Source organism: Muntiacus reevesi, chromosome 16 (genome assembly GCF_963930625.1).
Source record: "Muntiacus reevesi chromosome 16, mMunRee1.1, whole genome shotgun sequence".
Lineage (NCBI taxonomy): Eukaryota > Metazoa > Chordata > Mammalia > Artiodactyla > Cervidae > Muntiacus > Muntiacus reevesi.
Genome location: NC_089264.1, coordinates 53,456,093 through 53,600,271, shown reverse-complemented (window position 1 = coordinate 53,600,271; position 144,179 = coordinate 53,456,093). Strand labels below are relative to the sequence as shown.

The window sequence follows — 144,179 nt, the reverse complement described above, 5'->3', positions numbered from 1 at the left end:
AATTATGATAATTTCTGATAATTGAAGTAATAAAGGTGACCAAATGCAAGAAAAATTAACATAAGGATACTCAAATAAGTGATATTTGAGCTAGAAGAAAATAAAAAATCAATATAGGCAAACATTTTGTAAATCATAGGCTTAAGAAAAGGGAGAATAAGAAAAACCACTCCAAACTAAAAGAGACAAGATGTATTAACTGAAGACTATTAGCAAGGAGAGAAAAGAATGTAAAGAGAACGACATGTTTAAGAAAAAGGAGGAAATCCTATAATTTGTGACAACATGAAGGGCATTATGCTAAGTGAAATAAGCTAGGCAGAAAAAGACAAATACCTCTGATATCATTTATATGGGAAATTAAAAAAAAAAATTGAACTCATAGAAAAAGTAGGGTGGTAGTTTCTATGGTTTGGGGGTGGATGGAGGAAGTAGGGAGAAGCTGGTAAAGGGTTACACATTTTCAGCTCTAAGAAGAATAAGGGCCTACGGCCATACCACCCTGAACGCGCCCGATCTCGTCTGATCTCAGAAGCTAAGCAGGGTCGGGCCTGGTTAGTACTTGGATGGGAGAAGAATAAGGTTTGAGGAGTTAATGTATAACGTGGTGCATTGGCAGGCAGATTCCTTACTATTGATCCACCAGGGAAACACCTATGGTTGAAATTTGCTAAGAGAGTAGAACTTAAATGTACTCACCCACCTCCCACCAAAAAAGGTAAACATGTGAAGTGGTGGATGTGTTAATTAACTCGATGGAAGGAATCCTTTCACAATGTATTATACCTCAGTGAAGCTGGGGGAAAAAAGAAGGAAAACAGCTTTAAAATAATTTCAGATTTCAGTTCCACGTTCAACTTGGCTGTGACCTAATTACTTTACTACTCTGAGTTCAAGTGCCCCCAACTCTAAGATGAAAATAGTGATATCTCATAAGATGCCTGCAAAGCTGTCTTAAGCTTTCCAGGTCTAAGCACACGGTGGAGCCAGCCCCTCTCCTGTCAGATCAGTTCTCTCTCCTTCCAGGGTAGTTAAGTGGTACCTGGGCATGTGACTGCTCACTCACTCTTTATTCCCCAGCCTACCTGTAATTAGACTTGGTCCTGTGGCTACATTCTCACCAGTAGGATGTGAGTGGACACTAAGACGCTGGGTGTGCCTCTTACGTGCCTCTTCCTTGATTAGGACCAGTGGAGGTCCAGCTTTGACCGCGTGGGTGAGGCCAAGGCCACAGGCCCTGAATGACAGCGCGGAGCAGAGCTTCCAACAGCCTCGACTACTCGGCTCCCGTGGTTCCGGGAAAGAGCAGTATGCTTCTATCCTCTTCAGCTTCCATTAAGGGAAGCACCTGAGACAAAATGAGGAGGAGGGTCCAGACATGGCCAGAAGAGTCATCCGAGCATGAATAGACAGCTGTGCGGTTTGGAAAGCCATGAGGGGGCCCTTGAGTCAAAGTCAGCTGCCAGACATTTGGGAAACTACCCAAGATGAAGTATCAGAGCCTGGGTCAGAACCCAAGTCTCCTTCCTTGTTCTTAGGCCAGTGTGTTTTTTTTGTTTTTTGTTTTTTTTCTTTTTTTGGTGGAAGGGAAAATAAATAAAACCTTTAGGAGGTCAAATGGCTTTCCCAGAACTGAAGGAGAATTTTGGTTCAACCCATTCTGAGTTCAGTGATAGAGCATAAAACTTCCTGGAAAAGTATGTAAAGGATAACCTGTTTGCTATATAGCTTGCTGGGAACAGGTCCGTGTTGACACCAAGAAAATCACCAGAAGAATGCCAGGGCCAGATCTCTGCTTTGTATTTGCAGCTTCACTTCAGCCAGGAGAAACCCTGTAATCTCATGAAAAAAGTGCCGGCCAAGGTCATTGACCAGGTGAATCATCTCCCTGGGCTGTTTCCTCATAGGTAGAGTGAGAGGATTGGACTAGTTTTCTGCAAAATTTCACCCGGCCCTAGGCCTGAGGATAGGTATAAACTTTGTGGCTTTACTAAGGGAGGGCAAGGAAAAGTATTGGTTTTGTGGGTGGGGGTGAGATAATGCCAGAGGTGACTTTTTGGAATTGTACTGAAGGTGTCATGAGAGCATTGCATCAGATACTCTTAATCTGCCCAGCTCGGGAAGTAAATGATGAGTAAGAATTAGTAGCTGACCTTGGGGAGCTCAGAATTAAGTGGAAGTCTTGTGTGGGAGTCAGTGTGGGATGGGGCAAGGGAGAGGGCATTGAGGGGGGTCCGGGGGAAACTTGGGGAATCACACAATCTCTGATTTGGCTTCTTCCAATGAAATACCACCTCCTCAGGGAGGTTGGGAGGATTGGAAATAACATAGATAAGCTGACCAAGATAGCATCTGGAACAAAAGTGGTACCTACAAGATGGTTTACTGTTATGACTGGTGCAGCAGGGTGTGAGGCTGAGTGACAATCTCCCCAGGCTGCCCTTTGCCCACCCCCAACTCTGCTCTAGATGGAGAGACTGCTTTATTGGGGTGCGCACAAGTGGGCTTCTTCGGGTGTGAAGCACTCTCTGAGGTGAGGTGCAGAGTTAAAAGGAGCTGATAGGGGTCTTCCCTGGGAGTCCAGTGGCGAAGACTCTGTCCTCTCAATGCAGGGCGCCTGGGCTTGATCCCTAGTCATGGAACTAGATCCCACACACTGCAACTAGGAATTTTCATGCTACAACTAAAGACTTGGCGCAGCCAAATAAAATAAACAAATATTGAAAATAATAATAAAAATAAATATAGCTGATAGACTTAGAGGAGAGGCTAAGTGGTCTAATAGTAAGGAATTCATTGAGGGGAGCTGAGAAGTGAAAGGAAAACGGCTCTTGGGCTTGGAAGAGGAGAGGCACAGGAGGTGGGTGATGGCTGAGAGGTTATGGGGTAAGAGAACTGGGAGGTGGGGGGCAGGGAGGGCTGTGTGTGTGGCGGGGGGGTGTGTTAGGGGGAGGGCATATAAAAGTGTAACAAGATTTTGAAAGGGACCCCCACCTTTATTTTTGAGAGATAAGTTAAAGGATAAAGGCTTCCCTTTTTGCATGCTTTTGGCTGCTTGTGCCTCTTTAATTCTGATGTCAGTGAAACGCAGAACCACAAGGGTTTGGCATCCCAAATCCTCCCACTACATAAATACATAATTGGAATGCATTGTGGTGACAGAGGTATTTATTGATACAAAGACCTGTGGGCGTCATGGGAGGAGCATTTCTTTCTCCTGAACGGGTCAGAGAGAAGGCAGCAACTGATCTGTTTGTGGGCCAGGTTTGACTCTTCCTGGATAAATGATCTTGGTAAAGTCATTCAAACTGTCTGACTCTTGATTTCCTCATCTACAAAAGAAGAATGATTAAGAAATGCCCTCCTTAAAGGTTTTGCACAAAGATCAAGTGAGGTATTGAATATTTAACATGAAATGGAGAGGCTGGTGGAGTTCTACTTGAGAGTATGGGCTTTGAGGTTGGATACATGTGGGTTTGAATTTTGGCTCAGGATGCTGTGGACAAGTAATAGGATATTGGTGGGACCCAATGGTCAACACACAAAGAGCTTTACATGTGCCTGGCACAGGAGAGGCACTCAAGTGTTACTGAATTGTCTTCGCAAATCTTGAAGCACTGAGAAAGTGGCTATTACTAATTTTATGAATCAGACTAAGGCCCAAGAGTGCCAAACTGTAGAGGTGAAAATGCACAGAGGGTGGGGATGAAGTCCTGGGTTAGTTTCCTGCTGCCGCTGAAACAAGGATCACGAACAACACAAAGTTACGCTCTTACAGTTCTGGAGGTCAGTCCGAAATGAGCTAAAGTCAGAGTGCCACGGGGCTGATTCCTTCTGGAAACTTTAGTGGAGAATCTGTTTCCTTGCCTTTTCCTGCTTCAAGAGTCTGACTCCATTCCTTGGGTGACAGTCCCTTCCATTCATCTTCAAAGAGCATCAGAGTGTCTTCTCTCCTCTCTGGGCCCTGCTCTGTCCTTGCAACTTCTAAGGACACTTGTGATTTCATCAGGCCCACCCAGATGATTTAGAAAACTCTCCCCATCTCAAGATCTATAACACAATTACCTCTGCAATTTTTTTTTTTTTTTTTGCCAAATAAGGTAACATGTTCACAGATTCCAGAGATTAGAATGTGGTCATCTTTGTTTTTGTTTAGTTTCTAAGCCGTGTCCAACTCTTCGAGACCCCCATCCTCTGTCCAGGGAATTTCCTGGCAAGAATACTGGAGTGGGATGCCATTTCCTCCTCCAGGGGATCTTCGCAACCCAGGGATGGAACCTGGGTCTGCCGCACTGGCATGCGGATTCTTTACCACTGAGGGAATCCCGGGTGGTCATCTTTAGCAGCTGTTATTCAGCCTATCTCAGGTACCTGGGGAAGGAAAAAGGAATTTCCAAAACGGAAAGCTTGCAAACTGGGAAAGCTAATTGCAGACAGTGAGTAACTACTGAAAAGTTAGAAACCTAATGAAGGCAAGTGATGCGATGACAGGGCACATGCGTGACCCCGTCCCCCTGACTGATGGAGAAAGAAGACTCTGCCTCCTGCTTTTCCCTTCCTGGTGCCTCTCAGCCCCCATTCGCTCTTCATGTGTGTTCCTCCTTCCCCCTCTCTCTCCTCTTCCTCTCTGTCGAGAAGCAGCATAAGCCTTGCTGTCATAATGACCTGATTTTAAATTTTGGATCAATTACTCCCAAGCTTTATGACCTTGGTCCAGCCACGTAACCTCTCGGCACCTGGAACACCTTATCTGTTAAGATAAGTGTAAGGACAATGACCTTGGGGAGAGGGCTGCAAGGTATAATATGAGATAGCTTTTTGACTTGAAAGCAAGTTTTCCTCTCTCAAGCAGAGAGAGAAAACAACTGGGAGAATAACTTCCAGTCCTCCCTCCCATCTTTTGGGGAACAGGGGTCTCTCTAGAGCACTCTTTCTGTGCCAGTCACTCTTGTAGGCACTTTCACACATATTGTCCCATTTGTTTCTTAGTTGCTGCATGCGGGATCTGACCAGGGATCAAACCCAGGCCCCCTGCATTGGGAGCATCGATTCTTAGCCATTGGACCGCCAAGGTGCTTCCATTTGTTTCTTTTAACAACCTTTTGAGACATAGTTACCTCCCTTTTTGATGGCAAAGAAAAATATGTTTCTTACTCTTCTCACATTTCTGACATCAAATATGTGGGCATTTTACCCACACCAATCAATTTTCCAACTCTCTGGACACCAATGGGATGTACTCTAACTCCATTCTGACGCTGACTACTCAGGGTTAGGGAAGACCCCCCAGGTTAAGGGCCCGGTCCCACAGACTGCCCCCGATTCAGACAGCAATCATATGTAGTGAATCTCCAACTAATTCACATGTCTGCGGCTGCAGACTGGGGCTCCCGTGATCCTCTCCTCAGGTTTGATAGTTTGCTGTGATTCACAGAACTCAGGGAAACACTTGTTTATATTTATTGGCTTATTATAGAGGCTTATACAGAGGGCTTCCAGGTGGTGCTGGTGGTAAAGAACTTGCCTGCCAATGCAGGGGACATAAGAGACATGGGTTCGACCCTTGGGTTGGGAAGATCCCCTGGAGGAGGGCACAGAAACCCACTCCAGTATTCTTGCCTGGAGAATTCCATGGACAGAGGAGCCTGGCAGGCTACTGTCTACAGGGTCTCAAAGAGCCGTATACAACTGAAGCGACTTACCACGCACTTAGAGGACATAATTAAGGATACAGATGAACAACCAGATGAAGAGACTCATAGAGCAAGGTCTGGAAGAGTCCATAGTGCAGAAAATTTGTCCCTCTGGAGTTAGAGTGCACACCCTCCTGTTCACCAACCCGGAATCTCTTCACATGCCAGAGTTTAGGAATTTTTATGATGGTTTCACCTCATAGACCTGAACTGATCATTAACTCAATCTCCAGCCCCTCTCCCCAACCCAGAGGATATAGGAACCCATCCAGAGTCACCTCATTAGAACATAAGACACTTCTGTCACCCAAGAAATGCTAAGGGATTTAGGTGTTCTGTGTCAGGAACCAGCGTCAAACACCAAATATTAGAACAAAAGATGCTCCTTGTACTCCATCACTCAGGTGTAGGAGTTCTATGTCAGGAAGTGACAGCTGGATCCAGAGAGTTGAGGAGATTGATCAAATTCCTATAGTAGGAGATGTCCAAGCTATGACCTTGACCTGACTCTCCTGACCCCACAGCTGTCTATGGCATAGAAGTACATTTCATTGTTGGCAAAGTTTTGATTTCTTGCTACGTATCTTCAAATGTATTGATACAACAGTCAGAACATTCAATTATGTTTTTTCTTATAAAACAACAGAAGCGAAAGCCTCCTCCAGTGGAGTTTTAACTTTGGGTGTGGCTCTTGGTTTTAGTCTGTGTCCACAGCTGTCCCCAGAGAACCGCCCTGTTCCTGCTGCGCCTGGCAGGGCAGGCAGCCCCAAGTTCTGTGCTTTTTATGCAGAGACGCTGGCGGGCGGCCAGCCCAGGGCTCTGAGCTCTTGCTTATTGTAGTTCACGTCTGCCGGGCTGGTCACATGAACGGAAGTGGATGACCAGTGAACACGAAAGCCGTAGTTAGTAAGACTGGGAGTAAGCCATCATGGTTGCAGTTGTACCAGCACGCATAGCAGCAGATGCTGTAGGTACCTGCGGCCACACTGTCAGCCTGTTCTTGTAAGAGGCGCTGCCGCCAGGCCACACCTCACTTAAATGAGAATAGAAAGAAGCGTCCTTTCTGGACGGATGCAACCTTGGCGATCAAAAGTTTCTTGGAGCCAATTATTAATAGAAAAAGGTCCCCCTTCCTCTATTAGGCAGAGTCTCCTGCCAAAGTAGACAGGGATTGCATTTTAATCTCCATCTGCCCCCTGGACCTTGGCGGTATAGCTCAATGAGTAAGAGCCCAGTTTCTAGGGTTGAGTCATAACCACTTACTGCTGTGTGACCTTAGGCAATTGACTTAACCTCTCTGTGACTTGTTTCCGTATAAATTAAGGAGAATAACTATGCTTATTTCAAAGGTTCTCATGAGGATGCAATGACTTAACACACATACAAGATAGAATTGTTCCTGGTCAAAGTAAGCACCTTTGAGCTGTCAGCATTATGACCTCCAGAGCTGCAAGTGCAGTTGCTGGCAGGAAGCAGAGTCCCCTCCCCTCACACCCCTCTCCTTCCAGTGGCAGGCCTTCTCTTCCACCAGCATTCTAGAAGCACCTCTCTGCTACTTTCACTCTTCTTGACTCCCTGAAGACACCAGTGGACTTGCCTGGGAGCTAAACTTGCATGCAAGCATGTTTAGGAACTTCATCTATCTTGCTGAGAGTATTTGTTAAGATAAAAGCTAACTATTGAAACAAGGAAAGCTAACATTGTAGTGACTTAAAGGACATAGAAGTTTATAATTTAGAATTGTTACAAACTCTAGTACAGTTTGGAGTGGATGAGTGGTCTCTGCCCTCAACTTTGTTTGCAGTAAGATAGCTTGTGCTTTCTCTAGTTCAGCTAGTCCCTAGCCAGTCATTTTATTATGCGTAGGAAATAGAGATCATTTACATGATCTCTGAACCTAGGATAATATTTAGACCTAGTCTGGGCTCTAAGAAATCTAGAGCCTGTAAACAGTTCCTATTGGTATTAATATATCATGTGTGTGTGTGTGTGTGTGTGTGTGTGTGTGTGTTAGTCGCTCAGCCATATCTGACTTTTTGTGACCTCGTGGACTGTAGCCCACCAGGCTTCTCTGTCCGTGGGATTCTCCAGGCAAGAATACTGGAGTGGGCTGCCATTCCTTTCTCCAGGGGATCTTCCCGATGGATTAGTATATCATATTCCCAATAAATCCTGCTGGCCCTCACTTTACCCCTTCATCTTTTTAAAAAAATTTAATTTTATCTGTTTATTGGTCATGCTGCATGGAATGCAGGGTCTTAGTTCCCTGGCCGGGTGTTGAACTCCCGCCCCCTGCAGTGGAAGTGCAAGTCTTTACCACTGGACCACCAGGGAAATACCTCCTCCTTCATCTTAACAATCAGTGTATTATTTAAAGAAATCCACCCCCCTTCAATATTTTTCTTGCAGTGGTTCTATCAGTGTGTTGACAGCCAATATAAGACTATTTTCCACCATGAGACCTGATTTGGTAGCTCCCTGCAAAATTTTCTTTTCTGTGGTTTAACGTTGACAATAAACATTCACATGGTAGAAGGTGGCAGGGAAGAGAACATCAATAATTGTTGGTTATTGGCTGCAGATGGGGCTGGCAACATGAACCCATTATCCATAAGAAGTGGGGTACGTGTGGGCCGCGTGCAAGAAAGTGTATGTGCATACAGACAAAGCACAGACTCCACATTTGTAAAAATGCTTTCTTTTGCCATCTGTTCTTTAATTTTCACTCGAAGATCTCTGACCCAGGAGCATTTGTGCTGGAGGGAGGAGCAGGCGATGCGGTTGTATGGATTTCCCAGGGCACCTGGAGGCCAGAGGTCCTGCCCTCGGGGCCGTCAGAAACTGCGTGAGGCAGAGGTGGAGCTGTCTCTCCCTCGGTGGCTGGCATTCCCACCCCGGCTCCGTGTGACTCTGTGACCTTCTTCAGGTTGGAGCTGGTTTTGGAAACACACTATCCCGGAAACAGATAAGACAAGACATTATAGGATGCTCCATTGTTCTAGAAGTACGAAGAAATGTGTGTTCAACTGCACTTTACTTATGCTTTCATTCACTTATTCAGTAAATGTTGGTTGTCTCCTCTGTCTCACCCTGTGTATGTGCTGGGATAAAGGGTAAGCAGACAGAACAAAGGAACCCAAAAACGCAGTGGCTTCGGAAAGAAAGAAGCCTCTGCTCTTTGCAGTCACAGTCGGGGCAGGCCGGGTGGGCGGGACGGCTCGCCTACATATGGCTACTGGGCCATCTGTTGCTCCTGCATGCCGTGGACACTGCCTTGTGATGTGTGTGCTTTGTACCAGGATTCAGGGGGTGTCTCACTCCTCTTCTCTGCACGAGGGAACCTGTTTTGACAGAGTGTTTACACTCTAGTTTGACAAACTGCAAACATGTTGAACTTAGCGATGTCATAAAAGCATCTTCATGAAATTTGTCATTGCATATGTTGTTTTTGAGATAGGTTTAAAAACAAAGGAAAACATGTTTATGCATGGAAAGCAAGCAAGTATAAACAAGTTGTTTGCATTGGAGAGGAAGGCTCTGGAGGCACTGGGTGGCTTTCTTCAGACTTGTTTGCTCATCTGTAACACAGTGGTTTTTAAAAAAACCCAAGATTTTATTTATTTACTTACTTATTTTTGGCTGTCCTGGGTCTTCTTTGCTGCACAGGCCTTTCTCGAGTTGTAGCAAGTGGAAGTTACTCTCTAGTTGTGTGTGCAGGCTTCCTTGTGGAGCACAGGCTAGAGTGTGTGGGCTTCAGGAGTTTCAGCATGTGGGTTCAGAACTTGAGGCTCCCAGGCTCAACAGCACAGGTTCAGTAGCTTGGCTTAGTTGCTTCTTCACTTGTGGACCAGGGATTGAACTCATGTTTCCTTTTTGGCAGATGGATTCTTTACCCCTGAGCCATCAGGGACGCCCCTATAGTGGTTTTAAATAGACGTTGTCTCATAGGACTTTTATGAGAATCAAATGGACACAACTAGTAAAGCAAGGGCTCTGTGGTCAGGTTGCCTTGGGTCCAAAACCTAACCCTATTTTACCAAGGGGTATAACTTTTGGAAACCCGATCCAGTATGCTTGCCTGGAGAATCCCCGTGGACAGAGGAGCCTGGTAGACCATAGTTCACGGGGTTGCAAAGAGTCAGACATGACTGAGCAACTAAACACTCACACATATAGCTTTTGGAAGATTACTGATTCCTCTGGGCCTCTGTTTTCTCAGCTGGGAATAATATTAGTGTTTTTCCCTCATGGTGTTATTAGAAAGATTAAATAAGTTAATTCATTTGAAATACAAAACTTAGAATCTAGTACATATCAACCATTTAATCAAACTTACATATTATTGCATTTTACGTTCACAAATAGCCCCAGTGTAGTTCCTGCCATGTAGTAAATTGTCATCAAAAAATAGCTATCAGGTGATAAATAAATGGAGATAGAACCGTCTGAAGTCGGCTGTTCACTTCTGAGAGAGCAGGCTTGAATTTTTTCCCAAGGACTTCGTTTGGTAACTACCTTGCCCCATTGCACGGGGGTCTGGAGTAACCAGGGGTGACTTTGGAAGCCACACCAGCAAATCTTTGTGCTCCATCTAAACACAGAAATTTGCACAAAGGTGGGCAAGGATCAAGTATGGCTATTTGGAGTTACCTTTGAATGCTGACTATAGCTGCTGGAGGAAAGAGGGTCCCTTTACCTGGCATTGACAGCAACAGTGCCTAAATTATTGGGTTGTCGCCTAGCTACCAATGAGCAACTTGTCCACCTCCTGGAGGGAGGCTGCCACAGTCCATCACCAAAAAATAGGCAGAGCCGAGAGGTGGAGAAAGAAGGCATTAACATTATTGTTTTAATCCTGGATCTAGTCATACCTGAAGCTATACCATGGCACTTGAACTTCCTAAATAGAAAATCCTAATATGTATTTGTTTATTTTTAAATGAAGCTATTTAGAATTGGGTTTATCTCATTTAGAACTGAAAGGACCATCTTACTAAAGGTTCTACTCCTAAACATAACTGGAAAGTAGTATGATTGAATGTTTGATATGTAGCAGTAATAATATTTGTAATGGATAATATTTATTAAGCTCTACTACATGCCAGACACTGTTCTAAGTATTTTGCATGTATCAACTCATTGACGCCTGAGGAGGCATAGTTACTCCTGTTTTACAGATGGGGAGAACTGAGGTATGAAGTTGTTTCTTGGCCAGTGATTTCAGAGTCAAGAATAAATTTAAACACTCAAGGAAGCACTGGATTATCCAAAGAACTCAGCTTGTAATGTTTTTCAAGTGATGTTAACATCACCTTAAACATTTTTGAACTGCCTTTACAAAGAATTATTATTAGAGCCAGTTTATATCAGAAAATAAATATCACAGTGTGTAATAACACTCCATGTTTGGCCATAAAGGCATGCCTGTGCTTGCTAAATTGCTTTGTTTACTACTTGTGACCCTCAATGCTATTTAGCTGTTCACACAAATCAAATTTACCTCGAAGGACACAGGTATGTGGCCATTAAGGGGAATGTAACGTGGGCCCTGAAAGGTGATCCTGAAAGGAAGACTTCCAAACTGGTTTGTGCAAGGTGTGCTTTTGAAGAAGATGTCTGAGCACATAAATCATAGTGTGCTGTTTTAAAAACAATCACATCACAGTATGTTCATGTCTTATTATTATTATTTTTTCTTTTAAGTATGTATCCAACAGAGGAAAGGCATGGAGGTGTTTGCATTTGGGACTCTGCTGACTCTAACTGGTGTCTAGAAGGTGAGCCAGCTCCTCAGCTGAGCCTGAGAAAGTCTATTTCATTCCAGAAACAGAAGGTCCAGGTTGAGAAAGTAAAAGACCACTGATGTGGGCTGCACTTGGGTGAACACTTTAGGAGCCTAAAAGAAGAGACTGAGAAAAATTTATAGGAATGACGTCCACCCCTAACACTCCTAGTGACCAAATCTGGATGAAGCATTTTATGGTATGGAGAGATTAGGAAAAGAAATATTTCCCCACATGTTATGAAAATCATTTAAAGCATTCTAAAAAGTTGAAAGAAAAGTACAACACCTTTATTCAACAACTGTTAACCTTTTGTTTGTATGGGTGTGTGTTTGTGTATGTGTGTGTATGTATTTAGAATTTTGCTGAAGCTTCTGCAAATAATTTTCAGACATTGAGATACTTTGCCCCTAAATAACTGAGGTAAGAATTAGGACATTCTCCAACATAACATCACACTTGAGATAATATTCCCTAATTTCATTTTTCTCCCATCCAAGTACTAACCAGGCCCGTCCCTGCTTAGCTTCCGAGATCAGACGAGATCGGGCGCGTTCAGGGTGGTATGGCCGTAGACTCTAATTTCATTTTTCTCATCCTTACTCAAGTTTCTCCCAAATGCCCCTATATCTTTTATAGGTGTTGTTTTCTTCCACTCACTCCAAAGCAGGATCTAATCAATGCATTGCATTTTGTTGTTACATCTCTTTACTTTCTTTTATGCTAAAAGTATTGTGCACTTTAAAAACAAACAAATGAGCAAAAAAGAAATATTGTCCCTCTGAAGAGAACAGTCAGTGGTCCTGTAGAAGTTTCCATAGTCTGGATTCATCTGCTTGCTCTTTCCTGGTGCCATTCACCTCACCCCTTTTCCCCAAGTATTTTGTGTAGCTGAAAGGTAGGTCCGGAGGTTTGACAAGATTCAGGTCACCCATCTTTGGCATAAATACTGCATAGGTGACCCCATGAACATCAATTGCATCTCGTCAGGAGTCACATAACGTCAGGGTGTCCTACCACGACTAAATAAATGTGACCTCTAGCCCAAGGTGGTAACTGCTAGAACTTTCCACTAAAATGTTATTTCCTTCCCTGTTGCAATTAGAATCCAGTGGGAGATACCTAAGCACCCTGCACATACCCTTGTGGGCAGCAATCTTTCACTGAATGGTTTATTCCATCCTGTACATTTGAGAACAACTTGCGATGGCTTCATAGCACTATTTCTAGAATACCTTCAACCAATTTTCTTTGTATTTCTTATGAATCCTAGGTTACAAGTATTCACTTGGCTGTTCTTCAAAAACAGCAAGATCTTGCTCAATGTTGATAGAGAAGTTCTGCAAATATGTGTAAACATTTCCTGTTTGGGACAGCTGGAAACATTTACCCTTAAACATCCCCAGTGGGTAATGGAGGAATCAGCCTGGCATTGAAAATTTTATGCTCCACCAGCACCTAGAGTTTTCAGATTCACAACATAGGTAGGCTTCCAGCCAGTTAGTACTCCACTGGATTCTCCTGATACAGGGAATTTCAACCGTGATTGTGCACTTGAATCATCCTGGGAGCTTTAGATTGTGTTCTGATCCATTTGGATCAAAGTCTATGAAGGTGAGGCCAAGAAGAAGTATATTCTAAAAGCTTTCTCAGTGATTCTATTGAGGCCAGGTGGGAACCACTTAAAAAGAAGTTACAGTTGTCTCTTGATCAAGGTAGTGGGGGAGTATGAGGATCAGAGGTGAGGGGGTGAGTAGGAGTGCCCACTCTCCGAGCAGTCAAAAATCAATGTACAATTTTTAGTTGGCCCTCCCTATCCATGGTTCCTCTGCAACAGCCATTCTGCACCCAAGAATTTGACAAACCCTGGATTGGATTGTACTGTATTGAAAAAATATGGACAATGCAAACTGTGTTCATTCAAGGGTTAACATGCTTCAAAAAGGTAATTATAATAACAGCATGTAACATCAAGACACCACATACCTTCCTCCAGGATGGTGGTTGCCAAACTTCATCTACATATTAGAGTCTCTTGGGGGAGATTTTATCACTTCTGATGGGCAGGTTACACTCTATACTGATTTAAATAGGAATATCTGGGCATGGAACCCAGGCATCAGAATATTTTAAAGATGTCAGGTAATTCCACTGTACACCTAAATTTTGGAAACACTGCCCCAGAGACTGTCTTCCAATGAGATAGCTTTGGTTTGCTCAGGAAGGCAACTATATCAGTTGGAAATGTTTGTGGCAAAAATGAACAGCAAAACTGGATAATGGCAGCTTAATCCATAGGACTCAATTTTACTTAACAAGAAGCCTGGAGGTGAATCTGGAGCTTTTCCCGAGGCTCTGTGATGTCATGAAGGACCCCTGCTCTGCCCCGAAAAAGACATTTGCAGCTATTGGTTTCTCATCCTGTTTTTATTACCTCAGGGTTATAAGATGGCTGTTGTGGCTTTAGGTATTTTACCTTCACATCAGTTTTCCAAGGTAGAGTGAAGGTGGGGTGGTACATAAAAGCTTTATTCCTCTGAGGTTCTGTCATTTTATCTTGAGATGGAGACTCTCCCAACCAACTTTCTCCTACATCTCTTTGGCCAGAGCAGGTTCACATGTCTACCTCTAACCCAATTCTCTCAAAGGAAAACGGGACAACATGATGGTTTAGGCCAAACACAATAGTTCACCTATGCCTGGAATAGATGCCTTCTCTCATGAGATGAATGGATTTCCACTGGTTGATGTTCTATTACCAGGGAAGATGTGGAGTGATTGCTTGTTAGGCAGCCAGCGAACTGTCTGCGAGAGCAAGCAATGAAATGACTAAAAGGGGGAAGAAGAGGAGAAGTAGGACTTAGGAAACCACAGACTTCTCCATTTTGCAAGAAAGAAGCTCCAGCCATTCCTGTTACAACAGCTCTGCCCGAGGCTAGTGGCATCACATCAGAAATGCATCTTTTTCTATATTGGGATCTTCCAGGTTCTAGTTTAAAGGCCTTCTCTGGGATTCATCTTCAAATGCAGTTTGAGAAATTCCTGTTGATGGCAATGAGAAGGACCAGTCGACACAATTTTTAAGCACTGAACAGATTTTGGGACCCGTTTTTCTCCTTCCCTCCCCATCCCAAGTAACTGAAAATAAATGCAAAGTTTAACCCATAGAAACCAAAGTTCCCCCATGACCAATACCCACTTTAATGGTTTTATTTAATTTTAAAAATAACAATAGAAACTTAAAATATATATATATTTGGTGATTGCAACTTTTCTGATGCCCTAAAGTATGTACTTGGTCTCTATTTTGGGTGAACCAGCATTGCCCATGGGAGTTCTTTAGTCATGTACGTCATCGCTGGAAACCAAGATGGTGTTTTTTAAAAGTCTGTCATCTCCATGCTTTGTGAGTTAATTCAGACGATCAAATGACAACTCTCCCAAGGCACAGCTCTAATCAACTTCAGTAACTGAGACAACATCTATAAAGCACGTAAAATTTTGCCTGACACGTATGAGCTCTCTACAGTGTCTGTTGTTTCTGAAGATCTCAGAATTCTTTTGAAATGAAAAAAGACCAGGCAGTTCACACAAAGATAGTATGTTAACAAGTGAGCTATGGAGAAAGGGAAAGGATAAGAGAACAAACACTTTTTGATCCTCTTTCCTATTCCTGATTCAGGAAAGACAGTATATATATTATGTGCTGTTATATTGAATCCTTCCACCTAGCCCAAAGAGGTAAGTGTTATTATAGCCACTTGACCAGTGAGGGAAACGAAGCTCAGAAAGTTGGAGTAACTTGTGCAAGATGACAAATTAGTAAACAGCAAAACTGACTTAGATCTGTCTTGATTGAGACCTGCTTTTTAAAGAATACATGCTTCTTTTACTTCTTCTTTTTTTTTTTTTTTGACAGATGCGTAGGACAAAATATATGGTGTATGGATAAAAGCTTTAGTTGTTCATAGAAAAGGGCACCAAATCTACTTCTGTTGGGTTGCTGTTGATGTCCCTAGAGGCAAGAATGGTGTAGCTTTTAGGTAACTGCTATTGATCATTTATAGCCTTGAAGTTATAGAGGTGAAAAATGTGATTCTTGTCTCTTAGAGAACTTAGAGACCAATGAAGAGACAGAAGTGCCAAAATGAACGATGAATATTCAACATAATAGTTGCTACTAAGGTCACATATTTGGAATAGAGGTAGATCGTGGAAAAAGAAATTCTGAGCTAGAAAGGATTAGAGAAAGATTCATGAAGGATATAATTTTGGCACAAGCACAGACTTCAGGACAAGGAGGAGATATCCAGGGAGATAGTCAGAGGGAGGGCATTCCAGGGAGAAAGAACAGTCTGTGCAGAAGCAAGTAGATTTAAGAGAGCTCTGGGAATTACAAGCAGTTCAGTATTGATGGCTCTTGAGGTTTAAAGTTAAGAGTGGCAGAAACGAGTCCCTGGGGGAAAGAATGTACCAGATTAGTCTAAAAGTGTTTAGCTTTTTTTTTAAATAAAAATAATAATGTAGTGATATAATACCATCAGATAAGAGATGATTATGATAACACAGAGATTCAAAGGTAATTAATATTTTAAATATTCATGCCTGCAAAAGATTAGAGATGACCAAAATGTCCACCATTGGAAGACTGATTAAATAAATTTTCTGTATACATAAATGAAAAACCATATACATGGCCATTTAAAAAGCATCGGGGATGGATAGACTGGGAGTTTGGGATTGATATGTGCACACTGTTATATTTGAAATCGATTTTAAAAAATAAATAAATTCAAATCTTAATTTAAAAGATAAATAAAAATTAAATTTTCATTTCTAAAAAAATTAAAAAGCGAAAAAGAATGAAGCAAATCCATAGTGTCCAAGGTCAGATTCCCTAGAAAGCAAAGCTAATAATTTATTTGGGAGGTACAAGCCCAGAATGGTGAGGGTGAAGCTAACGGGAAGTAAGGCAAGAGAAAGTGCAGGGCTGTGTGTTACCACGCCGACCAGATCATGATCATAAGGGACACAGCGCTTCACTCTGCAGACAGCTTACTAGTGGGAACCATCGCAGAGCAGTCTGTGGATGAGAGGAAGGAGGGAGAAGTCTGCTGCTTGGCTCCTCCCATTACTTGTTTCCAGTTGGCCCTCAGCAGCACACGGGACGCTGGGATCCATGCCTTGCGGTGGTGTTGGATGCAGATCCCAAAGTGAGGGGGGTAACCAGGCACCGGAGGAGATCAACCAAGAGAGAAAGGAGGAAACTACTGAGGGAATTTTAAAACGCACGTAGAGGCTTTTATCCCAATTAATATGCTGCCTGACTACAAAGTCTGGAAACAGCCATGTTATTTTTATCATATTTTACATATCAATGTGCTATCTTTTCAAAAACATATTCCTTCCTTATGTTTCTAGACTTGACAGCCACCTTATATTTTAGTATAAAACAGGCTCCAAAATGTGCTCTAAGAAAACAAGGTACAACGCTGCAATATTTTAAATGGATAACCGACAAGGTCCTACGGTGCAGCACAATGTTATTGCAATGCTCAATGCTATGTGCGAGCCTGGATGGGAGGGGGTTTGGGGGAGAATGGATGCACATTATGTATGGCTGAGTCCCTTCATTGTTCACCGGAGACTACCACCACATCATTAATCGGCGATACCCTCATACAAAAGAAGAAGTTTAAAGTTTGGGGGTGGGGGAGAAAACAAAACAGAGCAGCAGGTACAATATGCTAACATGGGCTAAAATAAAGAATGCACTTTAAATTTATTTCTTCATAGAATTCCTCCTCAAGGAGACACGTAAAGCTAAAACTGACAGCAGCATTTGTCTTCCAAACTGGGTAGTTGGGCGACTGAATAAGAGGAAAACTACCTTTTTATCATATACCTTTTGCTTCCCTGCTGGCTCAGACAGTAAAGTGTCTGCCTGCAACGCAGGAGACCTGGGTTCAATCCCTGGGTCGGGAAGATCCCCTGGAGAAGGCAATGGCACCCCACTCCAGTACTCTTGCCTGGAAAATCCCATGGACTGAGAAGCCTGGTAGGCTACAGTCTATGGGGTCGCAAGGAGTCGGACACGACTGAGCAACTTCACTTCACTTTGTACATTTCTAAGTGTGTGCCACGTCAGGGTATACCCATCACCTTCTCCACTAATGTAAAAACTTACAGTATAATGAGAAAACCACTTTTAACATTAGGAAGATCACAGCGGAAGTAGTAAAGAGTCTTTTTTTTTTAAGCATTTGCTAGCTCTTGCCTACTTATTGATGTAACTTTGGTTGCACTGGGTCTTTCTCGAGCTGCAGCGAGCGGGGCCTACCTCCAGTTGAGGTGTGCGGTCTGGGGCTTCTTTTTGCGGTGGCTTCTCTTGTTGTGGAGCATGGTCTCTAGGATGCGGGCTCGGTAATTGTCGTACGTGGGCTTAGTTACCCCGAAGAATGTGGAATTTTCCCAGACCAGGTGTTGAACCGGTGTACCCTACATTGGCAGGTGGATTCTTAACCACTGGACCACCAGGGAAGTCCAGTAAAGAGGCTTTTGAAGGAGATCATTTCACTCGGCAAATATAGCTGAGCCCCAGGGTGGACACAGCAGTGAAGGCCGCAGGCCCCTACCTACCCTGCACGGAGTTTACCATCTAAGAGGGAGGGCAGTTCAACACGAGCAAAGACAATCAAGCGGGCTCTGGAAGCGTAACCCGGTGAAGACAAGTCCTTGTTCTGAGCGCACCGTCTTCAGTGGAAGAAGTCTCCACATAGCATGCCTCCATTTCTCATTAGCACATTGTTGATGTAGAACTAGCACAGAAGTGCATACATTTTTCTGAAAATGGCAGAGAGTAAATATTGTAGGCTTTTAGGGCCAGACTGTTTCCATCATAATGTCTCAACTCTGCGGTCACAGCCCAAAGCAGCCATGGCCAGTACCTAAAGCCAAGCATGGCTGTGGTCCTATAAAGCGACTGGAAGTTTTGCAAGTCTATTAGAGGTTCCAGTCAAACTTGAAATGACATACGACTTTAATGGGTCATGAAATATTCTTCTTCTTTTGATGTGTTCCTCAACCCTTTAAAAATGTAAACTTGCAGGTGGAACAAAACCAAGCCACGGGCCTTGTTTCATTTGTGAGCTGTGGCTTGCTCAGCTCTAAGTTAAAACATTGCTCCCATATTCAAATTCCATTTCTCTCTCTCTAGAATTCCAGCACCTCTCCATGCAGCTGCTTGGCTCTCGAAGCTTGCTCTGCTCACCAGGCTTCATGGCTCTGCAGCTGACGGCTCGATTTGCATTTCATTTTGGTTTAACTTTGCATTTGTTCTCCCAGACTCTGCCACTGTTATTCTTGGTATGTTGTGTGCTCGTTTGTAATGAAGTCCTGCATGGCCATAAAGGTCACGGAAGAAGATTTAATTCCCCTGTGACTGCTGGTTAATTCATTTCTGGCCATTAGAACCACTTCTATGAACCCCACACCATATGCCATGTGGAATATCATTATGCGCTTCCTGGAGCTTCTGCTGTTGCCATCTGTCTGTGACTTCCTGTGTGGTTTCTTGGCAGCAGGGAAATCATCGATCAAAATGCTTCTATGAAGTAAGTTTTAAAACCCAATTCTAAACGACATCTGCCTCTGAACTTAGGTGTATATTTTCAAGGCTTGACACGTTTGAAGCACATTAATAATGATGTTTATTGTGAAACCACAGTTGAAAATTATAAGATGTATTGTGTCCGTCACCAGGGTAACATCCAGATACGCGCACTGCCAACGCTGTAAACCCTCCAACATCTCCCATTTTGAGGACTCTCATGTTAGTCAGACCTTGGCATTCTGCCTAAACGAGGCCTCTGTTTTTAAACACACCCAGAGTTCCCAATCCTTAATCGTAGAAGTTGTTTCTGTTCGTTTTGTTGTTGCTTCTCCAAGTTTTAATAGCTCATGTAGCACTTAGTAGGAGATCAGTGAGTTTGTTATCTGAACTGAAATATTGAATGACACCCCATGAGTTCCTAGGTTGTAACTCCATCGATATCAACAACAGGGCTTTCCCTCAGTGATCCTGTTGACTGTTTGCAGAGAAAATGAATTGTGTGTTATACTGTCTTGGTGGCTAATTATGAGTGTACATAAAATGCATATTTTCACTATAAAGATGAGTGAGGCAGTCAGGGTAAAGCATTTTACATCTTCAGATGAATGCTTAGTATAGACTTCTCAGGATCACCAAATGAGGATGGAAGTGTCTTGACCTCTGAATTAGAAGGTCTTGATTTCCTTTAGAACTGACTGGTTTGATCTCCTTGATGTCCAAGGGACTCTCAAGTCTTCTCCAGCAACACAATTTTAAACACTAACTCTGGAGAAGCTCTAAAATACTAACAAACCGAAAACCCCGCTGACCACCATGGGTCTGTTTAGGTCTCTGTGAAGCAAGAATGATAATCCCCGCACGAGAGAATGCAGATGTGAGAAGAAAGACCAATAACTTGTAAAGGCGAACAGCTGAGTGGCATGCATGAGAGTGCCGCTAAAACTGAGGCGGCTTCTGGTTTGGCTTCCTCTCTCAGAGAGCTAGCTGCCTCCTTCAGGTAAAGAATCTGCCTGCAAGGCAGGAGATCCGGGTTCGATCCCTGGGTTGGGAAGATCCCCTGGAGAAGGAAATGGCAACCCACTCCAGTATTCTTGTCTGGAGAACTCCATGGACAGAGGAGCCCGGCAGGCTACAGTCCGTGGGATCGCAAAGCGTCGGATACGACTGAACAACTAAGCAGCATGTGCAGAGAATTATTTTGTATAATGATACAAAGACGATGTACGTGAAGTGCTTTTAAACTTTAGGACCAGATTCGTAGGCATATTATTTTGAAAAAAATAACCATCAAATGTACGTTAAATATGAAAGTCGTCTAAATTATTTAAAATGAGTTCTTACCACCAAAAGTTCAATTTAAAATTTCCTATTAGCAGGTTATATGAATAATTAAAATTTGTAGTTTAACCTGCAGGAAATTTCTCCTACTTATGCTTAATAAAATATCCGAACCATGAATGTCTCAGCTATTGAATCAGTTCTTCCTGATTCATGTATCTCATTAGCATGAGAAATCATCTTTCTCAAAACTAATTGCTTTCATTGAGAATCTTCGTATTTCTTCTTTACATTAAAATCAAATTATTTATTTATCTTTTTAGGAAGCTTTTGCCTTTGCTGTTGTTGCTCAGTCACTGAGTCACGTCCAGCTCTTTGTGACCCTACGGACTGCAACGCTGTGCTTCCCTCTCCTTCACTATTTCCCAGAGTTTGTTCCGACTCATGTCTATGGAGTCAGTGATGCTGTCTAACTATATCACCCTCTGCCGCCCCCTTTCCCTTTGCCTTCAATCTTTCCCAGCATCAGTCATTTCCAATGAGTTCGCTCTTCACATCAGGTGGCCAAAGTGGTGGAGCTTCAGTTTCAGCATCAGTCCTTCCAATAAATATTCAGGGTTGATTTCCTTTAGAACTGACTGGTTTGATCTCCTTGATGTCCAAGGGACTCTCAAGTCTTCTCCAGCAACACAATTTGAAAGCATCAATTCTACAGCACTCAGACTTCTTTACGGTCCAACTCTCACATCTGTATATGATTACTGGAAAAACTATAGCTTTGACTGTGTGGACCTTTGTTGGCAAAGTGATGTCACTGCTTTTTAATACACTGTCTAGGTTTGTCATAGTTTTCCTTCCAAGGGTCAGGCATCTTCTAATTTCATGGCTGCAGCCACCATCTGCAGTGATTTTGGAGCCCAAGAAGATAAAGTCTGCTTCCATTCTTTCCTCATCTATTTGCCGTGAAGTGATGGGACCAGATGCCATGATCTTAGTTTTTTGAATATTGAGTTTTAAGCTAGTTTTTTAACTCTCCTTTTTCATCTTCATCATGGGGCTTTTTGTTCCTCTTTACTTTCTGCTATTAGATTGGTATCATCTGCGTATCTGAGATTGTTGATATTTCTCCAGGAAATTTTGATTTCAGCTTGTGATCCATCCAGTCCAGCGTTTCACAAAATGTACTCTAGATAGAAGTTAAACAAGCAGGGTGACAATATAGAGCTTTGTCTTAATCCTTTCCCAATTTTGAACCAGTCTATTGTTCCATGTCTGGTTCGACATGTTGCCTTTTGACCTGCAAACAGGTTTCTCAGGAGACAGGTAAGGTGGTCTACTATTCGCATCTCTTTAAGAATTTTTCAGTTTGTTGGAAAAGGCAGAGGAACTAGAAGTCAAATTTCCAACCTTTGTTCGATCATAGAGAAAGCAAGGAAATTCCAGAAAAATATCTACTTTTGCGTCATTGACTACACTACAGCCTCTGACTGTGTGGATCACAACAAACCATGGAAAAAGCTTTATTGACGATAGCCGACATACAGATAACTTCACATACTTAATGTATACATTTTGATGAGTTGAACATAGGCAAACATCAGCAAAATCAAGGTATTAAGCATAATTATTATTTCCAAATAATTTTTTTGTGGATTTAAGGGTGTGTGTGTGTTTGTGTGTGTATGTGTGTTATATGTGTTAAGAAGTCTTGACATATTTTGAAGTGCACAATGTGTGTGTTGGTTGTTCTGTCACGTCTGACTCTTTGTGACCCCCGTGGACTGTAGCCCACCAGGCTCCTTTGTCCATGGAATTCTCCAGGCAAGAATAGTAGAGTAGGTTGCCATTCCCTTCTCCAGGGGATCGTCCCTACCCAGGGATTGAACCCAGGTCTCCCACATTGCAGGCAGATTCCTTACCATCTGAGCCACCAGGGAAGCCCAATACCATATTATTAATTCTAGGTGGAGAATATGGCACCCACCATTATTTTTTCAGAAAGCCTTGTCATTGTTTTAAAGACAGGTGCTTTCCTGCTGAATTATATTCTAGAATTATAATGAGAGTAATTAAGAATTAAAATAATATTAATTAATTTTGCCATTTTGATTGTATAATAACTAGACAAGCCAAGACCCTGTCTATAGTTACAGCATGAAGAAACATTTTCAAGACCCAGTATATTTGCGCTCAGTATAGTTCTGAGTGTCACAGTACACCAGCTGCTGCTCCAAATTGTCACTTCAGGTTTAATTAACTGTGGGGAGTGGTAACAATAGTTGAAATTAGTTCATTAATACATGTATTCCTTTATTGTGCCCCAAACCTACTGGTGCAGATCATCTGAGTGTGATTAACTGCTTCAAGGACTGTTGTTCACAAAGCTTTTGGCAACAGCACTGGTCTGTGAAATATTGCTTCATCCAAAGATAATATAAACTTAGCTAAAATTTAACACTGGATGCTAATGAGATGAGTTATTTTGGATAAGAGTTAATAAACATCCTGAGCTTACTAATATTGCTTTGACATCTCTATTCCATTTCTGTTAACATACTTCTATTACACTGGTTTCTCTGCTATGTGTGTTAGTAAATTAGTAGAACAAAATAGAGAAGAAATTTAGACTCATCCTCAGTAAGCAAGGGCTTTCCTTAGTGGTTCAGACAGTAAAGAATCCGCCTGCAATGGAGGAGACCTGGGTTTGATCCCTGGGTCAGAAAGATCCCTGGAGAAGGAAATGGCAACCCACTCCGGTATTCTGGCCTGGAGAATTCCATGGACAGAGGAGCCTGGCAGCCTACAGCCCATGGGGTCACAAAGAGTCGGACACAACTTAGCGACTGAATAACAGCAATCTCTCATCTTTGGGAAGATTTAGAATTAAGAAGAGAAATACTCAAGGGAATGAAAGACTTAATGTTAACATTTATTAAGGTAGAAGATCAGCACATGTTTTGGAGAAAGCTAGGGCCACCACCCTTCTCCACCTCTCTCCTTTCTGATCAGAAGGATTTGCCTTGGCCCCTGGAGTGACTAAGAGCTTCAGCTTCAGATCTGAATGGGCATGGGACTTAACCGTGCCACCATCACTTCCCGAGGTGTAATCTTGCTTCTCTAAGCCTCAGTTTTCTCATATATATAATATTCCTCACCTGACAGCATTGTAAGGATTGAAGAATACATGTAGAGCGTTGGTACAGAACAAGTGCTTCGTACAGAGTGATGGCTCTGGTTACCTGTTGCTGAGTAACAGACCACATCAAACTATTGTTGTTAAAACAATAGTCATTTTTGTTAAGTTCATGGATCCTGTGGGATAGGAATTCAAAAAAGGCACAGCAAAAACAACTGTTCTCTTCTTCACGATGTTTGGAGCCTCGGGTGGAGTGACTCAAATTGGGGGGAGGGTGTGTAAATTGAATGGGTGGAGGCTGCAGTAGCTGGAGCCAGAGGATGTACTCTCACGACGGCCTCTTCACTAAGCATCGTGCGATGGCCCAAGAATGGATCCAGCTGGGATTGCTCACTGTAGCGCTTATACTCAGCCTCCCCACGTGACTTGGCTTCCTTGGAGCATAGCAACATCAGGGGAGTCACACTTCTTGCTGACAGCTCAGAGCTATGAATTGATATCAAAAGCTCCTGTGGCAGTTTTAAAACATCACTCCACATTCTTGGTACTCTTCCCATCGGGAAATTTCTGTGGAGTCTTTTAAGAAAGGAATGAGTGAATACTCTAAAAACTCCTAAAGTCTGTTATTTACTGCATGAGTAATGCAATAGGAGGAAGAGTGATAAAATAAATTCAGGATTTCTTCAGGTGGGTGGTGTGTCAATTTGGGCTTTGAAGATTTTAGGTCTGGTCCCTAATTCTCCCCAGCTCACAGTGATTCTTGGATCGGTCTTTTCCAAGCCTCTCCCGGTCTCCTCCTGTCATAGCTTCTGCCCCCAGGGCTGCTTCTGCCCTTGCTCTGACCATGATGGCCACTGGCGAGCTCCATGCCTCTCTGCTGGCTCTCCGACTTCTGATCTGCATGCCTCTTGGCTACTGCTCTGACCCCTTCTCTGCCTTCCAGAAGTCCAGGATGGCTGTTTTCTTCTAAGGTCACAATAAAGGGAGGCTGGGAGACACAGGGGGCTTCCCTGGTGACTCAGATGATAAAGAATCCACCTGCAATGTGGGAGACCTGGGTCTGATCCCTGGGTCGGGAAGATCCCCTGGAGGAGGGCACAGCAACCCACCCCAGTATACATCCCTGGAGAATTCCATGGACAGGGGAGCCTGGTGGGCTACAGTCCAGACCCCATTCCTGGCCGGGTCGCAAAGAGTTGGATACAACTGGGCGACTAAGCAGAGAACAGCACGGGAACACAGGTGAGCTGCAGAGACTTGCATGCAAAGGCCAAGATTGCGAAGAAGGCTCCAGACTGCTCAGCCTTCGCTGTGAGGTCAGCACCAAGTAAAACTGTGTGTGTCTCTTAAAACAGAGGCATCCTGAAGATACTGAAGACGGAAGACTGCAAATCATTCTGCAAAGGCACACTCACATTGGTTAATAGATACAATGATGCTTTTAAGAAGAATGTCATTCCCTCTATTGTTTTTCTTCTGGCAGGATCACTGACTTATACTGCTAGCTAGTTAACCATTAAAGGACCTTCCTGCTGTGGTGTACTCCAAGAGTTAAGGTTTCTCCTGCTTTGCCTATGGAACTCATTGTGGATAGGAAATAATGAGGATGTGGCCGAGGTCATGGGCATTTCACACCGCTGTCTCCTAGTCACCCTAGGCATTTCTGACTCTTTTTAAGGTGCCTATTTGTTGTTTAACGCCGAAGAATCAGGAGACTGGTGGGCGAGTCTGTGGAAACCATCACCGCATCTGAGGAGCATTCAGACCCTTTGAAAGTGGCCTCTGATACCAGGAGATAATTGGGCAGTGAGGAGCCTAGAATTCAAGGGGAACCTTTTCCCAGAGCTCTGCTTTTGTGTATCCTCTTGGCAGGCGTCGATTTTGCCTCTCAGCTTATTAAGCGCCTGTACTCTGAGCCTCTTTCTTTACTCTGTAATTTTTATGGTGATGATAATTGAGCTTCATAGAATCTCCTGGAATCCGACAGGCTTTTGGATGCTGTCTTGTTGTTTGAGGTTAAGTTTAAGAGCTTCTTCCACATAAATTTTTTACGTTAGGTGTTGTTTTGAAATTAATTTGGAAACAACACTGAGTCAGAATGAAAGCATTTAAGGACATCTCCCTTAACTGAATATGGTAGGGAAGCGAATTTATCCAAGCAGCATGCTTGAGGAACAAGGTTTGACTGCTGTTCAGTAAATCTGGAGATAGATTCTGCTTAGTGGACTGTGCGGGCTGAGGACAAGAGCTGAGTTGCTTGGGGGTTTCTAGGAGCTGCAGGAATTGACTGGGAATAGAGGATTGAGGGGCAGAGAATATAGAGAACAGACACTTGGTTGGGGAGACTCCTAGGAAGAGTGTGGAGAAAGAATAGAGAGTTAGTGCAGGAGGATGTTCAAGCTTAGCTGGGTGAGCTGTGATGTGAGCATCTCCTTTAGTTCAGTTCAGTTGCTCAGTTGTGTCCGACTCTTTGCGACCCCATGGACTGCAGCACGCCAGGCCTCCCTGTCCATCACCAACTCTAGGAGTCTACTCAAACTCATGTCCATTGAGTCAGTGATGTCACCCAACAATCTCATTATCCTCTGTCATCCCCTTCTCCTCCTGCCTTCAATCATTCCCAGCATCAGGGTATTTTCCAGTGAGTCAGTTCTTTGCATCAAGTGGCCAAAGTATTAGAGTTTCAGCTTCAACATCAGTCCTTCCAATGAATATTCAGGACTGGTCTCCTTTAGGATGGACTGGTTGGATCCCCTTATAGTCCAAGGGACTCTCAAGAGTCTTCTTCAACACCACAGTTCAAAAGCATCAATTCTTCAGCTCTCAGCTTTCTTTATAGTCCAACACTCACATCCATACATGACCACTGGAAAAACCATAGCTTTGACTAGACAGACCTTTGTTGATAAAGTAATGTCTCTGCTTTTTAATACGCTGCCTAGGCTGGTCATAACTTTTCTTCCAAGGAGCAAGCATCTTCTAATTTCATGGCTGCAGTCACAATCTGCAGTGATCTTGGAGCCCAAGAAGATAAAGTCTGTCTCTTCTTCCACTTTTTCCTCATCTATTTGCCATGAAGTGATGGGACCAGATGCCATGATCTTAGTTTTTTGAATGCTGAGTTTTAAGCCAACTTTTTCACTCTCCTCTTTCACTTCCATCAAGAGGCTCTTTAGTTCTTCTTCACTTTCTGCCATAAGGGTGGTGTCACATGCATATCTGAGGTTATTGATATTTCTCCTGGCAATCTTGATTCCAGGTTGTGCTTCATCCAGTCCAGCATTTCTCATGATGTACTCTGCATATAAGTTAAATAAGCAGGGTGACAACATGCAGCCTTGACGTACTCCTTTCCCGATTTGGAACCAGCATCTCCTTAGTCTCTACATAAATGGTTTTATCATTAGACTTTTTTCAGAAAATAACCTTTTAATTTAAGGTGAGTTTTAGATTTGCATTTAGATTTAGATTACAATAGAAGAGTTTTGAAAACTACAGCATATACCTTCCTCCAAATCCAGTTCCCCTAATAGTAACATCTTTTGTTAGGATAACACTTTTATCTCAATGAATGAGCCAATGTTGACAGCTTATTGTTAACCAAAATCCATACTTTCTTTAGACTTCCTTTTTAGACCTAATATATATTCTTTTCTGTTCCAGGATCCCATTCAAGGTCCCACATCACTTTCAGTTGTCATGTCTTCTTTGGCTCCTCTTGGCTGTGACAGTTTCTCAGACTTTCCTTGTTTTTTATGATCTTGACAGTTTTTTTAAAAATTGAAGTATAGTTCACTTACAAGATTATATTAGTTTCAGGTGTATAACGTAGTAATTTGGTATTTTAAATTATATAGTATTTTATTATATAAAATTATATAGTATGTAATATATAAGACCTTATAGATTATATATAAAATATATAGTATTTATAGATAATACTCCAAACAAGGTTATTATAAAATATTGACTGTATCCCTTGTGCTGTATGTTGCATCCTTGTAACTTCATTATTTTGTATCTAGTAGTTTGCACCTCTTAATTGCCTTCACCTATTTTGCCCCTCTGCCTACCCCTGACCTTGACAGTTTTCCAAATCCAACATGCATTACTTTTGCAGTCAGGAAAGTGATGCTCTGCTGAAGATTCAACTTATATTTAGGCAGTTAGACATTCTGACTTGTTTGCAGTACTTCTGTAATGATTTTCAGTTTCATCATAATAAATGCCTTCATCTATTGACACAGCATATTTCCTCTCAGCAGCATCTACTTAGACCTCATAAGAATCCTCAGAGATGATATTTTTGCCTAGCACTGAGAGCTGTACCGAACAGAAGATGAAAAGCCTGGCAGGGTTCTGTCCTAGCTGATAGACTGAAAAATGTGACTCTGGGGATAGGCTGTGATTCACCCAGGGCTGAGCAAAGAGCACAGGCTGGGATGAGTTCCAAGAAGCCCCAAGTTCTAGTTGACTAATTGGACGTCTAGATATGGTCTCCAGAATGTCCACTTCAGTGTAAAGTGATTACTTTGAGACTTCAGTCAACAAATAATGAAGCATGTTCAGTACAATGTATGTTCATAGGGAAATGGTTGAAACTCAAGTGCAAGTGGGAAGAATTGCTCAAAAACATTTTTCTGCCTCTTACTATATGCTTACATTTATTTGTTGGAAAATCCATCAATTGATTTGTGGATTTGTGGTTAGGACAGTCCAATCAAAGATCCTCATTGTATCTAGGTTGGAATATATTAATAAATCAGTATCTAACAAAGATATCTTGTGTTAAAACGTCAAGGTTTCTTTACAATCTTAGCATTTAAAAGATGGATGCAAACTTGATTTTCATTTAGGAAAGGAAACTAGCAAGTAAACTAAGAGTGATTCTACTTGAATTCTTGAATATACTGTTCTTCACTCGATGGGAATATCTCTTGTTACTCTCCAAGTTCTTTTTTCCTTTGGAAACCTTTGTTTCACTGAGTCTACCAGCTTATTTTAGAATTTATTGTGTAAAGCTGGAGCATAAGTAAGTAAAAATAATTTCCATAAAAGTGTTTAATTGAGAAGATAATATTCAGATGTAATTCTATCTGATTCTGAACAGATCATCAATAATAGCAAAACTTAATTAAAGTTATTTTCCTTATTTTGTAAACCTTAAAGTGGATCACTGAATTTCTAGAAAATAAAATGTACGATCATGGTGTATACAGATTTTTATAGGAGGCTGATTTTATGCATACCTTTGAATAATGCATTTTTGAAGCATATAAAAATATCCTTATTAATAACACTGTAAAGAGCCCATAATCAGGCATTGTGGAGACTTGCCAAGTGCAGTTCTGAATCATCTTGACTTTTCTTTCAAGTCGTTTTTTTAAAAAAGGTAAAAAATTTCTTGTGGTAAAAGTCATATAAAATATACTATTTTAACCATATTTAACTACAGTTCAGTGGCACTGAGTACATTCACACATTGTGTAACGCTCACCATCTTCCATCCCCTGAATTTTTCACCTTCCTGAAACTGAAACTCTGTCCCCATTGAAGTCCTCATTCCCTCTTCCCAACCCCAGCCCCGGCCCCTGGCATCTGCCAGTGTATTCACTGACTCAATGAATTTGACTTTTCTTGCTACCTTCAGGTTCATTTTCCTGATTCAAGTAGAGTACAGTCGGTAGCTCAGCATTTCCCCGTCTTTATTGATTGGTTTCTCTCCACCGCTTTGACCTTGTCCCAAATAATTGGCTCTAGAATGGGATGGGATTGACCTAGGGTACAGAGATGACCCTATTCTACACATTTTAAACCAGAAATCACTACACCACCAGAGGCACCGGCGTTCCCCTCGGTAACATTGTGAGCACTGAATTTTTAGAGAGCGTGCTTCCTGAGAATGTGTCATGATGGAAAAAAGGCATTGGCAGCTGGCAGGCCTTGTGCCAGGCTGAGCCTACCCACCCTGGAGCAAGTGTCACAAATCTATGGGCAGTTCCACAACGACTCATCAGGCTGACAGAAGCATCACGATGCTGAGTAACGATCCTAATTGTGCTCTGTCTCCAGATGTCATCTTTTGGATTTCAGTGTTGGATGCATGATTGCATAGTCTCCATACCACATTGGAACAATCCATTTTTTGAGTTCCCGTTCTATGCACTGAACATCTCTTCTGACTCTAGTCTCTCCAACTGTTTACAAAATCTCATGGCTCAAAAGGGTTTTAAGTCTCACATGTGGATGTGCCTATGCTATGTATCTCTGACCTGGACTAGAATGTTTCTTGTGTGGCTTTCTCTAAGACATAAAGCTTATTCCCCAGTGAAATAAAATGGCTTCCAATATTTTAGTGTTGATAGGGAGAAGTGGCAAGGACAATTACTCTCGGAAGCTAGAGAGATCGTCACTCTGAGAGATTACTCAAGGAGTCTTACTACCAATGCATCTCCATGGTTTCAGATGAATTTCAAAACACAAGGCATCTCCTGTCTTAGGTTTAAGCAGAAACTTGCAGCAAATGTTAACCCTTTGATAGTAGAGGTGTTCTAACCTGATGTGTTCTAATCTTGATCTATTCAATTAATTTTAACCATTATAGCCAGCACCTCCCTATTTCTTTTGGGCCTAACTATATTAGAGATGGAGAAGGCAATGGCAACCCACTCCAGTACGCTTGCCTGGAACATCCCATGGACAGAGGGGCCTGGTAGGCTGCAGTCCACGGGGTCGTGAAGAGTCGGACACAACTGAGCGAACTCAGGTTCACTTTTCACTTTCATGCATTGGAGAAGGAAATGGCAACCCACTCGTGTTCTTGCCTGGAGAATCCTAGGGATGGCGGAGACTGGCGGGCTGCCGTCTTTGGGGTCGCACAGAGTCGGACACGACTGAAGTGGCGTAGCAGCAGCAGCGGCAGCAACATGTTACAGATGTGGAAAAATATCCTTCTTTCATATAGTTAGCTCAGTCTTCTCCAACTTTGCATCTAGACCTTTCTCCATTCTTTTCCCAATTGATATTACCTTTGAAATAGGTTCTAGGCTTTCCTTTTCCCTTAGTCCACTCTGCTCTATTTTAAACACTAGGAACTGCTCACTGGGTATGTATACCAAGCATTCTGATTCTGTGATCATTACAATAAATGAAGTCTGATGCCGGGTTCAGAAAATGGCAGTTGGTCACACCTCCATTCAAGATGAGCCTGTCTCTTACAGAATGGAGAACAATGCAATGCAACATCAGAGGCTATTTTTACCATGTGACACATTTGCATCCTATTACACTCTCTTTTTTTCATGGGCACTCCTTTACTAGATGAACTACTTCATCAGTTTCAGGCAGTGCTTTTCCGAGTAGGGACATAGTCACTGCTTTTTGGGTCATGAGTCATCTATCTTCTTGAGTCCTTGAAGCACGTTTACCTCTAAAATAGCATCAGAGGAGCCCAAATTCCGGCTGAAGATTGCTATTGGCTGTTCTACCTTGAAAGGTCATTCAGTAATTCTTGCATTTATTCGTTCAATAACCATTTATTGAACACCTTCAGAGGCCAGCCACTATGCCAAGCGTTGGTGATACAATGATGAGGAAAAACTACATCATCTCTGTCCTCAAGAAGCTTGCTCTCTACCCTACTGTGTTGGTCGTTAATCAAACAAATAACTAGAAACTTCTTAAGTGTGGCAAGTGCCATTAGGTTAGGGAAGCCTTCCCTGATAAGTGATGATTGAGATGAAAACTGAAGAATAGATGGGATTTGACTAGGTAAAGGGAGAGGTAAGTAAAAATGAAAGTGTTAGTTGCTTGGTCGTGTCAGACTCTTTTCGACACCATGGACTGTAGCCCGCTAGGTTCCTCTGCCCATGGAATTCTCCAGGCAAGAATACTGGAGTGGGTTGCCATGTCCTTCTCCAGTGAACCTTCCTAACCCAGAGATTGAACCCAGGTCTTCTGCACCGCAGGCAGAGTCTTTACTGTCTGAGCCACAGGAAAGGCTAAACGTTCGTTGCTCAGTTGTGTCCAATTCTCTGTGACTGGATGGAGTGCAGCCTGCCAGGCTCTTCTGCCCATGGGATTCTCCAGGCAAGAATACCAGAGTGAGTAGCCAGCCATTCCCTTCTCCTGGGGATCTTCCCAGCCCAGGGATCAAACCTTGCTCTGAGCCACCAAGGAAGCCCAGGTGAAGAGAGAGGTAAAGATATTTCCAGGTAGTGGCAACTACATGTTCAAAGGCCCTGTAGTAAGAGAAAGCAAGGTGTGATGGGAACATCCTGGGTTCTGGGGAGGGTGTGGTCCAAGATAAAGTCGGGGAGGTGGGCAGGGACCAAATCATGCAGGGCCTTGTGATCATGATAAAGATTTGGTATTTATTCTCAAAGCAATGAGAAGTCACTGAAGTGCTTTGGCAGATGGCAGGAGTGATAAAGCCATCAGATTTGTGTTTTGAAAAAATCATCAGTTGTAGTATAGGATAGAGGAAGGTGAGAGCTAAGATGTAAGTATGCAACCTGTCTGATCAGACCGTTGAAGTAACCCAGGTGAGAAATGAAAGAAGCACAGGCTATGGGGGTGGATACAGAGAGAAGAGCGTGGATGCCAGGTGTATTTAGGACTCAGTGATGGTTTGAATATGAGAAATGAGCAAATAGAGAGTTCAAGGATTAACACAGAAAGACTATGGAGGGATCAAAGTCATCTCCATGAATATTTTATGTTCATCTTTTCAGGTTCCTTTGATATTATGTTTTTTTTTTTTTTTTGACAGACTGCTCTTGTCTTCAAAAATTAGGGAACTGAGATTTTCTGGGGAGAATTTAGTTTACAGTCAATGTAGCTGTTAATTATCACATGAAGGACATCAGAGTCTGAGTAAGGGTGATTCATTGGGAAGGCCAAATATATAGGTTTGTTCTTTTTTTTTAATTGTTGGTCATCCTGTGCGTCATGTGGGACCTTAGTTCCCCGACTAGGGACTGAACCCTCACCCCCTGCCCTGGAAGCACGGAGTCTTTACTACTGGACAATCAGGGAAGTCCCCAAACATACAAGTCAAGTGATAAACATCTCCTACAGTAATTGGCAGTTTGCTAACATGTCAACCAGCTTCATCCCATCCTCACTGGAAGAACTGGTAAATTTCCTCTGACCCATGTGGCCATAAGTTCCTTTCTGCTTTTGATGGCTGCTTTGGTAATCGTAGCTTCCTTTTGACCTATGACAAAGAAACTCAATCAGACGAATCCATCTGTGAATAAGACTTTCTCCAGCTTTAAAACCCCAAATTTTAGGACCTCCTTAGTGGTGTAGTGGATAAGAATCCACCTGCCAATGCGGGGTACACAGGTTCAATCCCTGGTCTGGGAAGGTCTCACATGCTGCGGAGTATCCAAGCCTATGTGCCACAACTACTGAGCCTGTACTCTAGAGCACGCGAGCTGCAGCTCCCAAGCCCTCCTGCCGCAACTACTGAAACCCATGCGCCCTACAGCCTGGGCTGTGCAACAAGAGAAGCTGCCTCGATGAAAAGCCTGTGCACTGCAAGGAGTAGCCCCTGCTTGCCACAACTAGAGAAAGCCCAGGCAAAGCAAAGACCTATGGCAGTCAAAAATAAATTAAAAAATTTTCTAAACCCTACATCATCATCTGTAGATGATCTATCTAGCCAGTCAATCGTCCACCTTCCCCTTAAAATAAATATACCATCTCAGGTGGTGTTGTTTTATTTTCTGAGGAAGGGTGACTCTAGAGAAGGTGCTGGATTAACAAATGTTACAGGTATTGTGGTCTTTTTATCTCCTAGTCCCAGCCCTGTGACTGTTAAACAGAACTCTATGTTCTGTTTTCTCTTCCTGAGACCTCTACTGCGGGTAGTTCATTTGGGAGTAAGACAGATTTGCCTGAGAACTTTATCAAACTGGTATCTCAGAAGACAAAATGCGAAGGCTGCTTATTCCATATTCTTCTTCCAATGACGTTCAACAACTCAGAGAACCTAAACCCACAAGGAACACACTGTCCGCACTGGGAAACACTAAGACTGTGGGTGCTTTGCCAACCTCGGTCCTTCAGACTGTTGCAGGAAGCAGCTGGGTTCACAATATCAAATATTTACTGAACATTTACTATATGCCAGGCACAGTGATATGTGTTTTATGTGCATTTAAGCATTTCATTGATGTATAACATGTAGCAAAGGTGCATGATGCAGTGGTAAAGAATCCACCTGCCAATGTAGGAGGCTTGATGAGAAAGGGGTTCGATCCCTGGGTTGGGAAGATCTCCTAGAGAAGGACATGGCAACTCACTCCAGTATTCTTGCTTGGAAAATTCCATGGACAGAGGAGCCTGGTGGGCTACAGTCCATGGAGTCGCAAAGAGTCAGACATGACTCAGCACACACACACACATAACACGCAGTAAAGGTGCATCTTTATTGTATAGTGTAAATTGTATTATAAAGATTGTATACAATCTTTATTGTATAGTGTAAACCTCAGTGAAATTTTATATATATATATATGCACTGTGTAACCATCACCTAGATCATGATATAACATATTTCCAACACCCAGTAACACTCCCTCATTCCTGGACAATACCTTTACCTCCCCCCTTCATAAACATTTTTCTGACCTCTATCACCAGAGTTTAGTTTTGCCTGTTCTTGGACTTTACATATATGGAATCACACGGTGCGTATATGAGAGTCATCAATGCTGTAACATGTAGCAGCAGTTCATTCAGTTTTTATTGCTATATAGTTTTCCATGCTTATATCATAATTTATTCATACATGGTGTTTTTGATAAGCCATTTGACTTATTTTGAGTTTCAGGCTATTTTAAATAAAGTTATGACTATTATTGTAAGTCTTTTTTGGTGAATATCTTTTGGATATATGCCTTTGAGTGGAATCACTGGATCATGAAATACATTTAGTACATATTAGTGTGTGCTCAATCCCTCAGTCATGTCCAACTCTTTGTGACCCCATGGGTTGTAGCTCACCAGGCTCCTCTGTCCATGGACTTCTCCAGGCAAGAGTACTGGATTGGGTTGCCGTTCCCTTCTCCAGGGGATCTTCCCAACCCAGGGATTGAACCCAGATCTCCTGCACTGCTGGTGGATTTTTTACTGTCTGAGCCACTAGGGAAGCCTGTTTGTCTATCTGTATTTTCCTTCCACTCCTCCAGGACAAACGACCCCTGGAAATTTTTGAACTATCTCAAGTTCCTTGGTGATCTCCTAAGATATTTTAAGGAGAGGAAACTTCTTAGATACATTTGACTGAAGTTAGGTACAAACACAAAAGAGTTTTTGTTTCATTTTTTTTGCTGTTATTATTGTTATTTTGTTAGGTTTGCTTTGGTCTCCAGGAAGATTAATAGGGTAAGGAAAAGGGAACCTCCTGATTCCAATCCAAATGACCCTAAAAGTGGGTAGGGTCCTATTTTTAGGATTGAATGTGAATAACTTTACAGTGTTAAGCCCAAGAATGAATGGGTCTTTAAGGCAAGAGTATAAAACTACCGGTTCTGTGTACTTCACCAGATTGTCGTGAGGATAAAAAGTGAGCTAATGAACGGAAGTCAACTCTGAGAGCTGTGACCACAATGTTTCTTTACCAAAGCAACCAGTCCCTACAAAAGGCAAGCCCACAGATAGAGTAGAAAAGAGAGCCCTTCACTAGCCAGAGCTTATCTTAGGAAAACTTTGTGATCCCAATAATGTCGTCACACATAAACACCTGTATTTTTATCTCAACTGTGCACCAGGCGTTTGGGAGTCTGCCAGTTTTTTGCAGTTGTTCTTTCCCTCACATGAACTACTAGGTAATTCAAGTTATGTGACTCACTGGAGGAGGAAAGAGGCGATTCAGGACTGTGCAAACTCATTTTTCAAGTTCTCTGTTGATACAAGAGGTGAAAGGTAGTATGGTGCTTTCTAAGATAATCGTCTTTCATCAATTCAGAATGACTTTAGTCCCTAATTAGTTATGGAGTGTGACAAAGTGATTATTTCCTTTAACTTCTTGCTTTGCTTAATGACAATATAGTAGAGTGATGGAATTTACTCTCTAGTTACTAAATGACAGGCTAAAAAAAAAACCCTGACATCAAAAGAAAGCATAAACTCTAATCAGGGACACATTGAAAAATTGTTAATATTTATTGAGCTCAAACTGTGTGTCAGACATTTTTTTAAACGTCTTACAGTGTTAACCCATTCAACTCCCATGACAGTTCTGTGAGATATAATAATTTTCTCTTTTCTAAGAGAAAGAAGAGGCATAGGAGAGTGTGGAGATGCGGAATTTAACCAATTTAGTTGGATGTCAGAATCTTCCCTTGGAATCTTATGTTATACCATCTGTCTATAAAATAGAAGATTGAATGTTAAAACATAGTCCTAGAGACAGCTCATAGCTGTAGGTGTTATAACTTTGCTCTTGTGTCCACTCCAAGAGTAACCACAATAAAATGACTGTGGGCAAAACAATATCTGTGCAGACATTTCAGAGAGAGTGGTTCTTCAGAGGCAAACAATCCTTCTTAGACTTCATCAGTGAAGATATTGAGAAACAGCAGGTGGACAGGCATTCTTTTTTTAATATATAATTTTATTTATTTTCGGCTCTTCTAGATTGTCCTTTTTCTTGAGTTGTGGTGAGCACGGGCTACTCTCTAGTTCAGCGTGCGGGTTTCTCGTTGAGGGGGCTTCTCTTGCTGCAGAGCAGGGTGTCTGGGGCGTGTGTCTTCAGGAGATGCAGCACGTGGGCTTGAGTAATGTGGCTCCTGGGCTCCAGAGCACAGGCTCCGTAGTTGTGTGCGGGCTTAGTTGCTCTGCAGCATGTGGAAGCTTCCAGCAACATGGGTGGAAACTGTGTCTCCTTCTTTGGCAGGAGGATTCTTTTCCACTGAGCCATCAGGAAACCCCAAGAGAAACTCTTGATGTTACAAGGTGATACAATGTATTATCTCTCCAAGGCAAACAACCTGGTACCTGAGTTGCAGCAAAAGCCAAAACGGGGCCAGCAAGTGATGTAGCACAAAGGTGGTTAAAGGGGAATGAAGACAAGCCTTCAATCATATCTGTTTCCTCCCATTCTTTTCATATGGAAAATACTTGGGATGAACTCTAGAACTAGACAATATGTTAGTTATGGTGGATGTGCATGTAGCACCATTCATATCCCCTTGGAGCACTTCTTACCAGATTTCAACTTACAGAACTTGCAGCTCTTTGTCTCAGCCCTAAGGGCTTTCTTGAGTATCAAGAGGTGCTGGGGATTTAACCATCATCACCACTAACAACCCACCACCTCTCCCATACAAGTTGCCCAGCAGGTTCCCACCAATGGGCAATGGGAGATGGTGGATGTGTAACCCAGTTCCCTTGTCTCTCAGCAGAAGACTCAGATATGCCCTTCACTGTCTCCCACGGTCCCCAGGAGAGCTGAGTCCTGGCAACACTTACTTGAAAACATATCATTTATTGGCTTCCTATCTCTCTTCCCTGTTGACCTGTCAGGATTTCCTGAGATGAACTCCCAACTGAATCAATTGTTTCAGAATCTGTGTCCAGGGAAACCCAAACCAAGCTATTGTGCTGACATATATTTAATTAGGGCTTAGAAAACTGTGTAATTCTTATTCCGAAGTTTGTATCTAGTCCCAGTCAAGCAGCTCAGGCACTCTTTTTGCTGGTCAATATTTGAACTGGATGGTCCTGACAAATGTCTACAACTTCTCAGGCTCAGATTTGGACAGGTGGGTCAGCGAACTAATATCTTCTGAATACTAGAATATTCTGTCTGGATTGTCTAAGCTTATGCAACTGAGTGAGTGTTTCCTAGCTCTTAGTTAATTTTTCCCAATTTTAAAGAAATATTGGTGCAATTTTTCACTGGTTCAACAATCAGCTCCAAGAGAGCAAGAGCCTTATCCAGCTTGCCCATAGCTGTGATAGCCCATAGTTCCCTGAAAAATGTCCAGTGCATAGAAGATATTTAACAGACATCACTGAGTGAATTTCTTGGAAAGATTAAATAGTTTTAAAATGTTGCACAGGCACCTCGTTTAATATAAATTATTAAATTCAGCTTCTTATTAAAAATGTATTTTTATAGGGACTTCCCAGGCATAAGACTCTATGCTTCCAACGCAGGGGACGTAGATTTGATCCCTGGCTAGGGAACTAAGATCCCACACGCTGGGCAACGGGGCAAAAAAAAACAAAACAAAAACAAAACTGTACGTTTATCAAATGTACAACATGTATCATTAGACTGGGGGCTTCCCTGGTGGCTCAGATGGTAAAGAATCCACCTGCAATGTGGGAGACCTGGGCTCAATTCCTGAGTTTGGAAAATTCCCTGGAGGAGGGCATGGCAACCCACTCCAGTATTCTTGCCTGAAAACTGTCCGTGGACAGAGGAGCAGGAGCCTGGCGGGCTATAGTCCATGAAGTTGCAAAGCGTTGGACATGATGAGCAACTAAGCACGCACATCATTAGACTAGATAACAGGTATGAAAGTTATTGGAAAGGTGGTTGGCAATTGTTATTGTTGGGACTAACATGTTCTGATTGCCATAAACTTTGGGCGCTCTTGGTGTGAGACAGATCTGGGTTCATGGCATTTGCTACCTGTGTACTTTGGGTAAATTCCTGACATTTTTGAGGCCAAGGATTCCTATCTGAAAATTGCTAAACATTGTGTTCTATTGAATCAAAAATGTCATGAGTTATAAGATGCACCGTTATTTTAAGCACCATTAGAAAAAAGCAGCCAATTAAACTGTAGTAATATGCTTTCTTATCATGTTGGTTTTAAAATGCATCCAAATTTCGGAGATGTTAAAATATGAACAAAGATATATTTTAGAGTCAATATAATATGAAACAATAAGTACTTTAAGAAGTTATTGGTTAAAATGGATATTTTATAATATAATAATATATAGTAAATATATATGTGTGTAAAGCACATATAGAAGATAAACAACAAATATTAATTATTTCTTCCTTGCTTTGATTAAATCCTTAGTAACCAATTTACATGTTTGAAATGCTAATTTCATGCTATTATATTCAACCACGTAGAGGAAAGGAAGTGTACGAATACAGAAAAAGTTTATGGCTTGAAAAAACAAGAGCTATGCAAACAATTGAACCTTGATATATTAGATAATTGATGAAGCAAAATATGGGAGAAAAGAGCATTAAACTCTGAAGTGAAAATCATGTCAAATAAATTTAGAAAATAATTAGAGAGGGCTAGAGAAGTAACCATGCTCCCAACTCTAAGGGAACTGAAATTTCTGCACTTGGGACCCTTCCAGACATCTTCCTTATGTATCTTTTCACCTGCTCATCTGTATTCTTTAGCATATCCTATAATAAACCGGTAAATGTAAACAGACAAACAAAAAACACAACTGTGTTTTGCTATTGTGAAAATACTAAAAAAAATTAATAAACCACTTCTATTCAGTATTTTTAAATAGAAAGAAATATTTTACATTTGAGGCTGCTTCATATTTTTCAGCATTCTGAACCAACCCATTGGAGCAGTGATGTAATAAGAAAAGAAGAAAGATATAGGAATAAAATCTTAGGAGCACTCCCTTAAGCATCAAGAAATCAAAATAAAGATGCCACTATCAACTTTGAGTCTATGCAACATTGGACTAGAGGTTGAACCAGAATAATAACACAAAGTTAAAAAGTTATCAGGAGTGGAAAAGAAAAAACAAAGCTATAATCAAAACTGTAATCATAACATAATTATCTGCACACAAACAAACAAAAAGCACCAAAAACTCACAAGGAACTATAAAAATAGTTATATTTTTATATAGTAGTGACAGTTAAAAAAATCATACTTGAAAATAAAAGAATTTGCAATAACCACAGAAAGAAAATTAAGGTAACTATGAAAAAAAATCTAACAAATTTGGTTAGGGTGGCTCACAGGTAAAGGGTCAGCCTGCCAATTTAGGAGACATGGGTTTGATCCCTGGATCGGGAAGATCCCTTGGAGAAGGAAATCGCACTCTACTCCAGTATTCTTGCCTGGGAAACCCCATGGACAGAGGAGCCTGGTGGACTGTAGTCCATGGAGTTGCAAAGGAGTCAGACACAACTTAGAGACTAAAACAGCAACAAATGAAAAAAATCTAACAAATTTGGTCGAAACCTTTAGAAAGAAAATTATAAAAATTTATTGAAAAACATAAAATAAGGCCTAAATAAATGTAGAATTATATCATGTAATGGCAAAGAAGACATAACATGGTAAGTATGTCATATTTCCTCAAATTTGATCTATGGGAAACCTCCAATTTCAACTGAAATTCCAATAGGTTTTCATGCCTCTTGAAAACCTGATACTAAAACTTAAATGAAAATGCAAATTGCTAAAAATAAGAAGAGTGGAAATTTGCTATAATAAATATCAAAACTTAGTACAAAGCTACAGTAATTAGAGGGTATAGAGCTGCTTGCTCAGCCATAGAGTCTGCCTGCAATGCAGGATCCCTAGGTTGGGAAGATTCCCCCGGAAAAAGAAATGGCAACCCACTCCAGTATTCTCGTTTGCAAAATCCTCTGGACAGAGGAGTCTAGTGGGCCACAGTCCATTGGGTTGCAAAGAGTGAGACATGACTTAGTGAATAAACTACCACCACCATAATGCTGGTATGGATGTTGAGAAAGAGATCAGTGGAACAGAATAGAAACTCAGGTATAGATAAAATGCTGATGTAAGCTTGATATATGATAGCTGTAGCAAGTCAGATCAGTGGGCAAAGGAGAATGTACTCCATAAATGGTGCCAGGATCTGGAGTTTTTCCCTATGGAAAAAAGTGAAAGTTGGATCTCATTCATAACAGATACAAAAATTAATTCCTTGTATGTTAAGCACCAAGATGTGAAAAGCAAAACTTTAAAAATACCAGAAGGAAGAATATTTAGAATATAGAAAGATGTCACAAATAAGACATTAAAAAAATACATGTACACCAAAAACACAAGAAAAAAACTACCAATTTATCGTAGTAAAGAAAAAAGTAAAAAGAAAGATAGAAATTGGAAGATTTGAAATACGTAGATAACCGGATAAAGGGTTAACATCTATGGTAATAATAATAACAATCTCTTCTGAATAAATAAAAAGACAAACTCTTGTCATAAAAATGAACAAATGCAAGGAGAGGCATTTCAGAAGAAGAAACACAAATGAATAATAAACATATGAAAAGATATTTAACCTCTACATTCATCAAGGAAATACATATTAAAACCATATGTATATTAAAACCACTTAGGAGGATTGAGTGTATTCCGCTGTGTCCACACTCTTTGGGACTTTCTACTTACTGAGTCTGGACTTGACCATGTTCAACCTGACAATAGCAAGCCTATTGCAAGCAGAGTTTGTATAAGCACTTGTGTGTTTCTGCTCTTTCTCTTGCTCTTTTATCTTACCTTGAGGACTAAACTTTGCTAGACCATAGAGCTAAACTTTGCTAGACTAGAGCATGAGAGAGCCACAGAACAGACCTAACTCATGAGGCCATCCTAGTCTAGCGAAGGCACTGATGGCCAGTGGGCTGGTGAAAGCCCAGGAGAAATAAACAGAGCCTGGTCCTATCAGGAGACCCACCCCGCCAATGCTTGACTATTGAGAAATAATAAACGGGTATTGTTTTTTTTTAATTTTTATTAGTTGGAGGCTAATTACTTTACAATTTTGTAGTGGTTTTTGCCATATGGGTATTGTTTTAAGGTACTGAATTTTGGGGGTAGTTAGTGTGTGGCACTGACTAGCTGGTAGTGGTACTATTTCACAGCCATCAGACTAGCGAAATTCCGAAGCCTGACAGTGTCAAGAGGTGGTGGGAATATAGAGCAATGGGAACTCCTAACACACTAGTGGCACAAACCAGCATAATAACCACCTTGGAAAATAATGTACCGTTAACTTACAAGGATGAAAATACCTCATGGCCCAGCAGTTACACTTCTGTTGCATGTGTTTCCAAGTGCACTTAGAAAAATGCACATTCCATAGATTTCTATAAGAATGTTCGTATCATTGTTTGTAATAGCAAAACAGGTGAAGAATCCAAATGTCTGACATCAATAAAGGACAAATAATTTGTAGTAATTACATAAAACGGAGTAATGAAGACAAGTACGCTAAAGTGAAATGTATCAATATGGATTAACCTTACAAGTATAAAATAAAGTGAAAAAAGCAAGTGGCAAAAGAATACAAGCCATAGGATACTGTTTACGTAAAATTCAAGGTAATATAAAACTAAATATACTATTTAGAGATGCATAAAAACGTAGTAAAATTATAACAAAATTATAGCAAAATTCAGTATGGTTGATTCACTGGAGAAGGTGGAAAGATTTCAGCAGTTTGGTTAATATTTTGTTTCTTACACTGGGTTAATAGGCGCACCTATATTCATTTTATTAATCTTTACGTCTTGTATACTATACATCTATTCAAAAGAATTTACTACACATTCAGAGGAATTTATTTACCTACCTAGCTGTTTATCTAACTAAGGAACCACTCTTCCAAAACACAGAGAGCTGGAAGCATGCATCCATTACTATGTCCACGTGGGTGCTGTCAGGTGTAGAGAACAGAGCCCAAGGGATCTCACTAATGCTGTACTTCTTTGAAGTCCTCATCAGGGGAAAATTGACGGGCATACACTTTGTTTCAAATCAACAGTTTCCAAAACATTTCATTTTGTTATTTCAAGCACATGCCCTTTCATCGTGACCCCAGATGGGGTTTTCTGAGCACATGAGCAGCGGGCTGCTTCCTGCACTAACAGTGATGGAAAAGCAGATGACTATTAACTATCTGGAAAGATGAATGCAGACAATGAGGATCAAACACAAGAGAGCTGCAGTCAAGTGTGCAAAGTTTTCCTTGATGGAGGACAACCTTTTCAGAGGTTATGGTTGCTTTTAGCTTGCAATCAATCAGTTGATATCTACCATAAGTCTTGAACTGTGCTGGATGATTAAGGTACAAAAACATACAAATACACACCCAAGAGAGTGAAAACAAATATCCACATAAAACATAGACAGTATAAGAATGTTTATAGCAGCTTTATTCATTTTACCTAAAAAATGGAAACAACACAAATGTCCATCAACTGAAGAATGAATAAACAAACTGCGATGTACCCATACAATAGAATATTATTGTCATAGAAAGAAATGAAGTACCGATACCTACCACATCATGGATGAATCATGAAAGCATTATACTAATGAAAGAAGCCAGACATGTACTGTATGATTCCACTGGTATGAAATGAATGTCCAGAAGAGGTAAACGAATAGAGACAGAAAGTAGATTCATGGTCATCACGGGTGGGGATAATCAGGGTTCATGATGGGAGTGACTGCTAATGGGTGTGGGGTTTCTTTTATTGATTCATTTTGGCCACGCTGGGTTTTTGTGGCTGTGCAGGCTTTCTCTAGTAGTGGTGAGCGGGGGCTATTCTCTAGTTGCAGTGCTTGGGCTTTTCACTGCAGAGGCTTCTTTTGTTGCAGAACAAGGGCTTGGTAGTTGTGCATGGGTTTAGTTGCTCCGACCAGAGATCAAACCCACGTCCCTTGCATCGGCAGGTGAATTCTTAACCCCTGGACCACCAGGGAAGTCCCTGGGGTTTCTTTCAGAGGTGACGAAAGTGCTCTGGGATTAGGTAGTGGTGTGAAGGTAACCATTTTTTGATATATATTGTTGTGGGTTGAACTGTGTGCCTCAAAAAGGTATGTTCAGCTCCCACTGCCTCGGAGTGTGACCTTACTTGGTAAGAGAGTCGTTGCAGATGTACTTAGTTAATATGAGGTTATGCTGGAGAACAGAGTGATCTCAATCCAATCTGACTGGCGTCCTAGAAGAAGAGAGAGACCCACAGGGAACACAGCCATGTGGAGAGCGGAGAAATACTGCCACAAACCAAGGAACGTCTGGGTCTACCAGAAGCTGGAAGCAGGAAGCGTCCTTGTCAGAGGCTCGGAGGAAGCATGGCCCTGCCGACACCTTGATTTCAGACTTCTAGGCTCCAGAACTGTGAGAGAATATATTTCTCTTATTGTCAGCTACGTTTGTGGTATTTTGTTATAGTAGACTTAGCAAACTAAAACATATGTTAGGAATAAAGTCTTTAGAATTAAAGGGAGAAAAAGCAGGTAAGGCTCATTCATTCAACAGATAGAAGTTGCCATGGACGGAGCATGGAGGTAGTAACCACAGAAGAAAGTTACCCCAGGCAGAGCGTGGAGGCAGCGCTTGCTCGGGCTGGTGAGATCAGGGAAAGCTTCCCGGAGGGGACACACTTGAACTGAATTTCGAAGCTGGTAGGAGTTGGCCAGGTGTGAAAGAAAGAGCTGTCACTAGACCGCCATGGCTCCCTGACATACGAACCTAATATTTTAGCGAGGGTAATAGGTAGAAAACAAACGAAGAAGTAACGGACTACAGATTGTGGTAGGTATAGCAGAAAGCTAGTGTACTGAGGGCATCCTCACGTCCCTGGGCGGATACGGGACGCGTCCTAGGTGAGCGCCCTTCTGCAGCCTGCTGTCTGAAGATCGCTGATAGAGCGGATGGGCCCGGACAGAGCAGCTCGATTGCTTCCTTCTCTCCCTAGTGCCGTGTGTCCCGGGCACGTCTTCTCACTTCTCTGAATCCCATTTCTCCATTTGAAAAAAGAAATGGAAAAAAAAAAAAATGTGTATCTAAAGTCTATTTTCATTCTAATTTGGTGAAATAAGTGTTTTTACAGTCTTCTCTGAGTCCTTGGGTTCTGCGTCCACGAATTCAACCAACCATGGATTGAAAATACTAGAAAAAAAATTTCCAGAAAGATTTAAAAAGCAAAATCTGAATTTGCCACATGCCCAGAAACTATATATACATAACATTTACATTGTATTTATAACTATTTACATAGATTTACATTGTATTAGGTATTATAAGTAATCTAGAGATGATTTAAAGTGTACTAGAGAATGCGTGTTGGTTATAAGCAAATACTGTGCCATTCTGTATAAGGGACTTGAGCATCCTTGAATTTGGTATCTGTGGGGGGGTCCAGGAACCAATCCTCCATGGGTAGCAAGGAGTGACTGTACTATGTAATTTGGTTATTTAAAGCAGAATCCATGGGATCATAGTAGGACAATGCTATAGTACTCTATGTGGATGTTTTTAAGCTGGTTAAATGGAACTGTGATGCTTATTACAAACCAAGGGAGCTGCAGTCTGTGGCCTTATTTTTTCAAACTGGAGAGAGCATGGTAATTCATTGTACAGTGAGAAGAGTATTTAGCCCCAGACACAGCCCCATTCTTGCATTTATCTATTCCATGGCAGCAGCTATTTTCATTGTAACCCTGTCCTTACTGGAAATGCTTCCATTGCTCATGTATCTGCTTGGCTAGGGAAATAGAGATGAATGAGAAAAGCCAGCCTAGAGAAGAATGAGAGGGCAACTCTCATATAATGAAAAGAATTCCAGACTTGGGACTCAAATTCCACTTCTCTCACCTCTCAGCCATGAGACCCAGAGCAAGTGTACTCTCTGAGCTTCACTTTCTTCATCCACAATGGGACTGAAAATCCATTCCTCACTTGGCCCTTGTGAAGGTTCAATTCACTTATGCACTAATCAAATACTTAAGAAGCACTGACTATATCTACCCATATATCTATATCTCCAAAACACTCTGTATCTGTCTCTATGTCTATCTGTCTCTCTACCATCATTTATCTGGTGCTTTAGATATGGCAACAAGAAGACAACACAATCATGGTCCTCAACCTCAAGGAGTTTCTAGTGTAGAGGAGAAGACAGGTGTTGAATAGGAAGTAAGATACTAGCTTCTAACTTCATAGGAATTTGGAAAATGAGTTGAAGTCATCTTCTTGAAGACAAAAGTGGTAGTAGGCAGGAAGAGTATTCAAAATGGGAACATGAAAGATAATTTTAAACTTGATTCATGTTGGCTGAATCAACAGTGAAGGAGTCAGTGATGGACTGAAACAAGTGTGAAATAGGTAAGATCATAGCTCAGAGGCAGTTTTCCCTGAAAAGTGTAACTTGGTAAGTTTTCTCCCAAGCATGAGCCAAAATTTCATTTAACTTTTTTCAGATACAAGCTAAGAAACATAAAGGAGGCTGATTTGCATGCTTCCTTTTTCAGAACATAGAACACTTATCAACACTCTGCGGTAACTTGTCTTTCAAACCTCTCTGGTGTTCTGAATCATGTCGTATTTTTATTATATCTCAAACTATCTGAAAATCTGAATAACATAAGTGATATTCCTCAAACAGAATTTCTTAAGTGTCTGTAGCTCCTTTGTAGCAATTAAAATAACACAACTTCTGTAAAGTGCAAATTGTCTAGCTTGGTGGATATCATGTATTTACTTGTATATCATGTATATTCTCATCAAAGCCCATTTAGTTAAATTAACTAAGGGCCAAAGGAGAGGTGCTGTAGCTGAAACATTGAGGTTTCAAATGCCGGTGATTAGAGAAACTGTGGATTTTACACTTAAAGAAATATTTTAAAAAATACTATTTGGTAAACTCCGGTTTTTTCCTGATTTTTTCACATCATGCCATCTCATATGGTTGCTACTAGCTGCATGTAGTTATTTAAAATTGACTTAATGGGGAATGGGGTGGGAAGGTTTGGGAGTTTGGAATTAGCAGCTATAAACTATTATATATAGAATGAATAAACAACAAGATCCTACTGTACCGCACAGGGAACTATAGGCAATATCCTGTGATAAAAAATAATGGAAAAAATATGAAAAAATAGAAAAATGTATAACTGAGTCACTTGGCTATACAGCAGAAATGAACATAATGTTGTGAATCAACTATGTGTCAATAAAATTTTTTAAATAAAATTGATTTAAATTAATTAAGACAAAATTTAACATTCGGTTCTTCATTCTCGCTGGCCACATTTCAAATGATCAGTAGCCACAAGTGGTGAGCATATTAGCACAGATATGGAATATTTTTGTCACCATCAAAAGGTTTTTTGGACAGGGTTGCCTTAGAAGGTCTATTCAGTGAGAAGAACTATGAAGCATCCTCATACAAGTCTGGATGAAATGGGTTTTCCTTTATTCCTAGGGAAACACTAAGAATCCTTACAATCACTTCTGGAAATGCATCCTTTAAAAGGTAGATATGCATCTAATAGTTAATGAACAAAACTGTTTCTCATGCTATTATTATAGAAATTAACATAGATGTTCTTGTCAAGAGAATAGTTAATGGTCTATAGTCACCAAAATCATGTTTTCAGAGACCCCTTTAATGACATGAGAAAATGCTAATGATATTAGTTAAAAAAAAATTCACAATATGATGTGATACCCAAATGTATTCAACATGATATTTCTTAACAATTAGCTTATGTTGTTTTTTTCAGTTTTTTCACATTTTTCCCAGCGAGCATAAACTATTTAGGTGTTAGAGAAAAAAAATTTTTTTAAAAATACAAATTATTTGGGTTTTAGGGAAGATAGATAAATAAAATCCAAAGCAAAAAGCAAGTCATTGGTGAATTGTTTTTCTGTTTCAAGGGTAAACTGAAAGGTTGGTAGAGTCACAAGCATTTTGATGGCAATCTCAAAGTCTAGGATCCGTCTTCAGCATGTGTTTATTCTTGTTACCCATCAGAGATCTAATAAATGTTATTTAGAAGACAAGTGTGTGGGCTGGTGAAGTTGATGAAAGTGATAATAAAGCAAATTACAGCACCCCTAGGCCATGTGCAGTCTTTCTGGGTGGTTCAGATGGTAAAGAATCTGCCTGCAATGTAGGAGACCCTGGTTTAATCCTTGGGTCAGGAAGATCCCTTAGAGAAGGGAAGATCCCTTAGAGAGTATTCTTGCTTGGAGAATCCCATGGACAGAAGAGCCTGGCAGGATATAGTCTATGGGGTCACAAAGAGTCGGACACAACTGGGCGACTGACACACACACACACACACAGGCCATGTGCAGATGATAAGGAGGAAATAATTTGAAACATGGAGAAATTGAAATGTCATGGCATAAAAAAGTCAGTTAGTTCAAAACCTCACCTTTCTTCAGTTAAAATGATCAAGTCATTTAAAAAGTCATTTTCTTAACTCTGATGATTTTAAAATTAAACTCTTAACTTTTCATAAGTAATTTTGCAATCACAAGTAATTTCAAGCCTTTTCTCAATGCTCAGACAGTTCTTCCCTATCATTTTACAGATGAAATCAACCTGGTTGAAATTTTAGCAATTTTACAAATGTATCTTAATCTCACATGCTGTTTATTTTATATGTATTTATAATATGCACACATATACATAATGATATACATAAAGACAAGTGAAATACGTACATATGTAAGTATTTTACAGAAACTATTTAGTCGCTAGGGCTTTCCTGATGGCTCAGACAGTAGAGAGTCTGCCTGCAATGTGGGAGACCAGGGTTTGATCTCTGGGTCGGGAAGATCCCCTAGAAAAGGAAATGGCAATTTCTACTCCAATATTCTTGCCTGGAAAAATCCCAGGAACAGAGAAGACTGGCAGAGTATAGTCCATGGGGTCGCAAAGAATTGAACACAACTGAATGACTAACACTCTCACTTTTCTTTCACATTTAGTCGCCAGAGGAAAAAAAAAAGTTTTTTTTTTTTATTTTTAGAAGTACAAATATTTAAGGTTTAGGGCAGATAGATAAATAAAATCCAAAGCAAAAAGCAAGTAATTGGTGAATTGCTTTTCTGTTTCAATAGTAAATTGAAAGGTTTGTGGCATTAAAAGCATTTTGATGGCAAACATGTTACATGTTATGTTTAGTTCAGTTCAGTTGCTCAGTTGTGTCTTACTCTTTGAGACCCCATGAATTGTATGTAGCATGCCAGGCTTCCCTGTCCATCACCGACTCCCAGAGCTTACTCAAACTCATGTCCATTGAGTCGGTGATGCCATTCAACCATCTCATCCTCTGTCATCCCCTTCTCCTCCTGCCTTCAATCTTTCCCAGCATCAGGGTCTTTTCAAATGAGTCAGTTCTTCACATCAGGTGGCCAAAGTATTGGCGTTTCAGATTCAGCATCAGACCTTCCAATGAATATTCAGGACTGATTTCCTTTGGGTAGACTGGTTTGATCTCCTTGCTGTCCAAGGGACTCTCAAGAGTCTTCTCCAACACCATAGTTCAAAAGCATTAATTCTTTCGTGCTCAGCTTTCTTTATGGTCCATCTCTCACATCCATACACGACTACTGGAAAAATCATAGCTTTGACTATACGGCCATGTTATATTAGCTATTATAATATGTCAAACTTTATATAATTTTGCTCAAACTTTTCTTTTCAATGACTGTATCACATACATGGGCATTTTGTAGTTATCTGGTGGATGTGAAAAAGTAGTCAGTTGAGAACATTAGCAAGAGGCTGAAATAACAACTATATTCCCAGTGAAAACTAAAAGTACTTATTGAGAGGACTGACTGTCAGTGACTTATATGTTGCCTGGCCGAGGCCAGTAGATTGACTTTCAAGCTGAAGAATGGGCAAGGCGTAATTGTAGGCTTGGGGACACCTACTGAGTAGGGGAAGGATTGGAAGAGAGTGAATTACACAGTGTGTGAAGACACTGAAAGAAAAGTCCATCCATTTTGCAGCATTGTCCAAATCCATGGTGGATGCCATGATCCATCCACGTTAGGCTACTTAGAGTGTTTGGTAGACTAGGTAAAGGGCCCTTCCATCAACTGAGGCCTTGCCTAGCCACCTTTGGTTATCTGATGATCAAATGAATTAAAATGTTTACATTAATCCCCCTGTGGAGATGTCTGTTGCATTTCAGAGTACAGTCAGCCCTCTGTATCCACAGATTCTGTATCTGTGAATTCAACCAACCTGCAGTCAAAAAATATTAGTAAACATTCCAGAAAGTTCCAAAAAGTAAAACTTAAATTTGTCACACTCACAACTATTTGCATAGCATTTACCTTGTATTAGGTATTTGAGTAATCAAGAGATGATTTAAAGTATTTATATAAGGGAGGATGTATGCAGGTTATATGTAAATACTGCACCATTTATATAAGGAACTTGAGCATCCTTGGATTTTGTTAACCACAGGTGGAGGTGAGGGTTTGGAACCAACCCTTTGCAAAGATATTGGGGACTTTATTTTGATTTTGCATCTAAAACAACATTTCAATATTCCCCCCTCCTCCCACATTTGACTGCCAACTGCTTAAGGAGGATGTATGAAAAGTTTTTTCAAGGTGAAATTTCAATCTACTATTTTGATCCTTCATGCCTATGACCAGACTGCTTCTCACTACTGGCAGTCCTCGACTTCAAGCGAGGGAATAAAAAAAACAAATCACACTAAGTTTCCAGATGTTAATTTTAAATGTAAAGCTTTAGTCAGGAAAATGCAGGTGTCACAAATATTGGAACTGATCTTTTAAATAGGATTCCAACTCAAAAATTATGATGAGGTTCATTAGAGAAAAAAGCACCATTCATCATTCATTCTTTATTTCCCTGGAACTTGGCATAACGATCTTGGCTTATATGGTCATTTAACTTGCCGTGGCTTATCACAAAACTGCTGAATTCATTCATATCACAAAGAAAGTCTAAGACACTATGTCAACACATTTACTGAGTGTTAAATGTAAACATTTACGTGGCACTCTATTCAATGGCAGACTGCAATGACAGATATAACCAACTTTAGCGTTTGCAGCCTTATGTCATATTTCTAATGATTGAATGACACAGTATGGAGACTGTCCTGCTTTGATTTCCCCAGGAGAGAGAGAAAATGGGGAAAGGATGGCTTGATCAGTGCACCTGTATCATTATTTTGGTCCTTGCACCAGTACTGAGAGTGAGTGGATGCTTTGAATATTGTAAATGCTTTCCCAGGACTCAGGGATCCCTTGCTAGACCTTCAGCATTATGTTGGTGATGTTCAAAGGTTGTAGCTCTTAATTCATGCTTATCCACCCAGTCATTATTTCCAAAGTAAAACCCATGAGGCTGGATTCAAGAGATTTATAGTCTGACTTCTCTCCACTAACCCTCCAAGAGCCATTGTTTGGAAGCTGAGTAACCCAACTAAATGAGTTTCCAGTTGCTGATATAATAAGTCACAACAAATATGGCAACTTGCACAACACAAATTTATTACCTTACAGTTTTGTAGGGTAGACAATGGAAATAGGGTTCTGGGCTTTGTTTCCTTCCGGAGGCTCCAGGAGAGCATCTGACTCTGTGCTAGTTCTAGCTTGTAGAGTCTTCCCACATTCTGCGGCTCATGGCTTCCTCCTCTCTTCAATGCCAGAAACATTGCATCTCTCTGTGTTTCTCTTCCATAGTCACATACCCTTATTTTATTGTTTAGGCTCCCTTTTCCATGTTAAAATCTTTTCTGACTAAGGATTACCTACCCAGGTAATTCAGGATAATCTCCCTATTTTGAAGTGAGTTGATTAGCTACCTTAATTTCATTTGCGACTTTAACTCCTCTTCACCATGAACCTAACATAATCATAGATCCCAAGGATTAGAACATGGATATCTTTGGCAGGACATTATTCTGCCTATAATACTAGCCTAGACTCTCTTCCCTCAGGGTCAGTCCTTGGTCGGGGAACTAAGATCCCTCATGCTGCATGGCGTGGCCAAAAAGCCTTTTAAAAACTTAAAAAAATAAATTAACTAAAAATAAAAATAAAAAATTGAGATACCAATATGTATGCCACTTCACACATTAAACCAGCTTTTTCGCTTTCAACAAGTAATTTGTAATTTCAAAGTAATTTCCAAATAATAATGGGTATAAGCAGTATTTGAGATATCTGTTGGAACATAAGATAATATGAACTATCTGTGGTTCAGTTGGTGCCAGTGTCTCAGGCTCTGTGGTTTGTTGCTACATTTATCACTGAAGTAAATGAAAAATTTTACTTCAAGATTGTTGAAAACAATAAAGATATAACTTTCTCTCCATGCAAATCCACAATCCCTCCTGAAGACTATTTACAGTCTCCTTAGGAGTCCATGGATTCCAGGTTAGAAACCCTGCAATATGAAATAGGATCACCTGGTCCTCTGCATGATAATGAAGTAATGAGAATTTTCAGTGTTTTCTGGGGGAGGAGAGCTGGCAGTGGAGTGTGCTGAAAGCCCTGGAAGTCTAGGAGAGGAGAGCTAGGACTCTTTGCTCTAACTCTAAAAGCAAAGAGGCGAGTGGGGACCCAGGTAGTGTGGATGGACTTCCAGGGAGGAATTTTCCATGGCCATGATGGCTGAGGGGGTCCAGAGAACCACCTCATTTCCTGTTCCATCTGTGCTGGGTCCACAGACAAAACTGGCCAAACCTTCAGGAAAAGCCTGTAACACAAAACACTTCTGTGTTAGTATGTTGAGGGTGGGGGCAGGGGCAAGAATGGGCAGCATACATGTTTGGAGGGGGTCAACCGAGAGTGTGGAAGCCTTCCTAGTGGCCAGAGCAGCCATCCCAGACTTGCAGAGAGAGCTATTAGGAGCCAGGTCACCATGAATAAGCAGCTGGCAATGTGGGCTGAGTTAGGATGGCCACGAGTCCACCCTTCTTCAAGCCAAATATATTAGAGGTAAGTGGCCCTTGATTGAGAGGGAGAAGCTGGATCCCAGCTGCCTGGATACGAGGGGAGACACTGAGGTTACAGCAGGTTAAAGAGTTGAACGTAACCCTATATGAATGTGATCCTGTATAAATGTGACCCTGTAGGTAACGGAGGGCTGAACCCTGGAAGGGAGTTGAGCAGAGGAAAGTCTGCTATCAGTGGGGATTTAGAAGGAGCACCGGGGCAGTGATTGGGGATCAAGTGGACCAGAACACGCTGGAGACAGGCTGTTCAGAGGCCACTGCAGGACTTGGAACCACCAGGAACACAAAAGGAGGATGAAACCCCTAGAGTCATGCCTTTTAGGGAGAAGCAGTTCTGGACTTAGCTGTGCCTTTCCTAAGCCAAACAAACTGTCCTGCTTCTTCAGCAAGAAAAACAAACAAATAAAATAACTTGTGTGATTGCTTTGCAGTCCATGGAACTGGCCACCACGTTCCTCCATCTCAATGTGTCCTCACAGAAGAGAAGAATCTTAGCACTGAATCTCAGCGTTGAGATTCAATAAAGTTACATCTTTATTAATTCTGAAATTATTCAAGAGTTAGAATCTCAGCAATAAAATTTCCTTGTTAAGTCTGATGGTGGGGAGTGGAGTGGAGGGTGGGGTAACGGGAGGGGCAGAGATGTCAACTGGCTTCAGACTCCCTTTCATCCAAGCTGGTTTCTGGTAAAAGAGTCATAGGTGAGTCTGGGCGCCAGTCAGAGCTGTGAAGCTGTATTTAGTTCATACCAAACCGGAAACATCATTAATTTGCACTGTTGTTTCTTCACTGTATCTACATACAGAGTGGACACGGGAGCACTATCGGAAGCAGAGAATGGAGGCCAGAAGGAGGGAGGAGTCTTTTTTAAATATTTATTTAAAAAAATTTTTTACTGAAGTGTATAGTTGATGTACAACATTACTTAAGTTATAGGTGTACAACAAGAAAGGAGGATTCTTTTTGGCAACCTTCAAATTTTTATTTTATTATTCCATATTTCTTTTGAGTCATTTGAAAGCTTGAAAGAAAGTAAAAATGTTACAGAAACATTTTTCATTTTCTTTCAGTTACAAAATAGTCCCTCCTTTCTACCAAAAGTTAGTGCATATCACCCCATAGTATACTAACATGGTTAAAGAAATAAGTGAAAAAGCCGTTAAGCTTACTCTGTTTTTAAAATGTTCCCCCTTTTCTTGTTTATTCCCTAAAGTCATGCAAAAATACTGCTCAGATCATGTGAACAAGTGGATATAAAATGGCCCTCTCCTGATTATGGTGATTTTGAACAGTATGTTAGCAATGAAGGTATTTATGGCTGAGAGAGTAATGGTGAAACATATTTGAAAACAATAGATTATTCATGCAGGGGCCATAGTAGCTCTGTCTGCCTTCAGCACAAAGATATACAAGACCATGCATGGGACTGTGATCAAAATAAACAGTTGAACCAGCATGCATGACCAAGCAGGCTGTTCTCCCTGGCATTCTGGACTCTCTTGCTAAGAAGGCATGTTGCGGCCCTTCAACAATGGAAATGGAATTGCTGCAACCTTTAATCCTGCTGCAAAATGAGCTGTCAAAGGTTCACTCACTGAAGTGCGTCTGCTCTTAAAAATGGAAGAATCTTGATAAGCATGACTCTGAGGACTAAAACACAGGAGAAGTCCAGCACCCTTTCCGTCACCACCTCAGAAAAGACTTCCGGGAGAAGGAAATGGCAACCCACTCCAGTATTCTTGCCTAGAGAATCGCATGGACAGAGGAGCCCGGTGGGCTACAGTCCACGGGGTCACAAAGAGTCAGATATGACTTAGCGACTAAACAACTCAGAAAGAACTGAAGGGCTTCTAGCCCAGACTCCAATGGTACTCATGGTCTCATGTGGCTGTGAAGCACTTGAACTGAGACGTGCTTTATTTTTTAATCAGTTAATTAATTTTTAAATTACTTTTGGCTGCGCTGGGTCTTTGCTGTTGTGCGAGGGCTTTCCCTAGTTGTGGCGAGCAGGGGCTACTCTCTAGTTGGGGTGCTCGGGCCTCTCATTGCGGTGGCTGCAGAGGCTTCAGGAGCTGCAGCGCGCGGCCTCAGTAAGCGTTGTGTGGGCTTCGTTGCTCTGCAGCATGTAGAGTCTTCTGTGATCAGGGATCAAACCTGTCTCCCCTGCACTGGCAGGTAGATCTTATCCTTTGTACCACCAGAGAAGTCCCTGAGATGTGTTCTAAATGGAAAACTATTTGCCAGATTCTGAAGTCATAGTTCAGTGAAAAGAATGCTGAACACCTCATTAGTCATTTAAAGTTTTTGATTACAAGCTAAAATGATAATATTTTGGATCCATTAGGTTCGATGATATATATTACTGAAATTAATCTCACCTGTTCTTTTTTAATTCAGTATTTAGAAAATGTTAAATGACATATGAAGCTTGCATTTTAATTCTACTAGTAGAAAAGCTATTTTGTCTAGTTAGAAATAATCATGAAGTTAATTCACTTAAATTATATAGTTACAATCTGGTTTAAACTATGCAAACCCTCTTTTATAAAAGATTCTGTAAACTTTGTGAGGCTTCCCTGATAGCTCAGCTGGTAAAAAAAAATATGACTGCAATGCAGGAGACCCCAGTTTGATTCCTGGGTCAGGAAGATACCCTGGAGAAGGGAAAGGTTACCCACTCCAGTATTCATGGGCTTCCCTGGTGGCTCAGATGGTAAAGAATCCACATGATCTCCTCACGTTCCTCTTTTTTTTTTTTTTAATCTTTTTTTCTGGTTCTATGCAGTCATTTCAGAAAATCTCTTGATGTAATAAAGCTCACAGGCTGTCTTCCTGAGCATCACAGAGGCTGTCTGGGCTGTGGTGGTCCACACTGAATGCAGGATGGGGTGAGAAGGTCATCCCCACAGAGGGGCAGAGTTGGTGGCAGCAATTGCTAAGAACTGGCCATGCAGACTAACTTTTTGACCAAAAGGAAGAGGGGAGAACCTTTGCTACTGACCTGGCTGTTGCTGATCTGTAGCATTCCTGGCTACACATACTTCTGTCTTGGCCAGAGAATGGCCCAGATGGGATCCTCAGAGTCTTGGACCATGTTGAGAAAGGGTCCTCCCCTACTGTAGCTCTTCCATCCCCTTCATCCCACTGCTCAGGTGGAACACCTTAGGTACCACCAGACCCTTTAATTCTCTTCATGCATCAGTCCTTTGGTGTCCTACCTAGCCTACACTGAATCTTATCACCTCAAACTCTTATTCCTCAAAATTGCCAAATTCCTTGAAAAACCTCTAAGATGTCAGGTTTTCCTAAACTGGAATCCATCTCCTAAACTGCTTTCTTCATTCCTACCCCTGGGTCATTAGGCACAGTTACTAAGCATCACTCAGTCGAGCAGAATGGTCCATGAAAAATTCATGGGTTGGAGCCCCAGCTGTACCCTCAGCGATGCACAGCAGTGATATGGTACGTAGCTCTCCTGTTCCCCGAAGGGAACTCTCCCAGAATCTACTCTCTGAATCTTACTACTCTCAGAATCTCTGATAATTGGCAAAAAGAGCTCCATCTAATTAGTTTATCCTGACATTATTGTACAGTCTGGACACCTCTGCCTTGGGGACAGGGGAAATGTGATTTCCAGAGTCCCAGCAGGAAGCATTCCTGGCTACACATACTTATGTAGGTGCTCAGTTGCTCGGTCATGTCCGACTATTTGCGACCCCATGGGCGGTAGCCCACCAGGCTCCTCTGTCCATGAGATTCTCCAGGCAAGAACACTGGAGATCCTCCTCCAGAGAATCTTCCTGACTCAGGGTGCAAACCCGCCTGGGGTCTCCTGCACTGCAGGCAGATTCTTCACCCACTAACCACGGGGAGGCCTGACTGCACTGATGTGGGTGCCCAAGTCTGACCACCCGTGGCCCTCACCCCTAGAACTCGGGTCCCTGCAGTGTCAGCAGCTTGCGCATTCTGCACATCCCCAGGGACAAAGAAGTAGGACTGGAGTCTGGCTGGCACAAATCAGCCTTCTCCAGTGAGAGAAGAAACTTCAAGGGATGCTCAGCAAATGATTGACACAGGACACAGTCATGCATATGTGTATATATGTGCGTGAGTGTGAGCACCAGTGAGAGCGTACAAGTGTACCCTCCCACGTGCACGCACAGCCTGAAATGTAGTGATGAACCACATGGCTCCTTGGCACCCAGGCCTTGCTCAGCATCACTTTGAGCAAATCAGAACTGGGAACAGTAGATAAGAAATGTCGGGTGTGTGGGTTCCCTCTAAATCTCTCTCTCAACGGGCTACCACATTGTTCTCATTTCCACCTCTTAGCAACGATACACTTCCTCTCTGTCTGTTTCTGTCTCTGCTTGAAGGCTGGAGACCTGACCCTTTTTTAAATCTATGAATATTTTACCTTTATAATAAATTTACTGTTTATTCATCTAGTGTTGATGTTTCTGTGTATTACAATCAAAAGGAAGCTTGCCTAAGACAGACAGCTTATACTCTGTAGAGTTTGTCCTCTGGAATGTGCATTTGTGGGTTTCACTGAGCTGGAACCACGTGATTCATCACTACGTTTGTACCTTGTTCTTTATAGAGAAGAACCACATCATTGTATATCTCCCTGGTTTTGAGGTGCTAAGAGCAAATGGTCTGAGTCATTTATGTGAAATTTTCAAGAAGACTGTGTCCATGAAACAAAATCTGACTTGGTGATCAGGAATGAGGCAGATTATGGCCATCATTGCTAACCCAGCAATCGGATGCCTTTGATGTCTATTGAAAATGTTGGCAAAACTGGGACTTCTCTATTTTTGCAGGTTCCCGATTTATGATAAAAAATATATTTAATTGAACAACTGAAATTCATCTTAGCATCCCTAAAACAATCTACTTGGTCTAATTTATGACAACTTCTGGTCTCTATAGTTCTCAGTTCTCCTTTAATTGACCACTGTGCTCACCTCTGACCCACAGCCATTGCTGATCCATTCTCCCCTCCCTTTTCCCCTCCTGCATACTCTCCATTGTGCAGCCTACACCATGCTAATCCTGTCACTGTGCACGTCCTCACACACTTCCCCAACTAATCCCTAGACTTCCCTCAATTTAGCCTAAATTGCACCTTCTTCAAGAAGCCTTGCTCAGAGCCTCTGATTGCAGTCCTTTTGGTTTTGGAATTTCTATAGCCCAGAGGTTCTCAACCAGGGGCAATTTTGCCCCCAGGTGACACTTGGTAATGCAAGTCAAAGAATGTTCAAACTATGGTACAGCTGCACTCATTTCACATGCTAGCAAGGTAATGCTCAAAATCTTTCAAGCTAGGCTTCAACAGTACATGAACTGAGAACTTCCAGATGTATAAACTGGATTTAGAAAAAGCAGAGGAACCAGAGATCAAATAGCCAATATCTGCTGGATCATAGAAAAAGCAAGGGAATTAAACAAAAAAAAGAACAAAAAACACTGTCTACTTCTGCTTCATTGACTACGCTAAAGCCTTTGACTGTGTGGATCACAACAAACTGTGGAAAATTCTTAAAGAGATGGGAATGCCAGACCACCTTACCTGCCTCCTGAGAAACCTGTATGCAGGTCAAGAAGCAATAGTAAGAACTGGGCATGGAACAATGGGCTGGTTCAAATTTGGGAAAGGAGTATGTTAAGGCTATATATTATCACCTGCTTATTTAAATTTATGCAGAGTACATCATTCTGGGCTGGATGAATCAGAAGCTGGAATCAAGATTTCCAGGAAAAATATCAGCAGCCTCAGATATGTAGATGATACCACTCTAACGGCAGAAAGTGAAGAGGAACCAAAGAGCCTCTTGATGAGGGTGAAAGATAAGAGTGAAAAAGCTGGCTTATTCAAACCACTACAATATTGTAAAGTAATTAGCCTCCAACTAATAAAAATAAATGAAAAAATAAATAAAAAAAATTTTTAGAAAAGCTGGCTTAAAACTCAACATTCAAAAAACAAAGATCATGGCATCTGGTCCCATCACTTCATGGCAAATAGATGGGGAGAAAATGGAAACAGTGAAGATTTTATTTTCTTGGGCTCCAAAACCACTGGGGATGGTGACTGTAGACATGAAATTAAAAGACACTTGCTTCCTGGAAGAAAAGCTATGACAAACCTAGTTTTGCTGACAAAGGTCCATATAGCCAGAGCTATGGTTTTTCCAGTAGTTATGTACAGAGATGAAAGTTGAACCATAAAGAAGGCTGAGTGCTGCAGAATGGATGCTTTTAAACTGTGGTGCTGGAGAAGACTCTTGAGAGCCCCTTGGACAACAAGGAGATCAAACCAGTCAATCCTAAAAGAAATCAACCCTGAATATTCATTGGAAGGACTGATGCTGAAGCTGAAACTCCAATACACTTTGGTCATCTGATGCGGAGTGCTGACTCACTGGAAAAGACCCTGAAGCTGGGGAAGATTGAGGGCAGGAGCAGAAGGGGAGGACAGAAGACAAGATGGTTGGATGGCATCACCGACTCAATGGACATGAGTTTGAGCAAATTCCAGGAGATAATGAAGGCCTGGGAAGCCTGGTGTGCTGCAGTTCATACAGTTCCAGGGTCAGACACGACTTGGTGACTGAACAACATAGCCCAGAGGTTCTCAATCAGGGGCAGTTTTGCTGCCAGATGACACTTGGTAACATCTGGAGATATTTTTGGTTGTCTCAACCAGCGAAGGGAATTAATTACCAGAGGCCAAAGAGGCTGCTGGGCTTCCCACGTGGCACTAGTGGTAAAGAACCTGCCTGCCAATGCAAGAGACCTCCAGGGACACTGGTTCCATCCCTGGGTCCGGATGATCCCCTGGAGGAGGGCATGGCACCCCACTCCAGTACTCTTGCCTGGAGAATTCCCTGGACAGAGGAGCCTGATGGGCTACAGACCATAGGGTCACAAAGAGCTTGGCACAACTGAAGTGAGTTGGCATGAACACACGCAAAGAGGCAGCTGAATGTTCCACAATGCGCAGAACAGCTTCCAAACAAAGAATTATCCGGTCTACAAATATTGATAGTGTTGAGAAACTCTACAGTCTAGCCCAACTTTGGCACCATATATCCTATCATTTGATTACTCATTACAGTGTAGAATCTTAGAGTTGGAGGGGAACTTTTAGAAATCATCCTATCTCCTGCCTGAATTGTCTGGGTAAGAAGACTGACCAAAGAGAGGCTGAAAGTCATAGAGTGAGTCTCTGGCACAGTTTTATCCTGATCCCTCCGTCTTTGACCATTTCCATTTCACAATGCAATTTTTTCCTTTCTCCCAGGTATATTTTAAAAGCTTCTATAAGCCAGGTTAGGATCCATTATTATACCTGTAATACTGTCCCCTCCAACCTCCTCTCCTCAGCCCAATACAAGGAACACAGTACACATCTTGTTGTCAAATCACAATAACCTTAGATTTTATAAAACATCATTTGATACCCCTGCAAACGTATTTTTCAAAGAACTGTAGGCTTCTCTCCTGGATATAATCTCTCAAAACGAAAGATGACTACATCTAAATCACAGAAAGAAGAAATTCTACAGAGACCTTCTGCTGAAGTAATTTCAACATTAATTAAAGTAAATACCAGCCAACTGCATCTTACACATTTAAATGATGGTGATGAAAATTGCCACCTTCTAGCACAGAGGAAAACAGGAAAGGTTTCTAGTCAGGGGAATGATTAACTGAATTCATATAGAGAAACAGGGGAAAAAGCTCACAAAATTCAACAAAAACCAGAAAGGATGGAAAATTGTATAAGTTTGTAAATTTGGTTCCTAGAAGCTCTTAGTTATAACACATTCCCATAAAAAACTTAATCTTCTCTGAAAAAAAAAGTACTTAAGCTATTGTTGACACAGAATTCAAAGAGGCCAGGTTAAGTAAAAAATGACGGAAGAAGGCTCTGTATTGGAAAAGGTGAGCTAATTGGCTACTGAGATACTGCTAAGGCGCTTCAGTCGTGTCCGACTCTGTGCGACCCCATAGACGGCAGCCCACCAGGCTCCCCCATCCCTGGGATTCTCCAGGCAAGAACACTGGAGTGGGACGCCATGGCCTTCTCTGGCTGATTGGCTGCTATCCTGCATATCAGAGGCAGAACAGTAGAAACAGAAGTTCAAGTGTAGGCCTGGAGTGAGCTGACCGTGAGTTTGAGTCCAGGCAGCTGTGAGACTTGGGTAAATGCCTTCATCCTGCAAGTCCTAATCTCCTAAACTCTGCAGTGAGAATCAGTAATAATATTTACCCAAATATAAAATTGTGAAGATCTGATGATGAAACACAGGAAAAGTGTTTGCCCCAGGATCGAGTTGAATCTAAAAGATGAGTAAAGGAGAGCTAATATTACAACTATCTCTACTTGTGATTCTTTAATTTTATTTCTGAAAAAAAAAAAAGGGAAAATTATTTAGTCTCGGGATGTTAAATTTTTATTTCCTCAGAAGAAATATGGCAAACCCTTCCTAATATGAATGAGAGCTTCAATCACATTGATGCCTTCACATTTAAGATAAAACAGCAGGTTTTTAGATAATGCATATGTGGGGCTTTTTAAGTTGAGTGAACAAATCTGTAGGATTAAGTACCTGGAAAATAAGTGAGGCTTCATTTCTTTCCTTCCTCTGATCTTCCCTCTCTCCCTCTTTCCATTAACAAGACGTGCAAATGCATGTACGTGAGGTTCCGTGACAGTAAAATATCTATGGTAAAACACTTAGTCAAGCAGCTAGGTGTTATGGAAAAGTCTGAGAAGGAAAATTTTAGAGCCTTAGGTTCCAATTCTGGCTCGCACTAGCAATGAGATGGCAGGCAAGACACTTAACTATCTCTCATCTGTAAAATAAGTGGCTTGGCAGATGATTACTGAGGTCCCCTCTAACTGTAACTACCGGATTGTACTTTTATTTCTGGAGAGCCATAAGCAGACGTCCAATTCAAATATGTTGTTAAAAATGGTCCTGTCTTTTAAATAGTAAGTTCAATCTGTAAGAAAAGAGTGAAACACTATTCTCTTTTTAAAATATTTGTCTTTTTGAAGAGATATCTTGGTTCAATCATTTGGCTACATTTTAAGTTCCCAAACAATAACTGGCTTTATGGGCGTGTGATGTACACAGGGCCTCAAGCTTAGAGAGGCCATCTAACCAGATTATGGCTATCTTGAAATTCTTAATTTTGAAAGAAAGTTTTCATTTTACACAAGACTCTGCAAATTGTGTAACTGGTTCTGGCTACAACTGATAATTTATAGTTTAATTTCTAGGCCCAGGACTCTTTCTTTTTCTTCTTTTTTTAAATTAGAAACCCACATGGGCCTCTTTCTCCTGCAGCTACTCTGTATTTGAGTTAGAATAAACTGCTTTACCTGCCAGATTGCAGGATGTGTGGATAATAGTGCAAAGGACACACATAGCCTCCTTTGTCTTCAAAGGGCCACCCCTCAGCTTCAGCCATCTGTAGTGGCCTAGCTGCTTTCCCTGGGAATTCCCACATCAGTGTACATGTTTGTGAGTCTAGCAGACTGTGGAGAAGACTCAGTGAAGAGACTAAAGAGTCCTCCTTTGAAAATCCAAGACGGACAGGCCAAACAAGGGTGTGTTCTGTGAAAACCTCCAGTGCCCACCTCGTCCTCTTGTTTGTGTTCTTGAACATTGGTTTAAGACCTGACCACTCTGTTTCAGAAGGCGTCTCTAAAGGGCAATAAATAGGGAATTGGCTTCCCAGGTAGCCCAGTGGTAAAGAATCTGCCTGCCCATGTAGGAGCACATGAGACAACAGGTTGATCCTTGGGTTGGGAGGATCCCCTGGAAGAGGAAATGGCAACCCACTCCAGTATTCTTGCCTGGATAATTCCATGGATAGAGGAACCTGGTGGGTTACAGTCCATGAGGACGCATGCAAAGAGGAATCTACTCAGAGAAAGACTCTGAGGTCAACTGCTCCTTGTGATGATAATTCAACTTCAAAAACCACTTCTGACCTCTTCCACAGTGGGTAGTGTGTGTACAGTCCTTGAGCCAGGCAGGAAGGACACAGCGATGAGCAAACACAGTGAAGACCAATTAGTCTCAATTTATCACGGTGGCCTGATCATCGTCGGTTTACACCCTAGCCTGTGAAATAAGGATACTACTTACTTCACAGAGCTGGCAGTGACGATCAGTTCAGTTCAGTTCAGTCGCTCAGTCGTGTCCGACTCTTTGAGACCCCATGAATCGCAGCACGCCAGGCCTCCCTGTCCATCATCAACTACCGGAATTTACTCAAACTCATGTCCATTGAGTCGGTGATGCCGTTCAGCCATCTCATCCTCTGTCATCCCCTTCTCCTCCTGCCCCCAATCCCTCCAAGCATCAGGGTCTTTTCCAATGAGGCAACACTTCCCATGAGGTGGACAAAGTATTGGAGTTTCAGCTTCAGCATGTCCTTCCAATGGACACCCAGGACTGATCTCCTTTAGGATGGACTGGTTGGATCTCCTTGCAGTCCAAGGGACTCTCAAGAGTCTTCTCCAACAGCACAGTTCAAAAGCATCAATTCTTCGGTGCTCAGCTTTCTTCACAGTCCAACTCTCACATCCATACATGACCACTGGAAAAACCATAGCCTTGACTGGACGGACATTTGTTAGTATAGTAATGTCTCTGCTTTTTAATATGCTATCTAGGTTGGTCATAACTTTCCTTCCAAGGAGTAAGCGTCTTTTAATTTCATGGCTGGAATCACCATCTGAAGTGATTCTGGAATCCCCAAAATAAAGTCTGACACTGTTTCCACTGTTTCCCCATCTATTTCCCATGATGGGACCAGATGCCATAATCTTAGTTTTCTGAATGTTGAGCTTTAAGCCAACTTTTTCACTCTCCTCTTTCACTTTCATCAAGAGGTTTTTAGTTCCTCTTCACTTTCTGCCAAAGGGGGGTGTCATCCGCATATCTGAGGCAGTGATCATACAAGGAGATAATCAGTGACTAAGCACTTTAAGAGTTACTTCGTAGAAGTATTTGCAAGGTGTAATGTGGGCACACGATTTAAAAACAAAGGCAATTTGTTTCTAGAGATACGTAGAGGTTTTTCTCCCCAATAGGAGCAGCTTAAATGGAAGTGGAGATAGGAAGAAATTTAAATGATTTGACTTTCCTCATTTTCAAACATTGAAACTTGTCATCCCGTGCAGCGCCCCTCTCCAGACCCGTCACCGAGGGGAATGCCACCTGAATGGAGATGCCGGCAGGGAAAAGAGATCCTGCCCATCCCAGCGCTGTCCATGTACGCCCATCCAGAGCTTCCAGACCTGTTGTGTCTTCTTCTCTTCCCACGCCCGTCTAGTCCAGGCGTCCGGGAGGACAAGCCCCGGCGACCCTGCCCCGACCGCAGGCTACCGCGCTCACAGCGGCTGTCCCGCGGTTCTGGGGGAGGGAGCGCGCGAGCGCGCGAGCGCGGACAGGAGGGCGGGGCTGGCTCTGCGGGCGGGACCACAGACTAATCCCGGCAGTGGGAGCGGCCGACCTACTTGAAGAGGAAGCGGAGGTGAAGGGGTGGGCGGGACCAGGCCGCGGTGGGCGGGTCCGGGGGCGGGGTCACTGGGTGCGCCTCCCGCTGGTGCAGGCGGAGCCGGGAGCTCGGCTGGGAGAGGCGGGGCTGGGCTCAGGTGGGTGGGGCCTGAGGGGCGGGGTCACTGGGTGCACCTCCCGCTGGTGCAGGCGGAGCCCGGAGCTCGGCTGGGAGGGGCGGGGCTGGGCTCAGGTGGGCGGGTCCGGGGGCGGGGTCACTGGGTGCACCTCCTGCTGGTGCAGGCGGAGCCCGGAGCTCGGCTGGGAGGGGCGGAGCTGGGCTCAGGTGGGTGGGGCCTGAGGAGCGGGGCGGGGCGGGGCGCGCAGCGCGGGGGCTGAGTCCTGCTAAGGCTAACCCTGTCGGCCCGCGGACCCCAGAGCTGCGCTCACAGCCGCAGCCCGGGACGTGGCGCCCCGGGGGACGGGGGCGAAGGGACCGCGCGATGGCTCCGCGGGGACTCCCGGGGTCCGCCGTGCTCGCCGCTGCTGTCTTGGTGGGAGGCGCCGTGAGTTCGCCGCTAGTCGCCTTGGGTGAGTGCCTTGTCGCGGCTGGGGCGCGCAGGAGAGCGCGAGGGATCCGGACTGCTGCGCCGCTGAGCCCCCAGCTTCCCTGGTCGTGGCACAGCTGCGGGGTCCTGGCGCCGAGCATCCGGCTGTCCTGCGGTGGCCCGGGTCGGGCGCGGCGCGTGGCGATGGCTCCCGGCCCTTCCTTCCCGCCCGCTGGGCTCCCGCCTGCTCTCCTCTCGGCTGCTGCGAGAACCTGTTACCAGCGCCCCCGGCCCCGCCTCTGAGCTGTCTGGCCTGTAGGGACCCGGGCGGGCTCCTGCCTTCCTGGGGAGCGCTTCCACCTGGGTAGAGCGACCCGGAGCCCTGCGGACCCCTGCGGACCCCTTTCCTGCCGCCTGTCCTCAAAGGGCCCGCGAGCGGAAGATCGTGACACCGGCGACCCGGTGCGCTGTTGTCGCCGGCTTCCTCCCCCCCCCCCCCCCCCCCATTTTTTAAATTTAAATCTTAAAGCCTTGAGGAGTTCCACTTTCTTTCCAAGTTTTATTTTAGCATCAGTTTTGGAAAAAGGGCAGGCGAGTTTGTAAACTTACCTTTCCTTCTTCTTTGAGTTGATTCCTGTCACCACAAGGGGAACCTTCTGTGGTCAGAGCAGGAAGCCATCAGCAGAGATGATAAAATACTGTCTCCAGTGATGAACCTGGAACATGAGTTTTTAATTGAAATCTAAGACGAGGTGTAACTTTCACGGAAGTCCTTCCTCTTTCACACTCTTGTTTTTATAACTATAGACGCTAGGGATTCCTTCCCACTTGTCCCCTCTTAATTGCCACCTCACAGCAGTAGTTAAAATAATAAATGTATACCTTCTTGGCCAATTGGGGTTACTACAGCCTGGAATCTTACGTCAGCAAACCCTTCTAACCTTGAGCAGCTCCTCTTCAGGTCCGAATAATAAGCAAGTAACTGGAAGCCTTCCAGCCATGACTATCTCCTTCCTAAAAACACATATACTGCTCTTCTCTCCTGAGAAGAATCTGCTTGCTTGCAGCGGTTTCAAAAAACTGGCTTGGTCTTCACTCTTTCATAGAAACCGGAATATGTTAGGAAGGGAACAGAACGGGGTGTCTCTTGAGTCTTTATTAGCAGATCCGTATTTCCTTCAGCCAACCACCCTGAGGAAACGGGCACATGTATTATTGGATGAGAGATTTGGGGTTTCACCCTGCATACCATTACTGAGACAGGTAGGGGCATGAAAGTGAAAATGTTAGTCGCTCAGTTGTGTCTGACTCTTTGGAACCTCATGGGCTGTAGCCCGCCAAGCTCCTCTGTCCATGGAATTTTCCAGGCAAGAACACTGAAGTGGATAGCCATTCCCTTCTCCAGGGGATCTTCCCAGACCCAGGGATCGAACCCAGGTCTCGTGCACTGCGGGTGGGTTCTTTACCATCTGAGCCACCAGGGAAGCCCAGATAGGGGCATCATCAGGTTCACATTGGACCTCAGTTTGTAAACAGTACTTGCAGGGCTAGAATCAGTTGCTCCAGAATTTGAAGAGCTTAACCTGGGAGGGAAGTTGTTAAAAATGCAGCACATGATGCATGTAATCAGTCATAGCGGGAGAAATCCTTCCATAGTGTGAGTATGTATTTTGATGGATCTTTGAGCAGCACCAGCTTTCCGAACTGGAATGTGATGATGAAAGCTTAATTATGCAGTATAACACTTTAGAAGAAGGAGGTATCTAAAAGGAAACAGTACAGAGTACAGATGTGCCGGTGTGACTTGAGACCTGTTTCATGGAGAAAATATGCCCTGAGCAGCTAACATCTGGTGCTCACGGAATCTAAGACAGTGTTAACTTTTGTAGGCTTGGTTTAGGGAAGTAGGGAGAAAGTTGGGAGAAATGTTGAGCATCTGTTACGTGTCAAGCTTTGAGCTGGGCACTTTATATTCATTTTTATAGTTATTTCTCACGATTCTATGAAGTTCTTATTTCCAGTGCAGCATCTGAGGCCCAGAGAGGTTAAACAATTCGTCCAAGATCCCATAACTAGTGTATCATTCAGCATTCAGTCAGAGAAGCAGAACCACTAGGAGGGGTGTGTGTGTGTGTCTATATGTATCTTTATCTTTGATAACCCAGCCTGCTGGAGTCCAAAGTTCATTCTCTTTTCCCTATACCTCACTGCTCCTCAGAGAGAAAATAGAATAGAAATCAGCTTCGGTGTCTTGTTGGGGTTCTAGGATAGGGAGTTTAGGACATCATGGTGTTGTTCAGGGTGGGGTTATCAGACTTTGGGAAGCAGAGAAAATAAGGATAGTTATGTGCACAGTGGGTAGTGGCAATGTTTGTTTGACTTCCTGCCTAGTAGAACCTCTTTAAGCTTCTGTTTTAGTAGCAACATTTGAAACTGTATACCCCTGCACCAGAAGGGATGGTTTTCCACACTTGGCTTATTTATGTCTTTAAGTTCTCTGGTTACTTAGGACTTAGTTTCTCTGCAGACAGTGGACAGAGCCTTTGAGTAAGGAGTAGACTGAAAAGGTCCAGGGACTGGTGAATGAGCGGTGCCCTCTCCTGGGACTCTGTCGGCCTCCATCCAGCCTCCTGACTCCTCATTTAGATGCTCATGATAAGCTTTATTAAATTCCAGGTTGTTCTTTGGCCAGGTAGCTGCTTGGCTGTGTATCTATGTTCTTCGTAGTCAGTGGGCAGGATGTTTTGAGAAAGCAACCCTCTGGGGCTTGGGCTTCCGAGCCCAAATTGTATTGAAAGAGGAAATGAAAAACTCGAGATGTGCCCGCCATTTCCCATCTTCTCCGCTTATCCCCTCAAAGTGATTTAAACAACCATTGCTATTTGGGAGTTTGAGTAGTTGAGTTTGAACAAGAGAGATCAAAGACCCAGGTGATGGAGGAAAAAGTTTTGTTGTTACTTTTTAAAGAATTGTTTGTCTCTTATGTTGAAGTTCAGTTACATATTGGGACAGAAGAGAAGTTATTTAAAAATTGATAAAAAATGATTGAAATTGTCATTGGTTGAAACTATTATGCTGAGTGGTTTCTGAGAATTGTAGGGTAGTTACTTCAGTAATTCTAAAGATTTGGTGGGCTGCTGAAAGCAGAGAGATTAGTGACTCTGGTGTGACTAGCAGGACTAAAATTGGAATTTGCAGTTAGTACCCTGTAGGCACTTTACTCTTTTTTGGAGGTAGGAATGCAGTATTTATTCTGTTTTGTGGCAGGTTCTGGTCTAAGTACTAAAATCACTTAATTCTTACAGCATCCTGTTAGCTGTATAATTTTATTCCACCATGTATAGATGAGGAAATTGAATCCTGAGAAGTTAACTTGAACAAGTCACTCGAGTATGTATGTTGGATTTTGACCTTGAGTCACATCTGTTCAATTCTGAGGCCTTTTATTACCAGATCATTTTGTTTTGCCCGATAGTGAGGAATTTCTTTTTATTCTAAGATACTTAGAGAAACAGGTTTTTCTTTTACATATTGTTGTTGTTGTTTAGTCGCTAGGTTGTGTTCAACGCTTCTGTGACTCCATGACCTGTAGCCTGTTAGGCTTCTCTGTCCATTGAATTTTCCAGGCAAAAATAGTGGAGTGGGTTGCCATTTCCTTCTCCAGGGGATCTCCCCAACCCGGGGATCGAACCTGATTCTCTTATGTCTCCTGCACTGGCAGGCAAATTCTTTACCACACTACCACCTGCAAAGCCCCAAAGGTATTTATAAAGAGTCATTAATAGTGTGAAGACATGATAGAGTGGAAAGAGTACCAACCTTTAGGTCATAACCCTGGACTTAAAGTGTGCCTGCACTTTCTGGAATGTGATTCCCTCTGCCTCTATTTTCTTGCCTGTAAAATGGGTATGTGCTAACCCCTATCTGTCTGCCTTACTGACTGCTGCTAGGTCGCTTCAGCAGTGTTACTGACTGCTAGTGGGCAGCAAATGAGCTATTGTCTCTGAAAGGTATTGGCAAATGGCAAAGTGGTATATAGGTTTTATCCTGCGTTTCTCCCCCCCCCCACCCCGCCATATTTCTTACCCACAGTGCCCCTTAGACTAGACTTACAATGTCAGTCAAATTGTCTAATAAATGTAGACCACACATGTTTTCATTCTGGAGGTGGTGATGGTTTGCAATCATGGTTCCTTGTAAATGTATGAAAGTCTGGAGTGACACCTCAGATTCACAAGTTTGCTAGTTAAGTAGCCAGCCAGACCTTTTTTTTTCCTATTCCCCCTCAGCTAAAACACAGTGCTCTTGATATTTCTGGAGAATTCCCCAAAAGATTTAAAGTTTGGAGAAGAAGGGAGAGAATCACTTTTGATCTCATTACCCCAAGGCACTTACCCCTGTCAGCCTGTCTTCTATATGTATTTTCCCCTTGGAGGAGATCTTAATGCAAGTATACTTTTTTACCTTGTGTTTTTTACCTAATGTTATACTTAAAGGTTTCTCCATTACTCTATACACTCAAAAAGTGGCTGCATAATATTCCATTATATGGATTCTCTATATTTTACCTCACTGTGCTTCCATTTTAGATTTTAGTTTTTGCTAGTTATTTTTAAGTGAATTTTAAAGCTCATTGTTTGGGTGAATACCTATGCATGAAGCTTTGTCTAGATATCAGTGACTTCCAGAGAAAATGGTTTCCTGAAAAGGCACTGTTGGAGGTCAAAGGTATTTATGTTTGAGGCCACTGGGGACACCAACCTTGGTGACTAAAGGGTGTCCCATTTTACATTCTCACAGCATTGGTCGAAGGACTCACTTTTGACATTGTTGGTATTTTCTCTGCAAAACATATTTGCTAACTTATAAGGCAAAAATTCCTTTAGGACTTCCCTGTAGCTCAAATAGTAAAGAATCTGCCTGCAGTGTGGGAGACCAGGGTTCATTCCCTGGGTCGGGAAGATCCTCTGGAGAAGGAAATGGCAATCCACTCCAGTATTCTTGCCTGGGGGGGCTGTGGGGCTACTGTCCGTGGGGTCACAAAGAGTTGGACATGACTGATCAACTAATACACACGAGGCAAAAATTGGAACCTCGGTTGTTTAAATTGGCATGTCTTTCATTACAGGTAGGTTGACTTTTTTTTTCTAGTATTTGAACTGATTGCACATGTCTGTAATTCTTTATGGACAATTCAGAAATCTGAAAACAGAAAGATTCTTGAGGTTTTTTGCATACCCTCTTGGTGGTAATACCTAACCTGAACCAGTGTGGGATTCTACAGTGTCTATTTATCTCACTTAGTTTGAATATTGCTAAGTTTTGGCTGCAGTAACATTAGTGAATTTAATTCCTAAATGTTACAAAATGTGTGCAAAATGCATGTGTTACCTTTTGAGGATTACAGCCTGAATTCCCAGGCACATCTGACCTCCAGGTTTTCAGATAAGGGATTATGGTCCTGGATTTCCTCTTCCACAACTCTTCTATTTCTTGTTTGTGGGCAGTCAAATGTAAAATTGCTCAAAATAGTAAAATACCTTATGGAGAAAAGGAACTCCTCCGATGAGTGGCACTTTGTGAAAAGACGCTCTGCTTGGGTATTTTAGCATGGTATCTAATAAAGTAAAGATACTTGGGTAAAGCTGAGGAGTCGAGTATTTTAGGTGGGTTTAGGAATGGGACATAATAGGATGCACATTATAATGGAAACTCTGCGTTCCTCCGCCAGTTACTGACACAGTTTTCTTTGTAAGGGAGGAAATAAACGGAATCCTCCCAAGGGCCTTTTTGAGGAGGGAGGGATGATGGAGGGTGCTGGATACCCCAGGCAAACTGAGTTCCTCTGCCCAGTCACCTCACCCTGAAGATGCTTGTGCCAAAGTTCTGGAACTCAGGGTTTTCCTACCCCACTGTGCAGTGCCTCAAGCTTCCTGCCTTCTTGTCTGTTTCGTCTCAAACGGGGCTGCCAGCTCTTCCCGACCCCCTCCTCCATCCCATTTTGTGTGCACATCCCTGTGTATACCTGCATGCCAACCACGGAGAAAATGCCTGTTGGACAGAAAGTAAAAAACCTGTGAACCGCTTCCCTCATCTGTGCTGTAGAGAAAGTATGGCAGAGTTGCTTCATTGGGATTGTTATGACGATTAGATGAGATAAAAACGAGAGTGCATGGCTCGGTGTTTGACACGCGGCAGGTGCTAAAAAAGTGTATTTCTGTGTCCTTAACCAGAGATGACCTGTCACAGCTCAGACGGGACAGAAGTTGCTACCTGCTCCAGAATTTTCTTTTCAGGTCCTCTGTTATTGCTCTGACTCCTCTTGCTCAGAGCCCAGTTGCTGAGTCTGGGGTGTCCTGGGTAGGAGCTGAGGAGGCTAGGGGGGCAGAGCCAGTGCCCCAGGGGAGGAGGAGTGAGCTAGAGCTCTCTCGGGGCGCAGGGGATGTGCGGGGCTGAGCCATCAGCTGCAAAATTAGGCACGGTAGGGGAGAAAGAAAAAAGGAAGAAACTGTTGATCTTTATAAGGGTAAAACATGGCCGTTTCTTCTGGAAGAATTTTGAAAGATTCACCAACTGATTTTTGTCTAGCCAGCGGATCTTGTTTTTGACAGTTTTCCCCTAGGATTGGTGTGATTGTCCTAGTGACGTCCTTTTTGATGATCCCGAGGATAACTGCTCGTTGTTCATCTTCTCATTGTTCAGTGGTGAATGTTGTGTTGAAGTAGAATATAATTAGAAATATATATAACATAAACAATAATATATGATGTATAATAAATATATGTATGAAAAGAAAGTGAAAGTGTTAGTATGTCAGTTGTGTCAGACTCTTTGCGGTTCCTCTGTCCATGGGATTCTCCAGTCAAGAATACTGGAATTCCCATTCCCAGTATTCTGGGAACTGGGTTCCCATTTCCTTCTCCAAGGGATCTTCTCAACCCCAGGATCGAACCCAGGTCTCCTGCATTGCAAGCAGGTTCTTTATCATCTGAGCCACAAGGGAAATGTAATATATGTATAATAAATATATTTAGTCTGTCCTCAGTTCTTGGCACAGAGTTCCTCAAACTCTTGACATTTCCTAAATGATCAGGATGTCTTTTTCCGTGAGGAGCCCCCTTTGAGTGAATACTAATCTGGTGGTGACTTAAGGTGGTGCCCCTGGATAGCCTCAGGGTGGCCTGGTCACCTGAAAGGGGGTGGGGATAGAGCTGAAACTTTCAACCTTGCCCAGCCGGCTCTGAGAAGGGGAAGAGGCAGGGGGAAGATCTCAGATTAAGCGCTTTGAAATTTTGAATAACAAAATGGTGAGCTTCTGGGTTGGTGAGAGCCTGAAATGCGTGGTGAGTGGAAACCTCACTCTTTTCCCACCCTCTGCATCTCTCCTGTCTGTCTGTTCCTTTTATAATAAACTGGTGATCTGCTAAGTCAAATGTTGCCCCGAGCCACTCTAGCAACTTAAACCATACTCAGTGAGGGGGTTGTATAGCCAGTTGGTCAGAAGCACAGGTGACAACCTGGACTTGGGATTGGTTTCTGCTGGGGGCGGGGTGGGGGTGCAGCCTTGAGGGGTAGGACACTTTCTTCGGGTGGTGTAGGGACTGAGTCAGTTGCTTGGTTGGTGTTCAGTCGCTTAGCTGAGTCTGACTGTTTGTGACCCCATGGACTGCAGCTCGCCGGGCTTCCCTGTCCTTCAGCATCTCCCAGAGCTTGCTCAGACTTATGTCCACTGAATCGATCACGCCATCCTACTGTCTCATCCTGGGACAAATGAGCTACAGCCCTGCAGCGTTAGAGCTGATAGTGTCCTCAAACCTTGTTTAGCAGATGAGGACACTGAGTTGGCTTAGCAGGTCTCAAGCAGATCCTCCAGCCTGTCTTCGACTCTTCCCGTTGAGTTAAAGCTGCCTCTCCGCTGCATGGACCCCACTTTGCTGCTTCTGGCAAGTTCTCCTCTTGCCCTTGGCCCTCATGCTCCAGGGTCTGGGTTCTCAGCTCTCTGGCTTTGGGGTGGGTGAGCAGGCCCTGAGAAGCATGACTTTGGCCAGCTGACTTCTGAGAGTAATTGTGTTGTTTTAATCACGTCATATTAGTGTCAGAGGGGACTCCGTGGTCATCTTAATTAAACCCTCCCTTTGCAGATGGGGGACCTTCAGGTTCAGGAGTCTATGGGAGTCAGAATGGCCATAGCCCGTGGTGGAGCAGCAGAACATTAGTTCTGGTGAGGGAGTGTGTGTGTGTGTGTGTGAGTGTGTGTGTGTGTGTGTGTGTGTGTGTGTGCTGGTCACCGTCCAAGGCTCAGATCCAAGCGTAGGACCTGGAACAGAGCAGAGCCTTAAAAACCTTTGAATGAATGGAGGAAGGAAGGAAGTCCGAGCTGAAATCCAGGTGTTCTGACTCAGCCCGAGGCTTTTTCTTTATAATAAAGCGAAGACTTAGGCTTTTTAAAGTCACCCACAAGTCTTAGCTATAAGTTTCCTCTCTCTCCTCCCAAATTGGAAAGACAGTTTTGTCTGCCAGTTTTTATGGGCTGCGTGTGTGTGTGCTAAGTCACTTCAGTCGTGTCCTGTTCTTTGCAGCCTTTATAAACTGTAGCCCACCGGGCGCCTCTGTCCATGGGGATTCTCCAGGCAAGAGGACTAGAGGTGGGTTGCCATCCCCTCCTCATGGGCATCTTCCTGACCGAGGGATAAAACCAGCGTCTCAGGTCTGCTGCATTGGCGGCAGATTTCTTTACCACTGGAGCCACCTGTATTGGGTAAAAGCCTGGATTTTGGAGCAGAGCTACACAAGTTCGGATCCCAGGTCTGCTGTCTGCTGGGGCTTCCCAGGCCGCACTGGTGCCAATGCAGGAGACTTAAGAGACACAGGTTCCACCCCTGCACGCGTGCTGCCTGCTACCCCGGCCCATCTAGCATCGTTCGACCTCAGTACTGTTTTATGGGCTATATTGCTCCAGAAGTCTAAGATGAGGACTCTGGTAATGGAGAAAAAAGAATGACAATACAAAAGTAAGCAAGTACTGCCTTATCGGGCGAACATGGTGGGAGATTGATACATTTGAAAGTGTTAGTGAAAATTTTCAATGCAAAGATTTTCAAAACCCAAATCCATGCATGAAGTTTACTTTACCTAACTGGTCCGTTAATTTCATATCATATTGTCAATTTTATAATACTTTATACCTTTCCTTTATACCTTTCACAGGTTCATTAAATATTCATGTATTTATTTGGCTGCACTGGGTCTCAGTCGCGGCATGCGGGATCTTTAGTTGCTTCAAGTGAACTCTTAGTCTTGGTGTGTGCGATCTAGTTCCCCAACCAGAGGTTGAACTCCAAGCGCCCCCTGCACTGGGAGCATGGAGTCTCAGCCACTTGCCCACCAGGGAATTCTGCAGGTTAATTCTTTAAATTACTTATTCATTCTGCAAATGCTAGCCAAGTGCCTTACTGGTGTGCGAGGCACTAGGTTGAGGTGATGAGAATAAAGCAGACACAGTTGGTGCCTTTATGGAGCCAGCACAGGTTATCAGAGAGGACAGTTAAACAAGCCATCGTGATAAAGTGTCATTACTGCCTCGATAAGGCAAGTGTGGCACAGGGCCAGCGTGCCTGACCTGCGGCTGGGGGCAGGCCGAGAGTGGAGTACTGGTTGAGCAAGTCCTGGAGGAAATGAAGTTTGAACCCATCCTTATGAAAGTGTTGGCATGAACCAGATGAAGAGGACGGGTGGTCATGGAAGGGCGAGGTGAGGGAGAGCAGAGTCATCGCATCGATCCCCAAACTTGAGCCTGCATCAGAATGAACTATAGGACTGGTCACAACACAGATAGCCACTCTCCCCCTCCCCTGGTGCTGTAGGTCCCAGAAGGGACTGGAGAGTTTGCATGTCTATCTCCTTCCTGGATGATGCTGCCTAAGTATCTTAATCTGGAAAACCCTCCCCTCTTCTTGGGGTAGTCATCCTGTTTCCTCTCCCTCCTTCTGGCTGAAACTGCGGATATACTGCCGGGAAAGCTTTCCTGTATATACTCACTATGAATATCTCCTTCTGTGAATATATACCTTGAGTCTATGAATACATATTTTGAAGTGAAAGTGCAAGTCACTCAGTCGTGTCCAACTCTGTGACCTCATGGGCTATACGGTCCATGGAATTCTCCAGGCCAGAATACTGCAGTTGGTAGCCTTTCCCTTCTCCAGGGGATCTTCCCATCCCATGGATCAAACCCAGGTCTCTGGCATTGGAGGTTGATTCTTTACCAGCTGAGCCACAAGGGAAGCCCAAATATATACTTTTGAGTCCATTAATACATGTTTTGAAGCTAAAACTCATTTCCCACGCTTGATTGCCAAGGCAGTATTCTATGTTATCTGACGTAGAGTTATAGGCAGTTGTTTCCACTGTGTTCTGTCTTAGGTAGACAGCAGAGCATTTAAGGCACACAAGTGTTTGATTGCTTGACCAGATTTATTTTTTGCAACCAGTATGAGGAGGAGGTTGCTGTATTCTTTGTTTTGTAGAGATGAGGAAACAGACATACACAGGGATAGCCAAGACGAAGAGAAGGGAAATGTCTCATTCAAGTCCTGGATGAGGGGGTGGTGATGGTTTAGTCGCTAAGTCGTGTCCAACTCTTGAGACCCCATGGACTGTAGCCTGCTAGGCTCCTCTGTCCATGGCGTGGATTGCCATTTCCTTCTCCAGGGGATCGTCCTAACCCAGGAATTGAACCTGGATCTCCTGCATTGCAGACAGATTGTTCACTGACTGAGCCATGAGGGCTTCCCTAGATGAGGGGAAACCAGAGCTATATACATGTTCATTGATCCCAAATGTTCTTTTTTGTTATGTGAAATTGCATGTACTCCATGCTCAGCACTACTAGTGAAAGGAAGGTCTTATATGTGTTTATTATTATCACTTACTTTTTCATTGTAGGTCCATCTACTTAAAGAGAAAACTAAGGCAGCTTATTAATTGGATGTAGATTTTGTTCTTAGTGGAAAATGGGCGATTGTCCAAGAAATTCTTCAGAAATTGTATATTTACTTTTAGAGTAAATATTTCAAGGGACTAATTCAGTATACATGTCATTTGATTTCGAAATGACTTTTATAAAATTCTGGCGTGAGGGAGATATTTTTAAAAATCAATTTCAGCTTCCTGAAAAGACACAGATTAGACAGTTATGCCATTACCCTTCTCAAGTGGCCAGACAAGTTTAGTTTAGTGGTTGGAGATTTATAAAGAACCTGAGGATGGGAGGTGGGGGATGGCTAAAATAGATGAAGGGCATTAAGAAATACAAACTTCTAGTTATAAAATAAATAAGTCATGGGATATATTAGACATAATAGGGAATGTAGTTAATAATATGATAATACCTTTAAATGGTGACAGATGGTGACCAGATTTATTGTGGTGATCTTCTTATAATGCATCTTATAATACATGTCTAGTCACTGTGTTGTATACCTGAAGCTAATACAACACTGTACATCAATTATACCTCAATAAAAATAAGCAGAAAAAGAAAGAAAGGAAAAAGAACCTGTATATAAAATGTCACAGGGTAGGTAGGGTTAAAAACAAACAACAATTCTTTTCAGTATCAGTAACATGCCAAGCCTTCCTCCCCCATGCATAAACCAACATAATGTGGTTCTCAGAGATTCCTGTAACGGGTGGAAGCTGCAAGAATTCATTGGGCTTTCTGTCTCAGTATAACTCGGAAACACTAATTTCCAAATATTCCAACAGCTCTTCATAGCTGGAAGTCTCCAACACAATCATGTGAATTATTCACATTATAAGAAACGGCAGCCCGGAATTTCCTGGCATTGGTAAAGTGGCAGATGGCTGATGAACTGGCATTCCTTCATTTTTCTTTGCATGTTTGTATGACCTGAATGCTTCTGCAACTTCCTCAGTTCTTTCCAATCTACTCCTCCTCTAATGAAGCAAAATACAGAACCACTACCGATAGGGAAAAAAAAAAAGAGGCATGGGCTATTGCTTAAACCCAGAGCCAAGAAAGCTGGGTTTTGAAGGTAAGTCTTATTTCCTATGCATGATTGGCAAGTCAGCGTCTTAATAGTCTTTGCAGGTAAAACATGTAGATATTCCAGGCAAACAGCATGCAATTCATTTAAAAATGAGGACCTTCTTTAAAATACTGTTAGGTGTTGTGTAGGTACATGAAATGAACAACAAACTTGGTTTCTGTTCTCCACAAATCTGAGATGGAAATGGCAGAGGAGATAAGCTCTGAATACAAATCGTTACAGAATAAAGGAGGATGTGTTTGGGATCATCAGAGACCTACGAACGAAGGGCCACATGGGATCTCAGAGAATATTTTCCTTCTGATAGGAGGGGTGGAAAAGCCTTGAGAGCCTAAGACTTGGCATGTTAAGCAAAACCTTAAAAGGGAGGGTGGGCATGGCAGCCCAGCAAAAGACACAGTTTGTGCAGAGGTGTGGAGGTAGGTCAGGAGAAGTCAGTGCAGAAGGGAGAATGATGCTAGGCTGTGGGGCTCCTGAAACTAGGTGCTTACTGTGTAGATGGTCAGGGGCTGAGGATGGGGTGCGGTGGAGGGTAGGGGACCAGAGGGGGCCCTCAGGCATTGCAGTGTGATGGAAAAGCCCCAGATGCTGAGCTGAATAAGACCTGAGTACCAGACATGGACCTAGTAATTTCAGCAAGGCCATTGAGACTGCTGTTCTGTTTCCTCATCTGGAGAAAGAGGGTGAGGGTTGGGGGTGGGCAGGGAGATGGGGAGGGAGGAGAGAGGATGAATATATGAGTTTTTAATACATCTCAAAGCAGTTTGGAGAGTCAAAAGAATATTATTAGTCCTTTGCAAGTAATATGAATATGACCTCTATAATGTATAGGTTTAATATAATGCATTTGATATATAGATAGAAACAAGTCCTCAAAGTTTGCTGGGAAATTAGAATCATGAAGTAAGTGCAATGTATGGTCTTGGTGCCTTTGAACCAAGAATTGATGCCTTCGAACTATGGTGCTGGAGAAGACTCCTGAGAGTCCTTTGGACAGCAAGGGGATCAAATCAGTCAATCTTAAGGGAAATCAGCCCTGAATACTTGTTGGAAGGACTGACGCTGGAGTTGAAACTCCTGTACTTAGGTCATCTGATGCTAACAGCTGACTTACTGGAAATGTCCCTGATACTGGGAAAGATAGAGGGCAGAAGGAGCAGAGGGCATCAGAGAGTGAGACGGCTGGATGGCATCACCGATGCAATGGACATGAACTTGGGCAAACTTCGGGAGATGGTGAGGAACAGAGAAGCCTGGCATGCTGCAGTCCATACAGTTGCAAGGGGTTGGACATGACTGGGCGACTTAACAACAACAATAGTCTTGGTGGTATGAAGACCAAAAAGTGTTCCTTAATGGTAAAAGCCAGCTGTTTGTGTGTATCTTAAGTTAGAGTGAATCCTCTAAAACTGTACAAATCTTCTTGACTCCTGAATTCTTTATTGTTTAGCATTTGTTTTTAGAGGATTGTTGTGTGTTCCCAGTTTTTGCCCTATTGTTGGTCAAGTTCTCATTGTTTTCTTCTCTCTCCAGGGTCCAGGTCAGGAGGGCAGTGTTGGCTATCAGTGTTTCGGTCAGTGTCTTTAAATATAACATGCAGATCAACTTTGGGTCAGTTTTTTAAATCCTGTTTGGCTAAGGGCTCTCTTTCTCCGTCGATTCTGGCAAGTCCATTTTCTTAGTCCCTTGATTTCTTATAATGTGACTGAATAGATTTGGGGGAGGAAAGATAACCCACTTGAAAGTAGTTTAGTGTACACGGGGTGCCTATTTATTATGGAAATGGGGGTACAGAGACAGTTGAGTTGGTGTGTCTTAGTGTCTGGGTGGGTGGGATAGGAAGGTGGGGGGTGTCTTCAAGGAGGGAAGGAGAATTCTTTTGTTTGAACCATATGATAAAATATTTGATCTTTTCCATGTTGTTCAGTGCTGCATCTTGATATGTAAATAAATTCTTGACCTGGAGTCATTGTGATATAATAAAGGTTATATATTTGGCTTTTATCCCATGTTCCTAAAACCCTTGGAATTTCCTGAGTGATCAGAGTGTCTTTCGTTATTCACAGTGAGCCCTATAGACCATACCAGAGTTCACCCTAATGAATGACTCTTGGTGGGCCCCTAGATAGCTTCAGAATGAGGGCCAGTTGCCAGAGGAACCAACTTCAGGGTTATAGAGAGTTGGAACTTTTAGCTGCATCCCCTGAACTCAGGGAAGGGTGAGGTCTTGGCAACTGAGTTAATCACCAAAGGCCAGTGACTTCACAATGATCACGCCTATGTAATGAAATTTCTTGAAACTTTGATAAAAGCTCTGAAATAAGGAGGCTAAAGGAGCTTCTGGACTGGTGAATCCGTGGATGTGCCGGGAGGGTGGTGTGTCTGGAGAGAGCATGGAGGGTCTGCACCACCCTATCCCCCACCCCCACCCCCCGCACTGTACTCTGTGCTATGCATCTCTTCCTTTTGGCCAATTCTACACTGTGTCCTTTATAATAAAGTTGTAATCATAAGTATACCACATGCCTAAGTTCTCTGAGTCATCATAGCAAATTGTTGAACCTGACGGAGATCCCGGGAAGCCTTGAGTTTGTGGTGGGTTAGCCTGGTTGCATTTGTTCAGTTCCTCAGTCATGTCCAACTCTCTCCGGCTCATGGACCACAGCATTCCAGGCTTCCCTGTCTTTCATCATCTCCCGGAGCTTGCTCAAACTTATGTTAAATGAGTCAGTGGTGCCATCCAACCGTCTCATCCTCTGCCATCCCCTTCTCCTCCTGCCTTCAATCTTTCCTGCCATCAGGGTCTTTTCCAATGAGTCAGCTGTTTGTATCACATGGCAAAAGTATTGGAGCTTCAGCTTCAACATCAGTCCTTGAAATGAATATTCAGGGTTGATTTCCTTTAGGATTTACTGGTTTGATATCCTTGCAGTCCAAGGGACTCTCAAGAGTCTTCTTCAACCCCACAATTCAAAAGCATCAATTCCATATCAATGTATGACAAAACCCACTGGAAAAAAAAAAAAAAATATATATATATATATATATATGAGGGCAAAAAAAAAAAAAAGAATTGAATAGAAAAAAAAAAAAAAAAAAAACCAAAAGCATCAATTCTTCAGTACTCAGCCATCTTCCAGCCCTCATATCCATACATGACTACTGGAAAAACCGTAGCTTTGACTATGTGCACATTTGTCAGCAAAGTAATATCTCTGCTTTTTAATATGCTGTCTAGGTTTGTCATAGCTTTTCTTCCAAGGAGCAAGCATCTTTTAATTTCATGGCTGCAGTCACCATCTGCAGTGATTTTGGAGCCCAAGAAAATAAAGTCTGTCACGGTTTCCATTGTTTCCCCATCTATTTGCCATGGAGAGATGGGACCAGATGCCATGATCGTAGTTTTTTGAATGTTGAGCTTTAAGTCAGCTTTTTCACTCTCCCTTTCACCTTTATCAAGAGGCTTTTTAGTTACTCTTCACTTTGGCCATAAGGGTGGTGTCATCTGCATATCTGAGGTTATTGATGTTTCTCCTGGCAATTTTGATTCCAGGTTGTGCTTCATCCAGTCTGGCATTTCTCATTGATGTACTCTGCATATAAGTTAAGTAAGCAGAGTGACAATATGCAGCCTTGACCTAATCCTTTCCCAGTTTGAAACCAGTCCGTTGTTCCGTATCTGGTTCTCTTTCTTCTTGACCGCATACAGATTTCTCTGTATACAGATTTCATACACATTTCTCTGTATACAGAAATACAGATTTCTTGAGGCAGGTAAGGTGGTCTGGTATTTTCATCTCTTTAAGAATTTTCCACAGTTTGTTGTGATCCACACAGTCAAAGGCATAGTCAATGAAGCAGAAGTAGATGTTTTTCTGGAATTATCTTGCTTTTTCTATGATCCAGCGGATGTAGGCAATTTGTTCTCTGACTCCTCTCCCTTTTCTAAATCCAGCTTGAACATCTGGAAGTTATTGGTTCAAGTACTGTTGAAGCCTAGCTTGGAAAAATTTGAGCATTACTTTGCTTGTATGTGAAATGAGTGCAATTGTGCAATATTTTGGACATTCTTTGGCATTGCTTTTCTTTAGGATTGGTATGAAAATTGACCTTTTCCGGTCTTCTGGCCACTGCTGAGTTTTCCAAATTTGCTGGCATACTGACTGTAGCACTTTAAAAGCATCATCTTTTAGGATTTGGAATAGTTCAGCTGGAATTCCATCACCTCCACTAGCTTTGTTTCTAGTAATGGTTCCTAAGGCCCACTTGACTTTGCACTTCAAGCTGTCTGGCTCTAGGCAAGGGATCACACCATTGTGGTTATCTGGGTCATTGAGATCTTTTTTGTATAGTTCTTTTGTGTATACTTGCCACCTCTTCTTAATATCTTCTGCTTCTGTTAGGTTCATACTGGTTCTGTCATTTATTGAGCCCATCTCTCCAGGAAATGTTCCCTTGGGATCTCTACTTTTCTTGAAGAGATCTCTAGCCTTTCCCATTCTATTGTTTTCCTCTATTTCTTTGCATTGTTCACTTAGGGAAGCTTTCTTATCTGTCCTTGCTATTCTTTGGAACTCTGCATCCAGATGGGTATATCTTTCCTTTGCCTTTCACTTCTCTTCTTTTCTTAGCTATCTGTAAGGCTTCTTCAGACACCCATTTTGCCTTTTTGCATTTCTTTTCCTTGGGGATGGTTTTGATCACCACCTCCTGTACAGTGTCACAAACCTTTGTTCATAGTTCTTCAGGCACTCTGTCTATCAGAGCTTTTCCCTTGAATCTATTTGTCCCTTCCACTCTGTAATCATAAGGGATTTGATTTAGGTCATACCTGAATGGCCTACTGGCTTTCCCTACTTTTCTCAATTTAAGTCTGATATTTGGCAATAAGGAGCTCATGATCTGAGCCACAGTCAGCTCCTGGTCTTGTTTTTGCTGACTTTATAGAGCTTCTCCATCTTCAGCTGCAAAGAATATAATCAGTCTGAGTTTGGTGTTGACCATTTGGTGATGTTCATGTGTAGTTTTCTCTTGTGTTGCTGGAAAAGGGTGTTTGCTATGACCAATGCATTCTCTTGGCAAAACTCTGTTAGCCTTTGTGCTGCTTCATTTTGAGGAAGGAAATGGCAACCCACTCCATTGTTCTTGCCTGGAGAATCCCAGGGACAGAGGAGCCTGGTGGGCTGCAGTCTGTGGGGTCGCACAGAGTTGGACACGGCTGACGCGACTTAGCAGCAGCTGCTTCATTTTGTGCTCCAAGGCCAAACTTGCTTTTTATTTCATGCATCTCTTGATTTCCTACTTTTGTATTCCAGTCCCCTGTGACGAAAAGGACATCTTTTTTGGTGTTAGTTCTAGAAGGTGTTGTGGGTCTTCATAGAACCATTTAACTTCAGATTCTTTGGCATTACTGGTTGGGGCATAGACTTGGATTACTGTGATATTGAATGGTTTGCCCTGGAAATGAACAGAGATCATTCTGTTGTTTTTGAGATTGTACCCAGGTACTGCATTTCGGTTAAATTGGTAGATGCTCTTTGCAGTTGGTGTCTGAAATGGACGTGGTCCTTGTGGGACTGAGCCCTTAAAAACTGTGGGGTTTGCACTAACTCCAGGGAGCTGGTGTCAGAATTTAAGTGAATTGCAGGACACCCAGTTGGTGATGGAGAATTGGCTGTTGGAAAATGAAACAGTCATCTTTCCCACTGGGAAACATCAGTTCATAATATTAAAACGTTGTGGCCGTAATAATCTCTTTGAAATTATGGTTGTTTACTACTTAAAGACTGAAAAGGCTTTAAAAAAAAAAGTGTAATGGGGCCTCCCTGCTGGCTCAGTGGTAAAGAGTGCCCCTGCCAACGCAGGAGACACAGGCTCAATCTCTGATCTAGAGAGATCCCCCATGCTGCGGGGCAGCTAATCCTGTGGGCCGTGATAGAGCCTGTGCTCTGGAGCCCGGGAGCTGCAGATGCTGGGCCTTCGTGCCCCACCTACTGAAGGCTGTCTGCTCGAGAGCCCCTGCTCCACAACGAGAAAAGCTACCACCATGGGAAGCCGGAGCACTGCCCCATTCACAACCAGAGAAAAGTCGCCACAGCAAGGAAGACCCAGCCCCGCCAAACACAGAGAAAAAGAAACACTGATTAAAAAAAGTATAGTGGGAAAGAAAAAAATGATCAGGCCCATGCCATATTACTTATATATTTACATTGTGTTTTATAGTGTAATAAAAGCAGAAGTTACACCTCTCTGTGGTTTCTATTGAACCTTCTCTCCTAAGGTGTAGACCAAAGATTGCATAGCATTTTCTCTGCCTTCAGTCAGTGGGATATCCAGTATGTAAATATTATGGACTGCAGTTATAGGTGGTCTCCTTACTAAGGCATTTTCAGTATTTTGGTTTACCTTTACAGCTTTACCTTACTATTAGGATAAGGTATATGAAATTACCAGTCTTCCACTGTTTTTGACCTGCAGTGACAACAGTTTCATAGAGTTCAACTTAATAGGAATGAAGATTCTTTGCTGACTTTCTACTTGCAGTGGGAAAAAAACCAACTGTCGTGACTGGCATCAGGACATTTTAGAAAATGTTAAAAATCAAAAAAGAAAAAAAAACAGCTCTTAAATTCCACCAACAAAAGATACAAAATACTAAAAGGAAAATAAAAATAACCTATAATCTCACTACTCAGTGATAACTAATGTAAACGTTTTGGTATTTTTTTCCTTTCAAGAAAAACTGAGATCATGTTAGCTCAAAATATGATTTTATGTTTATTCCTTCACTTAATATTTTCCATTAACAATTGCAATCATTTTGGGCAAAGGGATATGGCAAATCTGATCCCTTCAGGCGAATAGCTTCTGTTGTTTTAAAAGCCAAAGGGAAAGTTTAGAAATTTCAGTAAGTAATCAGCAGTTTCAACAGTGTTGAATGCAGATCAGATGGCTTTTTTGATTTGATTCTTATAAATCATAGCAGGAATTTTTTAAAAATTAGTACTTAATGCCAAAAAATAGATAAGTTGACCTGGAGAGAATATAACTTAAATGTACCTTCTCTTCCCAATAGGTGATTCACCATTCTCTCACTCTCGGTTTATTACTGGATTAGATGAGTAATAATTACCCATAGATTTTTCTACTCAAGACTCTAACTCACCATAGAGATGAGCCATGGATAATCCCATTTTGTGGAACTTTACTGAATATTAAAACTCTTAACTCTCACGAGCAATAGCGCAGAGTTTGGGGCTCTGGAGACAGGCTGCCTGGATTAAAAACTCACCTCTGCTACTTGCTATCTGTGTGATTTGGTGTAAGTTATTTGACCTTTCTGCACTGTAGTTTTCATATCTGAAAGATGGAGTTGAAAATGATAGTGCCTACCTCATAGGATTATTGTAAGGGTTAAACAAGTTCATACCTGTGAAGTGCTTGGTCTAGTAATTATGCAAAGCACTGATACTATACATCAGTGTATGACTATTATTTATAGTATTTTTCTATGTGTCTAACCTTTGCTGCTGGTTTTCAGAGTTCTTATTTGAGTTCAGGCTATTGACGTTCATTTCTTCCCCTTCAAAATCAGATTCTCTGTATCTGCTGCTGCTGCTGCTAAGTCACTTCAGTCGTGTCCGACTCTGTGCGACCCCATAGACGGCAGCCCACCAGGCTCCCCCGTCCGTGGGATTCTCCAGGCAAGAACACTGGAGTGGGCTGCCATTTCCTTCTCCAATGCATGAAAGTGAAAAGTGAAAGTTAAGTCGCTCAGTTGTGTCTGACTCCTAGCGACCCCATGGACTGCAGCCCACCAGGCTCCTCCGTCCATGGGATTTTCCAGGCAAGAGTACTGGAGTGGGTTGCCCTTGCCTTCTCCGCTTTCTGTATCTAGGGTTTTCCTAGTTACATCTGTTTAATCTTGCCGCTGTTTGCCTTTTCTGAAGCGGTCTAGGATAGAAAATATCCTAGTTTCTTTTCCCTTTGCGCTAACAGCCCCGGGGGAGCCTTTGCGTCAAAGGACTTGTGACTTCCCTGCAGGGACTGGACGGTGACCTTCCACAGGTGCCACCTCTGCTCGCCAGTTCCCATGTTCCCAGAAGGCTGGCCGCATGCCTGCCTAGCAAGAACACTGCCTGACCTAACCTGTGACTAACTGGAAAAACCCTGTGTTTAGGACTTCTGTAGTTTTCTGTTTAATCGTTACCGGCTTCCTATTCCTGGAAGGAAGAGAAGTTGGACCGATGTCCGTGTTGCGGGAGCTGAAGATGGGCCCCAAGAGTGCCTCCTAGGGCAGCTGCTTCCTCGCTTTCAGGGCTTAAGGTATTGCTCTGTTCCCCACACTTCACACTGCCCTCCAGTCGGGCTCACGTTCTTTAGTTTCAGTCTCCTGTATCTTGGCTTTGTGTTCCCAGCTGAGCCGGCAACTTTGTGAGGATAGCAGCGTTTACGCTTGTTACCACCGGTAACAAGCATCGCTGCAATGCTGGATAATGTTTGTTGTTGTTCAGTCTGACAATCGTGTCCGACTCTTTGCGACCCCATGGGCTGCAGCGTGCCAGGCTTCCCTGTCTGTCACTGTCTCTTGGACTTTGTTCAAACCCATGTCCGTTGAGTCGGTGATGCCATCCAACCATCTCATCCTCTGTCGTCCCCTTCTCCTCCTGCCCTCAGTCTTTCCCAGCATCAGGGTCTTTTCCAAAGAGTCGGCTCTTCACGTCTGCTTGCCAGAGTACTGGAGCGTCAGCTTCGGCACCAGTCCTTCCAGTCATTGTTCAGGGTTGATTTCCTTGAACTGGTTTGATAACGTTTACTGAGCACTTACTCTGTGCAAAGACCTCTGCTAAACCCGAGTTCATTTCATTTCCTGCTCAGAAACCATTCTGTTATTATCTGCATTTTATAGGTGAGGAAACTGAGGTACTGGGAAGTTAATGGACTTGCCTGGGTTCTCACAGCCAGGAAGCAAGTTGAATGAACACAGTGCAGCCAGGAAAAAACTTGCTTTTGCTTTGCCTCCATTCTTTCTAGGGAGCAGCTTTGGTTGAGAGCTCATGCCTTGTTTGCAGCAGACTTTGGTTCAAATCCTGGCCATTCCCCAGATGAGTGACTTTGACTTCAGTACGTTGTTCTTTAATGCCTACATTTCTGAGATGGGTTTCATTGTAACACCTAAGAGTCCTGAAGATTAAAAAAAAAAAAAATGCAAGTAAAGATCCCAGGCTCATATATAAGCACTCGGTGAAGGTTTGCTGCTGTCAGCAGTTGGCAATAGAGTGGTGGAGCATCCCAGAGGCCCTGGAAGCGGGATGGTGAACCCCCAACACACCCCCTGAGAATCTGCCAGTATCTCTGTGTAGGGCTGGGTGCCGGGCAGTCTTCCCTCCTGAAGCCCTTGCTTACTAGCATCAGCCAGCTCGGCAACACCCTTTATTTTCCCACGTGGTTAGTAAGTGTTTTCTTCTGCGTAGTGGAAATTACTTGGCTGGACTCCCACCCTGTTTGGGGCTGATTGTATCCAGAAATCCAGGGACCTAGTTCCTGGAAGCCTGGTCCTCCGTGTCAGCGCCCCCTCGGTGGAATCACTGGTTCCTAAGGAAACCCCTTCCTCCCCGGGTCCCTCTCTTGCAGTGTCTGCCAGAAATAGGCCATCCTGGCCTCTCCTCTTCCCGTTGGGTGGTTTTGTCCTGGCCCTTGCTGGTTAACTTCCTCCCATATTTTGAATAATTCCTGACCTAGTCCCTGCCTGGCATCTGGTGAGGAGTGTGCAGGAACAGATCTGTTGGGGCCCATGCCCCTGTGGAAGGAGGGCAGTGCCTTTGGTGAGGGCGTGTCAGCTCTGCTCCTTGACAGGTCACGGCAGTGTGGAACGTGATCGAGTTTGGTGAAAATGCATTGGAGGGCCAGTTCCCCCACTGGATTTGGGTACCTCCTGCTCTTTGTGGGCCTTCCTTTGAATGTCTGCTAACGGGAAACTTCTGTTGATTTGGAAGAATACAGGAGTTTGCTGGTATATGTACACCTTTTGGAAAGGGCTTACCTAATAAATGGATAAAGCTGCAGGGTGGATCAGTCATCCAAACTCTGACAAGAATCTATTTATATATGTTTTTAAAAGCTGTCAGCATCTGGCAAATGAAGACACAAGTACCTTGGCCATTCTGTTCCATCAAATAGCATCTTAACAAAACTGCTGGTCCAGTTACAGTGAAAGTGGATGCTTGCTCGGGGAGGGTGGAATCTGCTTTCACGATTCACAGGTTCCATGTGGCAGACGTTTAAGGTGCTGCCAGCTGGGTTGGGAAGATCCCCTGGGGTAGGGCATGGCAGTCCACTCCAGTATTCTTGCCTGGAGAATCCCATGGACAGAGGCGCCTGGTGGGCTACAGTCCATGGGGTTGCAAAGAGTCGGACGCAACTGGTGACTAAGCATAGCACAGCAAAACTGTGTTCCAGGAATTGTGACGGGGTCAGGCGTACAGCAAAAGGACCTTCTCCCTCCTCCTTGGGGAAATAGGCATGTTTGACTTAAATTGGGCTTTTCTTGCGAATTCTGTCACCTCTGCTGGGTTTCTTAACATTGGCTACTGTATGCCCAACATGTGTTTGCAGTAAAGTGAGTGGGGAGGCTGTTACAGGCTCTGTTGGTTTTTCTACTTGGCTTATTTCTCTGCCTCTCCCCTTTAATGTCATGTTACATCACTGATTTATTTGCAAAGTGAGAATCTCATCCACCCTCTTGTTTACCTCCTTGGGATTAGAGGTTTGAGATAAAACAATGAAAGGGTCGTGTCATCTGCGTGGAAACTTTTATATCCTATACGGTGTCTCAAGCTAGTAATGTGTATGATTGAAGATTGTTTGTCCTTTTCTATTTTTCCTTCCTTCTTTTCTTCTTTCTTTCTTCCTGATTTTTAGATACCTTGTAATGAACATTGTTAGCACAAATTATGTTTGTGATGGCTATAGAATTGCTTCTAAGTAAAATAGTTTGTGAGTAATTATGTGAAAATGTACACTGTGAACAAGATGCTTTTCAATAGATAGGGGCAAATCTTCCTTTTATTTTCATAATAGAATAGTTAAGGAGGAATCAGAGTTCTACTATAGAGTGATCTTTTGCTTTTTTGTAGTTAAAATTAATATTGGGGCATTTTAAGCTGCTGAGAATCTTTTAAAAAATAAATTCAATACAAATGTCATACTTCTTTCGCTGACTTTAATCCTTTTCCATGAAGATGATTTTTTACACTTAAGATGCATGTGGATTCTGGTGTTTATCATATATAAAAGGGTCATTTGGAGAAAAGCAGCTTTAGGGCATTTGAGTGGATGAATGTGGATGTGGGTCTCAGCCCAGCTCTCTGGTCAATGATGATGGTTTAACCCACCTGTTACTGTGAGGCGTGTGCCACTTACTAGGTAAAGCTGAAAACCAATCTCCATTCTTCCAGACGCTACTAAACAATGTGGCTGAAAGTGTGGGGCCTTGGGATCACATGGCCTGGCTCAAATCCTGTCCCACCACACGTTAGGACTTGTTATTGAACCCCATGTATATTGAACCCCTGTGGACCTCACCTGCACATGGGGGCAATGAGATAACCTACCTTATGGATGTTGTGGAAATGAACTGGAATTGTGTATGAAGCATCTGTGGATAGAACACTTCCTGGAGACTGCAGACACTATGTAAATGCTACTCTATGTTTACCTTCTTATAGCAACTCATTCTTTATAGCACACCACCTTTAGAGAAGAATCTGAAGTCAATATTAAATTTCTGAAGTCCCATTGTTGTGCAGTCATAGCAAGAATGTCTTTAAATAAATTGCATTTCTTTCTTGAGTGGATATAATTTACAATTAAAAAAAAAATTTTGTTTGTTTATCTTTGGATGTGCTGGGTCCTCACTGCTGCGTGGGCTTTTCTCTAGCTGCAGTGAGCAGACGCCACTCTTCCTTGCGGTGCACAGGCTTCTCATTGGGTGGCTTCCCTTGTTGTGGAGCACGGACTCTCGGGTGTTCAGGCTTCAGTAGTTGAGGCTCTTGGGCTCTAGAGCGCCGGCTCGGTAGTTGGGGCGCACAGCCTTAGTTGCCCCGTGGCATACAGGATCTTCCCAGATCAGGGATCAAACCTGTGTCCCCTGCACTGGCAGCTGGATTCTTTACCACTTTACCAGGGAAGCCCCATAGTTTACTGATTTGAAAGGCACAGAAAGGTCTACAAAGTCTCACTCCACTCCTGTCCTCCAGCCATTTTCAAGAGACTGACTGCTACAGTAACTAAAGACAGTTACTAAACAGTTACAGTAACTAAAAATCCCCAAATGGACAAGTATGAAAATAGCAAAAGAAAGAGGAGAGGAAAGGGTAAGAGAATAGGAAAAGAGGAGGGGAGATTCAGCTGGGGTCCAAACTGCTGAGCTCTCCCGGGGCCCACAGCACCTTGGGCATTGCCCTTGCTTACACTCCTCTCTGAACATTCAGAAAACTAAGATCATGGCATCCAATCCCATCACTTCATGGCAAAGAGATGGGAAAACCATGGAAACAATGACAGACTTTATTTTATTGGGCTGTAAAATCACTGCAGATGGTGACTGCAGCCATAAAATTAAAAAACGCTTGCTCTTTGGAAGAAAAGCTAAGACAATCCTAGACAGTGTATTAAAAAGCAGAGACATTATTTGCCAACAAAGGTCCATATAGTCAGAGCTATGGTTTTTCCAGTAGTCATGTGTGGATATGAGGGTTGGACCATAATGAAGGCTGAATGCTGAAGAATTGATGCTTTTGAACTGTGGTGTTGGAGAAGACTCTTGAGAGTCCCTTGGACTGCAAGAAGATCCAACCAGTCAATCCTAAAAGATCAGTTCAGTTCAGTCACTCAGTCATGTCTGACTCTTTGCGATCCCATGAACCGCAGCACACCAGGCCTCCCTGTCCATCACCAACTCCCGGAGTTTACTCAAATTCATATCCGTTGAGTTGGTGATGCCCTCCAACCATCCCATCCTCTGTCGTCCCATTTTCCTCCTGCCTTCAATCTTTCCCAGTAACAGGGTCTTTTCAAATGAGTTAGCTCTTTGCATCAGGTGGCCAAAGTATTGGAATTTCAGCTTCAACATCAGTCCTTCCAATAAATATTCAGGACTGATCTCCTTTAGGATGGACTGGTTGGATCTCCTTGAAGTCCAAGGAACTCTCAAGAGTCTTCTCCAACACCACAGTTCAAAAGCATCAATTCTTCGGTGCTCAACTTTTTTTTTTTTTTTTTCATTTGTTTTTATTAGTTGGAGGCTAATTACTTTACAGTATTGTAGTGGGTTTTGTCATACATTGACATGAATCAGCCATGGATTTACATGTATTCCCCATCCCGATCCCCCCTCCCACCTCGCTCTCCACCCGACTCCTCTGGGTCCTCCCAGTGCACCAGCCCTGAGCACTCATCTCATGCATCCCACCTGGGCTGGTGATCTGTTTCACCATAGATAATATACATGCTGTTCTCTCGAAACATCCCACCCTCGCCTTCTCCCACAGAGTCCAAAAGTCTGTTCTGTACATCTGTGTCTCTTTTTTCTGTTTTGCATATAGGATTATCATTACCATCTTTCTAAATTCCATATCTATGTGTTAGTATGCTGTAATGGTCTTTATCTTTCTGGCTTACTTCACTCTGTATAATGGGCTCCAGTTTCATCCATCTCATTAGAACTGATTCAAATGAATTCTTTTTTAATGGCTGAGTAATATTCCATTGTGTATATGTACCACAGCTTCCTTATCCATTCGTCTGCTGATGGACATCTAGGTTGCTTCCATGTCCTGGCTATTATAAACAGTGCTGCGATGAACATTGGGGTGCACGTGTCTTTTTCAGATCTGGTTTCCTCAGTGTGTATGCCCAGGAGTGGGATTGCTGGGTCATATGGTAGTTCTATTTTCAGTTTTTTAAGGAATCTCCACACTGTTCCCCATAGCGGCTATACTAGTTTGCATTCCCACCAACAGTGTAAGATGGTTCCCTTTTCTCTACACCCTCTCTAGCATTTATTGCTTGTAGACTTTTGGATAGCAGCCATCCTGACTGGTGTGTAATGGTACCTCATTGTGGTTTTGATTTGCTCAACTTTCTTTATAGTCCAACTCTCATATCCATCCGTGACCACTGGAAAAACCATAGCCTTGACTAAGACGGACCTTTGTTGACAAAGTAATGTCTCTGTTTTTTATTTATTTATTTTTTATTTTAAGACCAACAAATATAAACTGCATTTATTGTGTCAAAATTGAGAATGGCTCAGGCTCCATAATGGGAATTGGATGTAAGATGTGCTGAGTCTCAGCTTCTAGCAGAGTTGATTTTGAACTCAGTCACCCTTTGAGAGAAGACATACCAGCTTGCATAATTTCATCAACCAGGCTCTGTTTTTTAATATGCTGTCTAGGTTAGTCATAGCTTTTCTTCCAAGGAACAAGTGTCTTTTAATTTCATGGATACAGTGACCATCTGCATTGATTTTGGAGTCCAAAAAAGTAAAGTCTGCCATTGTTTCCCCATCTGTTTGCCATGAGGTGATGGGACCAGATGCCGTGATCTTAGTTTTCTGAATGTTGAGCTTTAAGCCAACTTTTTCATTCTCCTCTTTCACTTTCATCAGGAGGCTCTTTAGTTCTTCGCTTTCTGCCATAAGGATGGTGTCATCTGCATGTCTAGGTTATTGATATTTCTCCCAGCAATCTTGATTCCATGGCATTCCGTGCTTCATCCAGCCCAGCATTTCTCATGATGTACTCTGCATATAAGTTAAATAAGCAGGGTGACAATATACAGCCTTGACGTACTCCTTTCCATATTTGGAACCAGTCTGTTGTTCCACGTCCAGTTCTAACTGTTGCTTCCTGACCTGCATACATGTTTCTCAAGAGGCAGGTCAGGTGGTCTGGTATTCCCATCTCTTTAAGAATTTCCCACAGTTTGTTGTGATCCACACAGGCAAAGGCTTTAGCATAGTCCATAAAGCAGAAGTAGATGTTTTTCTGGAACTCTTTTGCTTTTTTGATGATCCAACAGATGTTGACAATTTGATCTCTGCCTTTTCTAAAACCAGCTGAACATCTGGAAGTTCATGGTTCACGTATTGTTGAATCCTGGCTTGGAGAATTTTGAGCATTACTTTGCTAGTGTGTGAGATGAGTGCAATTGTGTGATAGTTTGAGCATTCTTTGGCATTGCCTTTCTTTGGGATTGGAATGAAAACTGACCTTTTCCAGTCCTGTGGCCACTGCTGAGCTTTCCTCATTTGCTGGCATATTGAGTGCAGCACTTTCACAGCATCATCTTTCAGGATTTGAAATAGCTCAACTGGAATTCCATCACCTCCACTAGCTTTGTTCGTAGTGATGCTTCCTAAGGCCCACTTGACTTCACGTTTCAGGGTTTCTGGCTCTAGGTGAGTGATCACACCATCATGATTATCTGGGTCATGAAGATCCCTTTTATACAATTCCTCTGTGTATTCTTGCCACCTCTTCTTAATCTCTTCTGCTTCTGTCAGGTCCATACCATTTCTGTCCTTTATTGTGCCCATCTTTGCATGAAATGTTCCCTTGGTATCTCTAATTTTCTTGAAGAGCTCTCTAGTCTTTCCCATTCTGTTGTTTTCCTCTATTTCTTTGCATTGATCGCTTAGGAAGGCTTTCTTATCTCTCCTTGCTTTTTGTTGGAACTCTGCATTTAAATGGGTATGTCTTTCCTTTTCGCCTTTGCTTTTTGCTTCTCTTCTTTTGACGGCTATTTGGAAGGCCTCCTCAGACAGCCATTTTGCTTTTTTCCCTTTCTTTTTCTTGGGATATCCTAAAGGATATCAATCCTGAATGTTCATTGGAAGGACTGATGCTGAAGCTGAAGCTCCTATACTTTGGCCACCTGATGCGGAGAGCCAACTCATTGGAAAAGACCCTGATGCTGGGAGAAGTTGAAGGCAAGGAAAGGGGATGACAGAAGATGAGATGGTTGGATGGCATCACCAGCTCAGTGGATACGGGTTTGAGCAAGCCCCAGGAGATGGTGAAGGACAGGGAAGCCTGGCATGTTGCAGTCCGTGGGGTGGCAAAGAGTTGGACTTGACTGAGTGACTGAACAGCGACACCCCTCTCAGAGCACCCCATAATGTGCCCACCCCTGGGGCTCCCCGCAGAGCTGCTCGGCCTTTTCTGTCTTAGCGGCATGGCGGGTGGCTTCCTGGCCTGTGCCCCAGTGTGGACACTGGCAAGCTGACTTTACCCCATGGGGGTGCGCTCAGGTTAGATGAGACTTCTGTGTTGTCAAAATGCAAACCTTTGAGGTATTTTGGAAGATTCGGGAACCGTCTAGAAGTTGAACTCCTTGGCTTTTCAAAACACCTGTATCCTAAACTGATTCCCTTCCCAAGGAGTTGCTATGAGGCTGTGGTTGCTTTCTGTGTTCAATCTTTTGGCGCCCTTGAAGAGTTGTGTTTGGTCAGAAAGTTCTGTGGCCTTAAGAAATCACTTTAAATGGCAAATCTGGGACAGTTGTGGAGAATAATAGGAACTTTTACTCTGCAGAGTTAGTTTTCCCATTCTAGTTTAAATGGAAGCCTGGGATAGCAAATATTTACAGTTTCTGGCATTATTTTTAAGTATTTTTGTATCTTTATATTGACGTCACCCCAGTTTCAGTCCTTTGTTCTGGTTGCTACCTGGGGTTCAAGAGTAATTCAGTTTTGTCCTACCAACCTCCTGCTTGTCAAGAATGTTTATTTCCTTTTTGTCCAGCCAAATTCAGTTTTTCTTTTGAAACCTAATATAAAGTCTTTTTTCTCCTTGGATCCACACTAATTATAATACTTCCCTTCTCACCTCCTGTGGTACTTATACAAAGAAACTGCAGCTTAAGGAAGGGTTATGCTCCAGACATTCCGTTTTGAGTAATTGGAAAGTACGCTAGAAATTGAAATGCATTTTCCCATTAAAAATAATAATTAGGCTCCCACAAAGACTATTTAAAAAGTGACAACGTAGGACTTAGAGAACTTTATTATTACAGAGAAGGTGAAAAGTAAAGTGGACTGCTGTGTGAACCTCTTGGGTCCAACATTTTACCGTATTCACTTACTCACCCTCTCTGTCCAGATGTCCATCCATCCATCCACTTACCTACTCTTTTTGGCTGAACTCTTTGAAATCAAGTTGTAGACAGTGTTGCATTTCACCTAAATCCCTCTGCTATCATTTTGTAGGACTGAGGACTTCCTTCCACATAACCACAACACCATCATCATAGCTAAGAAAATAAACAGTAAGTCTGTAATACCGTTTAATCCATTTTCCTGTTGTCCTCATTAGCCTTTATTGCTGTTTTAGAATTTTTATTGTTTAAAATCTGGAACCAGGTTGCCATCAGGTTTACAAACCTCATTTTGTCCTATTATTTCTAACAAAAGCTCTTTGAAGCCACATTTAGCCAAGTGCTGGGGGAGGCGAGGAGCTTTCCTGGTGAGTGTTCCGGTATGTTGAATTCTTGGGTGCTTCCTCCTCCCTGATTTTCTCTCCCATGCTTAATGCCTGTCTCTGGATCCTGGGTGCTCCTGCTACCCTGAGCACTCCATGTTAGCATCCTTCAGGGTGCATCTGGGGCTTCCCTGGAAGCTCAGATGGTGAAGAATCTGCCTGTAATGCAGGAGACCCTGGTTCGATTCCTGGGTCAGGAAGATCCCCTGGAGAAGGGATAGAAGATATTCTCCAAGAAGAATATCCACTCCAGTATTCTTGCCTGGAGAATCCCATGGACAGAGGAGCGTGGTGGGCTACAGTCCATGGGGTCACAAGAAGTCAGACACGACTGAGCAACTAGGCCCACGCAGATGCAGCTGGTCTCTCCCGGGTATGAGCAGAAACCTCAGAGCCAGCTGCGTTTTTCAAGGGACCTCTTAGCCAAACGCACGTGTCAGTCAGGGCTTCACAGCCAGACACTGATGATTTATGCATGTTTTTCTGAGGAAGGCTTTCTGGGCCTCCATCTGTTCCTATAGTGGGTTTTGTTGTCCAGAATCAAGCGCAGCAGAAACCAACACAACACGGTGAAGGAATTGTCCTCCAGTTAAAAATAAAAAAGTGAAACTGAAAAAGAGAACCTTCCAGTATCAGGGTAGCGTTTCAAGCAGTTCAGCAAGGTGAAGGTAACTGAACGGCTGTGCGCGTTGGGAGGGGTTTTGTGTCTCGGGTGGGTGGACTCTGGGTGGTGGGTCCTGTCTGGGTCCCCCCTCCTGTCTTGTCACAGCTGTGGAGGGGGCGAGGGGGGTGTAGCAGCTGTCTATCTGGGAGGCCTTTGGAAACTGGTAGCCGCCTGAAGTTTCACTACAAAGTTTAGGACTTATTTATATACTGAAGTTCATTGTGTTCCAATTTCCGTATGCGCTCATTTGTTCTCTTCATACATTTTAAGCTTTTAAGATTTGGGCAAATGCTGTATCTCGGTCAGTGGTGCTGGGGGTGGGGTGGGGGTGTCTCTTAAGTGCTCCATGACCTTGGTTATCTCTGTAGCCAAAAATAGAAATAATTGGGAATGATTTTATTTTGTAGAATCTGCTTTGCATTCTGCCCTTTCATTATGTACATAATTGATTTAAACTGTGTTTCAACAATTAGCTTAATAAAGGAGGTTGTTTTTCAGGAGCTAATAGATCTTAGCTCAGCCGAGTAGGCTTGAGAGGCTGTGTGTGAGCTGGCTGTGAGCGTTGTCCTGAAATGAGATCTGCTTGGCTTTTCCTCCAGGCGGTTACTCGTTTCCAGCCGTGTGACCCCGGGCAAGTGACAGACCCTCCCCCACCTCCAGTTCCTCCCTCTAATGAATACACACCTCATAGGATTGTGACCCTCGGAAACCCTTGAGCCCTGTGGCCCAAGCCCCTTTGAGAGGTCTCATCAAGTATATTCATATTTGTGCAGCAGACTCAGTGGAGTAGAGGTTGTAAATAGCCTCATATCAGATCAAGTTTGGCTACCAGTGAGTTTGGCAGATTGAGTTTTGCTGTGAAATGCGGTATAAGACTTCTTATGTTTAGAATTTGGGGGATTTTGCCTTGTGGACACAGGAGGGTAGGTGTGTGTGGTCTACCAACCCAGAGGGAATTGTGGATGGAGCTGAAGAAGGTTGAGTATGGAGTGTCAAGAACCAGGGACATGGGCACCAGAACATAATATTCCAGTTCACCAGGCTGAGGCACAGAGAGGTGAATCACAGAGGCAGTCAGGGAAGAGCTGGAGGAAGAAAAACCCCTTTAGAGAAATGCAGATTTTGCCCTCCTAGTCAGTAATGTAGTCCAAAAATAGGCTGCTTTTGGGTCCTGTGATTTGAATGTTTTTGCTGGAAAAAAAAAAAATAGGGTGTGTGAGTGTGTTTAAAAGCAATGTTCCAACCAAGCTGGGTAGGCTATCTACTTTCCGGCCAAGTCCTTTTCTCCCATCACACAGTTGTTGGGTCACCCAAGCTTCTGAGAACGTACCCCTTTCCTGATAGACTTGCTCTCAGAGCCATCCAGATGCTCTTGGCCCTGGCTGGAATGAAGCTACTTGGGAGGAGTCATGAGGGCTTCCTTATCTGGAGTCTCAGGCTATCACCGTCTTCCCCGTTGTTTTAGCAACCCTTACGTTATGCCCACTAGGTTTGAGGAATGCCATTTCTGCGCCATTGCTTCTCAGCTCCTGTTACCGTTGGGGTCAGTTGGAAACTTAAGTATTACTTGGAAACCAGGCTAGAAAATTGCTTTTGATTTTAGGGGGTTGACTTTGAGCCATTCCTCATACCTCTTCCTCCGTTTCTTGCCTTCTTTTGTGACTTTGTCAACAGGATCTTGGCAAAACTCAATACAATTGTGTCCTCAAAATACAGTGAATTAAGACAACCTGACTGGGTCTAGGAAAAACGCAAAGGATTTTGATAACCCCTGGATTTTGTTGGACATGACTTACTTGTGATGTTATGGAAGGGAATCATGTTTATCAGTTAAGAGCTGAGACACTCCCTGCTCAGAGACTGAGGACAGATTCAGTTTTACACTTGTTCATCCAGGAAACTGCCCTGAGGTCTGGTAGTAGGCATTTTCAAAGCATCCTACTTCCTGCTGTCCTAATTGGAACTCCGTTTTGAGATCTGGGGAGCCTTTGGCCTCAGTTGTGAAATATGAGAGCAAAGCAACATTTCGCATTTTAACAGAAGCGTTGGTAAGTGATGACCTCAGGGCAGGGAGGAGGAAGCAGCATCCTTGCAGGCAGGATCCAGACTGCAGGCATGAATCTAGGTGCTGCCGTGTAGTAGCAACGTGACCTTGAGAAGACTGTGTGAGCCTTCTGTGCTTCCTTTCCCATTTGTAGCATGGGGAGAATACTGGTAGCTGTGGCCGAAGTTTGCTTTGAAGAGTCAATGCTTAGCTTAGCGGTGGCTTCTAAATGCTCCCTAAGTGTGGTGGTGGTAGTTCTTGTTGGTGGTAATAGAGGAGTAACAGACCAGTCTGAGCTAGACTTCCAGCACTTCTAGACCTCTTCTACCTTAAACCAACCTCTTCCTTCCTCTGTTTTGGCCTGCACTCCTTTCTGACCCTGATCCCTGGTGTCTAATTCCCTTGGGTCTCTTGTTTTTCTTTCCTGCTTCGGTGGCCCTCCCGCATGGGTTAGCCCAGGTGCAGATTTGGGGTGTCCATCTCAGCTGTGCCCCGAATGCCTTTGCAGTCCTCTCCCATTCCTGCAGACTCTCCACTAAGCCTCACCATCCTCATAGGCCCCTTATTCTTCCCTGGGGTCTCAACAGATGCCATCTCTTACCTTGAGAGACAGCGGAGGCTCCCATCTGTGGTCCTTCCGGCCACCCTAAAGGACTCACTCGTGGACCCCTGCCTCTGGAGGACAAGGTGTCCTTTTACCTGTTCGAGTTTTTAATCCACCTCCTTCCTTCTTACGGAAACCATCTCCTCCAGGTCCTCAAGGTCATCACTGTACACACCATTCAGACTCTCCTTTTGGCTCCTTTTCTGCTGCCTGTAAAGAAACACTCTGCTTTCAGTCATTAAAAAAAACTCCGGGGATTTCCTTGGCAGTCCAGTGGTTAGGACCCCACGCGTTTACTGCCGGGGCCCGGCCTGACCCTAGGCTGGGGAACTTCAGATCCCGTGTGCCCACGCAGTGCAGCCAGGAAAAAAAAAATTCAGAAAGGCAAAGAAAAGTTTCTTCTCATGCTGAAGGTGAACTCCCTGACCCTTAATGCTCAGATCAAGCGTCTCGAAAGAGCAAGCTGAGCTGTTTCTGCGCCTCAGCCCAGGGAATCTAGTCTTCCCTTCTGTCTATGAAAAACCGCTCCCTCCAAGGCCATAAAGATCTCCCACCGAATGGTGTTTCTTTCCTGTTTTATTGTGTTTATTTTTTCATTTTATGTATGATGTATGTATGTGTTTTAGGATTTTACTTCAAGAAACTATGGAGAAAGAGGTAGCAAAGCTCAACAAGGGGATAGTTAAAAAAAAAAAAATCCCAAGTTGCTTCCTAAATCAGCAATTAGAGATTTTCCATGTGTTCTAATGCAAACTTCTACGTGGCCCAATTTGTCTTCAGTTTTTCTCAATTCTCTTTTGAAATATTCTTCTTAGGGTGTTTTTTCTTTCTTTTTATTTGTTTATTTTATTTTATTTTTTACTGTGATAAGAACACTTAAAATGAGAATTACCCACTTAACAAATTTTTAAGTGCACAATGCAGTATTGTTAACTAAGGGCGCAATGCCGTCCAGCAAATATCTGGGATTTATTCCTCTTGCGTAACTGAAACTTTATCCCCATTGAATAGCAGTACCGTTTCTCCCTGCCCCTGGCTCCTGGAAACCACCATGCTGCTCTTTCTGTGAATCTGACTATTTTAGATAATCTCACATAAGTGGAATCATGCAGTAATCGTCCTTCTGCGACTGGCTTGTTTCACTTGGCCTGATGTCTTCTTGAGAGTCCCTTGGACAGCAAGGAGATCAAACTAGTCAATCTTAAAGGAAATCAACCCTGAATATTGATTGGAAGGACTGATGCGGAAGCTCCAATGTTTTGGCTACCTGATGTAAAGAACTGACTCATTTGAAAAGACCCTGATGCTGGGACAGATTAAAGACAGGATGAGAAGGGGACAACAGAGGATGAGATGGCTGGATGGCATCACTGAGCAAACTCCAGGAGATAGTGGAGGACAGGAAGCCTGGTGTGCTGCAGTCTGTGGGGTTGCAAAGAGACGGAGATGAGTTAGTGACTGAACAACACCCACAACAATGACAACAGTGTCTTCTAGTCCATTTTTCTTGCCTTTATGGTGAGATTTCCTCCTTTTTAAAAAAAGCTGAATGGGATCTGATTATATGAACATGTCACATTTCTTTATCAGCTCAAAGATCCGAACATTTAAGTTGTTCCTCTGGCGTGGCTACTGTAAATAATGCTGTGAAGAGCGTGACAGTGCAGATCTGTCTTCAAGATCCTATTTCAGTTCTTTTGGATAGACACCCAGAAATGGGGCTGCTGATCATGTGGTAGTTCTATTCTTGTTGTTGTTTGTTTGTTTGTTTGTTTTTTGAGAAACCTCTATATTATTTTCCGTAGTGGCTGCACCATTTTACATTTCCTTCCTATTTTAGTTGCTCTCTCCTGAAGCATCTCACCTAGCTGACTGCTCATTCCTTCTGGAAACTCCTTCTGTGTTCCAAGCTAGAGTCCTGGCTTCTCTTCCCAGTTCCTCATGGAGTGGATCCAGTTGCTCATTGGGAATTTCCATTTGAAGGGCCCCTGCTTACCTCTGTCACTACATGTTCAAAGCTACACATGGAGTATTGTCTTCTCTGTGCAAGTACATTAGCATATATGCTAATACATGCCAGGCCCCCCTGTAACAAAACACCGCACACTGGGTGACTAAAAAAGGAGAGATTCTTGTCTTATTGTCCTGGAGGCTGGAACTCCGAGATGAGGGCCTGCAGGGCTGCTCTTTCCGAGGGCTGTGAGGATCCGTCTGTTCCACGTTTCTGTTGTGGATTCTGGTGGTTTGCTGGCAATCTCTCGTGTTCCTCGGCTTCTCCAAAGCATCACTCTAATCTCTGTCTTCACGTGATGTTTTCGCTTTGCGCTTGTCTGCCTCCAAATTTCCTTTTTTTTTTTTAAAGGACAACAGCCACATGGGACTAGGGTCTACCCTAAACACTTCATTTGAACTCGATTACCTTTGTAAAAAGACCCCGTGTCCTAATATGCTCACGTTCTCAGGTACTTGGGGTTAGGCCTTCCACATACGTATTGAGAGTGAGGCAAAATTCAACCCACAGCACCATTCAAACTTGATTTTTTTCCCAGATAATTTTTATCTCAGCGAATGGCACCAGTGCTCACTGTGTTACTCATGCAGATGCTTGGGCATCATCCTAATCAAGTCACTTGCACTTCTGTTACCTTATGGTCCAGAGGTCACAGAATTTGGAAGCACAATTTTGAAATAGGAACCATAGGATCCAACAGGTTTACAAAGGGATCGGTGATCTATGACTCAAATGGCTCACAACCTCTGCTCTGTATCTTTTTTTTCCTTTAAAGTGTCTACCACCTTGGTACGTATGTGATACATATGTAAGAATTTAAAAAAATTACAGAAAAGCATAGAAATATAATTAATCATTAACCTATTATCCAATTACCAAGAATCACTTACTATTTTGGTTATTTCTTCGTGTAGTTTATACCTTCATGTACTTTTTTTTTTAACTAGTTTGATCCAACAGTATGTACAGTTTTTGAGTCCATCTTTTAAAATTCAATATTAGATTGTAAGTATGTCCCTATATCTTCACAAAATCTTCATGAATAGTTTTAAATGGTGCATATTATTCCATCAAATGGATAGACAGTGGTTGACTTAGATATTTTATTATTATCCCATTGTCAAACATGCAGTTGTTGCTGTTTTTTGACTTTTTATAAATAATGTTACAACAACCTTTGCTATTAATTTGGACTCTGTTTTTCAGAATTCAGATATGAGTCAGCTAAGGATGAAGAAAAAAGATGGACATGGTGTCTCTCAGCAGATTATTAGTGTAAATTGAAAAAACATTAAGCCTACCTAAGTTAACCAGTATCTTAGGCATTGATTGTGAATAGTTACTTTATGATTTAAAAGTTATTCTTAAATTGCTGAGGTAGACAACAGAGATCCTCCAGTCAACATTTTGCTCTTTAATGATTCTTTGTAGTCTATAACAGGGCTGTACAATATAACTTCTTCTTGTTCACTGGTTCAGTCGCCTCTGACTCTTTGCGACCCCATGAACTGCAGCAGGCCCGGCTTCCCTGTCTTTCACCGTCTCCTGAGTTTGCTTGAATGCTGGGGTCCAGCCTTGGCAGGATCCAGGGGGCACCCTCAGGATGAACGGCGTCGGCAAGAGAGAGAGAAGACACGTGAGACCAGCCTTGATAGGGCCAAGTCTGTGTTTTACTTTTTGACAACCGGTTTTATACCCTTGCACAGAATGTTTTCAAGGTACAAGATGCTTACTCATGATTACACAGGATTAGCATTACATCATTTTGATTTTTAGGAAAAGCAGGATTTTTTTGCTTTCTAATTCTATAGTAATTTTTAGCACATGATCTTCTGGCCTTGGGGCTATTAATATTTTATGCAGGTCAGGTGATTGTAAACCTATTTTCTGTTTTTATGGTGACCTTAACTGAAAGGTAACAGTGTCATAGGGAAATAGTACAGAGTAGAATTATATTCTTGTTAATACAAAAATTAATCTTTCTGCAAAAGTTGTCAGTTGCGTTTATCTAAGAAGTTTACCCCATACTGACTCTGCGACTTTGGTGAGGCAGCTTCTGCCTAGCACTCCTGACTGACAATTAACAACCATCTCATTGTTACCACACTAGGGCTAAGTTCTTATTTCTCTAGATCTTTAACTATATTAACAATGGTTTTTATAACACAACCTTAGCACATTAAAGGCAAAAATACAGCAAGCATAAACACAACAAGCAAATCACAACCCAATAACCACCTATAGAACAATTTTTCTTATGTTTTCTAATAGGACTCCTTTAACTCTAAAAAGGGCTCTATATCTATTAGGGCTTTTATATAATCAAGTTCTTTATGCTATTTTATGATTAGGATATTATAAGCAATCATGCATATTAGTACCAAGTGCATAAATGCATTTGGCTAACAAACTACCAGCAAAGGAGTTTAAATTAAAACACTCCTTTCACGCTGAATAATCTCATAAAATACCACCACCTGGGAAACTTATTGATTAAAGTTCTAAATTGATTCTTAATTGGGAAGAGATCCGGGAAGGCCTTCCTGCCTGTGTCAGAGAAATTAGGGAGTAGTCCATTGAAGCAGGCATCAGAAAGACAGATATCATCTTTAAGGTGAGCGCCGGGGGCAGCTTTTCAAAATCCCTGAAAACCTGATCTGCCTTGCCTGCCAGGCTTTCTCCTCGTGACCTTGTCATGGGTGGGATCTCGTGAGCTGGCCTTTTCGAAAACCCCTGAAAACCTGATCTGCCTTGCCCGTCAGGTTTTCTCCCCTATGGCCTTTTTAGGGGTAGGGTCTCGTGTGTTGGCTCCCGGCACTTGAACTCATGTCCATTGAGTCAATGATGCCATCCAATCATCTCATCCTCTGTCACTGCCTTCTTCTCTTGCCCTCAATCTTTCCCAGCATCAGGGTCTGTTTCAGTGAGTCAGTTCTTTGCATCAGGTGGCCGAAGTATTGGAGCTTCAGCTTCAGCATCAGTCCTTTCAATGAATATTCAGGGTTGATTGGTTTGATCTCCTTGCTGTCCAAGGGACTCTCAAGAGTTTTCTCCAGCACCACACTTCGAAAGCACCAATTCTTCAGTGCTCAGCCTTCTTTATGGTCCAACTCTCACATCCATACATGACCACTGGAAAGACCATAGCTTTGACTGTATGTACCTTTGTCAGCAAAGTGATGTCTCTGGTTTTTAATACGCTGTCTAGGTTTGTCATAGCTTTTCTTCCAAGGAGCAAGCATCTTTTAATTTTGTGGCTGCAGTCACCATATGCAGTGATTTTGGAGCCCAAGAAAATAAAATCTGCCACTGTTCCCACTTTTCCCCCACTTTTTGTCATGGAGTGATGGGAACGGAGGCCATGATCTTAGTTTTTTGAATGTTGAGCTTTAAGCCAGCTTTTCACTCTCCTCTTTTACCTTTATCAAGAGGCTCTTGGGAAGATGGAAATGTTCTTTATCTGACCTGTCTAATATGAACCAGTTAGCCACATATGACTGTTGAGCATTTGAAATGTGGTTAGTCCACCTAAGGAACTGAATTTTAAATTTTATCTATTTTGAATTGACAAATTTAAATTGCTACTTGTGGTTAGTGAATGCTGCATTGGGTAGTGCAGTTCTATCAAGAGAATAACTAAACACTTCTATATGCTGTGCTTAGTTGCTTAGTCATGTCTGACTCTTTGCAACTCCATGGAATGTAGCCCAACAGGTTGCTCTGTCCATGGGATTCTCCAGGCAAGAATACTGGAGTGGGTTGCCATGCCCTCCTCCAGGGGATCTTCTCAACCCAGGGATCGAACCCAGGTTTTCTGCATTGCAAGCGGATTCTTTACCACCTGAGTGCAGGGAAGCCCAAGAATAAACACTCTAATAGTGCCTGTCTTTTCCTAAATACTCTAAGTGCTTTACACATTAATGTGTGTGATCCTCACTATGAATTTAACAAATAGTCTTTCAGTTACTTGGCTATATAAAAAATTGCCACAAAACTTAGTGGCTTAAAACAATGACTGCCAAAGAATTTGGGGCCACATTTTGAAACCGTTGTAGAAAGGTACAATCGTTTTGATTCCATTTTACAGATGAGGAAATTGAGAGCAGAGCAGTTAAACTTATTCAAGGTGACATGCCTAGTTAGTGGCCAAGCAATTATTTATGCTAGGCAGTCTGACCTTTCAGCTACAGTGCATCTCTATAATTCATGTTTCACTAATTTAGAGTCACATCTTCCTCAGCTTTTTCCATGGTGTGATAATTATGAGATTAAATGACTGACACCTGTCTATAAATCACAAACTGTGAATTCATAGTATTTTCAAGTGTTTCCTAGAGGTCAAGTTAATGATGAACACCCATTCTTAACCACCTGATTGAGGAGGAGATGCTTGGCTTCAATGCTGGGCCCCCCGTTTTCATTCCTGTTTCTGCTGCTCCCTAAAGAGAATTTACCACTTCCAGATTGAAACCGACCATGATTCTGCGTAAAACTCTTTCAGTCTTAACACGTTGCCTGCTTTATCTATTCTTGTTGCATGGAATATGTTTTTTAAAAGGAATTAATAAATGAAATGCTTAGAATTACTAAGGGAGTTAAATATTTCTTCATTTTTACTGAAATTAAGTCTTGATGTTAAACCCTAATTTGGATGTTTGCATATATTTAGGGAAGTGTGTGTGTGTACTCTTTTTTATTCATTCATCCATTTATTAATTATATTCTTGGGAGAGAAATCAGAATAAATATGTAGCTTATCCCCGAATTCTAGAGGTTTCATGATAATATAAAGAATGCCACCTTTTACAAAACCTGAGAAACCAGCAGTTTCCTTTCATGGGCAGAGATAATGGTTATTTCCATCTGAAAGTGAGACAGCCCTCTGTTTGATACTGTTTACTGCAGTGATGAAATGTGGTCATTTCACACCTGGTGTTTGTCCTCATGTGATCGTTACAATACAGTTCTTTTTTTCCCCCCACCAAAATATTCTCAAGAGAGTTTATAGTTAAATGCATCTAGATTTCTGCTTTCTGGGTTTCTTAAGCAATATGCGTAAATCTCTGTGATGCAGAAAACTTCATTGTATCACTTCAGAATCTGAGTACCCCAAATAATGAGACTTCACTTCAGTCAAACCCCACATTTTCCTTTAGTCTCATCCTTCCTGACGTCACCTCCTTGGTGTGACAACTCCCTTTTCATCTTGTGTGTGTGAATTGATCCTTGGCTGAATTTCCACACAGTCGGCTCTTTCTCCGTTATCTTAACTGGCGGAATCATTGATTGTACGAGCTGGGCTCCCTCCTTCATGGAGGTGACTCAGTTCCCTGGATATCCTGGCACGCTCGTGGGCCCAGATAGCTAGCTGCTTCTGGTGTAAGTCCATGTGGAACTCTCACTTGTCCAGAAGCAAATGGCTCCTTCTCCGCCATAGAGGCCCCCTTCCCAGCCGCACTGTTTCTGAGGTCATAAAACAGGTCCCCACTGTTCCTGTTTCTTTTAGCGCCCCGTGCAGACCTTCTCCTGCCCAGGCGTTCACTTATTTAGCGCCTGTTTCCCTACAGGCTCCACGTTGGCACTGGTCATGCTATCTTGCTTTCCATTCTCTATCCAGCTCCCAGCTGGTGCTTTTCATGGAACAGTCATGCCATAAATGATCATTCGGGTTGGTAAGCAGACACGCAAATGCATGCACTTTCATTTTTATATGTGCGCCCCTAGGCCCCAAACCCGATGCATCCTGGATTTGTCTCTTTTTTCATGTACTAGGTCAGTCAGTTTACTATATCTTTCTGGGACATATGCTCCTTGAGGACAAGGGTCTTTGTTTTGCTCAGGGGTAAGTCACAAATGCCTAAAATGATGCCTGCTGTGTAGTTGAGCATTTGCTTTCTTGTAGAAATGGTTCTAGATGTTTTATGTGTATTCATTTATTTCATCTTCATAACAAGCCTCGAGGGGTGGGTTGGGTACTATTAGTATGTCTGTTCATAAGAAACCAAGGCATGGAGATTAAGTTATTGCCCAGATTCACACGGCTGCAAAGTGGTGGAGCTGGGACTTGACCCCAAGTCTCCTGAGTCGGTGCTTTTAGCCGTTGAGGACTCTGCTATGATACCACCTAATGATGGTGTGTGTCCTCTGTGTGGACCCTTTGCTGAAACTCTGTGCATTCACTCCACGATGTATAGATAATCTCACGGATGAAGAAGCAGAGGCTGGCTTGGAGAGCTTAAAAAAAAAAAAATTACCCTAAGGTGGCCCCGATGATGAGTAGCAGGGTCAGGATAGGAGCTCAAGCCCATGTGCCTGTCCTGCCGGACCTGCCAGCCTCTGCCTGGCCTGTGGTTTTGGAAACAGATTCACGTTTAACAGGAACATTTCCCAAGGTTGTCAGATGTTCCTTGTCTCCAGTAGACATCTGATGCGGCTGTGTGTGTTTCTTCCTCAGATCATAGTCGCAGCCATCCGTTACCCTCCAAAACCGAGACGACGCCCTCGCCCACGAACAACACTGGGAATGGACACCCGGAATATATCGCGTATGCGCTTGTCCCTGTGTTCTTCGTCATGGGTCTCTTTGGCGTCCTCATTTGCCACCTGCTTAAGAAGAAGGGCTATCGATGTACAACAGAAGCTGAGCAAGATGTTGAAGGAGAAAAGGTTGAAAAGATAGGTAAAAATCTGGATTATTTTTTTTGTGGGAATGTTGAGTGCAGACAATTTTTTAATAAGAAATGAGTCATGTATGTTTTCTGTCTCTGTAAGGCAAATGATCCATCTTTTTTCATCAAAATATATTTGATGTAATAACATTATGTAAATTTAAAGTGTGCAACACGTTATTCCGGTGCATTTATATATTGTAATATGATTACCATTGTAGTGATGTTTAACACCTCTATCACATAATTGTCAGTTGTTTTTAGGGTAAGAATCATTCAATTGTAGCCTCTCTGCAAGTTTGATAATTATAGTACAGAAAAAGCAGAGGAACCAGTGATCAAATTGCCAACATCTGTTGGATCATAGCAAAAGAGAATTCCAGAAAAACATCTATTTCTTCTCATTGACTACTTGAGCAATGGATCTTCTTTATCCATTTATTCTTTGACGGACATTAGGATGTTTCCATATCTTGGCTAGCTTGAATAATTCTGCAGTAAACATAGGAGTGCATATTATCTTTCCACTTTCACTTCCTGTTTTCATCTCCTTTGGGTATGTACCCAGAAGTGGAATTGCTGGATCATATGATCTACTTTTAATTTTTTGAGGAATGTCCATATTGTTTTCCATAGAGGCAGTTCCAATTTATGTTTCCACCAACTATGCACAAGGGTTCCCTTTTCTCTACACCCTCACCAACACTTTTACAAAATGATCCATCTTAAAGGCAGATACTGTGGTTTAGCATCATTGTAAATATTTTAGGAACCACACCTAGAGTTAGAAACTTTGCTTTCATTTATTAAATATCTACTAAGTCATTTACTGTTATTTATCTTGTGGCCTTAGGCAAGTTAATATGTTCTAAATCACTGCTATGTTTAACTTAAATTTAATTTTATTAATTTAATTAAAATTTTAATTTAAATGAGGATAGTAATCTCCACCTTGTAAGAAGACTGTGAAATTAGAGAGAAGATACATTTGGTGTTTGTCACAAATGGCACTCAGTATATTTTAACCATTGGGCTTCCTGGCTCAGATGGTGAAGAATCCACCTGCAGTGCTGGTAGACACAGGAGACTAGGGTTGGATCCCTGAGTTGGAAAGATCCCCTGCAGAAGGGCATGGCTACCCACTCCAATATTCTTGCCTGGGAAATCCCGTGGACAGAAGAGCCTGCCGGGCTACAGTCCATAGGATCACAAAGAGCTGGACATGACTGAGCACCTAACACTTTGACTTTTTTCATATAGTAACCCTTACTGTTGCAGTTGAATTAGATTCTAATAAGAACAATAGGAAAACTGAATAGGTCTCACCATTTTTGTGCTGCTACTTTTGCTGGGGGAGTTAATCTTTTAAAATCTCTTTGGTAGTGCAAAAGTAATTGTGGTTTTGCATTGTTGAGCTTTGCCATTTGATATTGGAATACTTTCTTCAACATGGTTATGTTATACATCATTTTAATGTGTATGTTTTATGTTTTTTGCTAATGAATTATTACTTGCTGCTTATTTTATATGTATTTTAGACTATGGAAATGATGTTAGACAGAAAATTTTCTTATTTGAGTTCAAAATGGGTCAGAAAGCAGTGGAGACAACTCGTAACAACAACAACGCATTTGGCCCAGGAACTGCTAATGAATGTACAGTTGCAGTGGTGGTTCCAGAAAGTTTGCAAAGGAGACGAGAGTCTTGAAGATGAGGAGCGCAGTGGCCAGACATCTGAAGTTCATAACGACCAATTGAGAAGATCTTTGAAGCTGATTCTCTTACAACTGCAGGAGAAGTTGCTGAAGAATTCAGTGTTGACCATTCTATGTTGTTTGGTATTTTGAAGCAAATTGAAAAGGCAAAAAAGCTTGATAAGGGGAGGTCCTCATGAGCTGACTGCAAATCAAAAAAAACTGTCATTTTGAAGTGTCGTCCTCTCTTATTCTATGCAACAATGACAAACCATTTCTCGATCAGATTGTGACATGCGATGAAAAGTGAATTTTATACAAGCAGAGACAACCAGCTCAGTGTTTGAATGGAGAAGACACTCCAAAGCACTTCCCGAAGCCAAACTTCCATCAAAAAAAGGTCATGGCCACTGTCTGGTGGTCTTCGGTCTGTCTGATCCACTACAGCTTTCTGAATCCTGGAAAAACGATTACATCTGAGAAGTATTCTCAGAAAATTGATGAGATGCACTGAAAACTGATGCGTGTAGCTGACATTGGTCAACAAAAAAAGATACATTTTTTTCCACAACAACACCCATTTGCACGTTGCACAACCAGCGCTTCAAAAGTTGAATGAATTGGGCTATAAAGGTTTTTCTCATCTGTCATATTGCCAAGTAGCCAACTAACTACTGCTGCTTCAAGCATCTTGACAACTTTTTTCAGGGAAAATGAAAATGCTTTCACAACCAGGAGGTAGAAAATGCTTTCCAAGAGTTCATCAAATCCCGTAGCACAGATTTTTATGGTACAAGGATCAACAAACTTATTTCTCTTTGGCAAAAATATTTTGAGTGTAATGGCTCCTATTTTGATTACTAAAGATGTGTTTGAGCCTAGTTATAATGATTTAAAATCAGGGTCCAAAACTGTAATTACTATTGCACCAACCCAATATGAGGTTGGAGTTTATGTTTATTAAGTAAATGGTTGTGTGAACAGTGCAGTGAAAATATGACAAGAGCTGGCACCTTTGCACTGACCTCAGAGTGTCTCAGCATTTCCTCCTCACATGGAGTTGCTGGATTGTATTTGAAAACCCTGAGAGATGAAGTCCTGTTTTCACCACAGATGTACTTTCCAACTATCCTTTGGGCCTTGGGGATTAGTCGGTAACTCTCCTTATCCTTTTCAGACCTCAAAGTGCAGTTTTTACAGAAAGGCGACATTTGGAGTAGGTCACCCTTCAAGTGGGATCAAGGGCAGAGTTGGGGAGCTTCTTCGTTCCTTGCCAGCTTGCTGGCCTGTTGGTTTTTCCCACCCCCACTGACCTTTGAGGCAGGGAGTGAGCACAGTCACACGATGAGTCATGTGTGAGTCTCTGAGCAAACCGAGGCTGAATGTTTGTCAACAGAAAGCGGGACCTCTCTCTCCCACCCTCTGCAGAGGCTGTGTCGGTCGGCTCAGTGGTCAGCATGTGCACTGTCTAATTGGACGTGCGTGTTCATGGGGAGGGAGTGGCTTGGGTGGAGAAGACACTTCTCCATATTACATGGGTGAGATGCCACACCATGATTTCTAGGTCAGCCCCCCTTCTTCTTTCTTGTGTAATGGAAGCGAATGATAAGGATCAGTTTCAGACTGAAGGTTTGACTTTTTTTTTTTTCCCCTGAAGACTATCCCATGTACAGAGTCTCAGAGTAAACTGAGTTTGTAGGTAACTAACCATGGCCAACATTTAGATCATTTGGAAGTATATTTAAGTCTTGTGAAGACAGAGGTGAATAATTACCCAATTTAAGAAATAAATTAATACTCTGTATATGGTATATCTACAATGAAAATGAAATCAAAGAAGGTTTTATTTTAATTATCTTTCTTCTTTCCATTTCCCCTTTGAGTTTAACAAAATGATGAGAGAGAAGTAATAGTTGTAAGGACTGGTAAAGACATCTTGGAAATTAAGCGTGTGTCTGGACTTTAGAAGATATGGATGGGCAGTTTGCACCTGTTCTGCCGAGAAAGTCGCTGTGTGCTTTTGGTCAGGTGTGCTAAGAGAAAAGGTGTGTTAAAAGAAAGCAGAGCTCTCAGCACCGTGGGTCGTCAGCTGAGCTTTCTGGAGGCTGTTCAGGGAAGTCTAAGCCTCTGAGACTGCATGTCTCTTTGCCCTGATGCAGGTGGGCAATTGTAACCTGTCCTCCCTTCCTCTTTCTCTTTCAGAGTTGAACGACAGTGTAAATGAAAATACTGACACCGTTGGGCAGATTGTCCAATACATCATGAAAAACGAAGGTATGGCTGTTTTAGTGTCCAGAACAATTCATTATTCACAGTTTATTAAAAACCTGCTTCAAAAACATGTTTTATTAAAAACCAGGATTCCCCTGTCAATGTTTCTGAAGTTATTGGTAGCACCGTCCACCTAAGCTCACAAATAGCCCAGCTTTCAGCATTATCCTATCAGCAGAGTTTCACAGAAGTGAGTTTTCTAAGAGTCAGTGGGTCTGAGTGTTGCCAAGTCAGCCCTGGAGGCTTACCTTTTAACCCTGGTGTTGCCTTGATTTGGGGAAAGTCTTATCACCACATGAGCCTCAGTTTCTTCCTCTAAAATCATATTTACCTCATGGTATTATTGTGGCATATTGCTGCTTGGTATAATAAGCACTCAAATATTATCTATTCATTTTTTTCTGCTTTTAAACATACTGTGGTAAAATACACTAAACGTAGAATTTGCTGCTGTACCCATTTTAAAATGTACAATTTATTGCCATTAAGTACATTCACCACGGAGAAGGAAATGGCAACCTACTCCAGTCTCCTTGCCTGGGAAATCCCATGGACAGAGGAACCTGGCAGGCCACAGTCCATGGGGTTGCAGAGTCGGACACGACTGAGCGCATACACACTCACACACACATGCTCACAATAGTGTACAAAGATCACCAGTATCTGGTTTCAGAAGCTTTTCATCATCCCAAACTCTGTACGCGCTGAGCAGTCACTCCCCATTCTCCACCCTCTTCCCCTCCAGCCTCTGGCAACCCTTCCTCTGCTTTCTGCCTCTGTGAGTTCACCTATGCTATGATCTATTCTTAAGTGTTAAAGCTTTTAAAAAGTCTAGGCTTCTCTGGGGGCTCAGTTAGTCAAGAATCCGTCTGTAATACAGGAGACCCAGGTTCAGTCCCTGGGTTGGGAAGATGCCCTGGAGAAGGAAATGGCATCCCACTCCAGTATTCTTGCCTGGAAGATCCCATGGGCAGAGGAGCCTGGTGGGCTGCAGTCCATGGGGTCACAAAGTTGGACATGACTGAGCGACTAAACCACCACCACCGAGCTTTAATGACTTTAAGCGTTTTTTCCGTTCTGAAATGTATCCTAAAGCCCTGTCTTCTTGAATGGAGAATTAGGTTAATCCTGATTAGATAAATCAGGGTCATTTTTCTGACGCATTGCTGATCGTGTCCACAAGATACCACACCCCAAGTGACTTTGGAGGCGTGTGGCACTCCTGCCCACATACCTGTGAACTAAAAGTGCCACCTCATATCGGTAAACAAAGAAGGTCATAGCCATCAAGCCCTCCGTTACAGTGCCCCCGTGGTGAACCCTGAGGGAACCCAAGGAGGAAGGAATAGCTGCCATCTAGCAACCGTCAGCCTACACCGCTCCCTGACTATGAGTCCTCAGGAAACTCAGGAGGTGAAAATACTTGATACCGGCCCCAGATAGCTGAGGTGCATATCAAAGGAATGATTTCAGCGAGCCCAGACTCTTACATCTTCCCATACATGGAAAAGCGCTGAATTCCTTGACTTGGGGTGTCTGGTTTTCTTTTATTAACAGTAGCAGTTTGACGTTCTGACCACCTGGTCTTTATTTGCAAAAATTCTCATATATCTTGGCTCCCTCCCTTGTCTCCCCGTAGCAGTCTCTGAGTCATCTGAGAGTCTGGTCTCCTGAGCTTAAGTCCTCAGATTTGTCCACTGAATAAAACGTAACTCTCAGCATTTAGGTTGCGCATAACTTTTAGGTCACAGTTTTTTCCGCCAGCATATCCAGTAGCCCTGTGCTTTGAATTCTCATGAGAAGGTAAAACAAAATGTTTCCTTGGGCTCCCTCTGGGCCCTGGTTAACACTGCCTCAGGCAGCAGGCACTGGCGCAGCCGAGTCCTTTGTCTGAAGGCTGAGATACCTCCGCACTGCTCAGGAGATACCTGCCTTTTCTTCCCAGCCCCTCTGTGGGGTCCTCTGTCCCCATCGCCTCAGATTAACCAGAGCGCCTGCCTGGCCCAGGCTGCAGTCAGTCTTCTGACCTAGAGAAGCAGCAACTTCACATGCTTCAGCACACTTTTCATTTCTTCTTTACAGAGTGGACTTCACATATTTGGCATTGATCTAGGTGCTTCATGTGCATGATATCATTTAGTCCTCACAATGTTCCTCTGGAGTTGATATTATTATACCCATTTTACAGATGAAGAAAGGAAGACTCCCAGTGGTTGGTCACGTGGTGAGGGAGTAGTGCCGCCCTACATGGGCCTCTTCCATCTGTACCGCATTGCCTTGCCTCTCTTCTAGTTTGTCACTTTCAGTTTCTCCAGGATTGAAAACCAGATAGTCTAACTTAATAGGGTGATGTTTAACATAACAAAAAAGACAGTGATCAATTGGATTCGGTATCTGTTTTATAAAGACCTTCTCTTGCGGCTCAGCTGGTAAAGAATCCACCTGCAATGCAGGAGACCTGGGTTTGATCCCTGGGTTGGGAAGATCCCCTGGAGAAGGAAGAGGCTACCTACTCCAATATTCCGGCCTAGAGAATTCCATGGACTGTATAGTCCATAGGGTCGCAGAGTCAGACTCAGTGACTTTCACTTTCACTTTTTTTCACTTTTCCTTTGGGGAGCAGTATTTGGTGATGCTATTCTTGAGGACTCAGTGGTGCATATTTCTTTTGCTTAAAGAAGTGGATTTTAATTTGCATAAGAAGCACACAAATCTGTCATTGGCATAAAAGCTCCAGCCATTCCAGAAGTGCCCCGAGCAAGGTGTGGCTGGCCCTGCACCTCTCCTGGTTCTTGCATAGTCGAAACTGCCTTCATGTACATGTATGTGTATGGTTGAGTCCCATTGCTCTCTGTATGAAACTATCACGACTTGGTTAAAGAGCTGTTCTCCAGTACAGCTTCCCTGGTGGCTCAGGTGGTAAAGAATCTGCCTGCGATGCAGGACACCTGGATTTGATCCCTGGGTCAGAAAGATCCCCTGGAGGAGGAAATGACAACCCATTCCAGTATCCTTCTTGGAGCATTCCATGCACAGAGGAGCCTGGTGCGCTACAGTCCATGAGGTCGCAGAGTCAAACAAGACTGAGTGGTTATCACTCACTCCAATACACAATAAAAAGTTGGGGGAAAGAGAGAGAGAGAGAAAGAAAGAAACCGCCTTCATGGCTTTGGGAAGCTTGGAGAGCTGTGGGACCTGGTCCTCTGAAGCAGCTGCTGAGTGAGTGAGTGCTGCGTGAGGGGTTCCTGAGGGGTGAGTGGTGTGAAATGTCAGCTGTGAACACTTTGCTGGGGGCTGAAGTTCTCCCGTATAACTTCATACTTGGCACTGAATGCTTGCTAACTGCCAGGCCTGTTCTGAGGGTTTTCTGGGAGCCCTATGATTCAGATGTATCGTTTCCAATTTATTGTTGAGAAACCGAGGTCCACAGCATATAACTAACTTGCCCGCGTCGCCCTGCTGCAAGTAGCAGAGTTGAGATTTGAACTCTAGCCTCTGACGTCAGAGTCCATCCTGTGTACTGTCACTGCTTCTTCCTGGTGTCAGGAAAGATGGACGATAAGCTTCCTCCTTTCAAAGAGATAACATATACAGCTGGGGCATTTTATAGAGCTCTAAATATTAATGCATTAAATTACCCAAACTACCTTATGAAGTCAGCCCTGTTACCACCCCATTTTGCAGATGAGGAAACAGAGGCCCAGAGGGTAAGAAAGTCGCCTAAGGTCATCAAGCTGGCCTGTGGCTCTTTTCTTCTGTTACAGCCGAGGTGAAACCTGTGGGTCCCTGCAGGAAGCAGACTGTATAATTTCCTCACTCCCACACTCACAGACTCTAGGACTCCTCTTCTTTTTTAATTATGTCCTTTTCCTTTTGGAAAGTAGCTTTTGAGTTTCTGCTGCCTTGATTACCAGTGGAGTAATCAAAGCACTGATTTCATTCTTTCTCCTCTGCTCCCCAGTTCTTTGCCTTCTGTCTTTCTTATTCTTCACCCTTCTCCATGTAAGGGCCTTCGTCTGTCCGCCTGAGATTTCTTCTGTGACCTCATCCTGTGTGCGGCCTTGGTTCTCCTTGGCCTCCAGGAGACATCTGATGTCACTGGGTACTCACACAGAGTGACCTCTCCAGCTTCCAGCCTGAGCCGAAACCACAGCTGGGGGATTAAATAGGTGCTTGGGTCTCTTACCAGTTTATAACCTAGTTTTATTAGTTTGCCTTGGAGACTTAAATTCTCTGTACAACAAAATGTATTTTTCTTTTCTTTGTCATTAACAGACTCTGAACTTAATATCCATTTAGACCTCCATGTTGAGGTTAATTAACTTTCTATTTTTTTAAATAGCACACTATAACATAATTTTTCTTTAAACATTGGAGAAAAAATGAATAAGATTGAGTACAAACCATTACCCTTTTCCCATGTTTATTTAGGTTTTTTTTGCCTATACTTACATATTTTAAAACACATTTCTGATATATGACTCATCTTCTGGTTTGCATTTTTAATTTGGCTAAGGGGGTAATATTTCACCAGTACTCATGGTGACATTCTTGTTTATGGTTTAAACCTATCATGTCTTGGATGTTGCAAATCACATTTCGTTTAGACAAATATCTCTTGTAGGATGAATTTATTGGCTAAGCTGCACACTGATTATTTTCCGACTAGCCTGTAATCCTTTCTAAACAGAGCAGGACCAGAAGAGCATTTCACTGCGGAAGTTTGGAAAGAACCTGCAACTCTCCAGCTGGGCTTCTCTGCCAGGGCCGGACACTGTCTGAAAATAGCAGCACCTGTCAGTATTGTGATTACTGTCCAAGCACCCCCTGATTATGGTTATTTACACTGGGCAGAAGAGAGGGGTCCCTTGGTGAAATTCTTATCTTGGCACTCAATTTGTGTGATGGCTAAAAGGATTTCTTCATAAACTATCATCATCACTGAGTAGATCTCTGAAGCTTGCTATAATGATTATGCAAACATCCTGTGAACTGTTAAACCATCATCATGTGGGTGGAGACTCAGAAGGAGTAGGGAGGAGTTGGTTGGGGTGAAATTCACCCACCCTAGACCAGGTTTTTGTATCTAGGTCTGTTTCTAGCTGTGGGATTCTGGACAGTCAGTTACAGTCTTTAGGCCTCAGTCTCTATCTGTAAAATGGGGATGATAATTCTGCCCGCTATTAGAGTGAGTCAAACATGGGAGGTCTACAAAGCTTTTTGACAGTGGCTGGCACATACCAGGATCTTGCCTTGAATGTAAGGGAAAACTTTAAAGAGGATAATGGTGGGAGAGAAAGCAGGGCTGATTTTGACTACTCTATGCATATTATCAGGCAGAAGTTCAGGAGAGAGGAAACAGTGTCTGGAAATGACTGCCCACTAGATAATTTCCCCTGTTCTTGACAGGTTTTGCTTGCCCTGTAACTGACTCCTCCCATCCTTTGGACGCCCATGAAAGGAAGTAGAGTTGGACAGAATGTTGACAAGTGGAGGGGAGAGGGCTTCCCTTGTGGTCCAGTGGCTAAGAATTAGCCTCCCAATGGAGAGGATGCAGGTTCGATCTTGGGTCAGGGAGCTAAGATCCCTCATGCTTCGGAGCAACTAAGCCCGTGTGCAACTACTGGGCCTGTGCACCATAAAGAAAGATTCCCACAAGATGCAACAAAGATCCCAACACGGCCAAATAAAAAATTTTTTTTTTAAAAGGTGTAGGGGAAACCATCTCTTGGAGTTTATTGAAGTTATGAGTAACCACAAGGAGATGTATATTTAATAGAACTTAACTGGGTTTTGCTTTTTTATGGTAATTTTATAACCAAATTAAAGCATGTGTTTATGTGCTAATGGTGGTGTTATATTAGGGTTTTCTCATCACAGGAAACCAAAAAGGTTCACAAGGGATAGTTCACTGAGATTTACTCCCTGGTATGGACTGGGTGATAGCCTAGAGACAAGGGTCTACATGAGTTCGTGGGTGCATCTGTTGGTCCCACATGAGTATGCATGTTATTTGCATAAAAACTTGAGCCTACTCTTAAATCATTGTTCATAGCAAACAAAGGGGTTGTTTACTATTGTTTCTAAGAAATAAGGGTGAAGTACAGGGATACATGAATATATGAGAAACAACACAAGCCTAAAAGAAAAGTAATGCTTTTAATATATTTTAATTATCTTCCTGGAAGCATTTTATAATTTGATGTATCTAACAGAGGTCCTCATTTTGCAGGTGATTAATTTTCTCAGGTAACTATATAAACTTTTTAAAAAGCTCATCTTTATGAATGAATGCTATTAGTGTTATCTTTGTTTCCATTTCTTTTTTTAGTTGTTATTTCCCCCCCAGTTTTTGTTAATAGTGTTGAAGTTTAGTAAAAGATGGCATAATATAAATGTCAACTGGCAAATTATTGTGTATTTCCTAAACACTTTATCTGAAAGAAAATGTTTTTTGGAATTCTTAGTATTAGTTCAAGGGAAATGATTAAATTATATTTAAATTTGACTTAGAAGGGTAACATGCCTTTTTTTGTCCTGTGGGAGAAGACACTACTGACCCATTTCAGTGCTTTTTTTTTTTTTTTAATAATAAGAGTCTTTTTATATCAAAACTTGTATTTGGAAATGTATTTGTGCATTTTCACAGATAGTCGTGAAAGGCAAAGAAATTATTTCTTTTTGAAAATGATGGTGTGTTCCTTTAGTATTTCTTCAAAAATCCTATGCATTTGCAAGGGTTGTAAAGGGGATAATATTGGATTGTGGGGGCAAAAAAGTCCCCTACTATTTTATATGTAAAACACAAATATGCATATAATACATAAACAATTGTTTATCTTCAGTATTATAGTTTTATGGGAGGATGAATTAGGAAAAAAATGTCAAAAAGAAAAAAGCTTTTAGGTTTAGCAGTCATGAAAAAAAGTTGCAGAACACTAGATCTATCTTTAACTGTTAAATTAAAAGCAGCAGTGTTGAAACTGGAATTAATTTTCCTCCTCTTGGAATTTTGAGATTGTTGAATATTAAATGTTGGTGTTAGCTCACATGGTAAATAGTTGTTTTTTTAAAAAAATTGTTTTATGTCTAGAGAACTTGTTGTGGTTAGTACTGAGAACAGCACTTTAAAAATCAGTGGGGAGGTTTCCCTGGTGGCTCAGTGTTAAAGAGTCTGCCTGCCAGTGCAGGAGACGTGGGTTCGATCCCTGATCCGGGAAGATCCCACATGCTGTGGATCAACTAGGCCGGTGCGGCATGACTACCAAGCCTGTGCACTAGAGGCTGGAAGCTACAGCTACTGAAGCCCATGTGCCTGGAGCCCTTGCTCCACAACCAGAGAAGCCGCTGCAGGGAGAAGCCCATGCGCTGCAGCTAGAGAGTGGTCCCTGCTTGCCACAACCAGAGAAAAGCCCAGGGAGCAACGAGGACCTAGCACAGCCAAAAATAAATAGATATTTTTTTTAAAAGTCAGTGGAAAGGGGTCAAGAGTCAGTCATAACATCTGGCCTTGCCGGGAGATACCCAAGAGGAACTTGACCGTTCAGTTCCATCTTTTCTTCTTAAGACTTGACACCCTACAACAAATGAAGTAACGTGTGTCTGTGTACGGTGGCGGGGTAGGCCAGCAAGAAGCTGAGATTCAGTTTGCCTTAGTTGGCAGCCTAGGCTCCACCTACAAATTTGGATTTTTTAAAAAATTAACATTAGAAGTCGAGTTTAGCTCCGTCCATATTAGATAACTGATCTGTGCAACCAGTGAGTAAACACTAGTGATAAGGGACCCGCCTCCCGATGCAGGAGACATAAGAAACCTGGGATTCAGTCAGGAGGATTACCTGGAGAAGGGCTCAACACCTCCCTAGCATTATGGCCTGGATGATCCCCACAGACAGAGGAGACTGGCAGACTTCAGTCCATAGGGTTGCACAGAGTCAGACACGACTGAAGTGACTTAGCACTCACGCATGTGACCCTGACCAGCATTTGAAACTTTAAGATACCTGGCTAGAGTTCAGGTCTTGTATGGCCCTCAAGCAGAGCTAAACCAAATGGCCCGCCTGAGAAACTAACCCTTTCTCATCCCCAGTGCTGTGTGGGATAGGCTTGATGCTGTTACTGCGCTCTGATCAGGCATGTCCAATGATCAGACTCTGTGACCCCATGAACTATAGCCCCCCAAGCGCCTCCATCCATGGGATTTTCCAGGGAAGAATACTGGAGTGGGTTGCCATTTCCTTCTCCAGGAGATGTTCCTGATCCAGGGATCAAACCTGAGTCTCCTGTGTGCGGTGCAGGCGGATTCTTTACCACTGAGCCATCGGGGAGGACCATAGACTTGATATTACATGGGGTATCCAGAATTTAGGGCTCATTATTTGAGCACATGTAAGTTATTAGAACACAGGTCTTGAGTCATGCATTTCACGACGTATTTAGCAGAGTGAGTTAAATTCAGTTTCCCTTTGGTTTGAGAAGAGGAGAAAGAAATCTCTATGTTGTATTGCTGACAACGTATAGGAAGCAGAGCTTTGTGGTAGATCTGCTTGCCCTTGTGTAGATCCTCTGTCACTCTCATTAACTTCCTGCAAGTTGAAAATTATCCGCAGATGGAGCCACACCTGGACTTTCCTTGGGAAAGGCCCTGCCTTCTCCAGGACCCCAAGGCCTCATCTGTGAATTGAAGAAACTCAATTAGGTGTTTTTCCAACAGTTTTTCTGATATGCTAATTCTATGATCACTCATCTAATTCATTCCATTTTAATTTTTTTTTTTCTTTAGCAAATGTTGATGTTTTAGCGGCAATGGTAGCAGATAACAGTGTGTGTGATCCTGAAAGGTGAGTGCTTTCCCCCTGATTTTATGAGGCTTTTTTTTTTTTTTTTTTCAGTTATCTGCTGGAGCAGGTTTCTCTGCTTTGTCCTTATTGACACGTGAGCCAGAGAATTCTTTGCTGTGGGGGACTGTCCTGTGCCTTGTAGGAAGTTTAACAGCATGCCTGGCCCCCAGTGAATGGATGCCATGGTCCCTTTCTCCTGGGGTGTGACACCCCACATTGTGTCCTGGCACTGCCCATGTCCCCTGGGGGTGAAGTCGCCCCTGGTTGAGAACTGCTGGGTCAGCAAACCGTGATGGGAGGAGGATGCCCTGGAACTGGGCACCTAAATTGTCTTCCCTGCACCACCTATGGCTCCCCTCTTCTCGGGTAAGTTAACTGACCACTCTGAGCCCAAGTTCCATTATCTATAAACTGGGGGTAACCGCCATACCAACCTAACTGGAACATCATAAGAAATATAGAATATCTCGGGCGTTGAAAGACCTCCATGAACAATTATGCTTAAATGAAAATCTGGGCTGGTTTGGGAGCGCCTGCTAAGTTCTATTTTTGTATTAGGGTAGGGATGTTTGTTTTAGATTATGGTTGTTGAGCTTCACAGTCGGTCGTAATTATAATCACAGGCAACTATCTTTCTGTGTCATCTTTCATGCTTCAGAGAGCATTTATTGAGTGCCTGCTGTGTGCTGGGCATGATGCCGGAGCTGGGCCTTCACACATCCTTGCCAAGAAGGACTCAGTCTAATGGGGAGTAGAAAGAAGTAGGGGAAGCTTGTGGGGAGAGAGAGTTTAGGACCAAGGGCCCAGGAGAGGGAAAGTGTGGGATGCCCCAGAAGGTTCAGTCTTGGGTGGCCTGAGGGTGTGCTGTGGACAGAAGCAGGAAGGACCAAGGAAGCAAATTGGGTCTGAGTGACCTGGCAAGGGGTTTGGACCTTTTTCTGCTTACTCTGCGGGTTTTGCACGCAGCGCATCTTAGCTGTTTCATACGTGTTTGTGAAACTGGCCGCGTTAGATCTGAGTTTCAGTGAGGCGACTCAGTTCAGGAAGGCCAGTGCTGGGAGCCCTGGTGGTGTCGTTCATAGAGACTTAGGGGCTGTGGGTCCCCCACATTCCAGCCTTGAACACAGGCTCCGCATCTAAGGACCGTGTCATCTCAGTCATCTGAGAGCATCCTAAAGTCCCCATCATTGGGTTTTGTGCACAGTGCGTATAGATAATTGTTTCTTTTTTTTTTTTCTTTTGATAAATGTTTCTTAAATGAATGTTGTTAAACTTTCAATTCAACCTCCTAATATGTGGTATTAACATTGTTTTACCCCAGAAAGCTGCAGCAGTGTGTTTTTATTTTAACAACCTAAAAAGTATCCTTAATGAAAGCCAGGAAACTTTTGGCTGTTTGGGGTCTTTGAGACTTTCTCTTCAATTATGCATGCTCCTTTTGAAATGGACGAGTGGGCTGGTTATCTGTAGCATGAAGGCTGGCTGATGCTATCATGAGACCTCTATGTGCCTTTGGGACTCTTGGCCTGGTCTCAGGAGTCAGGCTCTGCTGTGACATGCTGACCAGCCCACACTCACACTCACACCCACCTATACCACGTCAGAGCACAGATTCCTGGTCAGGCCAGCCCTGTCGTGTCTTAACTCCTCGTTTTCTAGAGGACCAGAGGCTTGACACGTGCCTTTTGAAAGCAGCCAGCGTCTAACCTTTAGACTTGGACTTTTTATACTTTGGATGGTCTGGCTGGGTTTCTTCTAGGTTATCAAAGTCGTCTCCCATGTTTCTGAAGCACTGTAGCATGATGGTTAAGATCATGGTTTCAGATTTAGTCTTTCTAGATTTGGATTTCAGAGCCATCCCTTATTAGCTGTGTGACCTTGACCTTGCTTAACCACTCTGAGGCTCAGTGTCCTTGTTTTTAAATAGTTCCGATTTAGAGGTTTTGTAAAGATCGAATGCTTAGAATGCTAAGTGTTAGGTTTTTATTATTACTATTATCAACATCTCTTTTGAGCATCACTTTTGATATCTTGGCCAAAGAGCTTTCTTCCTTTGACCCAATAATCAGACTGGATCAAATATTCTTTCTTAAGTCATCCAGTGATTTGATTGGAATTTAAGTTTCTCTTTCCTCCAGGGTATATATATTCAGCACCTCTTTTTGCTTAGAGATCTAGGAGGCATTTGAGTAAGTATGAGATATTAGTTTGCATGAAATTAGATTGTGTGAGAAGGGAGATCAGCCATACAAGGAAAGAAACCTTGTACTTCAAAGACAACAGTGCATTTTCATTAAAAGCAGTGGTTTATTTCCAACCAGTTAACTAGAAGTGACGAATCACATCATTACGGTTCACAATGAGCTGTCACTGTATAGTCTGAGTAACTGCTGCCTGAGATCAGTCCACAAAGCCCATTTGTGTAATTGGAAGAGGTGTTTTTTCTTTTGCTTTAAACCTTCCTTACCTTGCAGAGGGAGCGGATGGCGTAGCTATTTCTTCTAAGTACCCTTTTCCTTTCTCTTCCTGTCTTAGCCCGGTGACGCCCAGCACTCCCGGGAGCCCGCCGGTGAGCCCCGGGCCCCTGTCACCGGGGGGCACCCCAGGGAAGCACGTCTGCGGCCACCATCTGCACACAGTGGGGGGTCCCGTGGAGCAGGACGTGTGCCATCGCTGCAGGCACAAGCGGTGGCACTTCATAAAACCCACCAACAAGTCCAGAGAGGGCCGCCCGAGGCGCCAAGGCGAGGTCACCGTCCTGTCTGTGGGCAGGTGAGTCCCGGGAGGCTTGGGGTTGTGTGACACGGTCGCCTTGCCGCGTGGGGTTGTACACCTATTAAATGTAGCGTGTATTCTCCCGAGCCTGGCTTGGTCCTGTCTCTTGGCTTCTGTGATGCTTTCTGGTCTGAGTCCCACATTTTTCCAACAGAAGAAGAATTCCAAGAGGTGACTATTGTAAGATCAGATGTGAGATGTATTGATTAAGGTAACAAATGCATTACTTGCTGTATTAGGGTTTTCCAGGAATCAATAAGATTCTGTATGTATTTTGTGTGTGTGTGTGTGTGTATGTGTGTGCTTCCCAGAGTGGCGCTAGTGGTAAAGAACCCGCCTGCCAATGCAGGAGGTATAAGAGACATGGGTTCAATCCCTGGGTCGGGAAAATCCCCTGGAGCAGGGCAGGGCAACCCACTCCAGTATTCTTGCCTGGAGAATCCCAAGGACAGGAGAGCCTGGCGGGCTACAGTCCATGGGGTCGCAAAGAGTTGGACATGACTGAAGCAGCTGAGCGTGCATGCATATGTATACATGGTCAATAAGATTCTACATTATGCTTCCTGGTGCCTCAGGGAAAGAACCCGCCTGCCATTGCAGGAGATGTGGGTTTGATTCCTGGATCTGAAAGATCCCCTGGAGGAGGAAATGGCAACCCACTGCAGTATTCTTGCCTGGGAAATCCCATGGACAGAGGAGTCTGGCAGGCTATAATCCATGGTGTCGCCAAGAGTTGGACATGACTTTAGCAACTAAACCACCTCCACCATATTATATATATATGCTCACACACATACATATGTATGAGAAGAGATTTATTATGGGAATTAGCACATGATCACGGAGGCCAAGAAGCCCCGTGACCTTCTGTCTGCAATCTGGAGAACCAGAAGAGCTGGTGGTAATTCAGTCCAAGCCCAAAGGTCTGAGAACCAGGCAAGCTAATGGTGTTAGTCCTGGCCCCAGTCTGAAGGCCTAGGAACCTGGAATGCTCGTGTCTGATGGCAAAAGAAGAGTGATGTGTCAGCTCAAAGTAAAACAGCAAATTCAATCTGCCTCTGCCATTTTGTTCTACTCAGGCCTTTGAGGGTTTGGATGATTCTCATTTGCAATGGGGAAGATGATCTTTACTCAATCCACCAATTCAAACGCTAATGTCATCTGCAAAGCCTTCTGCAAATGCCCTCAGACACACCCAGAAATAATGTTTTATCAACTCTCTGGGCAGCCCTTGGCCTGGTCAAGTGACAGTATCACACTTTCTCTAGTAGATAAAGAATCTCCACTCTGTACAGGAGTTCTCGTCGCTCGTGGAGATCAGATTGGTGGTGGCTCTTGGAGCGGTCATCCAGAGCCCCGGGGCCTTTCCATCTGGTGCCTCTGCCAGGTTTGCTAGCAGGAGAAAGTCCTCAGAGGATTGTTCACAAAAGGTTTTAATGGGATGGGCCTGCAGTGGCACCTTTCACTCTTGCTCACTTTCCTCTGACTGGCGTTCAATCACTCGGCCACACCTCATGCCCAGGGAGGTGGGAAATGTCATCCAGCATCTGCTGGGAAGAAGGAAAGAGAAGGAGCTGGTCCAGTCTCTGCCGTGTCAGATCATGTGGGTTCCTGGGACTGTTTTCTTTAGTTCACCTCCTCTGTGTCCTGGTTCCCCCATCTTAAAGTTCCATTACTGGTGACCTGTATGTGATGCGGAGGTCTTTGGGGGTGATGAATCAGTTTGACGATGTGGGTGTGTTAGTCACTTAGCTGTGTTTGACTCTTTGTGACCTCATGGACTACAGCCCGTCACGTGCCTCTGTCCATGGGATTTCCCAGGCAAGAATACTGGCGAATACTGGGTGGCCATTCCCTTCTCCAGGAGATCTTCCTGACCCAGGGAGGGAATGCAGGTCTCCCGCATTGCAGGCAGTTTCTTTACGGTCTGAACAACCAGGTAGGAATTTGATAATACGGAGTGGGCTTCCTTGGTGGCTCAGATGGTAAAGAATCTGCCCGCAATGCGGGAGACCTGGATTTGATTCCTGGGCTGGGAGGATGCCCTGGAGGAGGGCATGGCAACCTCCTCCAGTATTCTTGCCTGGAGAATCGCCATGGACAGAGGAGCCTGGAGGGCTGCAGTCCATGGGGTCGCAAAGAATCGGACCTGACTAAGTGACTAAGCGTGCACACACACACACACACACAGCATTTTTGGGGGATTTTGAGAGTCCCACAGGAACTGCATGGCTATTGCTGCGTGGGTGAAGGCAGTGGTGGAGGGTAAGCCTGCTGGAACCAGACTGGGGAAGCCCTGAGCAAACTCTGACTCTGCTGCCTCATGTGGTCCTGCTTTCTCTGCTGATGACTCTAGGAGGAGTAGCCTAGACTCACCTAATCGCCCTTGTTTGAGTCCTGGCATCACGACACACTGTTCCGTCTCTCTGTGCCTCAGTATCCCCCCTCTGTAAAACGGGAATGACAGTCACACCTCACTGGGTGGCTGTGAAGGCTAAATAAGGGAACTTGTGTTAAAGATCTTAAATCAGTCTTTGTCGACGATTAGACACTCAAGAATTGTTGGCTCTGATTAACCAGAAGGACCTACCGTACAGCATCGGGCACTCTGCTCAATATTATGTAGTAACTGAAGCGGGAGAAGAGTCTGAAGAATGGATACATGTGCATGTGTAACTGAATCACTCTGCTCTACGCCTGGAACTCACGGCGTTGATAATCAGCTATGCTACAGTATAAAATGAAAATTAGAAAGAAGGGATTGTTGTCTGTTATTTTTATTTTATCGTTTGAATTTCAGTGAGTTTTACCGTGTGTTGCACAGGCAAGCAGGAGAAGACAGCATGGCTCTTTGCCACTTAGAGCAAAACAGTGCAACTCGTGACCATGCTATTTTATTCAGAACAGAGTCATGGGAACTTATGAATGTGGAGTGGGGTGAGAACCTGCAAGTTGTTTGAACAAAGTGTATTTTGTTTGCTTTGAAAAAAATCTGCTGAAACTTTCTACTCAGATTCAACATGGCTTTTTTAAATGCCCCAGATCCTAGCACAAACACTGTAAAGTAATTATGCTCCAATAAAAAAATGCCCCACATCCAACTCTGTGTCTTGGAGGTATTAATAGAATAAATACTATGAATGTTGAATGAGTACAGGCTGCTTTTCAGCATATGTTGCTTCAAGAGCGTCTTAAGAGTTTGACTACCTGGGTTTGGGGTGACAGCATTTTTCCTAATCCTCCTTTCACTTCCTCAGCATCTCCCTCCTCCTTCTGGTGGGTGAGCTCATTTTGGACAAAGAAGGAGAGTTTATTTTAGATGGTTATGAGGGAAATGAAGACCAGGACTAGAGACTTAGAAAAGACTTAAGGGTATTGATGGTGATAGATGAGAAGAGTAGTTCAGTTGAATAAATTTTCCTTCTCTCTTAATTCTTAAGGAAAATTTCTCTCAAATTCCTTAACTCTTAATGAAAGCCCAAATTTGCTTTAAAAAAAAAAAAACAGACAAAACCCAAGCATACACAAAAACCCTGCCTCTGACCGATGCAGATAAACATGTGACTGGGGCCGTGTGTAGAGATAGACATTCTGCCAGGAAGAATTTGAGGAAGGTAACTGCCTAGTGAACATCTGATCTCCATACTAGTCAGGCTTTTATCCAGTCTCCGTGGTAACAACTGATGTAAATGCCCGGGTCCTTGTTAGAAACCGCAGCTCTGAGGCTGTTCCATATTTGAGTGCCCCTGTTTCTTACTGCGTTTTCACATGCTCTATAAACCATGTAGCAGAGTCTGTGATGTGTTGAGTGAACAGTAGCTGAGAGGTTTGGCGGGGATCAGGGACCTCGCTCTGTGGGATGGTTCCTCCTGTTGTATATGGTGAATTTCTTTTTTTTTTTAATTTTTTTTTATTTAAAATGTCATATTAGTTTCAGGTGTACAACACAGTGATTCGGTTTTTATTACACACACACACACACACACACACACACACACACACACATATATTCTTTTTCAGATTCTTTGCCCTTGTAGGTTGTTACAAAATATTGAGCATGGTTCCCTGTGCTATATAGTAGGCTCTTGTTGGTTATCTTATTATATATAGTCGTGTGCACACGTGAATATGGTGATTTTCACTGCTGTCCTAACTTTCAGCTGCGTTTGTTTTGAGATCCTCCAGGTAGATTTTTTAGTTCATTCAGGAATCTTGTTCAGTGGAAAAGCAAAACCCATCACATCTCCTCTTCCCCCCGTCCCACCCGCTCAGGTTTAGAGTTACGAAGGTGGAACCCAAGTCCAATCAGAAGGAGCGGAGAAGTTTGATGTCGGTTAGCGGGACCGACAGCGTCAACGGGGAGGTGCCGGGGACGCCTGTGAAGAGACAGCAGAGCGAGACGGAACAGCAGGTGAGCTGGAGCTGTGGCGGCCTGGGGGCGGGGTGGTCCAGGGCGGGGAGAAGGTGCGAGAGCATCCCAAGGACCCAGGGGTGGAGCTGGTAGGGCTCTGGGGGACAGAACACCATCACTCCTCTGCCCAGAGCTTTGCGTGAAGAGCCCATCAACACAGGTGCCTCGAGAGGCTTGACCTACGTGGCGATGAGGAGGGAGGATTACTTACGAGGCAATGTGGAGTGGTGGAGATTGTGGCAAACTAGAGATCACATGCTCCATCTATAGGGCTTCCCTGCCCACACGGTGGGAGGCACTTAGCGTGGCTATATCTTTGCAAAAAAAAAAGGGGAAATCTAGGAGTTTTTACACGTGAAATCACTACAGACTTTTACATGTTGGCAGCTTGGTAAAAATCCTTTTAAAAACCATTCAGGCCAGATGACACATAATCTTGTCGTCACTTCTAGGTTGACAGTGATTTGATAAAGACTGGAGCAAGCACAGCAATGCTTTTTTCTTTGAGAAACCAGTTTTCTTTGATGCGTCCCAGTTCTAAAATATCCCCCAGTAGAAATATTACTCTTTCCATCAGATATTTTGAAGCAATTTAAAAACAAAAGTGAATGCTTCTTAGTTTGGCTGTTTTAACTTTGGAAGATATTACTTTAAAAAAGCCTCTGCTAATTTGATGTTGGCTTAGCTTTTATCTTCCTCTTTGCTTTCTGTTCTGGCTTGAGGCCTGCCCATCCCTTTCGTGTTATTTATTATATATAAAAGGAAGGGTGTGAGGACTCCGGAGTGGCCAGCTCCAAAGTCTCCAGTGGAACCATCAGAGCCTGAGTGTTACGGCAGAAGAGGTTCCACGTAAAGAGGGAGCGGGAGGCAGGGTCCTAGAAGCTACAGGAAAATAGCAAGCTTGAGCCTGAACCTTGGAGTCAGGCTGCCAGGTTCAAGTCCCCGTTTACCACTCATTAGCACTGGGGCCTGGGCAGGGTGCTTGGGCTTTTTGTGCCTCACTTTCCTCACTGGGAAGTAAAAATGATGCTGCCTGCCTCGAGGGATGGCAGTAAGATATGAGGGAATTAATGCAGGAAGCCCAAGGCCTGGCGGATAGGAAATGCTCAGTCAGTGCTACCGATTATTACAAGTGAATTCACTTGTGGTCAGTGTGGCTGCATCGAGGGAGAAGTGGCTTTTGAGTGGAGCTTCTGTGATGACCTGCCCAGGCTCAGAGGGGTTGGGGATGATCCAGAAATCATCCGGAGGAACTGTGCTCCCGAATTCCTTAAGACATCGGGTTCTCGTAGCTTTCCAGCACTAGCTCTAGCTTTCTTGCCCTTGGGAAGATCGGGCCCCTCCCGGTGAGTTGAGAAGCCCAATAGGGGCTTTCTTAAAAGCAGAGTTCCTTTTTAGTCGGTTACTCGTGCCTTGGGAAGGGAACCAGTATTTAGGAAGAGGAAGTGGATGATGAAGATAATAATAAAAGCAACTGATGTCAGTTCAGAGTTCTAGTCTTCTGGACATTGTACTGAGATATATCTTACATGTCACTATTATAAACATTTCCTAATGGGATGAATACTTTTATCCCTGCTTTATAGATGAGGAAACCAGTGCATTCAAAGGGTAAGTTATATACATGGTGTGGGTCACATAGCTGGAAGGAGGAACCGATTTGAACCGAGGTCTGTGACTGGAAGACCAGCCACACTTTTCTGCCATCCTGGGGTCGCTCATGAAGCGACAGCTGAAGATCCATGAATGCAGAACATTTCCACCAATGATCTAGAACCTGGTGGTCTAATATGGTAGTCACTGGACATCTATGGCTACTTAAATTTAGATTACTTAAAATAAAAAATTTAGTTCTGCAGTTGCCCTAGTCACATTTTAAGTGTTCAGTAGCCATAGACGGCTAGGGTGTGCCATATTGGACAATGTAGATACGGAACACTTCCGTTGTTGCAGAAAGTGTTACTGACAGAGTAGATGGATGGTACCTCAGATATTAGAACTGGAATTCTGAGTGATTTTGGTCAGTTAGAGAAACATTCTGAAGAAAGCGTGAGGGGTTGTCTTTTGGGAAGAGAAGTAAGTGGCTATTCAAGTCTCAGGTGAGGAAGACCAGCCAGTTCAGCTGCAAAAAAAGCATGATTTGTAATGACAGTTCTGCTTACGAGTCATCAGCCTGGCAGTGTGTTGAGGGATGGAGCAGACCGTGGGTAAGAAGACACTGTTCGCCCTCAGGCAGGAAGTGCAAGGTGATCCTTGGTCTGGCCCAGCCGGATTACAGCCTTGCTAATGTGACGTGGCTGGTTTTGGCCACTACTGCCCAGAGAGAGGCACTTAGAATCTGGGAAGGTTAAAAGAATTAGGCTTGCTCAACTAGTGTTCTTGTTCCAAATTCTGTCTGTATCTGGATTTGATCCAGTCATCCAAAATCCTGACCACATCTCACTGGTTTAAAATTCTCTCTGCAAAGCTTCCAATCATCTACCAGGATTTTGTGAAAGAGCATTGAGTTTGATGAGGAGACCTGGGCTTTCATCCTAGCTTTGCTGCTTAGAAATTGTCCTTAACTGCTCTTACTCTTGGTTTTCTTGAATGTGAAGTAGGATATTGAATTCATCAATTGAATGCAAGTGCTAGGAGAGCGTCTGGTTTGTCATTGACTCTCGGGGGTGTTAAACTGGCCAAAGGATCAACAAGCACATGAGTGACCTTAGAAAGGGGTGTGTTTTCTGAGCCTTCGACTTTTTAATTAATTTTGGAATAAAAAAATAATATTTATTTTGGAAAATTTCAAAGAGACTCAAAAGTAGAAGAGTGTCATGAATGCCCACGGGACTAATTTATTTCTAATACATGCTGTGTGTTGAGTATCTACCGTGTACCTGGCATGCTTTGGAAGGAGTAGCAGGGAGGTGCCAGGTTAAGCACAGAGAGTTGAAGCAACTTGTTTCAAGTTAGCAGTAAGAATGTGGTAGAGTTTAGGGTCCAACCGAGGCAGTCTGGCTCCTGGAGTCCCAGACATCACCACTCAGCCAGGTCTGGGAAAATCAAGTCCTGGGATTAGAGTCTACTGGGATTGGGACTTGCTGAGTAAGGGTGTCTGGTGAGCCCAGCAGAGAACGGACTCTAAGAAAGGAGGGAAGGGAATATTCATTGACACTTAAAAATATTTATGTATTCATGAAAATTTTTCTTGCTTGGTTTCTTATTATTTCTCATTCTCCACGAGATAGCTATTTAATAGGACTTGATTTTCCAGCTAGAGAAATCTGGAAGTTTTTCCTTCTGGACCCAAATGGTATAGTTCTGAGCTGATTCTGAGCTGAATCAAAAGATCTGCAGTGGAATGTAGCTAATACAGTAAGACAGGAGTGTTATGTATCTTCACATGGTCCGATATAGTTTTTAGAGCTGTATTTTTTTTCTGAAAAATATTTTTGTTTAAATTTGGATTTTTTGGCCATGCTGTTTTACAGAAATGCCTTGTTTTAAACTGGATTGGGTTGCCATTTCCTTCTTCAGGGGATCTTCTCAACCCAGGGATCAAACCCAGGTCTCCCATATTGCAGGCAGATTCTTCACTGTCTAAGCCACCCAGGGATACTGTTTTCATGTAAGACTGATCCAAATATTTGAATGCAAATGCACATCTACCCAGTGGTTAGGATTCCTTCTTTAAAAAAAAAAAAAATTCCAGTGGCTGATACCACAAACTGGATTTAGGATTTCTCTCCCTCTCCTTCTCTTTTTATTTTTTCTTTTAAAGTTATTTTTATTGGCATTTTCCTTCTATTTTTAAAAAAATAAAATCTGCTGTTCGGCATTTTTTCCTCTGTTTCCTTGGCCTGAGTTCTTTTTTGTAGCTGGATCTGATTTGCCCTCTGCCTGATTTATTTTGGCAATGCAGTTAAAATGGTTTCTTTTTTCCACAGAAAATGTGTTTTTATTTCTTCTTAGAAGAATAAGCTTTTGTTCTTCAAAGTTAAATAAACCAAATTGCTTTCAGCCTCCAAATGCCACTGGTTTGTCTTCATTATCATTGGTCTTGCTTTTTAAAAGCGATGCTGTTGTAAGCATTCTCCAGCACATGTTTCTGAAGTATCTGACTCCCCCCTCTTTTTTTTTCCCAATTTATGGTAGTACCTTATTGAAAACATTGATTTGGTAAGCTTACAGAACAATATTTTTTATGAAAACAAAAATTGTATTAGATATCTTTTTGTTTCAAGTTGTTTTGTTTTTGGAGCTATTCTATTAATTCTTATTTCAGTCCTTTAGCTTAGTGATTAAAGGCTGAGTTTTAAGAATTTCCCGGTGGTCCAGTGGTTAGGGCATCACAGACTCATTGCTGAGGGCCCATGTTCAATCCCTGGTTGGGGCCCTAAGGGGATCCCACAAGCCAAGTGGTGCTGCCAAGAGGCAAAAAAAAAAACAACAAAAAAAAAACCGGACAGCTGAGTTTTAAACTGCTTAGGTTTTTCTGGGGTGGGGGAGGGGCGGGGGCATTGTTTGAAGAATTCTTTTTTTTTAAGCTTCACATTTTTTTATTTTTACTTTTTGATCATTTTGTTTTCGGCTGCACAGGCGCTATGTTGCGGCACATGGGCTTTCTCTGGTTGCAGCGAGCCCAGCTCTTCATTGCAGCGGCTTCTCTTGCTGCAGAGCGTTGGCTCCTGGGTTCGAGGGCTTCAGTGACGGCAGTGCATGGGCTTAGTTGTCCTGAGACATGTAGGATCCTCGTGCCCAGACCAGGGATCGAACCTGTGTCCCCTGCATTGGCAGATGGATTCTTAACCACCAGACCACCAGTGAAGTCCCTCAACTGCTTAGGTTTAATTTTAACTGGGCCACTAGCTACCAATTATTCTCAGCAAGTTACTTAACCCCTCCAAGCCTTAGTTCTTTATCTTTAACGTGGGGCGGGAGGTGGGGTGTTGGACATGAATGACATACTGTGTATGTACAATTCTCTAATCAGGCCTTGGCACAGAGTCAGTATTAACTCACTATTCACTGTTATCAGTACTTTCCACCCCACTCTCAGGGGTCTTCGTTATTCATTAGCTCATTCCTCAGGCATCGCTTTTGGATACTGCGAGTCCCTTTTTATTTCTTAAGAACATTAGGGTTTTGGACTCTGATGACATCTCAGAAATAGATACTTGGCAAGTCCCTTAGGAATTTGGGCTATTTTCTTGTTTGTGTTAAGAGGGGCTTAGAAATAATCATACCCCGCTTACTGGAGGCGGAATCAGAATTAGTAACAAGGCAATTGAAAAGTGTTGTAACTTAAATTTTTTTTATTAGCTAGATCAGAGAAGGGGCTATATGAAGAGGCAGTGTGGACTGAATTATCTGTATTTAACGGTGCTGCTGCGTGGCTGGGGCTCTGCTCAGGGATAAAAGTCTCCTTTTTGCCAAGACTGTCTCAGGGATGATGCTCCCTTCCTCTTCGGGACCACGGCCAGGCGCGAGGTCAGCTCTCCTGACCTTAGGGCTTTCATTTCCTACTCTCACAGTGACGGAAGGCCTTCCTTTTCTCCGTTTTGCTTCTGAACTCCTGTGACAGGCAGTGCAGTGGCAGTCCCCATGGGGCCTCTCCTGAGGGTGTGTGGCTTTATTTGCTCTCCTCAGGGTGGCTTTTTGTTAACCCTCCAGGGAAGGAAAGGATGGTGAAGAACTTCAGGCGCATGCATGCATGCTAAGTCGCTTCAGTTGTGTCCGACTCTTTTCGACCCTATAGACTGTAGTCTGCCAGGCTCCTCTGTCCATGGGATTCTCCAAGAAAGAATACTGGAGTGGGTGGCCCTGCCCTCCTCCAGGGAGTCTTCCCAACCCAGGGATCGAACCCACATCTCTTATGTCTTCTGCACTGGCAGGCGGATTCTTACCGTTAGTACCATCTGGGAAGCCTGAGAAACTTTAGGTACCATGAGTTAATTTTTTTCTCTATAGCTTATATTTTTCCAGGGAAAAATACATATATATTTTTAAAGCCAAAGGATCTCAGATTTGATGGAAGCCCCTTCATTGGTTCCTTGGCATTTATAGACAGAAACTACACTCAAATAGCCATGGATAGGACTACATGGATGATTTGGAAATGGCGGAATACATATCTAAAGAGTAAATGCAATACTTTCTTTGATGCTTGTGTTGTTCTTATATGAAAGACCAATCCCACTGAGTCCATTTTAAATATGGAAGTGGAGGGAGGCTAACGTCTGTCCTTGACTGTTCACTGCCTCTGCAAACACAGGCCTTTAGAACCAGGCAGATGAGAAGAGCTGAATGGGGGATAGACATTTGAATGCAACCTGATGAGTTATGGGTGGTCATCTCTGCACTTTGTAGTTGAAGAGCCAGGCTCAATGGGATGAATTTTTCCCAGATTTCTGAGCTAGGTAGGCAGAGGGCTTAGGTGGGAAGAAATCCACACATTGGAGCCAACATGTTCCAAAGTGGCTTTGAAGTTCAAGGGAGCTTTGCTTCAACAGAGAAAACAATCCTCATTCAGTGTAGCCCTGTAATTCACAGCGGTGATCATTTCAACATCAACTTTCCCTAGGCTCCGTCTCCTATGGGGACCACCTGATGTCTTTTGGCTGTCAGAGCTGTCTCTGGATCAGTCCAGATTTGTGAGATAGTCTGTTTTCTTACAAGTAGACTGAGATCATAGACTTTGAGATCTCAGAGGAGCTGTGATGGCTAATTCAGGTCAGTTCAAGTACAGTTTTATCTTTTAAAAGTATTTATTAAGCCCCTGCTATGTGCCAGGCCTTAGGAATGCAAGTGTGGAAAAGGGACAGAGGGGGGCCATGCTCTTATGGAACTTCTGCTAGATTTTGTAGTAATTTTCTCTCCCCACGTCCCTGTTTAAGAATAAGGAGGCCCTAGGACATTGTGGATGTTGTTCAAGGTCATCAGGGATGGTTCATTCCAGAGCCTGGGCTTGGGCTTCCTGATAGTTCAACCCCTTCACTGCTTCTGAGGGCATGGATTTTGCAAGTGTTTGAAATGGAATCACTTTTAAAAATGGAAAAATGAGACATGCACGCAATATAATATTCAAATAGCATTTAAAAAGTTGTGGAGTGAAAAATGTCTTTGAAAAACCAAGTCCTTATCCTGTCTACACCCTTTCATCCCTACCACGCACATATCATTTCCCAGTCTGTTTTCTAAGAGGGGACCGCGGTTGTTGTGTCCTCGGTTTCCTTTCAGGATTATGCTATGCCTGTACCTGCTTACACAGCGCATATATATGTCAGGGCTTTGCTGGTGGTCTAGTGGTTAAGAATCCATTTGCCAGGGCAGGGGATGTGGGTTCAATCCCTGGTTGGGGAACTAAGATCTCACAACTAACTAAGGCCCAATGCAGCCAAGTAAATATCTAAATAATTTTTTAAAAAAACATACATATGTGTCTGCAGCCCCCTCCTTTGCACTTCTACAAAAAAGAGCTTAGATACTTGTCTGCATCTTCCCTTTTATTGCAGTTGATGACTGATGACTTCTATGGACTATTTTTATTCTTCCACATTGATTGAGCCACGAGGAGTGGACATGCTGGACTCCTTTAAAATGTTGTTTGCACTGTTGGTTCTGTGTGGTTGGGAATAGCCCCCGAAACATTTATGGACAAGCTGAGAGTCTGGGCTGGACCTAAAACATACTTTGCTGTCATCAACTATAGGGTTCTAAATGATTCTCCACACCTTTGATCTGTGTACCGAAGAGGTGGAAATATTTGTCAGTGTTCCCAGAGTTTAGATAACTTGGGGGCCCAGAGGTTTGGTTTTGTTTTGCCACCAAATTAACTGTCTCCCCTCCTCAATTATCTCCCTCGGCAGGGTCTGCTCCAGGGTGCCTCCCTAGTGCTGGCTGGAAGGTGACCCGCTGACTGCTCAGGAGCTTATCTGCCCGCCCAGGGGGCCCTGCCGCCCTCTGAGAAGGCCTGGGAAAGGGGGCTGGGATGTCTGCCTTTCACCACAGAAGCTGCAGCATTGCAGGCCCCCGGGGATTTTGGAGGGTGAAAGGAAGGGCAGACCTAAGGCATCCTAGGAAATGCCTCTGGAGACATTTTGGCCTCAAATGGGAAAGAAGAGAAAATTAATAATCATATTCAGGATTTTTATGTTTCTTAATCTGTAACTCAAGACTTTGAACCGCTAACTTTAAACGGCTAAATAATTAGTAGTCCCTGTTTTCTAGGAGTCACCCATTTTCTACAAGGATGTGTGATGTTGTAGTAGCTCCACAGTATAGGTTCTGCAGCCAGACTCCTTGTGGCAAGTCCTGGCCTGGCATTTTACAGCTGTGTATTCTTGGACAAGTTCCTTGACCTGTGATGCCTTGGCTTTTCCATCTGTAAAATGGGCTTAATAATAATACTACCACCTGCCTCATAGGGATGTTGTTCCTTTGCACTTCGTAACTGCTAAATAGGCAAATGCTTCATGTTATTATTGCAGTATTGTGCCAGATGGAGCCTATTTAAGCACTTGGCAAATAAAAGTGTAAAAAGTTAATTTTTTTTTTGGCCATGTGGCATGTGGTTTCTTAGTTCCTGACCAGGGATGGAACCCGTGGCCCTGGCAGTGGAAGCACATAGTTTTAATCACTGATCACCAGGGAAGTCCCCCAGATGAATAGTTTTTGATGTTTCTTAATCTTCCTGAGGCTCAGAGAGGCAGGTTAGAGGTAACCTATAAGATGTTATGGTTTTGTTTATTTGACACTCAGGTAGAGGCTTACTGGGGTTTCCCTGGTGGCTCAGCGGTAAAGAGTCCGCCTGGGATGCAGGAGATGCTAGGAGACGCTGGTTCAATCCCTGGGTTAGGAAGATCCCCTGGAGGAGGGCATGGCAACCCACTGCAGGCAACCCATTCTTGCCTGGAGAATCCCATGGACAGAGGAGCCTGGCGGGCCACAGTCCATCGGGTCACAAGGAATCTGACACAACAAGTGACTTAGCGTGAGCACGAGAGACCTGCTCAAGGCGAGGCAGTAGAGAGGCAGCCTTTAGCTTGTTTTGTTTTCCTTAGTAGGAAGAGGTGGGACCGTTCGGAGGCATGAGTGATTCTGCCAGGGGCTTAGTGTAGGTGTTGAATCAGAGGTGTACTGAGATTAGAAGGGAACTGCTGCATTTCACTTAAATCCTTCGTGAGTGAACCCTTGTTTTTCCAGATACAGAATAACTTTCCATTTTACGTGAAATAAAGTGCTCTGAAGCTCACCTGTTGTCACTTGGGAAGCGCATAGACAGACACCTTTGGATTGCTGTGAAGCTGGGACTTCCCTGGTGGTTAAGGCGTGTGGGTTTGATTCGTGGTCGGGGAGCTAAGATCCCACATACCTCGTGGCCAAAAAACCAAATTAGCAAACAGAAGCAATGTTGTAGCAAATTCAACAAAGACTTTCAAAATGGACCACATCAAAAAATCTTTAAAAAGTTCTGTGACGCTATAACTCAGATTAACCCTCAGACTTCTGCATAATATCCACATCTGATGTGAGCAAATTCAAAGCTACAGGGAGTGGACAGCTTCCCCACTGGTGGTGTTCTGGAAAGAGCAGACAAGGGCAGTCTGCGGAAGACCCCACGGTGCCGCGAATGTCTCCGTGTGAGTGGTGTGGCAGTGACTATGGGCCTCCAGGTGTGACCTCCTGGGCTGGATCCACTGCTCTCCTGTTATTAATTGTGTGGCCTTGGGCGAGCTATTGAACCTGCTAGCCTCAGTGTCCACTTACGGAAAATGAGAGGCGGCCTTGACTCATGGAGTCACTGGAAAGAGTGAGTTACCGAGTCTGGAGCCTTAGCACGCCGTGCCTGGTACATAGCACTGTGTAAACGTCAGCCACTGTTGTCAGTAGTCAGGTGGTGCTCCTTCCCTAATCCCCTGTCCTTGGAGCTCCTCGTGTTCACTGTCCATGAATGTTTTTAGGCCTCTAATTTCTTAGAACATGGTTCTCATTATTAAAGGGGTCAGATCCTTTTTTCTGGAGCATCCCTTTTAGTAAGTAAGGCACATATGTGTTCTATTCAAAGCTCTGCTGTGACTTGTGTGGAACCTTAATAATGGAATGATCATTTTTATGATTAGAATTGTGTAGAAAGCAGTAAACTTTAGAGAAAAAGATGATCACTTTTTTCTAGATTTTTTTTTTTCTAACATTCTTAATTTCTCTCCATCAGTCTTATTCTATGATGGAAATGGTCACACTTGGGTGAATTGTCTTTTCAGTATATGGAAGTTTTGTTTCATTTCTCCCAGCTTGAGTAATCACTTGTGTAAGACAATCATCTCCAAATTTCCCCCCAAAAAAGATAGGTCAGTCTTGTTAATTATGTAGGGTCCCATAGTGATGGACCTGAGAATAACCAGTGGATGGGGTGTTTTTCCCCCCCGTGTTCTCTGCTTCTGGCCTTCCTTAGCACTCATGCCAGCCCATCCCTGGCGTTCAGACTGCTGAGAAGGCACCTTTTAACAGTAATGCGCTATGGTATAGAAATACTATTTTAAAATATATGTTTGTTTATAAATACAGTTGTATTCACAGCTGTAGAATGAAATGAGAAGGGATTTAACCATGTCAAATGCACCATGACACAGTACCAGAAATAAGGCTGCAGTTGGAAATTTGTAAGTTGTTCAGGACCTGGTGTCTTCTTTCCTCGGGATTATTGGTCAGATAGGACAGGTGTTTACCTGGGAATTCATAGCTGCCACGCTGGTCAGGTTTTCCCTTTCCTTTTGTGAAGTGTGTCTTTGTGAAGAGGGGGAGCCCAGAACTCTAATCAGTGCTGGGTAGCTTTCAGTAGCCCCTGAAGGGTTAACGTCCCTTTTTTCTGCCTTGTTTCTGGTATTAGTAATCAAGACTTTAAGCAGCAGTTTGTACTTTTCACATCCTCTTTCAAAGATATCCTGTGCAGTGCAGTTTTAATCAGCCACAGCAGACCACTGTGGGGGAGAGCCACCGTGATGGGATGCTGGTGATGGTCATGATAGCTAACTTTTAGGAGGCTACTGACTGCTTGGCCTTGTGTTAAGCATTGTACTATATCCTCTTATGTAAAACCCCCAGCAGCTCTATGAGGGATGCTGCAGAGAGGCCAAGGTCCAACAGCTAGTCACAGGGGTCTGGATTTGGGGGCAGGCCACTGGCCCCAGACTCTTCATTTTTAGCCAGCCTTGGTCTTCCATGCCTACTCCTTAAAGCTGGTCAAACCTGTGCAAAGAACTCTAAATGGGACGTTCTACTAAGTCGGAATGATGAAAATGCTTACTTTGATGAACCATTTCTTTCTAAGCCTGACATCCCTTGCTTTTGACCTTCTTGCTTCTGTGATACAAGAAAGTCCAGGGCTGAGGGAGCAGCTAATAAAAAGAGGAGACATAAAAATAGTTGAGTACCTATTTTCTAGTTAATGGCCTAGTTTGAAGTTTTCCTGAGAAAATTCTCTCTTCTTTGTTTACTTTTTCTTCTTTGAGGGAAAATTTTTCTATTTTTTCCACCTCTGGCTTTTCTACTTTTTTCCCTTGCTAGTATCTTCCATATCACTATTAATCAACTCTTAAATGACAGTATTCCCGGAGTTGACTTTGTTCAGTCTTATGGCACAAATCCATAGTTCACTTGTGCTAGATTGTAACAATGCAGCGCAGAGAATTACTTATTCATTTATAATTAAGAACTTGGTTCATGCTCTTTTAAAGAACAATGTTTTATTTCCTTTTCAGTTAAAGAGATAAGGGTTCTTTCTCCAGCTCATTTAGTTAGGGAAATCGCTCTCTCTTTCACGCGCACATACACGCTGAATATTATAAGTGACACAATGACAGAAAAGGATAATGTGGACAGTGTTGGACTACATATCCTGAAGGATGAGTTATGAAATAAGTACAACAGCCAAAAAATAAGTACAAAAAAAAAAGTAATACTTCAATAAAGACATACTATTGACTCCTTTCTATTTCTTCTTATTTCTGTAAGTTGGTTTCATCTCTGTTTCCGTTCAGCATTTATAGGCAAACACGATCTGGAGAGACAAGAGAAGGTTTTGTTCTTTAACGTGATGTAGGTTGGCCTGCGTGGTGTGTATATTTCAGTATATTTCAGTATACACAGGCGTACGTAGAATTTTAATATGCCTGTGTGTCCTGGATCTCCAAGACAGGGAAGTGAAAGGGTACATAACTCTGTCACTTAGGTCTGACCACTGTAAACCAACCAAGCAAAAAACCCTTTGAAAAAAAAAAGCAGAAAATTATTTTTCAGGTTTACAAGGGGCATCATTTGTAATTTAAACATAGACACTGATGTGGGTCAGTTGTTAAAAGAACCTAAAAATATTGTATATAGCTTTCCGAAGGAGAAGGAAGGCCTAGCATCGAGCATTTTATCATTGTGTTCTTACACGCCCAGCAAAGTCCCAGTCAAGCTGTCCCGTTTGCTCAGTGGAGATGTGGAGGTAACTCAGTTTTTTGTGGCTTGGGAAAGACGCTGTGCCTGACACGCGTAAGGATCCTCGTGATGACCGCGTTCACCCTGTAGCTTGTTACTCGAGAGAATGTAAATGAAAAGTTAAAGGACAGGTTCCTGGGGATAAGTGATACAGGATATCCAGGGAGGACACCCACCAGTCACCCTCAGAAACTTGTGTCAAAACAGACCGATGCCTTCAGACTAGGGGGGTTCCCAAGTTCTGTTCTTTCTTGGTTTGTAAAAACCTTGATAAAAGAGGTCCTTTGGAAATTGTGGTACTTAAATTTCCTTAGACCGAATTCTAGAAGAACCTGTAATGAGGGAAGGAATGCAATGGGATGGAGTGGGATAGGGTGGGACGGGATGAGGATGGATTGCAATTCCCCCATGTTCTTAAATATTCAGGCAGATTAATATGGGATATGATGCTTGCCTTTTATAATGCTTTACCTTTTTGTTTTCTCTTGCAGATATGACTATATGTGAAGAGTTCTAAAAGACTAAGAACTTAAAACATGTGACGTTGCCTAGGGAATTATTTTTTATCTTTTATACAATTTCTATGGTAGAGTCTGCAGGCAAGTGGATGAAAGCTAAAAGGGAATATTGTTGCTATGCTGGATACAGAATTCAGTTTGCTTTGAAACAAATTTTGGTTTAAAAAATATCTGATGAAAAATTTTATTCCATATCCAAGGAGGAAAAGAACTCATTTTTTTTAATCTTCCCAACCACTGCCCCTCCCAGTCCCCCATCCGTGGCCTTGATGTACACACTGCAGTTTCTCCAGTACGATCACCATGTACAGGGGAACTATTTGTGTACGGTTTGAGCTAATGCTCAGGGTGTGTGTGTGCACGCGTGTGTGTGTACACGTCTGCGTAACTGTACTTCTGTTCCCTCAACCCTTGGATCTCAATTTTGTTACCGGTTGTAAGACGATCCTCTTACAGTTTAACTGTAATAGAAAATAAAAGATGCGTCTTCGGTGGTGAAGGCTCCTTGAAGACGTAGTCTAGCCCTGGGTACTTGATCCTCCCCAAGAGATTATGGACTCAGAGGGAACCAGATGCTAGACTTTGGATTCGGAGACCAGAAATCAGCGCTGACCTGCTACCAGCATGCCTCTCCTAGGTCACTTATAAAATATCGAGGTTTTTTGTTTTTTTTTAACTCAAGCTAAGCAAATCTTATTTAGCCGTTGGTTAAGGGGGAAAATGGTTTAAAGTCACTATAAAAAAGTCTTGTTTTGATAACTCAAGACCAAAACAAAACAATCTCACTTCTGATGTAAGATGGGCCCACACCTTCCTCTGGTATGTTTTCCTTGGTGGTCTTCCTGTTCTCCATCTTGTAACTAGTGCCTATTTTTAAAGGATTCTTGGGGCTTACTTTCTCCTGTAGGCCTGGAATACCCCACTTTTTAAAAAAAACAACAACTGTGCAGTTTATAGAACGCCTGAAAGAACCCAGAGGTGAGGGAAGTAGTATATTTACGGTAGGTCTGGGCCAAGAGGAAAGGAGTCCAGGAGCAGGGACTTCGCCAAGACCTGCCGCCTTTCAGTATTGCTGTGGTGCCTCGGGGCACTTCCTTTATTGCAGAAAGAAAACACAGTTCTCATTTACTCCCAAAAGATAATTCTTATGAAAATGTAAAGTATTTACTGTAAATATACTCATTCCATTCTTTTTCTGGCACCAGACTAAAAATTTCTAACCTTTTAAGTGAATGGTAGGTTCAGTTTCATGCGAATTTTTGCTGCCAACTAATTAAAGGGTGTACGTGTGCATGCATATACACAGTGGACCAGGAGAAGGCAATATGGAAATAAATATCACTGTGCTCCAGAAAGTAGCAATATCAGAATTTTTTGGGGGAGGTGTGCATTAGTATAAATAATATACATGCAGTCTAGACCAGTAGTTTTATAAAAAGGAATCATTTTTTGTTTTAAAAATATCATGCCCTCAAAATGATGAGGGATAAAGGGTAAGATATTCTTCAGCTTTAATTATTTTTTAATTTTATTCAGGTCAGAGCACTTTTTTAAATAACAATACAACAGGCAAGAAAATACTCAAAATATTTAAAATTGTATTTATACCAAGAGTACATATGTTTTAAATATTTTCTAATACTTGAGCAGTTGCTGTCTGATTGGCTTCCAAATATGCCAAGAGTTAAGCATTCAATATTTTCAATATATGCGCTTTTTACTGGTTTATATTATCTAATAAGAATCCTTAAGTGTCCCCAGTGCAACTGATGTTTACAGGCCTTTTGTGTTTTTCCTCCTTCTTTAGGAAGCTTGGGGAGCCACAACAAAGTTACTGTATAAAACACTAATGATGGACTAACTTCTGATGTAATAAATGAGTCGGCTACCACCTCGATGTAAAAATTTGTAAAGGGAATTTTTCACCATTTTGAGTGTTACATGTATTTTTAACTGTCTGGTTTGTACTTCTACAACTTTTGTACTACCAAAGAAGAGTTAAAAATAAAAATGTTAAACACAGGGAGCTGTTTTTGAATGATCCAATTGTTGGTGCCTTGGGTGCTGAAAAGTACAATTGTGGTTGGTATAATATATCAAGCTTAATGTCACAGTGCCCATTTTCTTATGTCTAAATTGTCAAGTGATCACTTGACTGACTTTCCTCATTGGGTTCTTCCTCTTCCCATAGTGATATCACCCCTTGATTATTATTTTATTTAAGTCTGGAGATAATTTTGGATGTATGGAACAATTGCAGAAGCCGTACAGAGAGTTCTTGTATATGCTTCACCCCACTTTCCCTTATGGTATCATCTTACATAACCATTGCACATGATCAAAGCTAAGAAATGAACGTCAGTATAACACTATGAATCAAGTCACAGCATCATTCCAGACTCACCAGTTATCCCATTAGCATCCTGTTCTGTTCTAGAGTGCCCACCACATTTAGCCCTTGGCTTCCTTGGTCTCCTCTGATCTGTGACTGTCAGTTTTTCAGGATCATCACATATTAGTGGGTACTCATCTGTTATCTCATAGAATGCCCTTCAACCTAAGTGTGCCGGCTCTTTCTCCTGGTTAGACCGAGGGTCTGCGTTATAGAAAGGATGCCTTTCCTCTTGCTCCGTATTGGGGGGCTGTTGGGGGAGGACGTGAGGTCGGTATGTGTCACTAGGGATGTCAGCCTCCACTGTTTGGCCCAGGTGGTGGCCACCAGCGTTCATTTCTGTGAAGTCACTAGTTTTCCCTTTGTAATGAATAAGGTTTTGAGGGGAGACTTTGGGGCTTCCCAGGTGGCACAAGGGTAAAGAAACTGCCTGCCAGTGTGGGAGATACAAGAGATGTGGGTTCGATCCCTGGATCGGAAAGATCCCCTGGAGAAGGAATGACAATCCACTCCCATATTCTTTCCAGAAAAATTCCATGGACAGAAGACCCTGGTGAACTACGGTCCATAGAATTTCAAAAAATCAGACTCAATTGATCGTGCATGCACACGCACACACACTTTGAGATTAGGCACATCCTATTTCTGCTTAAACTTTCTCCCTTTAATTTTTACCATGTCTTAGTTTATTAGGGCTCCTATAAAAAACAAAGGTGGTGGCCTAAAACAGCAAAAGTTTATTCTTTCACAGTTGAGGAAGCAAACGCCTGACTGTCCCACGGCCCGGCTTCCCTCTTGGTGCTTACTGGCAGTCACTGGCGTTGCCGGCTCTGTAGCTGCTTTGCTCCAGGGTCTGCCTGTCTTCACAGGGACATCTCTGTGCGTGGGCCTCTGTTCACGCATCTTCTCATGGGGACACCAATCGTTGTATGGATATAGGACCCTTTTAAATCTAGGATAACTGCATTTTGATTACATTTGCAAAGACCCCAATTCCAAATAGCATCAATCATCTCCACAGGAACCTGGAGTTAGAACTTCAACCTGTCTTTTTAGGGGACACAGTTCAACCCCCTACACCATCCACGGGTGGGTCTTGCCTGCAGCTGTTTTTACGGTGGGAGGGACTCTTTCAGGCCGGTGGCGGTGACCTTTTGATGTGGCTCCTCTTTATTTCATCTTCACTTTCTCTCTTTATCCCTTTTGCCCTCTCTACATTTCTGGATACCACAAGACGCTCCAGGCTCATCTTCTCCTCTTGTGCTTTCCTTGTCTCAGCATGGGGATCCACCACTAATCAAGGAGCTCTGGCTCCCTTTATTGGAGAAAGGTGTTCAGAAGTAGAGATCAGAGTGCTAGATGTGCCCATTGATGCTGGGGTGTCACTGCTTACACACACACACACACACACACACACACACACACACACGCTGCTAACCTACACATGTGCACCTCGTGTGTAACTTTTTTGGTTTCACTGCTTCCAGGCAGACACACACACACACACACACACACACACACACACACACACACACACGCTGCTAACCTACACATGTGCACCTCGTGTGTAACTTTTTTGGTTTCACTGCTTCCAGGCACACACACACACACACACACACACACACACACACACACACACGCTGCTAACCTACACATGTGCACCTCGTTGTGTAACTTTTTTGGTGTCACTGCTTCCAGGCACACACACACACACACACACACACACACACACACACACGCTGCTAACCTACACATGTGCACCTCGTTATGTAACTTTTTTGGTGTCACTGCTTCCAGGCACACACACACACACACACACACACACACACACACACACACTGCTAACCTACACATGTGCACCTCGTGTGTAACTTTTTTGGTGTCACTGCTTCCAGGCACACACACACACACACACACACACACACACACACACACACACACTGCTAACCTACACATGTGCACCTCGTTGTGTAACTTTTTTGGTGTCACTGCTTCCAGGCACACACACACACACACACACACACACACACACACACACACACACACACACACACACACACTGCTAACCTACACATGTGCACCTCGTTGTGTAACTTTTTTGGTGTCACTGCTTCCAGGCACACACACACACACACACACACACACACACACACACACACTGCTAACCTACACATGTGCACCTCGTTATGTAACTTTTTTGGTGTCACTGCTTCCAGGCACACACACACACACACACACACACACACACACACACGCTGCTAACCTACACATGTGCACCTCGTTATGTAACTTTTTTGGTGTCACTGCTTCCAGGCACACACACACACACACGCACACACACACACACACACACCCACACGCACACACACTGCTAACCTACACATGTGCACCTCATTATGTAACTTTTTTGGTTTCACTGCTTCCAGGCACACACACACACACACACACACACACACACACACACACACACACACGCTGCTAACCTACACATGTGCACCTCGTGTGTAACTTTTTTGTTTTCTTCTGGCCGTACTATGTGGCATGCGGGATCTCAGTTCCTCAATCAGGGATCAAATGTGTGCCTTTTACAGTGGACTGCCAGGGAAGTCCCAATGTGACTATCTTTATTTTTTTTAATTTTATTTATTTATTTATTGACTGTGCTGGGTCTTCATTGCTGCTTGGGCTTTTCTCTAGTTGCAGCAGACGGGACCACGCTCTAGTCCCGGCGCACAGGCTTCCCACTGTGCTGGCTTCTCTCGTTGCAGAGCACACGCTCCAGGGCTCACAGGCTTCAGTACCTGTGGTTAGCGGGCTCTGGAGCACAGGTTCAATAGCTGTGGCGCACGGACTCGGTTGCTCAAAGGCATGCGGGATCT

General features: G+C 43.0%; 1 protein-coding gene across 1 annotated transcript; it reads left to right on the top strand.

Annotated features, from left to right (window-relative positions):
* Positions 1-64,161: 64,161 nt before the first annotated feature.
* RELL1 (RELT like 1) lies at positions 64,162-140,934 on the top strand. The gene is made up of 7 exons (XM_065907414.1): positions 64,162-64,372; positions 105,721-105,945; positions 109,831-109,902; positions 118,682-118,739; positions 121,275-121,511; positions 125,787-125,925; positions 138,882-140,934. Exons 1-7 carry the CDS (start codon positions 64,285-64,287, stop codon positions 138,885-138,887), a joined length of 825 nt encoding a protein of 274 aa, XP_065763486.1. The 5' UTR covers positions 64,162-64,284; the 3' UTR covers positions 138,888-140,934.
* Positions 140,935-144,179: the final 3,245 nt, after the last annotated feature.

Excerpts from the sequence above, each read along its gene's own strand:
- RELL1 (XM_065907414.1), top strand. The coding sequence starts at position 64,285 with ATGGCTCCGCGGGGACTCCCGGGGTCCGCCGTGCTCGCCGCTGCTGTC. Across the intron at positions 64,373-105,720 it reads TTCGCCGCTAGTCGCCTTGG|ATCATAGTCGCAGCCATCCG; the intron begins GTGAGTGCCTTG and ends TTTCTTCCTCAG. Across the intron at positions 109,903-118,681 it reads ATACATCATGAAAAACGAAG|CAAATGTTGATGTTTTAGCG; the intron begins GTATGGCTGTTT and ends TTTTTTCTTTAG.